We start from the raw sequence: 144,179 nt of genomic DNA on the forward strand, positions 1-144,179 counted from the left end.
TCGTGTTCCCGTCTGGGAGATATTTATTGTAAGCTGCTGAGTGATATCTTTAGGTCCGGTGTCAGGAGATATGAATGAAGTGCAGCACGGACTGTTACCCATAGAAACCAAGTAACCTATGGCTGGTGACTTCATAGAGTGCCATGGTAACAGCAGAGCCTAACAACAGGGGAGTTGCTGGCTTGTGTCCTATCTATTTCAAAGACATGATCATGGTTAAGTAAAGCTGTTCTCCCTCTGCCCACTCCCACCCTTCCTCTCTTCTGTTATGTGTTTGTCATCCAATTGGAGTGGCCGAGCGGGCACTAGCTTTATATTTGAGGGAGCCAGCGGGGGGTGATGATCCGCCCCCCTGCTGATTCAGACTGCCCTAAGTCTGGATATGCCAGGCCCAGAGCCTTGTGGGTAATCCCTCCACCCCTTCCTCCTACCCCTCTTCAGCACCCCCCACGGTGCTTCCTGAATCAGATTGCTGCTGACCCCCACCGAGTGATGTCTCACCCCAGAGAATGGGGAACGGGCCGCAGCGGGGGAGCGGGCAACCACTGATGCTATGCCCCTGGGCTGGGCATCAAACAAGGCCATGCATGTAAATACACGCCCCACCACTCGTTTCCAACGCCACTCACAGAAGCATGTGACTGACGTGCACATCATCTCACACGTGCAGCCCAAGTTGCATCACGTCCTTGTTTTTGATTTACACTTTGCATCAGTAGAGCAGAAGACAAATCCATCATGTCTCCCATTAAAGGTAGAATTTCTAATGATTCTACTTTAAAGTCTCAGTGTTTATTATTTAGTGACATCTAGTGCTTAAATTGTAGATTTCAACCATTTGAGTAGTACCACAAAAATGTTGAAATCCCTTGTTACAGTGGTGTAGTAGTCCCTGGAGAAGTGAGTATACTCTGAATTTTCGTCTTTGTTTTTAGCTTACCAGCCGACAGGCTGTAAGCTATTGTCGTCATGCGGGGTCTGGTGTTGTTGTCTGTCGTCCGTTACAAAAATTTCAATCATCTTCTTCTCCAAAACTACAATTCCGATTGACTTCAAACTTGGTGTACAACTTCTTTATGATGATGTCAACAAAAGTTTGTGAAATTATTTGGATCCGGATCTGATTCTGGATTTGGTGCGACTTTGAAAAATGAGATATATAAGAGATAGGAAGTGTATTGATGCAATAACTCAGTAAATATAAATGATATCAAGCTGAAATTTCTCCAGTCCAGCCCTGATGGGGAGATGACCAAAACATAATGGCCACATGCTGATCAGGATCTTCTTCTGGATCCAGGAACTTGCGGAAAATTTAACATGGGCTCTTATGGGGAAAAAAATTCAATCGTCGTCTTCTCCAAAACTACAGTTCTGATTGACTTCAAACTTGGTATACAGCTTCTTTATGATGATGTCAACACAAGTTATTGAAATTATTTCGATCTGGATCTGATTCTGGATTTGGTGCGACTTTGAAAAATTTCCCCATTATAACAGATAGGAAGTGGATTGATACAATAAATCAGTAAATACACATAACTGGGTGATAATAAATGGCGTCTGAATACATTTCCCAAAGCTTTTAATTTGGCCAGTAAGCTACAGGGCCATTGGTCCTATTTTTTGTTTTGTTTTGTTTTTTTTAAACTAGTCCAGAACAAACGTCCTGCTTTAGAAACAGTGACATGTAAGACTACTCTATGTAGTTTACCCAAAAATCTGTCAGTAGTATTTGTTCACAATTATAAAATGATCATGACTTGATCAGGAGCAGTTTGTAGGTTTTACTGGTCACACAAGCAGCTGCATGAATGTAAATGTATTCAACATGGGGCAAACATAGGATAGCGTTAGCCTTTCATAATGTTAGCCTTCTCACACAGTTTAGCTAATGGGAAATATATCTCTTCTTCTCTAAATATGCAGTCATATGTCCAGTAGTTTAAAACAGTGACTCATTCTGAAACCACCTTAAAACTTACCTCAGATTTATGTATTCCATGAAAGTAGGTTCTCGCGATACGTGTCACTCATTTGAAATATGTTTAGTCTGCCTTTCTTGTTCGCATTTCCAATAATTGTGCATCTTTCAACAAGACATGCAGTGACCTGTCAATCAACTGGGGTGGAACTGGCACCTGAGGTGTCCAGTCAGATTCCAGAGGTGGCCAGCGCTAGTTAGCAATATTTTTTTGTGATTGGCTCATTAGTCCTCATGCCTGAAGTTAACCAATCTAATCAATGAAGGCATCGAGTACGAGCTAATTAGAGGCAGAGTAGGCGGGTCATGGCTTCACCATCCCAAGAGAAAAAAATGAACAATTTGGCTCAGATACGACTGAACATTGTGCATCAGGGGGATTTAGAAGTGGGTATACGCAATACTGACTGAAAAATAAGCAGGTATACGCCGTATACCCCCGTATACCCTGGACTACACCATTTCCTTGTTACAGCCAGTGTCTGTGCACTTTTACTACAGGGGAAATTAACTGTGGTCCACACACCGTCTTCAGACTTTAACATTAACATCCTTTGTGAGAGTTGAAGTCCTGCTCCCTCTGGGTGTGTCCCAAAGAATCTTATTTGGGGAAAATAAATTGTATTACAGTCAAAGGCAAGTTATGTTCCTGTTACAGTTATTTCATCATTTAAGCATAAGATGTTTGCCAATTTAAAATCTAGTTTTATAATTCAAGAAAGTCACAGTTTGTGGTAAAACTAATGAAGTATCACACTGTTGAAATACATGAAGCCAAAGACTACACATCTGGAAGTTATTGGAACTGTGTCTGTCCACAATCTGTTCAAAGTCACTGATGATGGACTGGAGGTTCAACATGACCAAACTCTACTGATTTGAACCACTTTTAATACTTTTTAATCCCTTTGTTCACTTTGGTGCTGGAGACACTGGATGCAGATTGAGCTGTTTATCACAGAACTAGATGTTTCTTTACTATCACTACCATGAACTGCGATATTTTTGATTTGGAGAATTTAAAATTGACAAGCCTCATATATGTAAATGGTGACACAATTCAAATAGGATCAAACAATTATTTGTCTCTGGTCCCGTGGGAAAAACAGCAAGGGATGGGACTTTTCTGTGAAGGTCATCTACAGCCAAAAACTAAATATGTTAAATATGATATTTAAATGTCTTTAATATTTAGTATATAATCAAATAGATTTTTTAGACACCTGTGATGTAGTTGGTGCACTTGATAGGCAGTCTGAATAGAAGGGTTGGATGTGTGTCGTCTCAGGCTTTGATTGACAGTTGTGGGTGACAGTGTGCCCGCCCGCTGAGTCTGAGCTTCTGTTTACTGAATAAAATATTTTTTCCTGATTAATAGCTCAACTGTAGGTGTGGTTAATAACTTACATTAAAAGGGCTTAAAGGATGATGTTAACCCCTACTAAGCTAGAGTTTGGCATTAGCTCTCCCATGAGCCCTTGCAAATGGCTCTGACCCCCTCGTACTCCAGCAGATCTACCCCTTTTGTCCAAATATGGTCACATTTGGCTCTTAAATACCAACATGACCATAATCAAAATGCAGACTCCTGGTTTCAACATGGCCGTTCAGACACCAACGAGTGATGTCACAGGCCCTCTGTCCTTCTCTTACATACAGTCTATGATTTCTGGTTTTCTCCTGCTTCTATCGATGATCTGCAACTCCTACATGATGTGTGGTAAATTTGTTGTTTTTGTCAAGGTAGTTCAGTGCTTTGAAAAGGGCTTCATAGCTTTCCATCAGACAGGGCTGTTTTACAACAAAGTAAATCACAAGTGTGTATTTTGATTGGCTTGGGCATTTTGACCACATGTGGAGAATGCTGCCTCCTTTTGATGGAAGGAGTCTTTGACACTATCCTCATTTGGTCCAGAATTCCAGTCTTTCCAGATTTGTCCAAACCAAATTTGCAGGTGTAAAACATCTCCTAGACCATAGCACAGAGCAGACAGTCAGTGGATGCGTCAAACCAAAAGAGGTGGTCTCTGTCCGGTTTAAACTGGTTCTGTGAAAACACTGTATGGATGGTTTGGACTTTAAGGTAAATTACAGAAACGTAACCAATGCGGAAAAAAAAAAGAAGAAAAACAGATGGAACAAATCAAACATGAGCGGGATTAAAAACATACCAATGTCAGATAGACATCCAGCTTTAAACCATTTAATGCTAAGTATCTGGTTTAGTTTATGTAGATGAGGACATACAGTAGTGTAGAAAAGTCCTAGGCCACCTTTATCTTTGTTCTTTTTCAGGGTTGAAATGGGTGAATGTATTTACTTCTCATTCTCTTTTCTTGAGAGAAAAAAGACATTACAGGAAATATGTGCATGGCCTTAAAAGACACATAAGCACTGAACTAAATGGATTGCAAAGGTTAAAATGACTACTTAGTGTTGACCTCTGACCCCATGACATGAAGCAGCACAAACAGTTAGAAACAGCTGACATGTGATGAATGAAACCTGATGTAAAACATGAAAAAACGAATATAACAATCTCATATTGTCTGAACAAAGGGTTAAAGACATGTTAACTACACAGACAGGTCACAGTAAAAACTCCCACTCTGGTTTATAGAAGCTGTTTTGTCCCTCAAACTTTAGTTTTTCCTGCTGTACATACTTCACATATATCAGATTGGATCTTAATGCTGAGACTGAGAAATGCATATCAGAATTTCATGAGAATTTTATTAAACTTTCATTAAACTATTAAACTAAGAAACCTCATGTTGGCCTAAAAAAATACATGGTGAGTTGACAGACGGTCACATAAAAGACATGACAAACGGAAGCTGAAACTGAAGCACTGTGGTGCTGTTTATCTTTCAAATGTTCATTGTGGTCAGTTTCAGATGCTACAGCTCTTTCATGATTCATAGTTTGAGTTCTTGTTTGTCCAGTATTAATTGTCAGCCTTGTAAATACAAACTGAACTGACCGTATATAATACACATTATATAGACTAAATGTCGTCTAAAATTTACATTTTTCGCAACATAGTATAGTAAACTCACATGATCCAACACAAATTAGTTTTAGCAAAAAAAAAAAAAACAAAAAAAAGACTCTGTTTTGAATGTCTGGGGTTGTTAGAAATCTTTGAGGATAAAATGGGGTCATGAGCCAAAAAAGGTTGGGAACCACTGGTCTAGGACTTTGCACAGTACTGTACATACAGGGTTCCTGCGGAGTCTTAAAAGTCATTAATTTACAAATCTGCATTTAATACCTTAAATAGTCTTAAAAAGGTATTACATTTGATATGGTAGGTCTTAATTAACGTTGCCATAAACTTGTTGGCTGTATTGTGTGTATCTGGGAAACCTGCAAAGAAAGTAGTGTTAGTCGACTCAGTTCTACCTGTTCCAACCCGACAATTTATGCCACGTTTCCACTACATGGGACCGACTAGACTTGACTATTCCTGGAGACCGTTTCTACAACAGGATACTAACGACTTTAGAGTACCCGGTCGTCATAGCAATGTGGCGCGTTACTTCCGTGTCGTCTGCTCAGAGAGTTGCTGATAAACTCGCTCGTTGCGTGTTGTCTCGTCAAGCTCATGCTGAATTTTTGCGTCAGCCACCAAAGACTGAATCTCCTCAACCAACCATGGTGTAGTTTTGTCATCGTATGGATTTAACCTGCCGCTAGATTTACTGTCAACTTCCGCATCTGTTTTCTGTAAAATGGCGGGTCACAGAGACAACTCTCTGACCAATCAGTGGTCTGCAGTGTTTACACGTCACGTTTTAGTATCTGGTCCCCAGTCTTGGAACCTCAGCGGGGGTAATACCAAAAAACTAGTACCAGGTACCAGATTCAAAGTCCTTTTTTTTTTTTTTTTTTTTTTTATGGAAACGCAAAAAGGCCGAGTCAAGTCGAGCCGGTACCACATAGTGGAAACGTGGCTTTATATTGAAATTTGGAACCAATTATCGCTAACTTTGCAGGCCCCGGTGAGAAATGACTCACAGCGATGGAGAAAATAGATATGTTTTCCTAAATTCTAGGAGTCACAAGTTTTTGCCAGTATGGCTGTGAAATAGGTATTAAATTCTGATCTAAGTTGTCTTAAAAAGTCTTAAGTTGAACTTGTAGAAACGTGTAGGAACCCTGTACATACAGTTGGTATATTGTTATGTAAAGTCGCCTCGTCTGCTCACCAAACTCCAGCGTGAAATGAAATGTAACTAGACTGAATTTACACAATGTAGAAAAACAGACTTTCCAACATGAAAACACCTTTCATCTTACAGATCAGACCTGGAAAGGATTTATTTTGCTCAAAGACATTTTGAGAAAAGAGCAGTGGCTCAGACTTCAGAGTCACCACCCTGAAAGACCCACAATCCATAAGACAAAACCACATGGTCACCTGTTGTTAATTGGCATCAGTCAAATGGTAATAAAGTGGTTTATCTTAGACGAACATGAGTCAATATGCAGGGGAAAAAAAAAATCATAATATTTACACATTAACCCATAAAGACCCAAACATCCACCATCTACTGATCTAAACTGTTTAATACCTTGATCCACTAATTCTATCAATACATGTCAATAATTGGTGTAAAATACAGTTTGTCATCTTTTCATGGTCATCAGATATGACCCATTTGGACGTTCAGAGGCTCTGTAGTTACTGTGGAAACACCGTCATCTTCTACAACATTGATTCACCAGTAAAACCCATAGAGGTGGATCAGTGACAGTGGATGGACACACTCGTTTTTACCTTCAGTTATTAATGTCTTTGTTGAAAAAGTCCCTTTTTCTTCAGTTTTCTCTGTTTCTGATATAATAACCCTCAACTTTAATCTGAGCTTTTATGAACATCGACATCATCAATGAATTAAATATAGGGAAATACACGGTTTCCACTTAAAAAAAACAAAAAAACAACACAAAATACACAGGATAATATTATAATAAACTGTGATAAATTACTTAAGAAAGGTTAAAAAGAGAGAAAAATTAATTTGGGAACTGACATAAAAGTCACAGTGGGTCTTTATGGGTTAAACAAGGAAAATCATACTGTATAATTAAATGTACCTAAGACATTTATTTTTTTCTATTATCATGACTGCTGTATTTAATTTTTATTTTTACACACACACACACCTGTCTATCTATCTATCTGTCTATCTATACACATGTTCATAAGAATATATGTATGTATGTTATTTATATGTATATTTATATATCATTTGGTGCAAGTCTAAATGGTGTGAATGGGTGTGTTTATAAGTGTTTTATGTTTTGATTCATGCTCATTATGTATATTATTATTTACTTAGTTTACCTTTCATTATAAAACTTAAAGGTGTGGGAGACTTTTGTGACCAATTTTTCATTAAATCTGTAAAACCTCATAGCCTAAATATCATGAATCTGTAAGTCTTTCTGTCATTACTCACCTGAATCTCTTGGATCACGGTGAACAATTTTGAAGTGCCATCCACCGTAAACAAACCACATGTTTACAAACAGAGCCGGGAGGTAACTTGGGTATCTTCAGAATTTTGTCGTGACATGCATTGTAGGAAGCGAAGGTTGGCGCAGCCGTCTGGCGGCAGGATGAAAGAGCAGCAAACACAATGCAGAAACGGCTGAAACGCGGAAGCAGCTGGAGGAATATGCATATAGGGAAGTGGAGCTCCTGCCGTTTCCGCATCATGTTTGTGTCATCCATATATCATTTGGTTGTGCTGCCGCTGCCAGGCAGCTGCACGAACCTCTGTTTCCTACAATGCACGTCGCGACAAAATTCCGAAGATGCCCGAGTGACCTCCCGGCTCTGTTTGTAAACACGTGGTTTGTTTACGGTGGATGGCACTTCAAAATTGTTCACCATGATGCAAGAGATTCAGGTGAGTAATGACAGAAAGACTTACAGATTCATGATACTGAGGATATGACTGAGGTTTTACAGATTTGATGAAAAATTGGTCACAAAAGTCTCCCACAGCTTTAAATACCAATAAAAATATTGTGAAAAAATGTACATAAGGCAGGTAGGCCTCTTTCCTCTTATTTCTTATCCATTGTAGTAACATTCATTACATACATATGTTAGATCGCAGGGACAGTTTTTGATCAATATTTTTATTGATGCCTTTAGGTGCAGAAGTAGCCAGTGTATAAATCCAAAAAGTTCATGTTTTTTTATAAGCAGAGAGTTTATGTCTCCCCCTCTGCATGGATTGTTTATTACCTCACTGCCTACGTATCTATGGGAATGTTGTGTTCTGCCTTAGAGATGTGTACAACCACAGGACTACACTCTTTCCGATAATATGCATTTTTAATGGGTGTATGCCAGTCAACCAGGAGATTTAAGCAGTTTTAATCAGTCTGTCTCACTCTTTGCATTAAACCTTGTTTTCATAAAGCCAGGCTGCATCTATCTATATCTCATACACGCTGGTTAAGACCGGAACAATGCAGAGTTTCTTCCTCCACTATTCATTTTGATGCCTAATTTCCTCCAAAAATGAATGGATTTATGAATCAAGAAGCAGCCTCAGCGGAGCATTATTCCGTGCAGTTTTAGCCCTGACTTCAACCCATGCCAAATCGATTCCAGAGGTCATTTTCTTCCTTAATTTTCTCTTCCCCCTGCACCAGTGGTCTTGCACTGCAGCCTGCGTTTACTGAAGGCTGTCTGGAGTATGGCAGGGCCCCCGTGTTAGGACTTTGTGTGTTTATTTTCTCTGTTGGAGCAAAAAGAAGAAGGGGAAAAAAAAAAAGGAGATCTGTCTCCACTTAGCAAAGCCCCAGGTCCTTCACAGGGGCGGTGAAGAGAAGAGAAAAGAAGAGGAGAGGAGAGGCAGAGTTGGAAGTATTGATGCTGAATGCAAAGGGTGGTGGTTTTAGAAAGCGTACTCAAGGTTTATTATAAAAGAAAAGGAAACATGAAAGAAGAGAGAGGAATAAACAGGAGAATATAGAGCGAGGGGTAAAAGGAGAACTTCGGTGTGATGCAGAGATGTACCGTATATGAAGCTCAAGGAAAAAAGAAAATATGTGAGGTAGATGTAGTGAGCAAAATATAGAGGAAAAAGAGAGATGGAGCGAGAGAGGCCAGGCTGCTGGGAGCTCCCACAGACACGCACTTCTGTCTAAGCAGCTTTTCTCTCAGGGCAGGGTCACGGTGGGTCACGGCGGGATTACACTTTTGGCAAACAAGAGGGAGCTCCTCTCTCACAAAGCCGTGCACGACTCCCCCATGACTCTCGGCAGCTGTAATAAAGCCAAGGCAGCCTGAACCTACAAACAAAAAGCTAACACGCTATCGATCGACAGCGGCCAACTTTCGCGAGGTGGAGTCAAAAGGTCGACATTGTGCAGACAGCTCGGGCCGGGGTGAAGGGCTATTATTGGGATGAGGGAAAACTCCGCCGTTTGGTCTTATCACAGAAATTCCTCACTTAAGTTGACAATTTCACCAAACTGTCAGTGCAGGAGTGGAGTTATTGTTATTGGACAAATGAAGAAAAAGGGGGGTTAAAAAAAAGAAAGAAAAAAAAAAAAGCACAGACTCACAGGCGCAGGGTGATATTCCAATCACAAAAATCCAAATGAGGTTTTCTATCCTTTCAATCAATAGCCATCCCCTGCAGTGCCTGCATGTCTCTTCACTTCCTAATCAACACTTCCACTCGTAGGGAGGTCAGCTGAGCAGGCGCACAGTGCCCCGAGCGCTGCTTTGAACTTAATTAAGCAGCTTTAAACACAGCCGAAAAGATTCATTAATTTGCAGGAAAAGATGAGCAGCGAGATGAGAACACGGGCCCTCAACAGAAGAGATTGGGCTTTGGAATGGCTGTTGAACCCACACAGGTCAACATGGAGGGTGTGGTGATGGAGGCACCGTAAGGACCCCCAAAAGCCTTTACATCTGATAAAGGTTTTTAACTTTTTTTTTTTTTTAAGTTTTTTGACATCTCTAAATAATACCTGTGAGCTATGAGATAGTGAGTGCGATCAGAAGTGGCAAAAGAACCAGCAGACTGATATACTACAGGGTGGGGAAGCAAAATTTACAATGAACATTTAGTTGTTTTTTCTCAGCAGGCACTTCGTCAATTGTTTTGAAACCAAACATATATTGATGTCATAATCATACCTAACACTATTATCCATACCTTTTCAGAAACTTTTGCCCATATGAGTAATCAGGAAAGCAAACGTCAAAGAGTGTGTGATTTGCTGAATGCACTCGTCACACCAAAGGAGATTTCAAAAATAGTTGGAGTGTCCATAAAGACTGTTTATAATGGAAAGAAGAGAATGACTATGAGCAAAACTATTACGAGAAAGTCTGGAAGATACTATTAAAGAAGAATGGGAGAAGTTGTCACCCGAATATTTGAGGAACACTTGTGCAAGTTTCAGGAAGCGTGTGAAGGCAGTTATTGAGAAAGAAGGAGGACACATAGAATAAAAACATTTTCTATAATGTACATTTTCTTGTGGCAAATAAATTCTCATGACTTTCAATAAACTAATTGGTCATACACTGTCTTTCAATCCCTGCCTCAAAATATTGTAAATTTTGCTTCCCCACCCTGTATATGGACAGAAGTATTGGGACACGTTGAATTCAGGTGTTTCTTTTCTAACAGGGGTCTGGGCGACAAAACAATAACGACAAATGTCATAATATAGTTTTATGTTGTGATGAATTTCATTGCCTTGGTTAGTTTGGTTAAATTACACTGGGTTACAAAAAAATGTTTTTTGCAAGTTGTCTAGGTTTTTTCAACTGAATTAGGACCATTTTGCACCGCTAAATCCAAAAATGACATGTTTTTCTCAATCAGGTCAGGTTTTTTTGCTAATTTGATTTTGAAAAATTTGATCTTCTCACAAAATTGATTACATTTTTGTGACTTTATCAGTTGATTTTTTATATAGTTCTCAGCCAAAATAAGTTTTAAGAGAAAAAAAGATCATTTTCTAACAGAATTCCTGTTAGGTACAATGGTGTATTCACCACAGATGTAGCAGAATACGTCAGGCTTATTTTTGCAAGATCTTCTAGTCGAAGCCATTTCATTCACCTGTAATATTAAAAAAAATAATCATAAATTGGCAAAAGTAAAATCTTCAGAACTTGTTTATTGGAAGAAATATGAAAGAATTTTGTATCATATGATGTGAAAATGCCCATAAATGTAAGCAAAAATGTTAAAAAGCCAATATGTAGCATAGTTCAGAAAGTTGACCTGATTGAGCAAAATTAATGTGATTTTTGGATTCAGCACACCAAAATTATCCTAAATCAGCTCAAAAAACTTAAACAATAAATTTGTTGTTGACCAGTGTTATCTTTGGTTCCAATATGCCTCAGAAATTGTTTTTACTTAATTTCTCTCAAAATTGACTTTGTTTTTTTTACCTCCGCCAAATGTAACGGTGAAGGTTTTGTTTTCATCGGGGTTTGTCTGTTTGTTTGTCTGTTAGCAAGATGACTCAAAAAGTTATGGATGGATTTTCATGAAATTTTCAGGACATGTTGATACTGGCACGAGGAACAAATGATTAAAATTTGGTGGTGATCAGGGGGGGGAACTAATCTGCCTTGGTATGGAGTGCTTTTCTGGTTTGTTTTTGTTTTTTTTATCCATAACTAAAAATGTAAATGTTCTACCTCTAAACTTCTGAAATATTTTTTGTGCTCTGACTAATTAATTTTCTACCACAACTAATCATCTACTGTCTTCATATCTCCCATTAAATTTTAAGGAAATATTGATGTTTATATGTCATCATACGAAGTGTAGCCATGATGTGTCCCAGTGTTTTTGTCCATATAGTTTATAAACATTAACAACTTAAACAATTATTCTATAAGTCAGAGCCTTCAGGTGTGTTTTATTTTACTACATCTTTTTACGTTACTAGTCCGATTTCGTCTTTTACACCGTTTTTGTCTTGTCAGGTGATTTTCATCTTCTACATCGTTTTTTAATCACGTTATGTATTTGACAGTTTTTGTCTAGTTTTGTATCTGATGCTTTATTTGGTCTTACTGAACAGAGATTTGCATCTTTATATCCCCAAAATCGAGTTTCGGGGATATAATGGTTTCACTCCGCACGCCGCCACCAGATTTCCTTCCTGTGAACGCGATAACTAGGACAGATTTGGTTGGATTTTCTCTCCCTTGATAACCAACATAGGTGACCCCTAGTGGAAGAACCCGATCGGTTTCAGCTTCGCTATGAGTATTATAAGTCATCCAAATGGGGGCGCTTTAGTTGAAAATCAGTTTTTTGGACATAAATCAAGCAATAATAGGTCAATTTAGGTAAAAATTGGTTCATATTGATCATCTTACAAATGTCCATTTTCAGGCGAACATCCAGAGTTCATATGGTGTCATTTTCATTCACTAGGTGGAGTTTTGTGGGGAAAAAATTGGTTCTGTGACCATTATTCTGCCACCATCAAGTCCATGTAGCTCAAATTAAGTTCATGTCGATTGTCTAACAATTATTGTGGATAGATTTATATGTAGCAGAGGATTGGGGGGGGAGATATACCCTTGCTGTCGGCCCCTGACAGCGAAAGCCTCGTTTTTTTTGTAATTTATGAAAATTAAGCAGAATGAACAAAATTAGCACCAAATCACAGCGTTCAGGTGTGGTATTATGTCTTCTACAGTGTTGTTGTAAGGGTCATTTTCATCTTTTTTTTGTATTTTATATCATTTTCTTCTCATTTTGAGTTTTTATGTTATATTCGTCTTTTGTTTTTTTTTTAATTTTGATTTAGTCAAATTAAACAGATAAGCACTAAACTGAGACTACAGGTATGTTTTGTTCCATCTTTTATGACGCCTTTGTCTTGTCATGTCATTTTCTTCTCGATTTCATATAATTTTCTGCTCATTACACGTTTTTTTGTTTGGTCTTGTTTCATGTATCATCTTGTTTCATCTTTCCTGTTCTTCTCACGCCGTTTTGTTCGTCATGTGTGATTTGTACCGACGGAAACACCAGGGGATTGTCTTTGGAGTTATTGTCCACTAGGGTTACCTCAGTGCAGACGTGGGAAAAGGAGCAGAATAAAAATAATTGATGATTCCCCTCAAACGTGTTTAACCTCAGGTAATGACTGTGTTGTGAAAATGTAGGGAGTAAAAGTAAAAAGTTGTCAAAAAAGATAAATACTCAAGTCAAGCACAGCACCAACGTACGTGTACTCAGTTACTTCCCACCTCTGGCAAAGGTACAAACCGTGTTAGAATCTGTTAAAACTATTCAAAAGTGCAACAAATAAAAGCTAGAGGTTGGTGAAGATGGCGTGCATGCGCCTGAAGGCTGCAGCAGCGTGCCACCAGGGTGCTGTGAGGCAGGGCCTGTTAAAGGAGAGCTCCAGACCAAGGTGTTCTATAGCTCGGGGGCTAACGGTGATAAATGAGTCCCTTAATGTCGGCAAACACTTTATCTCTGCTTCATCTGTTTTCATTAGGCAGGGCCAACCTTTGGCTGGGCGAGAACGTGCTGTAACTTTCATTACTACAACACAGAAAGGAGAGGGAGAGAGACCTCCCATCGGTCTAATAAAAACAGCAGCTAGACACCATGACAGATCCTATTCCTTATTATTACGACGGCACGCCACCGTTATAAATTAAAGAATGCTGCCGCGTCCCTCAAAGCTGATCACGGCTTTTCTGAACGTAGGTTTTTGTCTGCAGGCTCAGAGGTATCCACTTACTTTTCTTATTGCTCTAAAACATCCTTTTAATCTCATCTCTGCTCTTACTTTTATGGCAACTTTATCTGATAAAGAACATTGAGTGAGGGTTGAATAAGTGATAAATTTGGGTTTTTCACTGCCTTCTTGATACCGCACGAGACAATAGTCCGGGTCAGTGGGATCATGCAGCGTCCTCGTGGATGTGATCATCTTCAGATTTTATTTATGAGTGATCTTTCCTGTATCAGAATCAGAAAAACCATCTTGTTTAGCTATTTCCAAAATCATCTTAACTCAAGGTCCACTTGTATGTGAATGAGCTGAGAGTCTCCATCAGGAAACAAAGTTAAAAGAATCCTGAGGATACTTCATTTACTGATGAAGACCATGAGAAGTATTTGCAAACTCTTGAAATCTAGAGAGTTAAGACTCAAAACCTCTGAAAAACTTCCACATTCAAACACTTTGATCTAATCCTTATAAGGGTTATGAATATTATTTAACGGTGAAATGGCACTAAATACAGTCTGATATTACCCGGGTTGTTCCTGTAGCTACAGTTGTTTGAATCAAATCATGGATGTCAAACGTTCGGCCCACCAAAGGGTCCAATCTGACCCATGGGATGAATTTTGTGAAACGCAAAAATTACATTGAAGATATTAACAATCAAGGATGTTAAAATCATTGTAGTTCATGGGCCAAATTCAGCCTAGTTCCATCTAAGGTGGATCAGATTAAAAAATACTATCATAATAACTGAAAAATAATGACAACTCCAAATTCCTCTTTGTTTGTGTTAAAAAAAAAAAAAGTAAAATTACATGAAAGTTTTTACATTTACAAACTATCCTTTCTCAAAAACCTGAACAAATATGAACATGAAATGTCTTAAGAAAAGTAAATGCAATTTTAACAATATTATACATGTTACAACATATTTTGTGCATTTGGAGATCCACTGTGATCAGTAAGTTTCAATGTATATGTGTAAATGAGAAGCTGAGACATAATACTGTTAAAATTGTACTTATTTTTCTTAATACATGTATGTTTTTTCATGGTTGTTTATGCTTTCTTTTAAAGGATTATTTGTAAATGCAAACATTCTCATAGTGTAATTTTACTTATTTCACAGAGAAGAGTTGGGAGTTTACATTTTTTATATGTTTATTATGTTATTTATTAAGTTATTTTACTGGTCCGGCCCATTTCAGATCATTTTGGGAGGATGTGGCCCCTGAAGTAAAATGAGTTTGACACCCCAGAGTCAGATGAATGTTGTTAGAATTGGTAGGAAATGTCTGACAGTGTTTTATCTGACAATATTCAGTAATAGTTTGAGAGGAAAGCAGTAAACGTCATATCTTTAGCTTTTTTTTTGCTAAATTAAGCAGCATAATATTCATTTATTGATTCATTTCCTCATCAATTCATCATTTTAGGTTCATTCCACTGCTTTCACACAGCTGGTGTGTGATATAGACAATATAAGTTTTAAAAAAAAAAAAAAAAAAAAAAAAGCAAGGACAGACAAATGACGTAATATCTGATGTAAGCTTTACTTTCAAATCCTGTTACATTTAGATCTGGCAAGTTGAACATAAAATAATGCCAAACAAAGAAAACAAATACAAAACCAAAAAAGTACAAATGATCTATTTACCAGTTATCGTCACAACCCTGTACAGCCTTAACAATGGAGTAATAAAAAAAAAGCTTTGTACAGCACATACCAATCTTTACCGAGTGCCAAAATATGAGATAGTTGAGCCTTTTCTAATCATAAAATACAGCCGAACTTAAAGCTAACTGATTGTAGACAGTGCAGTGTGATGCTAACTAAATGCAACCGAGGGAGTTTGTATTAAAACACAGTTAAGCGCTAAAAAAAATGGAGATAGGGCGATGTCATGCATACTCTGAAGTGCTGAAAAGGTAGTCGAGCTTTAACATAAAACAAAGGTGGATGCGCTGCTTACAATTGGAAAACAAACCTCAGATGATTATGAACACTGGTTTTCAGAAGGATAGAGCCCTGTTGCCTTCTTAAACATGACACCAAACTACAGGGGAGTAAAGAAGTGCAGCCATTCATGATTATGCTGTATTAAAAGGCAGACAGTTACAAAGGTGTCAAGAGTGGACACATTCTTCTTTTTTTATTCCATCTTTTTTTTTCCTTATAGACCCTGACAATTAGTTTGACTCATTCTCAGAAGTCTCAGGTGGTTTCCTTCCACCAAGTGGCACTAGAGTATAAAAGATAATGTAGATAGTACAGTGTGTGTGTGTGTGTGTGTGTGTGTGTGTGTGTGTGTGTGTTGGAGGGATGTTCCTTTCACTCCAGAGAACAGCATGCCAGACATTGACAAAGCTAAAAAAAAAAAAAAAGAAAAGAAAAGGAACAAACAAACAGCAGTGTGTAACCAAAGGACAATTCAGGCATCTCTCAGAAAACACAACAGGATGTGACGGATTCAATCCTAACATCACATCCACGGCTGCGACATTTTGGTCTTGACAATTCTGTTTCCAATCAACATTTCTTTTTTAAAGTAGAAAAGAAAATTACAATGATTCATAATAAGAAAAATGCATGATAAAACAGACAAATAAGAAGGAAAATTAACCAAAAAAAAAAAAAAAATCCAACCCCTTTACAAATGAGGGATTTTGGCTTGAAGACCACTTAGGAACACAAGCGCAATCAATAACGGGTAAAGCTTCTTCAAAACAAAAGATGCTTGTACGATGCCACCCTATCTCGCAAACATACTTCATTTTGAGCATTTACGGATAAATACATATTCTCATGATCAAAAAAGTGCAGCACTGTGCAAAATTGGCTATAACAATTTAGCCTGGGACCTTTAGTTCCCAGGGAGAGCTTGACCTCTACTGTCTAATTCATGCAATTTGTATTCATTTACTTTCTCTGATTTCACAGAGGCAGAGCCTTTGCACCGCGTGTGAAATGAGGGCTGCTGATTGAGTCATTTCCAACAAGCACTTCCACAGCTACTGTCTAATTCACATTATGGTAACTTGGTGGATTGAAGTTTGCACTTTTCAAAAAAAGGAACATAAGGGTTTAAGTGCTTTTGGCTTGAAGTGTAACTACATTAAGTGCAATTAAAACTCAAAGGTTGACAGGAGAGAGGGAGGGGAGGGGAGGGGAGGGGGCGCAAAAAAGCAGTACCATGTCTGCCGGCTTTATTAGAACTGAAGCCCGTGCCATTTAACACAATGCTGTACAAGTGAATGGCTTTGCTTCGTCATTGCACCTACAGGAGCTTTTTTTTTTCTCTCTATGAATGTTAGTAGAAAATGCTTTTGTTATGATGTAAAAGGCTCAGTAAAAAAGTAAAAATGAAAGACCAAAAAAAAAAAAAAAAAAAGAAAATAACAAAAGAAAACAACAGAAAATGACACAGAAGGCCACCAAACACTACCTTTCCCAACTTTACCAGCACAGAAGACGTCCCTGTTCACACTTCTGCATCACTTTGTCATGTACATAAACAAAAATACATTCATTCAAGTCATTTTGGAACAGTTTTTTCTTTTTTTTTTTTACACAAAAATTACAAAAAGCTCCAAAAAGCACCATTGAATCGGCCTGTGGTGACCCCGGCTGTAGGTATAGCTCGCTAACCCAGAGCTGGTCACCTCCACAAAACAGTTATCTCATATATCTCTTCTAAGTATAGGTGCGTGATACATAGTTCTGCATAAAATGCTGCGCTGATATTCAAGTGGTCTCAAGAATAACTGACAATGTGATTCACCTTGTCGTGCTTGTGGGTATTTGTGAGATTTTACAGCCTATTCACCTGCGAGTGCAAATAATTTCCCCCTATTTTCAGATCAGATTGAATCAGATTGTGTAATGTCAGATTCAGTGATTTTCACAGCTTATTTTCTGTTTGACAGCTATTTAAAAAAAAAAAAAAAAAAAAAAAAAAACATGAACATTTGCTCCTTGTAGGTACTTATTCTGAGACAGATGTGATATCAGGCAGCAGCTATGCATAATATGGTTTCACCATTATACAAAACCAACAGAAATCAAAAAAGATGGGAAGGGGAAGGGCTACAAAACTATGTACAAGATTGATAAATAAGTGCGTGGTTTGAGGCGTTGCTTTGGAAACGTGCCTTTTTCCAATGAAAAGCATTCCGTTTCTGTCCACGTTGCACTGCTAACACTTCAGAATATCTCGAATTTTTAGCTTCCTAATGACGTCAAAGCTAGTTTGAAACACAGAAACAGGCATGCTATTTTGATGCATAATAGCAAGAGACAAAAATGCACTAAAATATAGCACTTGCAAGTTTTGTTTCATCTTTTTTCAACTTTTATATTGTCAAACAACTAAAGAAAAATATCTATAAAACTGAGATACGTTAGTTTCCTCAGATAATGCAACTGGGTCCAGGTCATTCAGACATTTAAAAACAGAAAAAAAAGGTAATAGAGTAGTAGTAGTTGAAGTAGTAATAATTCAATTGATAGAACTGATAAGAAAAGCAGCTTTTCGATATAAATGCCTTTTTAGCATGTACAGCCTTTTTCTCTTATAAATGTTTTTTTTTCTTTTCTTCAATATGTTTGTCTGGTCCAGCTTATTCTGCTGGTCTGATTGGAAAAGACATTGCTCCCACTGCAGTGGTCAAGTGTCATTCACACCACTGTCACAGGAGGGGAGGGGGTGAGGGGGGTGAGGTCAAACAGTTTTGGCCCTCTCCATGAGTCCCAGGTAGGCCAGAAAGGAGTGTTTGTGGGAGGCGGGTGAGGAAGGAGAGCGGGAGGAGGGGGAGTCAGAGGAAGAGAAGAGGAGAGGAGACGTGGCGGGCCGCGATCTGGAGTGGAAGTAAGAGTGGAATGTGAAGCTGTGGGTGAACAGAGTGGTGAGGGGGATCAGGGGTGCCCGCTCGCAGTTCCTGTACTGCTCCAACATGAAGCGGGATGAGGAGGAAGGGGAGGGGGAGAAGAGCGAGGGGCAGCTCACACCGCCGCCGGGGTTTCTGGCGGCGGTGGCGTTGTTGCCGTTAGTGCTAACGTAGCAGCGGAGCAGGGAGGCGCTGGCGTCCGGCTGACGAGACTTCCCCAGCGTGAGCGAAAGGGCGACGGACTGGAGGGCCTGCGATGCCGTCAGACTCATGAGCGGGCTGTTGCTCCCGCTGCCTCCACTGCTCCCCCCTCCTCCCCCTGTGAACAGGAACTTCTGGCTTTTCCGTGATGACGCTCCCCCCTCTACTGGCAGCTCTTCCTCTCCTGCCTCCTCATCTTCCTCCTCTTCTCCTGCTCCTCCGCCTCCTCCTCCGCTCTGATGTTTCTTGAGGTGGCGGCTGAAGACGAACGGGTGTGTGGTGGTGAAAGGGCACTCTTGGCAGCCGAAAGTCTGGCGCGGCGCGTGCTTCAGCTTCTTGTGCAGATTGAGGTTGTCCTTGCGCTTACAGCTATAAGAGCAGCGGTCGCAGTGGAAGGGCCGCTCGCCCGTGTGCACGCGCACGTGCTCGATCAGCTTGTTGGCCGTCTTGGACAAGTAGCCACATTGCTCACACTTGTAGTGGTTGCCCAGGCGGTGCCCGCGCATGTGGGCGTCCAATGAGGCCTGGTCGGGCCACAGTCCCTGGCAGATGCGGCAGCGGTACTCCATCTTACAGTGCGTCTTAAGGTGGCACTCCATGGCCGCTGGACGATTGGTGGAGTAGATGCAGAAAGGGCACCTGGGTAGAGCGACAAAGAGGACAGGAGGGGCACACACAGAAAGCAGAAGGCAGTTGAAGAGGACGTGCAGATCCAGCAGCACATGCAGTAACACACCGTTGTATTTAATAACACAAAAAGGATGAAGAGGAGGAGGACAGGTAAAGGAAAAAATGTGTATCATGTACAGTTCTGTGTGCTCATGGTGGTATGTGTGGCAGCTTAATGGTGGGGGAATTGAGGTGAATAAGTATGTGTGTGTGTGTGTGGGAGGGGGTGACGGCTGGAGAAAAGATTGGAGCAGTAGGACATGAAGGGAAATGAAGGAATGGAGTGGCACTTACATTTAAATAGCACCTTTCATCTGCTCTGGGCCCCAAAGCGCTTCACAAACCCTGCAGAACAGAATCACCTCAGAAAAACCTCGAAATGGTCAAGGCCCTCTCTCCCTTTCTACACTCCTACATATAGAACACTTCACATACCTTAGGCTTAAAACACCTAGGGGTCAGTAAATTAGCTCATCTGTTTTTGCTCTCTACCTGTTGAGCTAAAATCCTCCCAAGGTTAAGAGTAAACATACATGTGGGGATTTGTTGGGGTTTTCACTGTTTATCATAAGGACTTGACCTGATGGGTTTTAGTTGTGATTTGTTGCCATATAATTGGAAACTGAATTGATCTGGTTTGCATGATACAGATTAGGATTAATGTCTGATGAAAATATTTGACCGTAAATTCCATGAGGAAGATTTGAACCTGTCAAGTTTTGTTGCTAAGACTGTAAACTCTCATATCAAATCAGAAATTAATTATAAACTTAAAATTGAGGTTGAACTCTTAAAAGGCTGATTTTGAAGATGGACTGAGTTGAAATCATTATCTTATAATAATAATATTATAAACTAATGATTCTTTCCTCAAAGAAAGGTTAACTGTTTTTTTTAATCTTCTGTTTTTTGGCCACATTATTGCATTAATTCATGCAGCAAGTTTTAATTAAAAAGGGAGGAGAAATTTGAGCTTGTCTGCAAAGCCATCTGGAGTGAGATAACTAGTTAACTTTTTAACTAACAAGAACAAAGTTAATCTTTTGTTGAAGAATACAAAGCAGTCACAAATTAGTGGTGTCCCCTGTCCTTTGTATAACTTGTATGATTTTTAATATTCTTAAATTTATTAATTGATTTTAATTGGAGTAAGAAAGCATCTCCACATTTAATTTTGCATCAGTAAATTTGGAATTTAGATTTTGGACTGCTTTTTATCCCAAAAGCACACACATTTATAATTTATTATTAACCCAGTCGAATAGTTGTAATTGTGCAACAGAACTTTGCTCAATTTTAAGTTGGATTTCCTTGTTTTAAACCTAGTTTTAGAACTAATCTCAGATCAGATTAAATTCATCTTTGTTGGTGAAACCCATTCTCTGTGACAGTGTACACCAGGCAGAACTGGAAACATATGTGCAGATATTAACAGTACAGCATAAGAGGTTAAAAGCAGATTTTCTGATGATTTTTAAGCTAAAAATATTGCTGCTTCCATCCTTTTTTCCTCCCTTGAATAAAAAAGAATCTAAAATATCCACCACCTGTTTCGTTTGCCTTTTGAATGCTAGCTTGAAGAACTCAATCTGGTTTCAAAAACATTTACACCAGACAGAAGATACATTAAAAACTGTTATAAATCCTTCACAGTTATTCACTCACACACTATGACTAGCAAGTCCTCCAGTTAGTGACTACAAAGATGCTGTGTGAAAATTTCGAGCTATGAAGGCGCTTCTTGTGTGTTTGTGCTCTATTTGTCAAATTCAATGAAATGCTATCATTTCCAGACATTTAGCAGTGTTAAGAACATCCAAACTCCACTGATGGCTACACAGAAATGATGCAGAACACAGAGCTTTGTTTATGACAAGATGAGGCGATAATTGTAATGGCTCTGCACATGCACAGACTGGAGTGATGAGAACAACTGAAAAACAAAAAAATGGCTTGTGTTACCTGAAGTGAAACTTCAAGAACTGTCCTGTATTTGTGTGATATCACAGCGATCAGTCTTATGTTTTACTGTTCAGCAAATACATACATGTGTAGAAGCGGTTTCATTTGCCATTCTAAACCAGTGTATATTTTCACTAAGAACCATACTGTGACTGGTCTGAGGTCAGATCTCATCAGTGTGTGCTGTGGTCAACAGATGGGCTTTGTGTTAACTTGACAGGCCTGAAATGGGACATAAACGTATCACAGTACAACAAAGGCTCCTGTGGGATCAGAGGATGGAGATGGAGAGGGAAGCATGTGAGGAGGCAAAAACAATAATAGAAAGATAAGGATTTTAGTGGCGTCATTATCGCGACCAAATGTGCACACGCTCATGTCTGTATGTGTCAAAAGCACCTCGAAGATTTAACCCGACGGAGATAACTTTACAGATTCCAGGGGTCAGTCTTTTGACAAAATCTATGAATACGTGAGTAAAAGGTATTAGTTTTTGTGATCGTACATTAAAATTAACATGTTTGAGTGTCCAGTAGTGAGCGGCCTTATTCATGACTGCTTGTTTTCTAGGTGTGTGTCAAGACTTTTTTTTTTTAATACAGTAGATGGTGTAATGACTGCAGCAGCATGTATCTCTCTGGAAAGCAGGTTTCATCAGATTCTTTTCTGTGGCATGTGCTGTGGGCAGTGGAACAACAGACCCTGAGGGGAAGCCCATTTCCATCTCCTGCTCACTCTCCCTTCTGCTCAGAGCAGCCACTGCACGCACGCACACGCACGCACGCACGCACGCACGCACGCACACACACACACACACACACGCGCACACGCACACGCACACGCACACGCACACGCACACGCACACGCACACACACACACACACACACACACACCCAACTATCTAATACATTAGTCTTGCCAAGAGAGTCGAGCAAAACCACGGCTTGGAGCATTTCATTTTCTGGCTGCAGATAATAAATATAAAGGACAAAAGAGATCATCAAATCAAAAAAATGCTCCTGTACTGTACCAGGATGCCACAGGTAGAATCTGCATGGCTGTTAGAATGACAAACAGCTCTGATGCTAATATGTCCTTTGGTATTAATATAATTTACATTAAATTCGTAGTTTTCCATTGTTCCAAATTGGTCTAATTTGCCGTTTCACACCTAGAAAACAAAGGTAAGTATGTAAAACCTACATGTTTACCTCAATCCTTTAGTTATGTATTGAATCCAAAATAATGTCTGAGATAAAATCAACACTTACTGCCAACATTAAATTTTTTTTTTTTGACGTTCTTAGATATGATCAACTTCTGAAAATGTGACTGAAACTGTTTTTACATTGTTGTTTGTAAAAAGGTTTACATATTTTTAATGTGAAGGTAAAAGAAAATCAGTGAGTAACTCAAATATCCTCTTTATGGGTTTTACTCCAGTGTAGGTCATACTAATGCATGTATAAATATATTTATGTATCTCAGATATTATTCTGGATTTCATAATATCATCAATGTCTGAGATCTGACTTAAATGTTCTTTACATTTGTCATTCTGTGTCGTCAGAATGCAGCTGAACCTACAACATATTCTGTGACGGACGCACCTTGTATCACTATCGATGTGTATGTTCTGTGTGCGGCGAATTGAAAAAAGGTGAGGTTGGGGAGGTTGGGGGTGGGGTGGGGTCGGGGGGGTGGAGTTAGGAACCTCTGTCTGTACTTGCTTTCCTTACTTGAGCCCTCCGGAGGGGACGGTGTGGCACTTCTTGTGCTCCAGCAGCTGCTCGGGCGTCTTGAGGAACTTGTGGCAGACGTCACACTCAAACATTCGCGTGATGAGGTGGATCTGGAGGTGGCGCTCATACATGCTACGCGTCTTGCACACAAAATTGCAGAAGACACACTCGAAACCTGGGGAAAGCGTAAAGAGAGTAGAGAGGGTGATTTAACCCATAAAGACCCAAACATCCACCGTTGACCTAAACCATCTACTGATCTAAACTGTTTAATACCTGTTGATCCACTAATCATAACAATAAATGTAAATAATTGGTGAACAATGCAGTTTGTCATCTTTTCATGGTATATCTGATGAGATATGACCCATTTGGAAGCTCCATAGTCAACGTGGATACAGCGTCATCTACTGCAATATTGATTCACCAGTAAAACCCACTGAGTTGGATCAATGACACTGGATGGAGACACTTATTTTTGTGTTTAGTTAACGATATCTTTGCTGAAAATGTCATTTTTCTCTGTTTTGATATAATAACCTTTGAATTTCCTCTGAGCTTTAATGAAGATCTACATGATCAGTGAATTAAATATAGGAAAATACATGATTTACACCGAAAAACTTTTAAATACAGAGGATAATATTTAAAAAAAAAAAAAGGTAACAAATCACTTAAGAAAGGTTAAATTATAGAGAAATATTTATTGGGGAACTGCCACAAAATAACCACTGGGTCTTTATGGGTTAAGTTTGATCTTAAGGGGCAGGTTGCTGTATAGTATGCTGTTTTATTTTGTAACTTATAATATTTAAGCACTGGTTGAGCACTTCTGGTTAGATGCAAACTGCATTTCGTTGCTTTGTACTTTTGACGTGCAATGACAAAGTTGAATCCTATCAAATCAAGTGCACTCTTTCTGCTCACTAGATGGTTGAACAGCTGAAAGTCTGAAACTATGCACCGGGCAACACTTTTTACAGATTGATCCGTTCTCCAGCCATAGGGACTTGTGATTGGATGTGGTGAGTGACACCCTATTGTTGCATGACACCAATCTTTGTTCTGTTTTCTGTGTAAATGAATAAATAACTGAAACCGACTGTAAGAAGCAGAGCGCATTTGTCTCTTCAACATAATTCAGTGTCAGCTCCAATATTTCAAAGGGTTCAAGTTTGTATCGCGATAACTCCCACGTTTCCTTGCCTTTTTCATTTTTGTCCTCAGTTCCCGATCCCGAGTGGCTTCCGGAGCTGGACTGGCTGCCGGCAGAGGAAGGCGGGGCGAGCAAGCTCTTGAGTTCTTCGTTGCTGTGGGTGAGGTCTCCGCCCTCTGAGCTGTTGAGCGAATCGCTGAGGGCCGAGAGGGACGACGAGGTGCTCTTGGTCTCACTGAGGGGACTCCTTGAGTTTAGAACTGGAAAAAAAGAAGGCAGAAGGCAGCGAGTAAGACATTTTCATCATAACGAGAAGCATTGTCTCTGGTACAAATGTTCTTCTTATTCAAGTTGACTTTTTAACAAATGCTCTTTAAGGCTTCATTACCTCAAACAGGCTTCAACCAAGCCCTAAATGTGCTGTTCTTCTGCCAGATCTTATTAAACAAATCTGAAGGATCACTGAGGCTGCTTACAATGGGAACATTTGTTTTTCTACATTTTGTGACCTACATCAAATCTGTCACTCATCACAGTACTGTCAATAATTAAATCAGGGTTCCTACAGGTTTCTACAAGTTAAATTTAAGACTTTTTAAGACCTTTTAAAACTACTTAGAACAGAATTTAATGCCCATTTCACAGCCTATTTCACAGTCATCATGGCAAAAATTTGTGACTCACGGAATTTAGGAAAATGTATTTATTTACTCCAACGCTGTGAGTAATTTCTCACCGGGGGCTAGCAAGTTAGCGATAATTGGTTCTTAATTTTTAATATAAAGTGTCGGGTTGGAACGGGTGGAGCTGAGTCGACCAAAACTACTGTCTTGCAGCTTTCCCAGGTACACACAATACAGCTAACAAGTTTATGTCAATGTAAATTAAGACCTATCATATCACATTTAGTACCTTTTAAAGACTTTCTTAAGATATTAAATGCAGATTTTTAAATTCAAGACTTTTAAGACTTTTTAAGATCCCGCGGGAACCCTGTTAGATGTTAAATTCATCATAATATCCCCTTTTTCTTTCTTCATAAGCACATTTTGAAAGTCTATGAATCTTCCACTATATTCTAAAAATATCTCTCTGATTATTTTGAGGTTATTTCACTGCAGCATGTTTTAATAGTTACATGCTAACATCAATACAGTACCAGTCAAAAGTTTGGACTCGCCTTCTCATTTAAATGGCATGAGATGGAAAGTGCTTAGCATCACTGGAAACTCCTTCAAGACTTTTGGAAAACATTTCAGGTGACTACCTCATGAAGCTCATCGAGAGAATGCCAAGAATGTGCAAAGCAGTAATAAAAGCAAAATGTGGCTATTCTGAAGAATCTAAAATATAAAACATGCTTTGAATTATGTTTTTTTAACTACATAATTCTATATGTGTTCATTCATAGTTTGGATGCCTTCAGTGAGAATCTACAATGTAAACAGACATGAAAATACAGAAAAACCAGGTGAGTCCAAACTTTTGACCAGTAGTGTATGTACACATTTTCTTGGATTACCTAAAAAAAATAAGATAAAATAAAAATCTACCAATCCCCTCGAGTCAGAAAGTTAATTTCACACATTCAACTTCAAAAGCTTCACCATCAAATCAATGTTTAAGAGTCTTCTCAGTCGTATTTAACACATTTGAAGAACCCATTGTGGGCCTTTAAGCACCTGTTTTTAGCAATCTCTAAAAACATCCTTATAAATTAGGCAGCCTCAAGAACTTTAGAGCCACGTTTCATTCACACGCCTTCTCTCTCACACACGCACACACACACACATGCACGCACACAGAATACAAGCCGACAGTCTCGCCTGCATACTTGTGTGCTCTGACTGAGGCCCTGCTGCCAGTCCAATCAAGATGCAGTGTGCTTTTATTGATCCCCCTTCTCTAAAGTCTGCAATTCACTGGGAAGAGAGAGGGAATTAGAAGGGGGAGGAGGCGAGAGGGAGGGGTGAGGAGCGCAGGTCATGGCCGAAGGAGCTAAGATGGCGGGAGCATCTCAGGGCACAGCTCAACAAAGGGCATTCACTCAGGAGGGAGAAAAGGCTGCACAGACCCTGAAATGGTTGACCTATCTTTTTTTATTACAGCCGCACACGCAAGGTTGAATCTAAGGAACAGAAGGATGCGAGCATATAATGCACAGGAAGAAACAATTTAAAAAAAAAATATCATTAATTGCCTTCAACCAAATCTTTGTATACAAAGGTCTTAGTAGCTTTCTAAAAACAGCATTGAACCAGTCTGAGGAACCTTTTTATCCTCTGACGAGATCAAAAAAGGCTAATGCCACAAAATGTCCGTAAAATAAAAATAAAAAAAATAAATAAATAAATAAAATAGATGCTGCTCTGAGCCAGCGGGCCTCGACCTTGAAACACACCTTAAATGAAAAATATTCTCCTCCCTCTCTTGCTTGAATGGCTTTGTCTCTGACTGCCCAGCAACATTGATGATATAAGAAAAGCAGTGATGATGCACAGTTTATCCTGCGGGGCACATATTAAGGAACAGGCAGATAATTCACCACATGCTCGCTTACTGGAGAGAGTGGCCAACCAAGCCTTTTGCCACAGAGTCTGGTCCAGTATTCAGCCTGAACACACATCTACTGGACTCACTTCACATACGCAGGCAGATAACAAAACTCTTCACAATACTTTAGCCTGTGAGTAAGACCGAAATGTATGCAAGAGACGACAAAAAATGGCTTGAAACTGAAGCCGATGTGGAATTCACTTCAACTGATAAACCATTGATGGACAGTTAATTAGAGCCAATACAAACTTGAACTCATATTTTACTAATTGACACATATTTTCCTCAGACAGAAGGTGTAGTTAAAGCAGTCACACCAACTACACCTTTAATGGATTTTGTTCCATGAACTTTGCAGTTACTTAATAGCTATGTCTGTCCTGTTAGCTGGTAATGTTGGCATTAATTCAATCCATTTAGTCTATTTGTATAATTGTTTTTGATAATGGTAATGTCAATTTCATATTAATTTATGTGTGAAGATTAGAGCTGCAACAATTTTTCTTGCTGGTAATGGATTTACCGTACTCGAAATGACAGAATGACAGAAGACAATGTGTATTGTACAGGATATGAAGCTACAGCAAACTGGTGATTTGCAATATTGATATTGAATAAATACGTGGATATTAAATAAATAAAAACTCTACCTGAACATTTAGCAAGCATCTAGCTGGTACTTGGTATTGTTTTACACATCAGTCCACAGTTAACAGTGCGGTAGATCAGCTGTACTTTTAGCTTGGTGCTTTTCTCCCCTCTCTTGTCCAAATACGATCACTTTTGAGATGATTAGAGCAAAAACGCAAAACTTGAAGCTTCAAAACAGCAGTCCGCAAATCAATGACTGACGTCTCAGCAGTCGCTTTTCCATTGACCCTCAAACTGTGCAAATATAACTTGTGCATAAAAATTCACCTAATGGAAAAACGACAATTTTGCCACAAGTCTCATTTTTCCATTAAAAGTTTTTGCGATGGCAAGAGGTGGTTTTTCAGGCGTAGCACAAATGGTATATCACGCAAAACTGCAATGGAAAGACCTTTTTTCACAACTGGAGTCAGGTGAATTAAAAAAACGTGATGTTGACAGACGTTACAACAAGTGAAGAAGAAGAAACATGTCGCGGTATGTGTGGACACACCAGGAAACCCAACCATTTTTTAATTTCGTACGAGATAGAGGGGTAAAAAATAAAAATAATGAATAGATCTGTAAATCAACACCATATTTATGTTCGTTGCCATGTTTATAGAATGACTTCTCGTATCATCTCGCGATAAGAAATAAAAAAATCATTGCATTTATGATTTAATGGAAAAACTGAGATAATGTACTTATGTTTTTTCAACATTTAGTAAATATCGGTAAAGTTTTGCGCAGATGTCCAATGGAAAAGCGACTAGTGACTACATCCACTTCTTTGACAGTTTATAAATACAGGGTAGCATGTTTAAGTGATAGATGAGTGTGACCCACTCTGCTCCACATTAAGGTGTTTGGTGGTGGTGGTGGTGTCCATCTTGTATGAGACTGAGATAAATGCCAAGCCAGGATGAGAGCCTTAAAAGATGGCCACAGTGGCATCGTAAACCCAGCTTGTCTCCAAAGGACCCAAGGCCTATTGATTTTTTCCCCTCAGGCACGATAAGGGCCAACCTTCTCAGATAAACAAGGCCACTGTGGCCTCTGAAAAACCCCTCAGCTGTCTGGGCCGGACAATCCCACCCACCCACACACACAGACAGACGTTCAGGAACAGTGGAAGAGCAAAACGTCAGCAATAAACTGGACAAAGCTGTTTTAGACAAAAACACTCATATCGACCACCGGGGGTTCAGAGCAGCAGCTTTAAAAGTCCAAAGAAGGTCGACTGGAGGGGGCCGTCTGAGTCCTGTTTGTGAAACCTAATTCTGCTGCTTTACTTTCCCCGTGTCCTCTGAACTGAAACCAAACTCATACTGGATTCATCAAGTTTAAATCACACTTATTTTACAACTACTGCTGATTCCTTTTCCCACATATATATATTAAAAAAAATAAAAAAGAAAAATAGAAAAAAAAGGGAATTTGGACATTTTTCATTAAATTTAGTAAGCACCCTGGATCTGAAATTAAACAGTAAATCACTGAGTTTAAGCTTTAATCTATGGATGTTTCACACAGATTACACAAACGCATCAGCCCAAATATAAAAATTGCTATTCCTAAAAGTGTTAAAGCTGAAAGATATGTCTTTAACCTCCGTCACTGTTAAATTTAAATCCTATCTGCTGGAGTGCGGAGCCAAAACAATAGGAAAATGTGTCACTGTCCAAATACTGCACTCTATTTCTATTCTGAGCTGTGAACAAGAGCCACAATGTGTAAGCTGCCACCCACTCTAACATGTGAGAGTAATTTTGAAAATAACTCCATAAATCATTTTTGTAGCTGATCCTGTACTTTGCTACAATAACAATACGTGTTTAGGACGGCTGCTGGAATAGCATCTATATGTGAACATCTATGGAAATCCCTTTAGAGTTCCATACTTCTCCAGGTTTTCAGGCTTTTCTGTATGTTTCTCAGATTGTACTTGAGTTGTAAGAGCTACATGTTTCTAAGTATCTAATTTAACAGTTTTAATATCCAACTGCTGACATGTACTTTTTTTTTTTGGCAGGTTCACTACTTGCGGTTGGACCGAGAACGTTGTGACTATGGGTGCAGGAGATGATGTGACGAGACGACGATGCTCGCTCTCGCCCGTACCCTCTCTTTTGGCTGCACTGGCTGCCTTCTCCAAATGCCATAAAAACAATCGTACTTGCTTGTATCTAGCTTGTGTCATTATTATTATTATTATTTTTTTTTTTCTTTTTTTGAAATTCTGAAATTAAAACGTGGGTATTAGTTCATAAAGACAAATGTGCTTATAAAGTATTTTTTTTCTGTACCATAAAAAAAGTGAGTCTAAAGTCAGATTGACGGTTGAAATTATTAAGTGGGGTTAATTTTTTCTTGTACCTGCGTGTCCAGTACTAATGTGGTTCTTCATGTCGTTTTCCTCCATGCAGACGTAGTCGCAGACGCTGCAGCAGAGCGAGAACATCCACTGCTCCTTGTCCACATGGAGCGACATGTGGCTCACAAACTGGGCGTTCAGCTCCGTCTGGAAACCACACACATGGCAGCTGGACAGAGAACAGACAGGAAGAGGAAGGAAAAAACAGCGAGAATCAGAGGAGACAGTCGGCTTCAGTGTTAAGACGGTGTCGCAGAAATTGCTAAGTGGTAGAGTGTGGCTACAGTTCCAATTCCGCATTGCAGACAAACTGAGAGCGGCCACTTTTTCTTTTTTTTTAATTTTTACCATAAACCTAATTTTTTCTACGATTTCTTGGTTGAATCTGGTTGAAAACTGACTCATAAAATAAAGCAGTGGGGAAGAAATGAAATTCAGAAATGTCAAAATTTAACTGGGTACTGGACAGCAGATGATGGATCAACAAGTGAAAGATAATCAGAGTTTTTTTTAATATCCCCGCCCCTTTACCCCTCCTGCTCACTGATACCCTGCCTCGTCAGGGATTAGTTTAGAATTTTAAAGTAAAGGTAACTTTAAACTACATTCAAATGAAATACTGTCCTTTTTGGGTAGTTCAGTCAAACCAAGACAAACGTTATTCTGCCTAAGTCTTAAATAATGTCTTTTAAATGAACTTTAAAATCACATTTTATTGCTGATGATTTTAATGTCTATTTTAATTTTAATGTTTTTATATTTTAACTTCCTCTCATCTTAACTGTATTTTTATGCCTCTTCTGTGATGCTTTTATGTTTTATGTAAAGCACTTTGAATTGTCCTGTACATGAAATGTGCTATACAAATAAACTTGCCTTGCCAAGTCATAACTTTCAATCTTTTAAAGGTTGGGGGCAGCTGTGGCGTCCAATAACTGAAGGGTTGGCAGTTCAAATCCCACTCTGTCCTAGTCATGACGTTGTGTCCTTGGGCAAGACACTTCACACTGGTGTATGAATTTTTGGTGGTGGTCGGAAATGCGGTTTGGCGCGGACTGGCAGCCACGCTTCCACCAGCCTGCCCCAGGGCAGCTGTGGCTACAGATGTAGTTTACCACCACCAGAGTGTGAGTGAGTAATGGATCAATAATGTAAAGAGCTTTAGGTGCCTTGAAAAGTGCTACAGAAATCCAGTCTATTATCATTATCATCATCATCATCATCATCATCATATTTATTATTATTATTTATTATTATCATTATCATCATCATTACCCATTAACTTTATCATTATTATTATTATACAAATGTTATCATTATTATCATCATCATTATTATTTTTAAAAATGCTCAACAATTTCTGTGAAGACAATGTATGTCAGATTTGAAAAGAATCTGTTGAATAGTCTTTGAGCATTCGGTTGGACAAAAATCTCCCTATGGCCCCATGGACAGACGGGGGTATAAATAAAAAATGCCCACCCGGTCCATCTTGTTCACTGATAATGTCTTGAAACATCCTAAAGTGAAGCTGACATTGTGTTGCGGTCACTCATCTCTACCTGTAATAATAGGCGCAGTTTTTGCGCTCCGTGGAGTCGGCTGTGACCGCACTGACGATCTGCTCTGCGTCTGTGTTGACCAGCTTCACAGAATGGATGGTCAGGTGCTGATTGAGGTTAGCCCTGCACTTGGCTGCATAAGGACACAGGTGACACTTGTATTTCCTCTCCTCTGCAAAACAAAAATGACACAGACACACACACACACACACGACCTCTGGTTACTGTAAACATTACCTCAGATGATATTTCATGAAGCCGGACTCAGCATCCAAGCCTTTAAAACAAGCTTAAACCTAATTACTTAAAGCCTAACCCTGCCTCACCTCCACCTGACCCCAGCTGTAAGAGGGGGGGAGGAAAAAAAAAAAAAAACACAAAAAAAAAAACGTGATGTCTGACAAAACCAACTTTTCTAAACATATCCTGACAATGCCTCCAGCAGATAATGTGAAACACAACTTCACTTTATAAATGAGCAGTGTTCCAACAATGTACCACATCATCTGATGACGGTCATCGACTCAATAAAACATTTCTGTGAAAAGTTGTCACAGAAGCTGCCATTGCCTTCAAGAGCATCATGAAATGCATCTTGGGATATTTACCAGCCAAGTCTAAACGAGTCACCAACCATCCTTAGTTTAAAGGAGTGATATTTAGCTTCTTTTTTTTTTTTTAAATGGAATTATGCATTTTAAAACATTTCCCTGTGGTCTACATAAACTGTAAATGCTCTGCTTGGGTCTGAATTCTTCATTAATTCAACTCCACAGGTCCATCTTCAACCCTATTTGTGAGTAATGACACCAGAAAGGTCATTTTGAGCGCTGGCCCTTTAAATGCAAATGAGCCACTTCACGCCCCGCCCCCTCCAGGTTGTTGGCTGTGCTGCTCTGTCCTGTTCAACCAACAACTGAACATTTTAGGTAATTAGCTTGAAGTTTGGACATATTTTCAGTATGGACTACAACCGCTGCTGCTGATAAACAATTGTCATACTTGGAGAAATATTCGCTGGAAGTCTTGACCTTATATGTGCAAACGTCATGATGTAACTAGTTATAGATATAACAAATTAAGCAGGAATTAAAACACGTTGTAGAAATCCACTCGATTTTTGCCAAAACGAATATAAAGATAACTTTGCAGCACCTGGAGGGTTCAAATTCAAACTTTTTGAACTATTAGGGTCCAAATACATAAATAAATGAACCAAAGACTAATAAAAGTGGGTTTAACAAAATATGACCCCTTTAAGGAATGAGACAAGAACACCATCCGGGTATTCCATCTGATCTTGGTTCGTGCAAACTTTCAAATAGAACAGTACTTGGGCCTCAACTGATTACGTTTGACGAGAACAGAAAAGCAGACATGAACGCATATTGAGAAACGCCTGATGTGTCCCAGCATGCATTTGTGTTCATCCTGCTATAAGACTATGGCCCCATGTGATGCAGACCTCAGTACATCCTTAATTTGTCTTGAAAGCATTCACACTTGTCATTAGAGCTGCCACTTGTTTGTGACGAACACGTTAATGTCAGGTCTGAACAGGACCTGATGGAAACGGTGGAGGAAACGCAGCCTATTTCCCTAATTTCCTGTCTTATAGCGGAGCAATGAACAAGCGAATTAAGAACCAGTCTATGCTCGACAAGTGCACATATTTCATTTTACACTGCCAAAAAAAAGTTGATATGAAGGCTACAATATATAGGCCAATAAAAACATTGTGTTTTATTGTAGCACTAATTACTTTTCACCGCAGTGATAATGATTAGACTGATAACATTTGATAGTTGCCTTGTCCCGCTGCCACAGCACTAAACACTAAAATAACAGAGCAATGTGTGCATTAATAAGAGGATCCATGCAGGAAACTAAAAGTTACTTTTCCCAGTAACTAAACACTTTTATTTACACTTAAAGTTAACTAGTAACTGCACCTAATTACTTATTTTCAGGACCCTGCGTAGCACTGTTGTGAGCCAATGAAATCTATTCAACTAGGCAACCTTTCCTTTTATCCTGAAAAAAAAAACTACATAACAACACATCTTCCCCCTCTAGTCCCCCCCACACACACGCATATGAACACACACACCATTTGCCCAAAGGACATGAAGCCAGGCAACCTTTATGTCGCCGGGGAAACCAAAAAGACCATCACACTGACATATGCCCCTGCTTCTGCTCTCTGTGGTGTGGCCAAGCTGTTCACAGCCAACACTCTCAGATGGTGTGTGTGTGTGTGTGTCGTGTGTGCACGCAAAATGTGAGACCATGTCCAATTGTGCGGGGGCATTTTGTACACGAGTCTCCATTTGTGTGCCCAGTAATTTAGTCTGCTATCCTGACTAGTCTGCATTAATTTCTAATCTAGTATTAATTTGCTTTAACCCTTTCACGCATGATGTCCATGTTTGCGGACACATAGTTTAAGCTCACTTTCCAAAGGGTTAGAAAGGCAATATTCTCCAAACCACATGGGGGCAGTCTATATAGACCTTAAGCAATACAATGAAAATGTATCATCTTAGTTTTAGAATTTTGACTGCTCTGTGGTCTCAGAGTTATCCTCCTAAGAAAAGAAACCTCCTAAGGGTTTTCTGTCTATGTTTGAGGACAAGAGTTTCACAGCTTTATAAGAAAAAAAAGAACCTGTCCATCGCAAAGGACATTCCATAAAGATTAAAAAAAAAAGCATGTGAAAAAAAACTATTGCACCATGATGTTTCCATTTCTAATGTAGGCAATTATTTAATTAAAAAAAACCTAAATGTGTATTTTCCTGGGTCTCAGGAGATTGAATATCTTCTTAATAAAACCATATTAAAAAAAAAAAAAAAAAAAAAAAATCAAAACGCATTTCAACTTTAGCCTGAGTAATAAAATCAATCTAAAAAAAATCCAAACCCTTTTTTTCATAATTTATCCATAAAAGCGGTTAAATAAAAATGTAAAACAGAATAATCCTGGATTCTTTTTATAACACAGAGTGGAGGAGGGACTGTGGATGTCAGCGATGGGGATTGAGAGGGAGCAACGAAAACAGAGAGTAATCACGACACTGGGGAGTGCACAGTTTCATCCTGAGGATCTCCCTTATCGGTGAGTGAGAGGACTGAACGTAACTGCATCAGAATCACTGTGTGTGTGTGTGTGTGTGTGTGTGCATGTGTGTGTGTGTGTGTGCGCGTGCTCTGTGAGGCATCCTTCTAGCTGGGTAATTAGATGGGTTGTTTTCCCAGTGAGACTAATCATGGTTGTAATCTCTTTAAAAGAAGGGTAATCTAGTCTAGTCAACCTTATTTACTTACAGTGGGCAGCGCAACCACAAACAACACAACATCGAGCAACTATGCATTGACAGAGATGCAAAAACGGACGTACACATCCTCAGCAGTGTGTACATGCAGCAGCAGTGTTGTGTGTGTGTTTACCTGTGTGTAGAGACAGATGTCTAGAAAGGGTCTGCTGCCTGCCGAACACTTTGCCACAAACAGGACACGGGTAGAGCTGTTCATTTAGCCTCCACTGGGCAATCCCGTTCCCCGGCTCTCCATCATCCTTCTCCGAGTCTGAAAAACACGCAAAACTTTACATAAAAAAACCACCTCCTGACACAATGGATGACTCTCGATTACTGGCGACCTAGAATTCCTCGTGGACTTTTTTTCTGTTGTAGTTTCATTACTGACATTTGTCCAAATTAGCTGAAGGTGTTTTGCTTTTACAGAATGAACAGAGATGAGGTCAGAGCGACGCTGACCTTTGGCCACTAAGACCTGAACTCCAAGCGCCTTAAACACTTTTGACCCTAATTTTGAGCTATTCTGACAAGACGCTTCTGGGCGATTTAGACCAATTAACCTATCAAGGTGCATGTCTTTACATGCTGGATTACCCAGAGAGAACATGCAAAATCCACAGACAATGCGCTGAGACAAGACAAGGTCATGGGTTCGATTCCAACTGTGAGATCATAGTTCTACTCACTGCACCGCCATGCTACCCAATAATAATAATAATAATAATAATAATAATAATATTTTTTATTTGAAATGCACTTTACATTTTTATCTAAAACTCTCAAAGTGCTACAGGCAGGGTACAATAAATACAATTAAAAATCTCCAGAATTCCACAATTTTGAAAAATCAGACTTAAAATTTTTTTAAAAATAAATTAAAAAATCATGATTTGACATTTAGCATCATTATCAAAATCAACTGACCAGTTCATTTTTGTGTCTTCCAGTCCTTTACCTTATAAGATTTAACACTACAATAAACAAATACATGATCTGATGACATGAAAAAAATTTCTATAAACTGAATTATTCATTCAGAAAATTGTTAGTTACATTACATGCAGCCCTACATGACAACATCAAGCGAACCCGTGTTTACAAAGTGACAGTGCAACAGATCACACACACAAACATGTACGCAGTGCTGTGGTTTGTGATATGTACAGTTACTTTAATCTTATGATAATTAAGTATTATTTTGTGCACGGCATAGGTAAGACAGCCTATGGCCCCCATCCCACTCCACAGACAGGAGAGACTGGCAGCGGGACATTTGAAAAACAAGAAAAAGGAAAACACACAAGGATGCTAGCATGAATGTGACTGAAGTGGTCTGTGGTACATTTCAAAAGAACTGGTTAAAAATAATCCTTTACAAAGGTTAACATGGTATACAGTTCTTTGAGGAGTCCATGAAATATAAGCAGAAGAATAACAGTACAAACTGAATGGTGAAGGATAATCTCTGACAATGAATGCATCCTCAATCAGCCTCTAAAAAACATTTCCTAAGAGATGATGACAGGAAATGTCTCATTCACTCCAGTTCCAGCGAAACAACAGAGCAGCTGATACACTGTGGGCTAATTTGCTAACCCACAAGACTGAAACCTGTCTACCATTTGACAGATGCTCCCTGTGTAGCCTGCGGGTGGGATACAGTGCAAAATGCATTCTTAATGTCAACAGAAAGCACCAGTCCTTTGCTCTAAAGCCTCCAGCACAGCACTGTAGTGTAGCTCTCTGTTCTGACAGTATGCTTCATCCAGCCCTTAATCAAAGACATAAAAACAGAGTGAGAGTATTTTCACAAGCTTTGATAGAATCTGAAGAATTGAGGTTAGTGCTCTGACTTAAACCTCACCCTGTGAATAGAACGCGGAGTAATTCATGAGAATACAAACACACAATAGTGTTCTTATTGTGCTACACAACTTCCACAGATGGAAGAAGCCATTTTAATTGTCTGTATTGTTCAAAGAACATGCTACACAGACCGACCTTGGCCAGAACTTTTTTTTTTTTTAAATACACGAGGTATGAACACATAAAAAGGATTCTTTAAGTTACTCTGAGTTTTTATTGTATATTTCAGAGGGAGAAACAGAGCAGCAGTTCTTCTATTCTTGTATAAAGTGTTGATTTTTTTTTTTTTTTTTGTATAAAGAACGAGGAAAAGAAAAAGGAAATGTACAAAATGCACTTACACAGTCACATTGTCTGCCTTAAGGATCCTACAGACAGGGAGATTTCAGCGTTTGTACATCTTTATCGTTAGATGCACTGTGCGACATGGATGTAATAAACTTGGGGACGATATACACAGACCTACCGAATCGCAGGCTATGTACAGAATGTAAATGTGAGCAGTGCACCTGATCCATCACTGCTAACTGTAAAGAATAAAGCTACTATAAATATAGAATAAAGCGAAATGATTACTGATGTTTAGTGGCAATCTTATTATGAGATATCACAACTTTGTGTATCAGCCAGGCCATAGTTTATAGACCAGAGATGTCAAACTCATTTTCTTTCCACATTGAACCCAATTTGATCTCAAGTGGGCTAGACCAGTAAAATAATAGCAGAATAACCTATAAATAATAACTCATAATAACTCAACCTGAAAAAACAGAAATTTCTTAAGAAAAATAAGTGCAAATTGTGCAATTTTAACAATATTATGCCTCAACTTATCATTTATACACGTGCATTACCGATCAGATCTATGAGGGCTGTTCAATAAGTTCATGGCCTCACCCAGAAATACTGGTTGTTATAATACAGGATGTTACATTCTTTCGTGATGGGATAGTGATGCTTGAACATCGATGGACCAAGTGCATTGTTGTAAATGGAGATTATGTTGAAAGATAAAATATAAATTATCAGTCTGTGTTGTTCTGTTCTGGGTGAGGCCATGAACTTATTGAACGGCCCTCGTACAAAGGCACAAAACGTGGAACATTATTGTATATTTTTGGTACCTTTTAAATTATGGATGGTGTTTTATATGTATGTTTTTAGTTTACTGATTTATGTATGGTTTTACTTTGTGTTTTCTGTACAATGTGAGTGTGGATGTATGGATGAACCTGTATTTTCTGCTGCTGCTGTCTTGGCCAGGAGACTATTGCAAAAGAGATTTTTAACATCAATGAGTCTTTTTTCCTGGTTAACTAAAAGTTAAACAATAATAATAATAATAATAATAATAATAATAATAATAAAAACATTTAATAAAAGGCAGAATGTTGTAAAAACTGGACATTTCAGGTTGCTCACATTTGTTCAGGTTATTTACATTTTATTGTTAAAGGACAGTTTGTTAATGCCAATATTTTTATAATTTATAATAATGTGGAGTTTCCATTATGTATAGATTATGCTATCATTTTACTCGAGATCACATTCGTTCAAATGTGGCCCCTGAACTAAAATGAGTCTGACACCCTTAACTGTTAATATTGTCAGTGTAATTTTTGCAGTTTGCAAATTCATTATTCATGCAAATTCATTCATTCATGTTTGACACCCCTCCTCTAGATGCAGCTTATGACAAGTTGTAAAAGCTGGACTTACAGGACACCATGAGGGAAAAGAAAGAGTGTATTCTGTCATTTGGGGGTGGGATTTGTGACAAATGTTAAAGCGCAGTGCTGAAAACAATGGCCTTAGACGGTGGTGTGAAAGCACCTTTTAATGATGCTGACTCACACACCCTGCAGGATTTTTTTCTTTCGCATGTTTACCCTGTACATGTAAACTGGTGTTTATGTTTGTCCTTTTGCTTTTGTTTATGCCACATATATTTTTGCATGTCAAAATAAAATGCAGAAGGCAGCATAATTCAACCAGCGAGACAACTTTCAGCGAGTTGTCTCGCTACAAGCAGGACTGTGGCATGAAAATGTAATCAATATGAAGGAATCTTAAAATGCAATACCACTAAATACCACTAGGCTCTGGTTCCAAAAAGGCCTGTTTCCCATAGGTTTACATTTAACTTCTCTCTACAAAATTCTAAGTCAATACAGTTTTTCCCCAGGGGTAAATATGGTCTCATCTGTTTTACTTTGGATATCCATTAGTAAGATTTTAAAGCAAATGTTGGAGCTTGTGTTCATTAATGTTTTTACTGACAGACATCTGAATTGCACTTGTGGTTCAAAAGTTACCGTCTAAAGCACAGGTGTCAAACATGCGGCCCGGGGGCCAAAACCGGCCCGCCAAAGGTTCCATTCTGGCCCACAGGATGAAAGTGCAAAAATGAACCTGAACAGTCCAGGTTGTCCAAATCATTTGGATTCAGGTTCCACATACAGACCAATGTGATCTACAGTAAAAATAACAACACAGTAACCTATAAATAATGACGACAAATTTTCTTTGTGAAAAATTATGTGGAAAAAATTTAAGTGGAAAAAAAATAACATTACACTGTGAAAATATTTGCATTTACAAAACTATTATTTCACAATAAAATCCAAATAAATACATAAATAAAAACAAAGACGAACAACCCGAAATGTGCAATTTGAACAATATTCTGCCCGTTACTAAATGTTTTGTGCATTTATGGATCCACTGTGATCTGGAGTTGTGTTAAAAATAAGAGATGGAATATTGTAGAAATTGTTCAAATTTTAGTTCCAAACTCCAAAATTTTAACAATATTCTGCCTGTTACCAAATGTTTATGTAACACTGTGTGTAAATGTACATGTAGAAATAATAAGTCGAGGCATAATATTGTTAAAATTGCACTAATTTTTCAAATGAAATTTCTGTTTTTTCAGGTTATTCACATCTTTTTTTGTAAAATGTAAATATTTTCATAATTCAGTTGGGGGGTTTTTTGTACTAAAACAAAAAGAAAAACTTGGATTTGTCATTATTTATAGGTTATTAAGTCATTATTTTAGTAGTCTGGCCCGCTTGACATCAAATTTGGCGAAATATGGCCCCTGAACCAAAATGAGTTTGACACCCCTGGTCTAAAGTGTACTCTTCAACCTTCTCAGTTGGCCAGCATTTATGGAAAATATGTTGGATCATTCAGTGGTTTGACACAAATAAAAGGTAATGGAGGCATATTTGTTTCATTACTTGAATTTATAGATACTGACAAATATACCTTGTTTAAAAGTTTGAAGTAGCCACAGAGGGAGAAAAAAAATCCTGAATGGGGGAAAAAAAGATTCTTCGAATATCGTAATAATTGTTATGATTGTGATAATTGTTGATTAATCGAATCGTAACACCCTGAATCGTAAACAAATCGAATCGTGAGGTGCCTCAGATGGCACACCCCTAATGTATAGACTCGACGGTTTAACTTTATTTCTCTGTTGATGTTCTCACTGTTTTCTGAATCAAATATCTTCTCAGCAGTGAATCTGTATAATTGATCGAGTGGTGCAGTAACATCCTCAAAAGCTACATTTTCCCTGAGCATTTCTGAAGCGTGATCGCGGCATAGCTTTCTGCTGACAGCTGAAATAAAACATGCACGACTGTGTGTCACTGCTGTACACAGATGTACAGTATGTAAAAGTGTAGCTGGCTGCCGGAGCTCTTTTCTGTACCAGTGACTTCATGTACCAGATAAAGCAAACAGACTGGACAGGCTCAGTGATGTAAAGACGGACTGAGCAGGAGTTCTTCTATGGAGCAAGGTTTGTGGCCTTGAAGTTTTCATAGCTCAAAGAGGAGAATCTGTGCTCAAAGTCAGAAACATGCTATTCAAGGGTACCTGTGGTGAGTTTTCATTACTACTAAGTCTAAGTACTAGGTCACTGCTCCGTCAGACAGGCATGGTCAGCGACTCCTTCCTACCCACGATGGCTCAGGGACATGAGGTCCTGTAGGAGTCTTAAGATCAGATACACTATTCGGAGATCAGAGAATAAATTTCACAAAATATGGTGCCCCTTCTTGGTATTTTATGAGAAACCCACAACAATAATCTCTGAGCAGGCCCCCCCCCCCCCCCCCCCCCCCCCCTTTTTTTTTTTTTTTAATTAATGAATTAATTTATTTTAATGTTTTTTTCCCTTTCTCTTTTTTCTATTGTCTTGTTTTTGTGTGTGTGTGTGTGTGTGTGTGTGTGTGTGTTTATTTATGCTTGTTAAACATGGTTGTTAATATTTTTTATAATTTTCATTCCGTCTTTTCATAAATTTTTTCAGTGGTTGTTTGTGTGTGCTCATGTTTGGGTAGGGTTATGTGTTGTGTCATGGGTGAATGTTCAGGAAATCAAAAATCACCCTCCTGTGTAGTGAATATTTTATTCATGTTCTGTTACTAATAAAAAGACCTTTGAAAGAAAAGGCATTCAGTGACATGTTGCCTCTGTCACAGGCTGTTCCAGCACCGGTAGTGATGAAGTAACGCAATATTGTCCGGTTACCTGGGATGAGATGAGCTGGTCACTGACCCCATGCAGCAGAGACCAGTCTAAGACTACATTCAGACAGCAGGCCTTAAAGCTATACCTACTGATGTGGCATTTCTCACAGCACTTAGTAAAAGTTTGAACATGAACAACCCGCCTCCCTCCAAAGCCCCGCCCACTTCCCTCTGCCCGAGCTCTGACGCTCCTCTTCTCTCCTCCTCTCACCTGATGCGCACAGGGGAAGCAGAGGCAGAGGTCCAGTCTGCTTCGGTGTGTCTGCGGACCCCTCCCTCAGTAATCAGATACATCATCCACCTGCCGCGGGCCCACGGCCCCTGTATCATCAGTAGACCCAGTATTTAAGGGTGTGGTCTGGTCAGTGCTGGGTCAGTGTCTTCACTGCACCACAAAGATGAAATGCCCAGCCGACGGGCACGTGCACTGTGAACGCGTGGCCTCCGCGAATTTTTCCGTGGACATTTGAGGTTTCATAGTCCATACATTTTTCATCCTACACTGTGTGACACCATGTACATGTACATGTTTGAATCCCGCCGTCATAAAAGCTGAACTTTATGCAGACCTGTTCAGTCCAGTACATCCGACTTCCGGACTTTTATCTCCATCCTTCATTCATCAGACTCCTGTTTGTTCCCCTTGGTTGTTGTTTCTGTTCATAAATCTGTTTTTTCCCTTCCACATGTGCATTTCAGTTCTATCCATACACATCCTTAGACAGTAGACTGTGGTCAGTGACAGGAGAAGCAGTGCAAGTGAAGCGTCAGATTCAGAGGGACACATATCGGATGCGGGGACGGCGATAATGGATCGGATGCTGAACGGCCGTAATGGATGATTGAAGGAGGCTCAGCCAGGTTCAGCCAATTATTTCATTCCGACCGAATAAAATGATCGGTCAGACTTTTATCAGAAATATATGAGAATTAAACATTTTTGAGTTTCAATACCTGGTGGATTTCTTTTACATTTTAGTTTGAGACATGCTTATTAGGAGCATTTTAAGATGACAAAAGAAAAGTGTAAAAATGCCACATCATACGGTATAGCTTTAATGCACAATTTGGATTTTTTGGTGAAATCCAATTTTTTTTGTGTGCTCGTTCATATTACACATTAAATGCGACTTCTATCAGTTTAGAGTATGAATTGAATGCGACCCTGATGTGACCCGCATGCGCAAAAGAGGTCCTGACGTAATACGTGACCACGCAGGCATGCACTGCATTTACGGAAGTAAATATGATTTTCCCATCGCTCCTCCGCCTGGGATGCAGAATTGTGACGTTTGTCGCATTTCAATGACGTAAAGGTCGGATAAATCATTGTAATTTCTTCCTTTTTTCCCACCCAGTTTACTCAGTTCTGGTTCTAGTTTTTGTTCCCATTATAATTATCACCATGGTTGTTAACGTTAGTATTGTTGATATTCTCCTTTGAGGGTCTTCGCCATCTTCTTCCTTTTTCTCTCCCCTTCACTCTTTCCTCCTCTTCTCCCCCTTTCTTTTCCTTCCCCCTGTTCCTTCATGTCAGGTCTGCCATCGAAATGTGGTTCAATGAAACTCAAAATAAAGACAGCAGAATATCAAGGGGAGCCTCATATACTTTATGAAGTTTCCCTTGGTAAAGCTAATTTGTTCAGCACAAAAAGGCAGCCAGACCACTATTCTGCTGTTATGATGCTGGACAGGACAAGTTTAGAAAAAAGAAAAAAAAAAAAAAAAGGTTGGATAAATGTGACCTGGCCGTTCAAATTTAAGTCACATTGTAAAATATCGGATACATATTGGATTTAGGACCACATATGAAAGTGGCCTAGATCGGATTTGTGCTGTTCAAACTGTCTTAAACAGATCAGATACAGGTCACATATGGGCAAAAAAATCGGTTTTGCATGACATTTGCCTGCATTCTGATGATGACACATTATTGGCCAGTGCTGGATCACGTCTCTAGGACAATGGTGGAGTGCAAAGCTTACGGCTGCACAAACAAGCGCAAACACACGCTTTCCACTCAATCTCACTTACAGATTGCTCCTTGTTTACTTGCACAACATCACCTAGAATCAACGCCGGTACGTCACTTCCGGCTGGCAATAGCTGCTCCCCATAGGTTCTGCCCCCACCCGTAATTCACATAATAAAAAGGTCCAGTGTGGTGCATTTATGGTGATTTTTTTTTTTTTTTTTTTTTTACTGAATTTGCGCCTGTCTTGCTTATAATACACAAAGCACAATTAATGCCATAAGCATAACCAGTACACACTTAACACACTTTAAACCCCAGGATTTGACTTTAACCGCTAAAAACTCAGTAGTACTTTCGTGGCAATTACAAAAATGAATTTTTCTCCCTATTTAACCTTTCTTAAGTGTTTTATCACCATCTATTATGATATTATTCTCTGTATTTTGTGTTTCTGAAGTAAAAATCAGGTGTTTTTCTATATTTAATTTATCATGTAGATGTTCATGAAATCTCAAAATAAAGTTGAGGGATATTATGTCAGAAATAAAGAAATAAAGAAAACTTAAGTAAATCTATCATTAACTAAATATAAAACATGTCTCCATCCACTCTCATTGATCCAACTCCTTGGGTTTTACTGGTGAATTAATGTTGTAGAAGATGACAGTGTTTCCATGTTCACTACGGAGCCTCTGAACGTCCAAATGGGTCATATCTGATGACCATGACAAGATGACAAACACCATATTACACCAATTATTTACATGGATTAATAGGATGAGTGGATCAACAGGGATTAAATAGATGCTTCTGGTTACCAGTGGCTGTTTGGGTCTTTATGGGTTGAAGAGAGTTCTACTCTGTTGAATCTACATCAATTCCATGACATTCCATGTAAAACCCTGTATCAGACAGAATCGATAGGAATTCCTTTGTCCTTTTCTTCATCTTTCCAGTGTCTGGCTTCTGTCCAGACATGGGACATTAGACGATAAAAACCCTACATAACAGCCTCCACCCTGTCGCTGGAGTCGGTGGCTGCTGAGGTTTTTCTTTTGTAGGTTTTTTCTTCTGTGCCGTAGCAGCGTAACAGGGGTGACTGAGGCCAGCCAGGTGACGTTAAGTGCATGCAAGTGGCCCCGTGTAAAGCAACGCTAGACTGTAAACTAAGTAAGTAATCAGCCAAGGCAGCGTGCTTGTTTTTCACATAAAGCTAAACTAGGAAGCAAAGATGTCACAACACGAAGCATGTCAACAAACAGATGTCCAGTAACCTAACCTTGTCGTAACGTCAGCCGACCTGCGAGTCACTGATCTCCTGACCTCGGCATTACCTGCTACCCGTCACTCCACATGACGCAGCCCTGGGATCTACTCATGACCTGCTACTCTCACCACTCCTCTTCGCGTTTACTGTCTGGCTAATTCTGAGAATCCCAGACCTTCTTACGGGGCTTGTGGCTAAAGCTTAACACATAAAAGCATTAACTTGTCCTGACTCGCAAGTGAGACCGGGGGATGCCCTGGTCACATGAGGTGACGAGAAGCCGGTCGGCTGGGCCATGATCCTGCGAACACACTGATGATTAAGCCAATTAGGACGTTGGTGTGGGCCTTCAAGTGGTTAATAGTTTAATTAGTTCTATTAGAGCAGGAGAGAAAGGGACACAAACACTAAATGAAGGATTGTGTTAAACCCCGGACAGGAGGGAAAAGACAGCAAACTCCTAAAGTCACACTGGAATCACACAAACTCCTACACACTCACTGTTTGTTTGCCACTTAGAGGAAACACTCACACTTTTTAACATAATCCCTCTTCACCGAGATCATGCTTCAGTCGCTGCCATGATGCCGAGCAGTTTTCTGTCACAGGAACACTGCTCACAAGTGTTGGAGTGTAACCAAGTACATTTACTCCAGTACAATTCTGAGGTACTTGTACTTTACTCAAATATTTCTATTTTATCCTACTCGGTCAGTTTTATTACACTTTTTAAATGTTCATTATTGTTTTCATTCTTAAAACTTCACTGTACTGAAAGGAAACCATGTGTTAAGTAATAAACACATCCTCCAGGCTCCTGATCCGGGCCACAGGTATGTCCTGCATTATGTCCCGCAGTCACCCCGGTGGCCACGCGAAATTAGCAGGGGGGAGGGGCGCATCTCCACTGAAATCTCACTCCATCATGTCAGGTAGTGATGCAAAGTCAGAAATGCTCATTTCTTCTAAAATGCCCCTCTTCAGATCCATTTATTTTATTGAATTTTTCTGCTGAGTTTCTTTAGTTCTACTCCATAAATGACATTGTCTGTACTGTATCCAATGGTACAATAAATCAATCATTAAGGAATACGACATGCATTTTTCATGAAGTATATAAACAATATTTAGCTTTTATTCTGATTGACCCTATCGAAAGAGAAATTCAGGTTCTCAGGAAAACCGCCGCTTATCAATTAATCGTTAATCGATCAATAAGGTCAACCAACTAAAAATTAATGGATTAATTGATAATTTGCATCCCTAGTTCAGAAGTTATTAAACATTTTACATCAGTAGATGATTTTGGTCGCCAGATGCCATTTGGGTCTTTATGGGTTAATAATGTTTCAGCTGTAACAGGTTATTTGCATATTTGCATGTGTAACTTTTTTTTTGGCCAGGCAGTGTATGATACACAAGCCAACTTATTGTATATCTGAAGTTGTGGCTAGAAATGTTTATTAACATAATGGGTATAAGAGTCATAAAAGACAGAAGGGAAAAGAAAAAGAGGCATTCATCAATATACACATAGGAGGGATTAGAAAAGGAGAAAGACTGTACAACAGTAAAAGTGAGAGCACGAGCCGAAGCTTAAACACACAAGGGAAAGGGGAGGTGGGCTGGGCGAATTAACTTTCAGGACACTCTTGACACCCAGAAGCCAATCAGATTTTCATTAACTGGCAGAGGGACAGGCAAAGCTGGCACAAGCTAATTAACCTCTGGATCTCTCACTGCCAAAGGAACATGAAGGGAAGTTGTGGGATGCCAGGGAAGAGGGGAGATGGGGAGGAGGGGAGGAGGAGAGAGGGAGAGAGGAGGGGGGGGGTGAGGGGAGGGCGGGGGGATGCCCTGGGCAGAGGCCTTCAGGTTGGGGAAATGCATGGAAGTGCAGAAAGGCCTGACGGAGCTCTAAATATGAAACGTGGAAAGAGCTTAAATCACAAAAGCACAGGGAGACCATGTAGGCTCGGAAGGCGGTTAATTGTGATGTGTCCTTGTGGCTGTATACTCAGGCATAAAGGTATCTTCATGCAGGGTTTGATGCTGACTCGATTGCAAGGCGAGAAGACTTCAGTGAGAGTGTGGGTGTGCGTCTGAAAATGACGCAAACACACAGTATATATGAGCCTGTATAATTCATGTGTCTGAATAATTACTTATTTCTGCAAGCTACAGGTGACACGTGCACTAGTGTTTGAAAAATACTGCCAGCATTACTGACCGAGGTTTAGCAGTTTGTTATCCAGCCCCCCCCACCCCCACCCCACCCCGAAGGGGAGGCAAGGGGTATTGTTTTTTGTTCGGTTTGTTTGTTAACACCCTAGCAGCAAAACTATTAGTTGAATTCATACCAAATTAGGTTTATAGATTGCCAGTGACCCAGAATAGATCTCATTACATTTTGGGAAAAGTAGGTCAAAGTTTATATTTTTTATGATTTTTTTTTTCTATCCTTTTTTTTTCCCATTTACTTATAATGAGCAGAATTTCACATGTCTGTAGCAGCAAAACTATTGGTTGAATTCATACCAAATCTGGTTTATAGATTGCCAGTGACCCAGAATAGATCTGGTTACATTATGGAAAAAGTAGGTCAACATTCTAATTTTTTTTACCAATTTTTAAAGTATTTTTTCTTCTTTCATTTACTTATAATGGGCCAAATTTCTATTGTCTATAAAAACATCAATTCTGTATCAATTTACTTCAAACTTGCCACATATATAGAGGCAACTGATATGCTGACATCACCACACTAATAGACATGATGACATCAGCTGGATCGATGCCAAAATAAGCTACAATATGAGCAAGGTGCGGGGTCTGTTGTGCCTGGCACCACTTGTTTAATTTTGATTCGGTTCAAGTAGAGACGAAAATGATCTCGACACACAAAGATACTCTGTCGTCTGATATAAAAGAAAGTTTTTCCTCGCTATAGTCACCAAGTGTTTACTCCTGGAGGATTCTGCAGGGTTCTGTAAATGGTCTTGAGAGTCTGGTTTGGACCAGCTCTATATGTAAAGTGCCAGGAGATAACTTTTGTTATGATTTGCCGCTATATAAATAAAATTTGATTGATTGATCTGATATATTGTGATACTCAACCATTCTCTACGGGGAAGTTTAGAGTCTTCTGTAATCTCCAGACAATACACATACACTCTTCATTAAAGCAAACGATATTTATACAACAAGGTGACACTTGGATTTAGTTGCTTTTAAGGCCTTTTCAAAACACAAAATGTGACAGATTTTTTGATAAATCATCAGCTCTACAGGTCATACATACTGTATGTGGTTCTGTGCAGATGTAGGTTTCATGCACGAATACATTTATTACAGTGAATTAGACAGGATCAGGTTGAGTGGGAGAAACATCAGAAATGGTTTAATTTATTTTTGACTTTTACATGAAACCAGTTAGAAGAAGGATTAAGTTAAGACTTTCTAATGACTTGAAGCTTAGTTGTAGTTTAGCTTTGGTCTGTTTTGTAATATGGGATACTTGTCAGGGGTCACATTCTAAAATGGGGGGTCAGACCTATGTTCCCCAGTGGCTATGTAGGGTAAAGGCCCACTCATGCTCGCTTTATGTACATAAATAGGTACATCCATTTCAAACATTGTCACACGTCACTACCGTCATACTTGGATGCTTCCATTGTGTTGGAATGAGCGTCTGTCAATCAATCCACCAGAGGGCGCTGCTCTTAACATACTGGCCGAATACCACGAAGAAGAGTAAAGTTTTTTGAGAAGAAGAAGAAGGTCAATAATAACAAACATGGTGACAACAGAGGAGACAATACTAATATGGATACTAATGTTGATATTGAGAAGGGTAGTTGTCATAAATGTGTCGGCAGTTTTTCACTAACTGATGCAGTCGCACTTTGAAAAGTTCCACCGTTTCTGGAAATTATCCTCTTAAAATCTCAGCACTGCCTCCACAGTTCCCGGTGGGGCTGCTCCGTATTCTCTGTTGGGATACGCATCCGCAAGCTCCCAGGGAATGGACAGAAATATGCATGTAATGAACGCAGAGGACTGACAGAACGCTCTGTCCGTATACGTATGCATGTTTAATGTAGTGCATGAATGGGCCCTTACGGTTAGGGTGAGCAATATACAGTCACAGAAAAAAATTATTAGACCGCCCCTTGTTTTCTTCAATTTCTTGTTCATTTTAATGCCTGAAACAACTAAAAGTACATTTGTTTGGACAAATACAATGATAATGACAAAAATAGCTCATAAGAGTTTAATTTCAGAGCTGATATCTATCCATTTTCCATGTTATCTTGATAATAACCAAAATCACTTCAGTTCTTACATCAATATCTATGGCATTGTACTGACAAAAACAGTGCTTTTAGGCATTCCATGTTTCTTTTCTGTCTGTTTTAGTCACATGGTACACACAGGAGTTAGTACTTGATTGCATAAACATTGTTTTTGATGACTTTTGATTGTCTAATTATTTTTTCCGTGACTGTAGGTACCAGAGAACATAGATATGCACCCCTAAAATGGTCAGTAAAAGTACTGTGCAATAAAATATTATCATCATGCCATTTGAAAAAAAAAAAAATTAAAATAAAACTCTTAACCACTAGATAACCGTAAAAAATATGCGTTTGTGCCATTAGTAAAAAAAAAAAAAAAAAAAAAAAAACCTAAACTGAATGCGATAAAATCTGAATTTAACATGTGAAATGATGTGATCACAGGTGTGTAAAAGGTACACATAAGACATAGTCATAAGTGCAAACTAGGAGTAGGCAGATGGGCAGACTGCATCTATCTGAGAAAAAAAAAAAAAAAAAAAAAAAAAAAAGTAGAACAATAAATGCTAGTGGTTGGATTCACTTGGATGTTTAGACTTCCAACCTAGTAGCATTGTGGTCGGCATGGTGGTCCAGTTGGTAGCACCTGAGTTCCATTCCAACATCAGGAAGCTTTCTGTTTGGAGTTTGCATGTTCTCCCCATGTTTGCGCGGGTAATCCAGCTTCCTCCCACCATCCAAAGGCATACACTAGTAGGTTAATTGGTTAATCTTAATTGTCCATAGGTGTGAATGTGTGATTGGTTGTTCATCTCTATATGTCCAGGTCATTATTGAAAATGACAATCATTTCTCAACTAACTTACCAGGTTTAATAAATTTTTTACTTTAGCAGTTTTTGTCAATGGTATTAACAAAAATATCTAGCCCGTATTGAATTTGAGATGTTAAACTGAACCAAAATCCTGGCACCAAAATCCATTTCTAACCCCATATAACCTGTCTGCAGCTCCACAGTACTCAGGTGACATTTGTCCACAGTGTGAGTGTTTTCCGTGTCTTACCGTGGAATTCTGCCCTGTTGGAGGAGCTGGCCTCTGCGGGGGAAGAGCTCTTGGAGCGCGAGTTAAAGGGTGATTGTCTGAAGCACTCGTCCAGAAACGGACTGAAACACAGACACACCAAACTTAATACAAACACATGCCAAATGTAGCTACTATATTAAACAAATACTATTAAACATTTGAACAGAAACAAATACTTTAACTATATAAGGAAAAGACAAAAATACTGCTATCTAACAATGGGAAGATTCTGTAGAAAACATTTAACAACAAATACAGAATATTTCTGACTCACCTGTTTATTCCCACCATGTTACTGTCTTTATGGTTGTTGGCTTTGCTGACTTTTTCTGTAAAAAGAAAATATTAATAATTAATAAAAACGATGCAAACTTTGTTGATACCTAAACCAAGTAAATCTGCATAACACAAACTAACTTCATCTGTTAATAAAAAAATGTGCGATTCAGTTTAGGACTAGATGATGTGGCAAAACAAACATGGTTGCAACCCCCTCCAGGTTGTTGACTGTGCTTTCTGTCCTATTCAGCCACTTGTGTTTGTTAATACAACCAACAACTGAACATTTCAGGTAATCGGCTCAAAGTTTGGACATATTTTCAGTTTTTACTACAACCACTGCTGCTGATAAAAAATTATGGCGTACTCGGAGAAATGTTCATTGGAAGTCTTGACCTTATATGTGCAAATGTCGTGATGTAACTAGTTATAGACGTAACAAATTAAGAAAGAATTAAAACGGGTTGCAGAAATCCACTGGATATTTGCCAAAATGAATATAAAGATAGCTTTGTAGCACCTGGAGGGTTCAAATTCAAACTTTTTGTAGTACTAGGGTCCAAATACACAAATAAATGTACCAAAGACTAATAAAAGTAGGTTTAGCAAAATATGACCCCTTGAAGGCATCCCCATTCTTGCGTCTGTGCATCAATCTCTGACACAGTTAGCAGTAAAACAGAAGCGGTGCATCTGTAAATGAAACCAAAACACAGTACACTCAGCAGAGGATTTTTTTTTTATTTTACTACTTTGGCACAAATATTTTCCCTCCAGTGTACAGAAAATCTCTGTAAGGTTTACTCATCAAACGGGAAAATCTAGACGCATTTGATGCTTCACAGGTGCCACATTTATTTCTTGTGTGAGATACAAGTTAGATCTGTCTGTATTGTATATCGTCATTAGTGACATACATTTACCTCCGCCAAGGACGTTATGTTTTCGCCGGCGCTGGTTTGTCTGTCTGTCTGTGTGCAAGATAACTCAAAAAGTTATAGACGGATTGGATGAAAATTTCAGGAAATGTTGATACTGGTACAAGGAACAAATGATTAAATTTTGGTGGTGATCGGGGGGTAGGCATGGGGGGGGGCCACTGATGTGCCTTGGCGGAGGTCTGCGCTAAACAAGTGCTTTTCTAGTTTATCATAATTCAGTTTTCTAATTCTTTTATCACCCAGCCTGAATTCAGCTTATAGTGTTTAACTCCTGATCAATCTGCCTCATAGATTTTTCCTAACAAATAAAACAGAAGAAAACGTGACTTTAAAGGCCTACTGCATGCCTTGTTTTTGAATCATGCAGACTGTACTAGTCTGACTGCTGTCTCACTTTAAGTTTAGCTCGGCTGATAAACACACAGGTTTGCCATGCCAGCAGGGGGGCACTGGCCATCTGGACTGGTGGGAGTCACTCTGGTGGGCCTGTCGCCCTGTGGGACAAGAGTTAACCCAGCAACTCTAATATTAAAAGATTTTGAGAAAATAATAATGTGCATTGATAGTCAGATCTGTATTAGACTGCCCAGATGGTACATGTGTATGCCCGTGCCCCTGTATGTAAATGGGGGAACAAAATGTTAGAAACACCTTTCAGTAGTAAAAAAAAAAAAAAAAGAAAACAACACTGCTTACTATGGCCTCTAAAAAGAACAAACAGCTCTGGGGCCATTTCAGTAAACACTGAAGTGTAGAAGACGCATAAATTTAGGATTAATACAAAGTATTTTGTCTTCTGAAACAGACATTTTGGTAAACATGAAAAGTGAGTTTCTCTGTTAAAAACAAGTAAGTATAGGAGAGAATTTGAAGAGGTTTCCATGTCTTCTGATAATTAGGAATTGAGGAAAATGATAATTTATTTGCAGCTGGTATACATTTGCAGTAAAAATTAAACATCTGTAGGAATGCATTTAGGCATACACCAAATTAAATGGAGAGCTTTAGAATATTATCTGAAAACTAAAAGTAAAGCCAGCTCCATGAAGGATACTTCAAAGAGTTGGTGGAAATTTTTAATAAATAAATCAGCAAAATATATCTCAGACATGAAGTATGAAAGAAATTAAAAATAGTACAACTTTTTCCATTAATCTGAAATAAGCCTCCATTACTTGTTACTGGATCTATGGTAAAAAAAAAATTAAAAGAAACTCCGATAAAAAAAATGCTCAATATTGGATCTGATAATGAGCCACGTTGAATGATCAGTTTAACCCTCATCAGTTATTACCTCAAAGTAAGGATGCAATGTTTTTAATCAGTATCTGTCTGTTAGAGGTGGAGTGACCACAGTTTTGGAGAAATCACACTATAAAAAAGGTCAAGGTCAGGTAAAATTCCCCAAATTCCCTTGGGATGAAATGAGAATAAAAAATATCATCCGAATCAAAACTTATCTGATTTCAAACTTACAATATACATGTCTGGAGTCAACATCTAACATCATCTTAACAATGAAAAGCTGAAGATCAAGATCGGTCGACCATTTTGTGAAAACCATTGCACTGCAAGATTTTCAAGTTTTCTTTACAATTTTGACTTAAGTGTCTTCAGACCAATTTCTTCCAAGACACAAATGAAATTGTGAGCAAATATGCACAGTTTTTCCATGTCTGGATAAAAACTGAGTGTTGGGAAAAAGGAAATGTGGGAAAAAAGGCAATGGAAGACAAACACATGTTAATTAGATGGAAACTACAGTGAGAAAATAATACTGTGCATTGTTGCTGTGCACTGAAGAGCTGCAAAAGCCTGTTAAAATAAGGCTTTGACAAATCCTGGAAGAGTCTGATGATGCACTGTATGATCTAAACTAAAGGTCTGATATGGGGGCAAAACCTATGGCGGTCAGTATTTCTTATTTTTGACAAATGCCTCTTACTGTCAGCTCCTCAGTAAACAATAAATGTTGTATGTTACTAGGGGTGTCAGAAAATATTGGTTCTGGAATATATTGCGATACTTCATTTCACAATACTGTATCGATATTAAAAAGTACTGTATCGATATTTTTAGGTATTTATTCAAATGCAGATATTGTGAAGGTTCGTTTTTGTTGTTGTTTTTCTTTTTTGTTTATATTTCAGTTATTATTCAACACTCTTTTATTAAATAATGTTAGTTCCTTTGTTGAGATTGCACAAAAATAATGTTATGATGTTAGTTATGAACTAATAGAATATGAACATTTGAACAGGATCTTAAACTGTAATGTCTGTAAAAAATAATTTAAGTTTTAACACAGGAATATTTGGTGATATAGCATGAGATCCTGTTCTGATCAAATAAAAATGTGTTTAGTATTTGTGCATATTTCTGGTGTAATTCAATTCTTTAAGAAAATAATTGTTTTTAAAAAAAGAAACAAACAAAAGATTGCCTTTTTAACAGTATCATGATATATTGGATCGTGATCCTAGTATTGTGATTTGTATCGTATCGCCAGATTCTTGCCAATACACACCCCTATATGTTACAGTATCATATAACACCTAATAGCGAGATGATGATAATGAGCCACATTTTAATATTCGTGTAACAGTACTGAATGGTGATGTCCACAAATTTACATTTTGCTTTTCAGATATTCTGAAAATTCGTTGACATTGGATGAAAACCCACCTTAAAGAGTTTGCTCCAACTTTACAGTCATCCCAAAGCTCTCAGCTGCCTCCCTGGCGTCTATAACCACACCGATTTTAAGGCCACACTTACATATTTAGCCAATACCCTGTCATATATTTACAAAAGTATTCAGTTTGTGGCGTTTGCACCTGTAGTGGAGTAAAGGGCCTGTGTGCCAAGGATACTGGCCGCTACTGCAGAGTGACTCACTTAAACTCCAACATCAAGCTCATCATGAAACGACCATTTCTGATTGTTCACGGAGTGTCTGAATCTTAAACTCAAATGATTTTAAGAGGTTTTTAAGTGGCAAATAAAAGGAAAAATGGTCAAATCAGCTAATACTGCTACTTGGCCGGCTAATGTGAGCACAGACCATGGTGTTTTCAATATTCAGCGGTAAAGAGGACTATACAAAACGCCTGTGAATGAAGCCATATGTGTGTGTATCAAGGCGATGCACTGAAATGAATTTCAAAGCGGCAACCATCTCAGTGTTCAGAGCGACCTTGCTACTGATGTGTCTCTGAGGTCCTACTGCTCTGGGTAATTCATATTGATTGCTCATTGTGTGACAGCAGCCCACTCTGTTCCAGTCCCCCCCTCCACATTCAAACCCAGTTCTAAAAGGGCGATGGGGCGGGGGGTGAGGGGCAGTTGCCAGGGCCAGCGATGCCCCGGCTCCCTGGGTGGGCATACTGTGCACCCCCGCTGCCCTCTCCCTACCCTCCTTATCCCTCTGCCACCCCCACCCCACCACCACCACCACCACCCTAAACACCCCACTCTGTCACACGGCTCGCCAAGGACAGAGGTCTCTTTCGTCGTTGCCATGGAGATGCCGCACGGGAGAAATGTAAAGGGAGGAGGGTGGGAGGGAGGGGAAGTGCAAGGGGAGAGCGTGTGCAGCCAAGTGTGCTTGAGCCGGCATGTCTGAAAACGAGTCAAGGGAGAGAGAGAGAGAGAGAAAGAAAGGGAGAGAAATGAGAGGAAAGCAGGGGAGGGGACGAGGGGGCATTTGTGCAGACACCACTCCCCACGGGGGCCTCGTGTGAGTGTGTAAAGGTGTGCATGCAAGACTGTGTGGGAAAGAAAGACTGTCAATGTGTGAATTTGTGAATATGTGCGAGAGCAAGAGGGAAAAAAAAAAGAGAGAGAGAGAGAGGAACATTTTTGCTCAAGCCTTAGTTCTCTATATGACATTTAACTGAAGCAATCAGAGGTGGGGTAGAGGCGGGGTCACAGCCCAGAACTGTAAGCCTGACCTCACACGGACACACATTCATTCACACACACGCACACACATCTGCACCTTTTTCCCCAGGGGTGGACTGATACACCTCAAAGCTCTGTCTTCATCTAACAGTACAAACAGCTGTCTCCTGCTTCAATGTCACTTTCATGGTCATACAGGTAAAAAGGAGGATGTCATCACATGCCAGATATCCTTGACTTTACTACAGAGCTACCAAAGTAGTGGAAATGGATTCATGTGGGTTTGATATGAATAGGTGCGGGCGATCTTCCAGGTGATCTGGTATACAGTTTTAATTTGTCACAAGGTATCTCCATACTGTAACACGGCTAAAATGGATTTAACGCTTTGGTCAATAACAAGGTCTATATTTTCCACCAGTAGATATGCTATGGAGCTTTGTGTACTGTGAAGGGACCCCCATTAACTGTGCAAACCCTTGTTACGAAGAGTTAAGCACAATTAATGACCCACAACTTAATATCTTTGCAATATTGTGTGCGCACTAACAATGCACTCATTAGTCTGAACCTGTCAGTTATAAAATACAGGTTCAGAGCAATAATTATTTTTGATGAGTTTAAAGTAACATGTTTTTCTGAATAGAAAGCAGTGTGAAAGTTACTGGTTTATGCATTTATTTTTAAGTTGAGTTTTTACTGCATTTGCACAGAGTTTACCCATTAAAGGACCAACCGGATGACATCCATGTACTGTTTTGTATTCTATGTACTCTTAGTAGAATAAGGCACAAATCTAAATACGTAGACCAGTGAGAGGATATGTTATATGGGTGCTTTTATGAAACAGAGTTTATTTTGGTACCTGGCACTTTGTCAGCTTTTTAGACCCAATAATAAAAGAGAAACTTAGACATATTTCCCCACAGGATGTGCCTAATGATGACCTCAGATAAATGCAAAAAAAAATTATACTCTTGCTCTGAGCCACCCCAAAATTAATGAATTTTTAATCAAATATTGGGGCCAAAAATAGGACCAAAATTGGGACATGAAAACCTACCTAGGTGTCAGTGCATTTGATCTGGAAAACACGGCTTGAAATGGTCTTATATACCACTATAAATAAAGACACTGTGTTAAATTTGATGATCCTAGTGGTTTTTCTAATCCAGACATGTGGGTTTTTCATGAATCTCAGTCTCACTCCAGGTTTTGTATGTAACCCATCATATTCACTTGCGTTACATGCGGAACCTGCCCATTTAAACACATATAAATCAGGAATTATTTTGCAACAGCGGTCATTTTTGTGAAACACTCTGCCTTGCATAATTAATTTGATTCCCAAAATGTGCCTGTGAGAGAATAAAGAGATACTGAAAAAAAATAGTAGCGCATAATTTTTGTGCCCTTTTGACCGTGTTACATGTGGATTTTTGTATTAAATATAATGTAAAATAATATAAAAATGTGTTTTATCTGAAAAATAGTCTTTTATCTCAGTCGGTATTTATTTTTAAAATAGACCCAAAGTGCTTCCAAACTCGCTTCATAACATTAGTCTACATCTGGTTTGAATTTTTAGCCCCTCTGTCCTGTTTTTAGGGACCAGTTTCATAGAAGCACCCAGATGTGAACCCACCAGGATCTTAAAAATACTACAATGCTAAGTTTTAGTCCATTTAGCATCCAATACATTTGGCTGAGTTGTAGGTGGGATGCAATAAACAACTGTACATGGTGAATATTTACTATAATTCTTGCTCTCTCCTATAAAAAAATGCCAGTGTATCGTGGGCTGTTTAGAGTATTGCTAGGCTTGCAAGTAATGGTGGGTATTGCCACTTATCCCCATGATTACTTTTGAGTTCTGATTCAATTCAATAAACATATTTTACACAGATATCAAAGCTATCCTCAGAAAAAATGATGGAAAATGTGCAAACTCTCTGATAAACCATACGGTATTGTAAAAAAAAAAAAATCATATTTGACCCCAAAACATTTACATTAATGTAGTTTTTAATAAGATTTTATTCAAATGCCAATACGTATTTGCTTCAGTGCAGATCTGACCGACAGGATTCATTTTACTGACAACTACAGATCTAGATTAATTTATCCACTCAATTAATAGTTAATAGTTGTCTTAATTTACTGACCCTGGTTCTGCACTGATGTCAATGCACTGTAAAGATTGACAATAGTGAAGACGTGATATTACAAAATATAAGGTTTTCTTAATTGTAAGTATAAAGTATGGTATAGAATTAGAATTATAAAGCACAAATTCAGAGTGAAAAGAAAAAGTCAGAAGGAAAACTATTTACACTCGTGTCAAATGTAAAAAAAAAAAAAAAAGCATTTATTTCTATTGCAGTCCAGAGCTCTATTGAAAGCACTTTTTTAAACACTGAAGTTCCTTTAGTTACAATAGACTGTGTTCTATTCACAACATATATAAAACTTTTTTGAAAAATGTTTTATCAACACCTTCATGGAAATTGGCTGACAGGCGACATTTTACCTATTTCAGAAAAATGTTTTGTTATTGCCATTCAGCAAAAATACATAAACGTATAATTTTTTTTCCCTGTATTGTCCAACCCAAATCTAAAAGGATGAGTTTTACTGTACATGCTGATGCTTCAGGAAACAAATGGATGTCGCTCATACCTGACAATTTGAACAGTAGTTCCGAGGCCATTTTGACCGATATGTCCTGCGAGAAGAGATCTTTTTGGGGGCGGGCCAACGTCTTCGGGAGGCTACTCATTGGCTCACTCTTCTCACTCGCCCCTAAAGTGCTGAAGTTCAGCAGGTGGGAGGCAGGTGGGGTGAGTTCTGCGGGGGGTGGGTCCACCTCCATGGGCTCTGCCTTTACTTTCACCTTCTGGTACTGGGCATCTTTGTTGTTCTCTGCATTAGATCAAAACCAAATAATAAACACTGGTTAGAGGTAGATTCAATTATTGAACTCAACATCGACCTTTAGTGTCTAATATTATTTTGAATAACTTGGCAAACACAGTACATTATATTTGACCAGAACACCCAGATGAATGTTCCATGTATTAGTCGCAGATACACGGATGTTTGGTCACATAAAAATTCTAATCAAATTCAGAGTACTCAAATCGACCAGTTAGATACGCATATGCTCAACCAAAACAAAGCCAGGACATGCATTAAAATGTTAATATGTTTTTAAAGTGCTCCGCAATGTGTTTGCATGAATACTATGTCAGATTTAAGTGAACTAACTCCTCTGTATTCGTCAAAAACTCTGACTGGATAATCATTTAAAAAAAACCTTTTAGGCAGTGGTACAGAATTTACTGTTCCCTCTGTCCAGGAGGTTATGTTTTTGTTATAGTTTGTTCATCAGTGTTTAAACAGGATTATGCAAAACTACCACATTGATTTTCATGAAACCTGTTAGAGGCTTGGGGCATGGACCAAGGACAAACCCTTTAAATGTTGGGGCATCCTAGAATTTTTCTCACTCCCTTTTATGTTGTGCTTACCCTGGTGTAGGTACTGTATGTCCTTCTAATTTCAACTATTTATCCAGTAAAGTCCATTTCATGGGTTTTCCAAATTGTACTTAGTATAGAACATATTTTCTGACAGGATTAATGTCACACTGGAGGTCACACGTTGTTTGCTGACATACATTTTTTTGTTTTACCATCCCATCTATGAAGACATAATGAAGTAAAATGCTTCCCATATATGTTGATTTCTTTTGGCTCGAGGGTTATGACAAACTTGACTGTACTTCTGGAAGGGAACTGGTTTTATAGAAGGTTTTATTTGCCAAGCCTGGGAGAGGAGGCAGAATATTTTGTTTAAGACTAAGCTGTAAAAGAAACTGTCATTTTGTAATGAAATGTGACCACTGTAACTATATTTTTTGGTGTCACATAAAACCCATGAGGGTGGTGCACTCTGTGTGCCCCACAAAATAAAAAAAATCAATCTATCACTCAGTTTTCACAGGGTTAAATCTATGGAAAGTACAGAGTGGGGGAACAATCTATCTTACATGATCAAAAAATGTGTAATAAATGTTCACAATAGACACATTATCTGTTAATCATATTTTCTTTATATCTTAAGAATTAACAAACTGTAGGAAAATGGACATACATTAGGATAATTAATATACTACGTCAGTCTATTATTCTTAACAAAACATTCTGAAAATGGGTCAAATGTGCGAGTAAACAAAAATTGCCATATACATGGTGAGAGATGTATGAATGGAATTAAAGCTAAAAATAGAGAAATCCAGATAACAGCCAAAACATGAGCGCTGCGTCTAAAGACGAGCTGAGCCGGTTAGCATCTAGCTGTGTGATTATTAGGGCAAGAGGGCACCGCGAGGTCACTTGGGGAGGGCTACGTCAGCTCATGCAGGTTCACTAAGGCAAACAACAGATGTGAAAAAAGGTTTTAATAGTGAACTTAGGAACAGTCTGAGCATGTTTACATTAACTGGAGGTTATAATCAGCAATGTCCAAAATGAGACAACCAGCCTTGACTCGGATCTTGCACAAGTTCAGAAGGTGAGGTTAAAAAAAAAAAAGCCAGGCTAAAAATAGTAAAATTTTATCTGTGAGGAATGTCCTGAGCTGATCTGCAAAATCAAACAGTGACTCTCTCCACTGCATGGAATATATCAAAAGACAGCAGGGAGCTGTTAAAATGTCAGAAATGGAAATACTTGACATGGTTATCAAAGTTAACAGAATATAAAACTAAACATTTCAGTTAAAAAAAATTCAAAATAAATATATTTTCAAAAAATTATTATTTTTTTCCCCAAAAACTAAACAACTAAAATCAGTCACAATGGACAGCACAACTCAGGATAAAACAAACAGGATTGGGGGAAAAATATTTTTTGCTGATCTTAAAATCTATCATTTTGTACTCTTACAGAATAGTACAAATATGATGAGAATAAACAACTTTGTACAATATAGTACCTTAAAAACACAGTGGTAAAGGGGATCATATTTGATGTTGTGCACTTTTTTGAATTCTATCTTTTTCATCATCAGTAAATGAAGGATTTCATCAAAATACCTACAAAGACTAAAATAGTAAACTTGTGTATTTAGAGACCTTTACCTTAAATAAAAAATCAGTGAGGTGATTTTTGACACAGTAAACAGACGCAGCAAAATTTTAAAATAAAAAACAAAAAACACAAAAAAGAAAGACAGAGGCTAAAAAACATATTTAATCAAGTATATAAACACAAGGGAAATGCAAGAATAATCAATAACTGGAATAGTCGATGTGGTAAGCATAGTTGACTGATTTTTATTGAGGTGGGAAGAGACTGTTTTACTTTACAGAGGAACTATGGCACCATTTTGCATATGATTACTGGAGTTTGAAAAAACATAAAAACTCGACTAAAAAGGGCTGGATTTGTCGACGTAATTAAAATGTCCATGCCTAATAAAAGGATATAAGAAAGAAGACAATAAAATGAAAAAAAAAAACCTAAAATAAAATAAAAACCCAATTCCCTAATAGCAAAAAAAGAAAACTGTAAAAACTAAACTGAAACTAAAAAAAAACAAAAAAAATGAAGGTACTACAGTAAACTATTACTTTCATTGTTGAATAATGTGTCAATTATTTTATTAGTATTTATTCCATACAAATTTTAGAAAATGGCAAAGTTTCCAAACACACAAAACATCCTCAAATGTTTTATGTGGTTTATACCCAAAGATATTTAGTTACTGTCATAGAAGAAGAAAAAAAACAGAAAATATAACAATCTAGAATTAGGGAATGTGGAATAATCAACTATCAAAACAGTTGGCAATCAAAGTTGTGACATTTGTTTAAAAAAAAAAAAAAAAAAAAAAAAAAATATATATATATATATATATATATATATATATATATATCACAATGATTAAGACTTGGCTAAGGCGGTTTCATCATTTACTAATTGACATCCTTACTCCACTGGATGATGAGGGAGAAAAAATATGGGAAAAAAAAAAAAAACCTGGTCAAAAACTGGGTCAGGAAACTCTTAATAAGTGCATTTCCAAAGTGACTGCTCTTGGACTGGAGTGATGGCAGGAGGCAACTCAGTGAGGTGACAAGCAGCAACAAGACAAAGCAGTGGGGCCGGTCCAGTGCTGCTGACACGGCGACTCAGCGCGATTATAGGATATATGAATTTGGCAGGGCACTGGGCGCTATGGGAGGGGCAGGGGGCAGCGGGTAGCGGGTGGAGGGGGTGCAAAAAAAGGAGGGAGGCAGAAAAGGAGCGGGAGATAGAAGACCCTGAGCTAACCCTGCCTCCCCCTGTCCCCTCACCCCCCCTCCTTCTATATTCTCTGCTGAGCCAGGCCAGTGCAGCACATCAAAACCGGACCTATAGTACACCGGATGCTCCTGTGAACACGCAAGAGTATCTGCTGTGTGGATGAAAAAGCTGCCCCCTCCCCTAGGTCCAGGTGTCTGGTTTATTGGTAGTAGCCAGCATGTGGGGGGACACTGACAACCATCAGCCACACTAATCCTTTAATCAGGTAGCTGGAGTTGTCCAAGAGTAACCTAGGAGAGGCTGACGGAGGGGCAGTGCAGAGGAGCAGAGAGGGGAGGGCGGGGTGATTGGGGGGGGGGGGGGGGGGGGGGGGGGGGTCAAACAGGGGACACTTTCATCATTGGATCAGCACCCTAACAACAAGGTCTGAGCAGACTGCAGCGCTGCACAAACACATGCTGTCGCAGAAAAGACGCCGACGACGTGACACAATCTGTACATGAGCTCTCAGTCTCAGGGATGTTCATATCCCAGAGAGCCGTTACAGAGCGCAGGTCACATGACACAGAAAGGAAAAATACTTGATCATAAACACAATGACCCCGTGTCGGGAGCATCAACAGCTAAAGTTTACCTGACACAAAATGAAAAAAAAAAAAAAAAGAAAAAAATGAAAATGAAAATACGGCCTTACTCCCACACTCATAATAGCTATGGCTTTTTGGCTGGGGTCGTGACCTAATGTTCTGAAGCCATAAAAGCAGCCTTCAGTCCGCCAGAATCCAGCGTGTGCGTGCGCTGTAAGTGTGAGTGTGTGTCTATGCACGTACATATGTGTCATCCCCTCCAGAGATGAAGCCTCCACTGTGATACACCAGCTGCCATTAGGCCACACAATCAGGTCTGTAAGAATGTCTTCGAGTGTGTACAGTATGAAAGCACTTCGACCCCTTTTCAGTAATAATAGCAATATTAATGCTTATAGTAATGCATCTGAACACAATCTAAAAATATTCCAATGGATTAAGGGGGTGAAATGAGGTTAAACAGTGGACTATTTACTGGTGAGAGCATTTCTTTCTTCTTGAACGCTGGTGTTTGGCGGTTTACAGAGCCATTTTTGTGCCATCATGTAGAGCCAGGGAAATGACTTTGAAGCTAATTACAAATTAGATGTTCCCAGTTTAAAAGATTTACTTGAAAATTAATCTAAACAAAAAGGTTTTTACAGGGTTTGTTATGTTCTTGTAGCTCAAGCACCTTTATCCTTTATTACAGTGACAGTACTAATACAGTTATCACGCTACAAAAATACTCTTTTGCAAGTCACAGTTGTGTATTCAACAGCTTGAGTATCAGCAAAACATACTCAGAGCAAGTAAAAGTAGTCATTGTGCAGTAAACGTGTCCCTGCCTGTTACAACTTTTACATTATGTTTTTGGATTCATTTTACTGCTCATTTATACACTCTTAAGTCGAGCTGCACAATATATCGTTTGAGCATCGTCATCGCAATGTACGTGTGCGCAATAGTCACATCGGAAATTCTGCAATGTAGGAGGCAAATGAACTCAGCGTGTTCTCATCTAAGTTCAACCTGGGTAGCTGACACACACTGTGCGCCGCGATCCACCAATCACAATCCTTCTTAATCGCTTCGCCGAAGCAGACCACGCCCCTGCACATGAAGTGAGTCACTGGTAACAACATTGAAAAATGAGCGACGAACAAGAGAAAAATCACTGAAAAAAAAGACTTGGTGCCAAAAAGAAAATCAATGTCAGTTTATCCGGAATTATTTCAGCTACAGGAAGGACACTACTGAAACACGTGTTCTGTGTCGACAGTGTCTTACACCTGTTCCCACAAGAAGAGGGGACACAACTAATTTGTTTGACCATTCATGTCGGCACCACACAGCTATCGTATCCTCCTGAGTATTTTTTTCATATCACAATATATATCGCAGGGTTAAAAAAAAAAAATCGCAATGTCAGTTTTTTCCAATATCATGCAGTCCTACTCTTAAGTAGTTCAATCTGCAGCAATACATATATATTTATCATATCGTTGCAGTCAGGCAGAAACCTCTTATGTCCAAAGCAGGTATTTTTGTAGGAAACTGGAAAAACAATGTATACACAAAATAAATGAATGGGGTCATGTCATTTTCAACAGTTTTCCTTGGTTAAATATTTCTAAAACATTGATAGTAATCCTTTATTATGTCTAGTGCACTGACAATGACTGAGGAGGGATTATTTTATGAACAGTCTGTTGTTTTAGTTTGTTTTGTTCTGTTTTTTTCTATGGTGCTAGCTGCGATTGATATACACCCATGCTTACTTCAGATTTCTGCAAGGACCACTCAGCACTGCACTTGTATTATATTGAGAAAACTTCAATAAAAAGATCTTGATAAAAAAAAAAAAAATTCTAAAACTGTTAGGCCAATGTGAAGACTGACCAACAGAATCGTTTTATAACCAAAAAAAAAAAAAAAGACCATCAGCACTGCACTTGTATTATATTGAAAAAACTTCAATAAAAGGATCTTGATAAAAAAATATATTTCTAAAACTGTGAGGCCAGTGTGAAGACCGACCAACATAATCATTTAATGACAAAAAAAAAAAAAAAAGAGAGACCAAAAAATGGACTCACGAGGTTTCTGCCCAACAGTGATGATATTCTATTAGATCATATTCATGGCTTCACTGTAAACTTTTCATAACCTTAAAAACCAGTTTTAACTTTGTCACAATGTATTGACAAAGCTAATCCAAGATGTTTTTAGGAGTTTATTTATACCAGCATTAATAAGAAGTAGCAGCAAAGGAACACGTAATCCTTCAGTTTGTCACTGAAATCATTGTTGAACTTGTCCTTTATTAAACTTGATTTTTGTTTATTGTATGTAAGTAGATACTGTGTTTGTTTATTTGTAATGTATGAGTGTCAGTTTGATCTGTCTTTATTGTTGTATCTATGTCTGTGCTATTTGGAAAAAAAGTTTTGTTAAATGAAGGATATCTATAAAGATTCAAGAATCAAGACATTTGGAGATACATGAAAGTAAAAGATGAGTAAAATGCAAAATATATCCCTTCAAGATGTCGTGGATTAGAAATCTAGTGTAAAGTACAGACTAGGGATGTAACGACTACTGGTATAATGATAAACCGCTGTAAAATTCCTGACGGTTAGTATTACCGTTTATATTCTAATTATCATGTTAACCATGTTTGATTACTGCACTTTGAAAGAGAAAGAGAGAGAGAGAGAGAGAGAGAGAGAGAGAGAGAGACCCTAAAACAACTCAAACTTGATATGGAAAATGGTCAAACAATGGCCATAAGGTGCAATCTTTAGTGCACATTTGTATGTTTGATGTTTACATGTTAATATTTGAATGTTTCTGCCAACAGAAAGTATATTGTGCCTATTTTTTTATTTGATTTTTTTTTTTCCAAAATACAACTTGGTTAAATTATTTCAGTGTGTGTATGAGTACTTTTTGAACATTTTGAGCACATTTCAACAATACCGTGATAACAATGATGACCATGATAATTTTGGTCACAACAACTGTGATATGAAATTTTCATATCGTTACATCCCTAGTACAGATGCACTTAAATATATACTGCAGTAAGAGCAGTTAGTTACATACCACCTTTAAGTTCAACTTCATCTTTAAAGTCTGTACACTTAGTCAGAAAGGCATTCAATATTTATACATCTCCTGCTGTTTAGTTGGCGGCCAGTTATGTTAAAGGTAACTCTGCAAAAAGAAGGTAAAGCTTCTGTTTAAAAATTACCCTTATGTAAGTAAAGGGCTGCAAAAAACAAACTCATTTTAGCTCTATTAGGTATGCAATGTAAAGCATCCTACACACTTTTACGATGTGTGTCAATGTTATTTTTAATGCACTATACATACCCTTGATGCCTTTGATAAAGCTGCACTCAAGTTTTGACTCGAAATGAAAGTGACTGGAGGTCTGTGTGATGTTCTGTTTTTAGTGATCAACTTTGACCTCAGGTGTCCACTTGAATCTATGTGGACGTGACAGGCTAAAAAAAAAAAAAAAAAAAAATGCACTCTGTATACATTCAGTAGTACAGACCGCAAATAGGTTTGCTACAAGCCCTAGACAGAACAGCTACATACCATTAGTGATTTAATGCATGCAAAGTCAATTTATTGCACTGCTTTGATGCATTGACAGCGCAGGTACAAACACTTGGACTGACGGGCGGTGAGGGAGACGTACTGAGAGAGATGCATAAGCTACGAAGACGAGGGAGGGTAAAAGACGGGGAAAAAATAGTCAAACAGTGCCAGAAAAAGAACACCCGAGGGTAAGGGAGGAAAGAAGAAAGCGGGATGAGAGAGAAGAGCTGGGGGAGGACAGAAGGATGAGGAGTGGCTAGAGCCTAAATGACAACCTCTCCACCTCTCCCCCCTCCTGTTATCCTAGTCTACCCTTCTCTCCGCTCTGTTATTCCACATCTCTTCCTCCCAGCCCCCATTCCTCTCTCTCTCTCCCTCTCTCTATCTCTCTATTCTCCTGCTCTCTAGCCGACCTGCTCAGACAGGGGTGAAGAGTTCAGGCGCTTCAAAGGCTGCAGTGTGGAGACTGCATGTCATGTGGGAGCCACAGCAGCCTTGCCTGCAGACTTCACAGACAGCTGCTGCTACAATTGATCCTCGACCAGCGAGCTCTCAGTAGTTCAGCCTCCCTACAGTTGCAGAACGCGGCTTTCGTCTGACTCTAGAACAGCATGCTTGATAAACAGCCTTTTAAAGAGCCAGATATGGCCCCGTACGTCGCCTCTTAACAAAAACATTTGGCACGAATGGCAGCTCTAGGTGAACTAGAGCTCGCTTTATCCTTTAAGGTCGAAACAAAAGAGGACAGATGACCGCATCTCAAAAATGGTCACTTGGACGTACAGAACTAGGAAGGAAAACAAAGTATTTCTGCATCACTATAGGCTGCAATGAAGACGGAAAAAGATATGGAGGCAGGGAGGGTGGGAATAAGAGAGGTCAGTGAGCGGCCACACTGAGGAGGCATGGTGAGGACACAGTCAGAGCAGGGAGAGCTTTACATAAAGTAAAAATAAACCAGTACTGTGAATTTAAATGCTGATTTGCTGACACAGTACACTGCCAGACATTAAATTGCATAAATGGTCAGTTGCTTTCATGTAGAGTAAAGAAAATTAGTTTGTACCCTCATTCACACCAACCTAACAGTTGGTTTTAACTGTTTTTTATTTTTTCCTACTTGAAGACAAAATTTAGCCTGTGCATATTAATAAATCGAATTCTCTTTTTTACACTAATAAAGGGATAACAATAGTTTTCTTACCACACCTGTTATACATTATTACGCCAATGTGTTCTTGAAATTTTTTGGGCTGGAAGAAACTAACAAATGTCATATCTTATCACTGTTTCTCCATAATTTTGCACTATTTTGAGTTGTGACTGGCATTCTAACAGTGTTATTCTGTTCTGTCCCATTTCAAGCGCATAGTGTTCACTGCTACCTGTCACTACCAGTAATTTCTTTGTGTATTCAGATTCAGATACGGAATAGGAATCTGTACCAGATTGATCTGTATCAGTTATCAGGTTTTTATATTAAAGTTATTTATGGGTCAAAACCATGGTATTCAAAATCTCTGAGGGGACATTTGAGAGACAATTTGAGAGATTAGTGTTGCTAAATAACCCACATTTTTACTTTTAAATTAATTTTTGCTTTAGTCGGACCATAAGGGATTATCCAAAACAAGGAGCTACTTTATATTGAAATAAATGTTGGAATAGCAATCAATTAAAGTGACGGGACAATACTGTTTTTTGACCCTCATGTCAATTATGCCAGGTAGAAATTGCTCTCCTTCATTACCATATGTGTGCAATTAAAGTATTTTGGCCTTGTGCTATACTAGTGGCATAAATGAATGGAAAACCCCAATTATTTCTATGACAATTGACAAGTAAAATAGCATTTTGTGGCAGCCCAGTTTTCACATACAAAGCAACTATTGCAAAGATGGTTTCATACATGATATACATTTCCAAGGTGCCGTGGTGCAAAAGAAGTATTACACAAGTCACGTTTACATTCACCCTCAAATTGCACGAATATAATACTACGCATACAAATTTGCCTAATGGAAAACGACAATTTTGATGAAAAGTTTTTGTGATTGCAAGAGGTGGTTTTTAGGGCGTAGTGAAATTACTATATCGAGCAAAAATGCAATGGAAAGACCTTTTTGCGCTACTAGTCACATGAACAAAAAAAAAAAAAAACGAATCTCAGTGGATGTTATGACAAGTGAAGAATAAGAGTTTTAAAACAAACATGGCACGATATGTGTGGACATGAGGAAACCGAATAATTTTTTAAAATTTAGTACGGGATAGAGGGGTCACAAGCATTCTAGATCCAAAACAGACAAATGTGAGCATTTTCCAGGACCTAGAGGGTGCTATTAGAGAAATATGAATCTGTAAATCAATGTGATATTTATGTTTGCCACCATGTTTATGGAATAACTTCTCATGACATCTCACAATAATAAACAAATCATCGCATTTGTGATATAATGGAAAAACTGACATTATGCACTATTGTTTTTTCAACATTTCATAAATATCAGTAATGTTTTGCGCATATGTCCTATGGAAAAGCCACTACTGACTCTAAACAAGTAAATGAGCTGCTGTTGTTAGTGTAAACTGCCACAGTCGGTTTCTGTCGTGTGTTTTCTGCCCACGGTCTCAATGATGACAATTTAGAGACTCCATCAGCAAGTCTCAAAGAAATGTGTGGTGGAAAACTGCAGAAATTATATTATAACATTGAACACTGTGACTAAACACATTTTACATTCACTGGACTCATGAAATATTAACATTTTAATGGGATTAATGGGTTATTATCAGTGGTATCCGTCATCCACCACTGCTTCAGTTTTAATGAAACCGGACCCCTTCAGTTACCTAAACCTCCACAACTACCTGAGGGACACAAGACAGAGTGTGTGTTCTGTTTGTTGCAAGCACAGCACCAAAGCGCTGAGCCATTACACACAGTGATCTGTTGTGCTTACCTGGAGGAAATCACGCACAAGCAACAGCAGGCTGCGGCTGAAAGCCCACACACACCTTTAAGCTTTGACTCACAGGTTGGATAGTTAGTATTCTGCCTTTTGTAAAATAAGGATGTGAAACGGTGTAGAAGAGATGATGTTATCACCATCTAAACAATGCAAAGCCCAGTTTGTGCTGTATTACTATTACCTGGGGATCTCTAATAATTTGCAGTAATTACAGAGGTTTTAATCTGGTATAAATCTGGTAATGTAAGAATCCCATCGCATGTTTGGGGGTTTTTTTTGCTTTCTCTGTGCCTTCATTTTACCATCCTGGCTGATAATTATCTAAGCTACATTGACCATCTTCAATGAACCTTTGGTGGCATTTTGGATGCAGATTTAATGGACTCATGTTGCGACACAGCATGGACACCCATTTGTAGAAAGAGTAAGCTCAAATCCAACTGAAGGGTGAAATCTCAAAAGATGATGAGATGGATGACATGCATGGCAGTAAGGAACATTCTTCTGTCTTTCAACAGACTCAACCATTATTATATGGTATATATAGAGAGAAGACAGCCTTGACACCACATCTGGGGGACAAGGACATGATGTGTGAATAGGTTTTAAGACTGAAATATCAGTTAAACCAGTTGACAGTGGTGTTACTTGCCCGTGTATGTGGTTTACGTAGTCCCACAGTCAAAAGCGATCATATCAAGCATGTTAATGGAAAGCCACATTTTTGGAGTTCAAAAAAATTAAAAAACAAACTGTTAATTATCCATTAATCAAATTAGGCCACTGCTGCTATAAATGCCAAATGCCACGGTAAATCAACAGCAGCTTCTCAGCGGCGTCTTGACATTTTCACATAACTGTTTCAGTTTGCTACAAAACCAAGACCAACACATAATTTGGAATTTGGAAAACACATGGTTTGCAAAGTAAAACCATGGACATTCACTCTTTACAAGTTCATGAAGATTACAGATTTTTGTTTTTAATCTTTAAATAGATCCTAATGTATTTGAACCCCTTAACGCCGCGGGGCATAAATTCAAAACATACCATTTCCATCACAGAAACAGCCAAGATAGTGTATATATTCTCCCAATAACAGTTCGGGCATATTCAACACTTTCCTAGGAATATTTTTCAAGCACTTGTTTCACGTCTGATCAGCCGGTGAAGAACCTACATACCGGCTAATGGAAGCAGAAGCTCCCACTTATGACACGTAAAAAGAGGTTATAAAAGTGGATCAATTTTTGCATTTAAGGTAAGTTGTCGCAAAATAAAAATACTCATTAGTTTATTGTGTGCTTCTACAGCATATACATTAAAGTACACAATGTGCGATAAATATTTTTTAAGTTATTTGAATGTTTCGGTTTGCAACATAATAGCAACATGTGGCTATAAAAAAAATAGTGCTATCTGATCAGTGCTATATTTAGATGGCCTTCACGCATGCATTTTCTTTAGGAAATGCCATTTAATCTCTATAATCATTATAAACATAAAATTCTAGGATATAAATGCAATTTCTACCCTTTATTTTTATGTAGACCAGAATGAACACAACGTTTTATGGAAAGAGGGTTGATGGACTTCACACAAGAGTTTCACCAGAGACTGAGAAGATGGGAGGAGGCAGCAATGTAGAATATAATTTACCTAAACCAGGGGAGGGAAATGGTAGTAATAATGCTATAATTTGGTGTAGAATCACAGCTTTTTTGTCAACACATGGCCCTATGTTTATGAATGTAACCATGAGTACATGTTGTGTATATGATGTAATTAAAAATGTCTGCACTATCCATAAGTGATTTTTTTTTCATCCAAAATAGAATATAACCAAATGTGTAAAGTTAAATGCTATATTTTTCAGTTCCAGATGGCTGTTTCTAAATGTTCTGTGTGTCTGTAGATGCACTGTGTTCTGTAAGTTATAATGTACATGTGTAAATGATAAACTGACATATACTATTGTTAAAATTGCACTTAGATTGTTCATAGATTTTCAGGTTACTCACATTTTTTGTGAAAGGATAGTTTGAAGTGTAAACATTTTTATTATGTAATTTCACTTTTTTGCACTAAAGCAAAGAGGAAAATTTGAGGTTGTCATTATTTATAGGTTATTGTGTTATTATTTTACTGGTCCAGCCTCCTTACGATAATTGGTCTGTCGGTGGAAACTGAACTAAAATGAGTTTGACACCCATGTTACAAATTGAAAGCTGGAGCTCTGTTTGTTTGGATGATAATAGAATAGTTGGTGTTAAAGTTGGGACACTGAAAATAATGTGGCATCAATAAAACTATGCCTGAGACCAGAAAATAAGTTTTTTTTTTTATGTCTGTTGCATTAAATATGCAACATACCCAAAACTCAACCTAATTAAATTAACAACCTCCACTTTATTTAGCATCTACTTGAAGGCAAAAAGACAAATAATACATTCTTTAATATACTTGCATGTAAATTCAGGTGTTAAGAGGCTAAAAAAAATGCAGATTACAATTTGTAGACAACTGCAGACTGATTTATGTAGAGGATACATATTGAACTATGTGATGTTTATGCTTGTTCCAAAATTCTTCAGTACCTGTCTTCAGCTCCTCTACAGTAGCAACAGTGTGCAAAAACAAGCCAGAAAAAAAGTCCACTAACATCATCAAATGGCCATCTCCAGCATAATACAGGCCCAATCCCAATATCCATACTCAGACTTCATTGATGGATTCTGCAAAGTTTGTAAGTTCTAAGGGTTGTCCCACTGTCAAAATGATCAACGGCATAAGAGCTCTCTCACAGGTATTTTTACCCCTTTATTCACACTTTTCATGGTTCCGCATTTCTGCAGACTTTCCCCATGGGAATTAGCCATAGTTCATTGTCAAACACAGGAATACCAACAACTATGGAAGGAGCAACCAGAAAAGGGATTGAAGATGCTACATAAAAGGCACAAGAATTCATATGGAATATTATCCATCCATTTATTTAAATTTTTGCTTATTGATGTTTTGATAAATAAATTGATAATTGACTTCTATGTCTAGTCCATTCAGTTGTTCAAGTCAGTACGATGGTCCAGAAGAGAGTAAAAAATATAAAATAAAGAGTCCCAAACCCTCAATAGTATAACATGTTGCAGTGTCCTCAAGGTAACGTACTTTCCCATTCCATTTTATACTTTATCAAGATCCTGCAGTCTCTCAATACGTACTGTTTAACATCAGTTACCCATCTAACAACCATCCTTTTAATAGAACCCTAACTCTTGCTTAAGCATTAGAGATAACAATCCCCAAGGCCAATATAGATTCAAAGGCAACATGTTCTAGTTTCTGTGCTTGCCATGTGGCTAGAACACCACCTGAACTACATCAGTACAAACACATCTCACGCCATGTTTGAAGATTCTCAGTTATGTCTGTGAGGTTTCAGTGATTAGACCTTTGAGTAGAGGCTGGGATTTGGCCGCAACACAAACTTTGTGAAAGCATACAAGTACACAAATGAGTGTGAGCAAGAGGAGGGTGAATACAGTTCACTTTAAGGCCACCGATGATATTAATAACCTGGGTTTTCTGGATGTTACACACAGAACCTTGGTTAATTTAAATGGTAGCGAGAAAATAAGTGTCTTCTGGGAATCTGCTGTAAGTAGGTTATTGTTTGGTAAAAAATCTTCACAAAATGTATAAGCTTAAGATTTGTTCTGCTTCTCAGTGTAAAAAATTGCTTAATACAACTTTTATTAAGTGGGTAATGAGTACAGTAGAGGGGAGAGGGCCTGTACGATGTCCTCAGCGATGGGCGGCCTGTTTCAAGGAATGAGGAATGAGTTAAGCAAGTACAAAGTGTGATTTCACACCTATAGTGAGGGTGGCTGGATGGTGAGTGGGTGGCACGGCTGTTACCCACACGATGCCAGTCTGCCAGGGCACCACCTAGGGGCCCTGTACCCCCCCCATCCCCATCCTCACCACCACCACCCTTTCTGTGACGCCATGTTCCCCTTGCCCTGCGACACCAGTGGCCATCTGCTAGTCCACGTTAGCCAGTGGCGCCAGGGACTATTTAGCCTGGCGTAATTAGCCCCTAGACACCAGCAGCCTGGTTTTAAACAGATGTGGGGGAGGTAGCGCTTAGCAAGGCGACTGTACAACCAATGTTTGATAAGGAAGAAGAGAAAAGAGGTGGTGGTGGTGGTGGGGGGGGGGGGTGAAGGCAAGAAGTGACCTAGTTAAAGGATGATGCAACTCATGTTACAGCACAATGTTCAGTAATGATGACAACCTCACTTGCTCTGACTGTCCGGTGCCATGGTTGAGGAAGGATGAGCAGCAGAAATTTAATTAGGCTACGTCCGTTTGCTGTACTGACAAGTAAGACCGAGGAAACAAGCGCGTTTTAACAGACAAACAGCCTCCCCTCATGTGATTTCCCTATTTAAGCATCCTTACTGGGTTATTGTGTTCTGTGGCTGACCTTTACCAGGGGACGGAGAAAGGTCTCAAAGCGGATGCCCTTGAACCTCATGACCGTAATTGCACGTGACTGTAAAGGCATTGACCTTTCCCTGGCTCCCTCCTCTTCCCCTCCTCGCCATCTCGTTCTCCTTCCCTTCCCCCCAGGGTCATTTCAGGGTCCAGACTCTTGTCAAGGCTGTCACTCTAGACAGCCCTCTCCATCTACCGCCCCCGCTGTTGCCATGGCGATGGACGGCACTGCGCTCCAGGGACTGTGTGAGGGGGCAGAGGGAGCCAGCGGACGGATGAACGCTGCAGCATCTTTCCCTAACCCAGGTCAACCTTGCAGAGGCTGGTGTAAGTGATGGGAGGGGATAAACGCTGGGCACGCTGCTTGAGGAGCAAATAAACTGGCTGGATAGCGTCAGTAGAAAAAGATGGGGGTGGGGGTGGGGGGGGAGAAAGGGGGATAACAGTAAGGTATAGTAGAGTGGTTGAATTGCATACTGCCTACATTAGTCTCCATTTTCTCTCAGACTTCCACTGTCTTATATGGGTCTTTGTTTGGATTTTAGTTGTATTTATGTAATTTTTTTTTTTCATCTTTAGAAAGGTGTACACACACACACACACACACACACACACACACACACAGTGAAACGTGACCTGGGGGCAGGCAGTGGAGCAGCGCACGTGTAGTACCACAGAGCTCCCAGCCAGCATGAGTCACTGTGAACACCAGTCGACCCAGAGAGAACAATGGCAACCGGTGTGTGAGGTGTCTGTCAAGCATGCACACACTGGCACAGGATAAAGAGCTGCAGATGGAGCAACGCCCCACTGCGCCACCATCAGATCGCTATTTTGCTTTGTGATTTTTAACACTTACGAATGCATATATGTATGTACAAGTCGGTCACACTGTAAATTCACTGCCTCTACAACATCAGTATACTGACTATTCCAATGTCGAGAGGTGTCAAATAACAGAGACACCATCTCATCTTTTCTCATTTTGCAATTAATGTTGAAAATATATCAATTTTAGCTCCAGATACACATCTCTGCTGATACGGACTAATACATACTTCAACAAATTCCATTCTTGATTGCCTGAGAGATGCACTCCAACCAGCCCACAGCAGATAAACACCTGTCCGTAGCACTCTTCAACATCTAGACCTGGCTTTTTCAACAGTGATTTATGGGGAACAAAAAAAAACATTGAATTTGGCTTGATATAACAGTCACATAAAGGATACAGTAATTGAAAACTATTTGCATAACAGCAGCAGCAACAGTTGCAAAAAAGATATAAAAAGTCAAGTGAATAAAATGAAGGATGAAGTCTTTGCCTGGGGACTTGTTACTAACCTTTTTGCTGAGCTCAGACCAGAAGCTGCAAAGGCTAAACCAAGATATTATGTCTGTCAAAACTCTATTGTTTAGCTGTGCGCCATGGAACAACAGGTAAGTCAGGGTTGGGTGTTAAAGTACAACGTAGCGAGTAGATCGTTTGACATTTGATGGTATCGTTTTGAAGCGGGACATCAGAAAAACAATGCAAAACAAAGCGGCACTGATCCTCAACATACTGCTCTGTGTTCATAAAAAGTGAAATAAAATATATATGTACAGAGGGAGCTCTGCAGAAAGAAAATGAAGGATGAATGACAATGAACGAAGACATGCAATTGGAACATGATAATAAATCTAGCGGCCTTAGTGAAAATACACGTCTTGTTTTCTCACTGGTACCCTTTGCTTACCGTAGAGAACAACAATTTACAGCAAACTGGCAATCAGAGGCATAACCTTTGACCTACAGCTACCCCCATGAGTAGCAATTGGCTGATATGAAACACGAACAGCAGACCAACAAAACAGTACCAGTAACAAAATGCGTGGTCTAAAACTAGAACTACTTTGGAGAGAGTGAATCATCCTTTACCTCAAAAAACACTCCTAATTAAACACTATAATAATAAGATAATCATCATCTAAAGAGCCATTCCATATTAGCCTGAATAGAGTGTTTAACCTTGAAATATTCTTTACAGGTGTGTTAAACAAGAAAGATTAATGGTGTGTTGACATGATTTACAAAAAAGCATACTTTGCATTTCTTTTGAATTACTTTCTAATTGCTATAATTATAATAATAATAATAATAATGATGATAATAATAATAAATAAAAATAACAATAATAACAACAACAACAACAACAACAACAATAATAAAAATAATATTAATAATAATAACAATAATAATAATAATAATATAGGTGCAAAATTGTGCGTAAATGCTGTGTTTTACTCAAATAACACCGATAAAATGCCTGATAAAATAAACATAATATGGAAAAATGGGATTGAAATGTGCATTGCATGTCGATTTAAAAGTTTGCGCTCATGCTCCTGGAACTTTCAGTAGGGACTGCCAGTGTTACTAGAAGAGCACTGTTATCTGGAATCCCGAATACAATTAAATGGAGTACTAAAGAATTGAGGGGTGAGTGTTGCACAGATCTATATACACCCTACCTGAAAGCTTAATCAGTAGCTCCGAGGCCACCTTGACGCTGATATCCTGGCTCAGCAGGGTGTTCTTAGCCATGGGGCTTCCTTCCCTCGGTTTTAGTGGCCCTGGGCGCTCTGTGACCGTGGCTGCCCCTGCTGATCCGTCCTGACAGAATGTGGCAGGGAAGCCCGGCTGGACCTGGGACTGCGAAGCCGGTCTAGGGCTCAGTGCTTCCTCAACTTTGGGCTCTTCCTTCAGGTGAAATGGAGACTTCATTGTCTCTCTCTGGTTGGCCGCTGCAACAAAGAGACAAAGTGATTAAAAAAAAAAAAAAAAAAGAGGATAAATTAAGAAGGACAAGTGGTTGCATCATTTTATATAACCTTAACCCCTAAAGACCCAGTACTACTCTTGTGTCAGCTCCCAAATTAATTTTTCTCCCCATTTAATCTTTCTGAAGTTAATATTATCCTCTGTATTTTGTATTTTTTTTGTGTAAATCATGTATTTTTATAAATTTAAATCACAGATCGTGTAGATGTTCATGAAAACTCAGAGTAAATTCAAAGGTTAAAGGAGAAAACTAAGAAATAGTGACTTTTCTCAACAAAATATACCATTTAACAAGTGTCTCCATCCACTGTCATTGATCCAACTCCATGGGTTTTACTGGTGAATCAATGTTGTAGAGGATGACGGTGTTTCCACGTTCACTACGGAGCCTCTGAACGTCCAAATGGGTCATATCTCATGACCATGAAAAGATGACGAACTGCATTTTACACTAATTATTTACATGTATTGATAGGATTAGAGGACCTACAGGTATTAAACAGTAGATGCTTTTGGTCGCCAGTGGATATTTGGTTCTTTAAGGGTTAAAATGAGTGGACAGGACCAGAGAAGCAAAACAATAAAACGCGAGCATAATAAATTAAAATTCAAATTAAAACTGAACATATTTCATTTTAACAGCAACAGATACCACGGCTAGGTAGCTAGAGGCCAACACAAAGGGCGTCACCTCATGCCTGTCCAACTCTGGGCCCTAAGGGCTTTAGCAACAAACTAACAGATTCATTTCTTTCCACCTCCCCATCTGAATAATTACTGCATACTTCATTCTCAGCTACTTTCTACTTTTAGCCTGAATCCTCTAACTTTCTTTACCTCTGACATCGTCTGAATCCACTTCAGACATTAGGACATGAAATAATTCCTGTACTTCTGTGAAGCGTGATAGCAATCAGCTAAAGCCTTATCTGCAATCTCTGCAGTATATCGCCTAGGTTAGGGAGTGAACTGTCACATGGATCCCTCTGCTCTAAAGTCATCTTCAAGAGAAACTGGGCCACATCTAATACGCCTTAGATGAATAATTAATAATTAGACATGGAGCAACTTCCGATAGCCGCCAAGAAAAGAACAGCAGGGCAAGCGCCTCTCTTTGTGTCCCTCAGTGTGTTTCTTGCACTAAAATGAAGGTCTACATAGTCTTCAGCTCAGTGCTGTTGAATCTAAAAATACAATAAAACACTGAACTTAAGCTGTAGAAGTATGTTGCAAATTCAATCTTTTTGTCAGTTTGTCGTAGTTTCAGTGAATACATCAGAAGAAGGTTTATTTTTTCATCCCTATTTCCTGCAGGTGGATCATACACTTTTTAGAAACAAATATACCATATAGGCAAAGTACATAGAACTCAGCTTAACCTGCCGGTGACTGTAGTATCAAGAATATGTCTGTATCACATGTATTCTACTGCATTGACAGGTTTTTTTTTTTATTTTAATAAAATCTAATAATGAAAAATACATATATTTCTAACAAGGCGTGTGACCTTTGAACCTAATTTGGTTGACCAGATGATTAAAACCACCTTAACTCATTATAAAGAAACTTGTAAAAACTTTGCGTGAAACCTTGTTTAAGTCTCTGCACCGCTATCTTGTTCTGTTTAAAAATAAATTAGCCAATTTGGATGCGACAGCAGCTGTGACTGTTGCGATGTGATATGTGATTTGGACTTTTTCAAGTTAATACGCAGTGCCTCGTTGCTATGGTGAAGTTCACAAGGTGGACCACCACATAAGTTGAACAATAACAACTAAATGTGGCTGGGGTTGCTTTTTTATTTTTATAATTTCCTTTGTTAATTGCAAAAATATCTGCCCTTTAAAATTGTTTTTCCGACAGTATAATAGAGTTGTGATAGGATGTGTACTTGATACCATTTTAAAATGAATTCATGAGCTCATGCTCCAAACAGGGAGGATGTTGAGCAGTGTATGAGACACCGACAACAGTCAACTGGTGTTTATAGTAATATAATACTAATAATTAATAGGACTGCTGAGGACTGAAAATTTTATTTACATTTTGCCCTAATTAAGTGCATAAAACATAATGTAAACTTTAAACACAGATTCTCTTCTATAAACTATAGATTTCCGATGAAACCCTCAAGGTCATGAAGCTGTCAGTTTAAAAGGCAGATTTTTTATGTCCACTAATTGAAGTAAGAACAAACCCAGGTCCTCATTTTTGTTCAGGGGCCACATTCAGCTCAATATGATCTCAAGTGGGCCGGACCAGTAAAATAATAACATAATAACCAATAAATAATGACAACTCTGTATTTTAGAATGAAAAAAGTACAATTACATTCTAAAAATGTTTACATTTACAAACTATTCTTTAAAAAATATGAACAACATGAACAACCGGAAATTTCTCTAAGTACAATTTTAACAGTATTATGTCATTTAAACATAATTTATCAGAGGTGGATCTACAAATGTACAAAACATTTAGTAACAGGCAGAATATGGTTAAAATTGCACTTATTTCTCTTAAACATGTCAGGTTGTTTGTATTTGTGAAAACGACACTTTGTAAATGTAAACATTTTCATATCATTTTCCTCTTTTACACTAAAACAAAGACCAAAATTTGGAGTTGTCATTGTTTATAGGTTATTATGATAGTATTTGACTGGTCCGAATCACTTGAGATCAAATTGGGCTGAATGTGGAACCTGAACTAAAATGATTTTGACACCCTTTATGGATTTCACAAATTCATCCCATGGGCTGAATTGGACCTTTTGGCAGGCCGGTTTTAGCCCACGGGCCGTATGTTTGACACCCCTGACCAAGGCCATCAGCAGGAGGCAGGAACATACATACACAAATGAAAATTACACCGACACATGAGTTCCACCTTCCCATAGCTTCAAGAACCATATGGATTTCTGAAAGGTCCACAATAGACCAGCAAATACGAAAAAAGTACAAGCTGATTGTTCAGAATCTGAGAAGAATCTGTAGGAACAGTTCCGGTTTGTTTTCCTCTATTCAGTCAGTCACTGATTAGACATTATGATGAATCCAAGTTGATGATATGTTGATTTATTTCAGATAAGAACAGAAAGCTTTGCAATGTTTTAATCTTTTACAATATTATGGAAAATGCTATTTGTGTAGACACTACCACACAACTCGATCATTAAAATAGCGTAGCAAGAGATCTTTTTGACATAGAAAAGAACAATGGCAAATAAAAAAGGTTATAGATGAAGTAACAGATACTGAAACCCCCTTAATATTTGAAATTTTGTACTTGGGAAACATTGATTCTGTAAATCTCTTGAGAAGGGATGACTACAAATTGACTAGAATAATGCTGCTGGCCAGTAAAAAGGCAATCACCAGGAGATGGGGAACGAGTCTGGTGCCCAACACACAGGAATGGGAGGATGTTATGCTCAATATTTATATAATGGAGAAAGTTACTGCATATGTTAGGTTGGAAGTCGATAAGTTCAGAGATATATGGGAAGGATGGCTACATTATGTAAGACAACATAGATCAGATTTTGTATAGGGGAAGTAATTTTACTGTTGGTTATGTAGGCTACTTTTCAGTAGTCATTAGTACCTTCCAACATTTTATATGCACCTTGGTGAGAGACTAGTTGAAGGAAATTGATTTTGTTTTTACACCCTGGTTCAATGCTACAAAGTTTGTGATTTTTGTTGTTTTTATTTTTATTTATTTTATCTTATTTTATTTATTTTTTTATTTCTATATATTATTTTACATGCTTGTTGGCAGGTTACATGAGTATGTGGAGGTATATCTATATATGGAAACATCTGTATTGAAAAAGGTAATTTTCCACATGTAAAGGAATTTCTTTTTTTGTAAAAGTGAAATAAAATACAAATTAAAAAAAAAAAAAAAAAAAAAAAGAAAAGAGCAATGGCACAACTATTTGTGACTGAATTACAGGTAAACAAGTAATGCTGCTACTTGTGACAATCCTACTGCTCAACACTAGTCATAGGTCAGAGGGTAAACTAACACAGCTACATTCACATTTTGTTAAATATGTTAAATTATTGTGAAAATGCACGTTAATTTGGACAACAATGGTAATTTCACTAGTATTAAAAGTCACCAGAAGTTTGCAAATCTGCATGTATATCAATGCAAGCCATGAAGCACCTGCAGTTAATGATAGAATTTGGACACCTTTGCACATGCTCACTCTGTCACACCACACACATACGCGCACACACACAGGTCGGGTGTAGATATAAGAGAGGCTATCACTCTTGGGCAGACTGCTGTCCAGTCTCCTCTGGCCCCAGCAGAGATCTGCTCCGCTCCTCACCCTACCGTCTCACCTAACATCTCTAACCGCCACAGGCCCGCCGCCCCCTGCCCGCATCATCAATCTGTGCCGGCTCCAGCCCCTCTGATTAATGATGATCTATGCCGGGGGGGATAGAGGGCTCAGGGACAGGGGATACGGGGCAGAAAAGGGGACAGGTGTTGGTGTTTTGACCACCCATGTAGTACCACGATGCCACAGTGCCACACTATGGCGGAGCGGGGGCTGTAGTTCAAAAAGGGGGAGAAGGAAGAGGTTGAACAGTGAGGAAGGAAGGGGAGGAGGGGGGTGATGACCTTCAAGTTCAGGGGCAGTGGCGCAGGGTCGCACGCGGCACCAGCTGGAAATGTCACACAGTCAGATGTCAGCGGGCAGGCTAAGTATAACCTGGTCAGCACCTGGAAGGACGTCCTCTAATTAGAGGCGTGTTGGGCCATGTCGGATCAGACAGGGACAGCGCACTTGGTCACTGCCTTACAAACACACATTAAAATACACTATCATAATTACCTGCACAGACACATACTTATCTATGTCTTCTGAGGAACCTTCATGTTGTCATATACAACATGTGTCATACTGCGTCAAAAGCTGTGCCACACATAAAACCACTAAACCATCCCGACTCAAACGACAAACTTAGATCCTTAAACTCCTCTCCTATGAGAACAAAAACAACCCCAGGACGTGCACTCACACACAAAGTCACACCACTCTAGTGACCTTTTGGACCGTCGCTATAAATAGAGTGTATTTCCACTCAGAATCTATGTTACAGAGCCCAATGAATTATTTAGTAGCCTAATCCAATGGGCATGTTTTTTATTCCTCCGAGCTGATGGCTCAATAACAAAAAGCTGGAGCACAGTACAAACAGGAACAGTTCGGCCTACAATGCCAAGCTTACACTTTAGCCTTTTGTCTGTCAGAATTTCACAATAACAATACCATCATGAGCATCCAGGCTCTGGCACATCATCTTGTGAAGCGAGCACAGATCTGAGGAGGAGGAGATGGGCATCTCTGGGTGACTGGGCTTCTCTTCTGTGAGCTTCCTGCCTGTGTTGAGTACGTACCCAGGCCAATGTCAGCTCTGTGTGCATGATACTGTAAGGCCGCTTCGAGCTCTGGGTTGACGATGCTATCAGTTTTGTCTCCATGTTATCACACCCTTCTGACACCTGCCACCAATGCTACTTCCATCGGCGTTCTTTTCCCTGTTTCTCTCCCCCCTCGCCACGCTTCTCTCTCGCCCCTCATCCGTCTCGCTGCCAGGCGCTTGTCCACTCCGACTCACCTCTCGCTCCGTGGCCAGGGCTGCCGTCAAATAACTTCATTAGCTTTCCACCTCTGTCACACCAGCCTGCTCCCCCTCTGACAATTGGCTGCTGTTTTCTCCCAAAGAAAAAAAAAAAGCACAGGGCTACGTGGGGCAGGTTGAGAACCCAACAATAGCTGACAGTGTGCTAGACACCGGACAGTGATACTGATGGCTGCAGTGGGGATGTATGGACCAGAGGTCACACACAAAAGGCCTGCCTTTGTCTGCTCGAACAGAGCTGGAAGGCAACGGACATGCAGATTAAATCTAGAAAAGAAGTCAACACTAGACAACTCAAAATTCTACATCTTCATATCAGAAGGGTTGGAGCAACACACATAACCCCTAACCACGGCAAATGTCTACAGAATGCACAGAGATTAATATTACAGCCTGGAGATGAGTTAGCATGCTGAACATTATGAACTTCCCACTTCCATCGTCTCAAAATCGATGGGTTTATGGTTAGGTGGTTTAAATAAGATCTGCGGATAACAAACAGAAGTGACTTTCATGTTTTACTCTACAATGTAAAACATAATACATTTTGAAGATTTTCATGCAATAAAAGGCATTTGCTCACAAGTGACTGTGTGGGACATTAAAAGGTAAACATAAACACTCATCTGTTGTCTGGTCTGCCGTTATGATCACAGACATGTTGAGCACTTGCAAACTATTGCACTCACTTGCTAGATCAGGTTGTGCTACAAGTAAATGTTTCAGGGTTCAAGGTTCTTTATTGTCATCCCACATTTCTACATGAAACTAAATTTGTCTTCAGGACCAGCAGTGTGCACTAGTCAGTACATCCTATAATAACCCAGACTAAACAACTTTAATATAAATACAGAAAAGCAACATGTACGAAATCAGCCATTTAAGTTATGCAACCATTGTTTGGTTTGTTTATAGTCCATTATTGTTATTTTTATTTATTTATTTATTTATTTATTGGGGGGGGTACATTTAGAATCTAAAATCATGAATCTCATTTGAGAATATTTCATTGCTGAACAAAATGGGAAAGCCATCCAATTTTTTGTTTGCCGCTGAGCTTGTTTTCTGCAATAATTCAAAAGCCAAAGAACAATTCCCAGTGTCTTTCTCTCAAAGGAACTAAAGCAATGCTAACTTCCAGATGAACACAAAAATATTTTTGTCATCCCTGTAACACCCCATACCTACATTTCAATCAGGATATTATGTCCATGAAGCACTGCATTAGAAAAGGCTCATGGAAATAGTAACATTTTTAAAATATATAAATTTCACAAAATGTGTCATGCTCAATTGACATTCTTTTTTTTCTATAAAGTGCTTTTCGACAATTTAAAGAAAAATCCTTAGGCAACTAGATTTGTTTCTTCGTCAGTTTTTTTTTTTTTTTAAACAATTAAAAGGGTTTGTCAGCTCACTAGTCCCATTACATGAAGACATGATATCGCATCCCTATAGCTGTGTTAATGGTGTCTAAGTTAAAAGAAAACAAAGTGGTTATGAATGTGTTCCATAAAAATCTTTAAAACAGATCCATGTTTTCCATGTACAGTGTTAAAATTCTGCCTGTGGCTCATTTCACACTAGCAAAGCATCACATGCAGGATATTCTCCCAGGAAAAAGATAAATAAGACAACTGCAGAAGCATCATGACAGATGCAACACCTCCCACAACCCCCTGCATGCCAATTATTCACACCCAGCCAGGGTCAAGCTCGTTGTGCCTGTGTCACCGCAGCAGGGGGGAGGGGGGACTGGCGTTTGGAGGGTGTGCTGTGCCCACTGTCATTATTAACTCAGGGTCCACTGGGCACAGGGTAGGACCTGTGCATTTCAAAGTGCCTCGGTGGCTTTCATCTCTGAATCAAAATGTGGATCACACTGGATAGCTAACGGTTGTGTCAGCGTGCAAGGATAAAAATCAAAGGGGATCAGTATGACACTCAATGGGAAGCAGTGCAGCCCAAAAAATGATATGCTTATTATGTCAGAGGTCAGGAAGAGTTCACCGGCTTTTTATGCCTGGGGAACTCGATGCAACTCCCTCTTTGCCACTTTCTCCCTCTCTCTAACTTGCTGTCACTTTATCTGCCCCCCACCACCTCGTCTCTCTCCTCTCCCCTCCCCCTCTCAGAGGCCTTGTGGGATTGAGGCACTGAGACAGCAGTGTAAAAGCAGACGGGATGAGCTGCTCGTGTACACACTCAATCTGGGTTGGCAGGGAGGTCAAAAGAAATAGAGTCTAGAGGTCCCAGGAGGAACTTCCTCACCTCTCCCTCCTTGGCTGCTCTGTGGCATTGGTAAGTCTGACAAAGAACTGAGCTCAGTTCTTCTCAGCTTTACAACCCTGTTTCTCTAACAGCACGCACCCCCGTCACCATCACCCCCCTAAACAAAGTGATCAAAGAGCCGGTATTCATTAAAACCAATCATCGTGCATTCAAGTTTAACATGTTCTCATCCTGTCGTTTCATTTCCTTCCTCATTCTCCTTGAATGATGCCCTGACTAAAATGTCCGCCACTTGACACTGGACTGACATTGCGAGGAGCCATCTTGGCTCCTCTGGGAGTTGCCTGGGCTTGATTGTGCAGTCTGGGAGTGAAGTGTAACTGGCACCCAGGGGGCATTCGTGTGGAGCTGGGTTGTGCAAGATCGAGGGGGAGTTAACTAAGCTGGCCCAGTCCCCGTGCATCCTGGCGGGGTCACAGGATGGCGCTGAGGGTGCTAATCATTTCAAATTATGAATTCCTTTTTAATTATGAATTATGCATAAATTTTTAATTAATCTAATGTTCCCAGGGTTTTTTCCTCCCATCCTTGCTCAAGATCTCAATCTAATTACACAGCATTAAGTGGAAGAGTGGCAGCCGTAGCCTCGACCTCAATGCTGAACCTCGGTCAACCTTTTTCCATCAATCTTGCCATCATCACGAAGCTCATCTTTTGATGTTTTTGCAACATGGTGAAATGCATCTAAACACGGTCTGGTCCAAGTATACCTTAGAGCAGCATGTTTGTCGAGTTTGTTAAAATAATGCTGTATCATTATCTTATAGAGCTAATGTCAAACTTTACCTACGGTAGGAAAAAAATGACACTAATCTTTAAACTGCACCGTGGGTGGACCTATAGGTCATGAGGTGAAGACAGCTGGTGATCAAACTACAGTGTGAGTTTCATTTTGAAAAGGGTGAAAAAGGGCTTCATTTTATATATTTTTTTATACCAAAGTAATGAAAACAAGCCTTAATGTATGGTTTTAGTTAACCATTACCATTCACTTTGAATACCTACGCACATGAAAGGAGATATGTAATGCACACTTACAGTACATTGGGAGATGGGGAAGGATGCCTAGAGGTTACAGATCTTCAACTTCGCTGACAACTGACAAAATGTGGGTGAAAGAAATTAATCCCTTAATGTCTTTTGCCAAACTGCCCTTGAGCAAATCATTTACTCCGAGCTTCTAAGTGAAGCTAATCAGTGGTTAAGAGCATACAACTGAGAGTGTACTACAGCATGGCAAGCGTGGTTTTTTCAAAGTTTTCTTCTTTCTTCAAAAATTGACAAAGAAGTAAGAAAAGAAAATCAAGCACAAGCTGGCCAGATACTACTTGAAAATTGAAAATGTAAAATCATTTAGCATAGGGATAAACCCTTGTGGGCAAATAGAGTTCCAAAACACAACATTTGTCCAACCAGCTACATTCACGGGCTTTTTTAGGTCACGACTTTTAGTATTGCATTGTGGTACTTCAGCTGATTTTTATGCACATATTCTATATAGCGGGTACAAGTGAAAGCACAATATTGTACTTTGTGAAAGAAATGCACTTCAATATATCAAGGCTTGCTCATTTCACAAGTTAAGTTAGCGCCACTGAACCTTTACTTTAAAAACCAGTAAAGCTCAATATATGAACACTCTCAGTCTACCCTTTTTTTGTTCAATGCTTCATGTCATCTTTATGTAAATCATGGCTCTTCCCTTTCCATATTCCATCAACTCATAAACACCCTCAGTATAAACAAGTTGCTGAATTCTTACAACATCAAACAAGACACAATGTCAGGACACAAAAAAGGTGTATGATAAAGAAGCCCAGTGAATCCACCATTTGTGCATGGTTCCTACTTGACTACTAAGATATATCAACTTATGAATATGGCTTTTCAATGCTATACATCATAACCTTTGGGTGACTGTATTCCCATTTTGCTGGACAAGTTTTTGGTGAAAATTACAGGAATGTTTTCAGGCTAGAAACTAATCAAAGAACAGATAAATACACATTAAGGGTCTTGACAAGACATGATGCCATGTCTTATAACCTTTATGTAACCTTTATTAATAAAATGTGAATGTAGTCAAGCTGGACAACACTAATAAAGTTTGATGACAGCTGTGTAGGATAAAAAAATCGCAATGTGAAAGCAAAATGCAAGGATCCCACAAACACATGTTGGTCCATAGGCTCATCAGGAATACACATCCAACAGAACCACAACTTTCATGATGTGATGAACAGTATGGAGGACTGTTTCCTGTAAATAATATACAACAGCTGATTAGAAAACAGCTGTTATGAAGATTGTCTGTTTATACTGAACGTTATGGAGAGACATAGCTCCTGGTGCAAAAATTTAAACATCCCATATCTACTTTATCAATTAGACAGAGTCATGTCTTTCTCAAATCAGTGTCCTATGGGCGAGCTGAAGTCTTCGGATGCTGTCCTGACAAGCTAAAAGCATGTGGTACTTGAGAGAAAACTGTGGAAAGGCTAAAAGTCCATGGGCAACTTTTCTATCATACTCATGGGAAAGGACACAGCAGCCAACCATGGTCTGCACAAAACTGTACAAAGGCATGCCTGAGATCCTCAATACAACAATCTAAGATAACTAAAACAACTGTTTAAACACAGTGCATGTGTCCCGACCTGCCCAAGACCCCAGCATCATGCACTGCCACAGATTCTGTAAACTACGTCTTTTCAATCTACCATTTAATGAATAACAGTGAAGAGATCTTGAACAGTCCATAACATATAAATGTATTTGTCACTGTCAAAATCTAAAGCCATCTATTCACTACAGCTCTGACTTTGACTAACGTTGCATTTTAAGCTCCCATTTCTTAAAAAGCCATTAAAGGCAGCTCACAGAGAAATACTGCAGCCTTGACCTGTGATGATAAACATAAAACCGTTTAAACTTCTTACGAATGTTATTTCTGGTGACAGTGAGAAATCAAAACAAAACTTAGGGCAAAGAGGAGACAACATCTAGCTGTAGATCAGCACGAATGTCTTCAGATTCAAGTTTAGGTACAGTTGCACTGCTTTTTATAAAAGTGACTGAAATTACAAAGTCAAGTTGGGATAAAAATACTGTAACAATACAATTGCGGACTTCTGAGGTCACACCAATAGTGTCTGTTTGCAAACATGTCTTTCTCAAAATCATAACGCTTCAGAGAGGTAGGCACAGCCGTCTTGTAAGCTGAAGCTGAAAAACAGAATTCTCCTTATAACACTTATTTTCCATTGTCGGCTATAGCATTTTCATGAACAACAGCATGAATAAGACTGTTGACAGATTAAAAAAACAACAACAAAAAAAACATTCAATCAGATGATTTGTGTGATTAGTTGCTTTTTTTCTTCTCAGCAATGGAGCCTGTAATAACTGATATTTAAACAGGAAAATTATACAATGAATTTATCACTACTAAGTATGCTCTCACATACTAATACTTAATAGCATCTTTCCTCAGCATCTCTCCCGTAAACTACAGACTTCTAATAAAACCATCAAGGCCATCAAAACTGACTGAGTTTGAAAGGCAAATCTCTTAAATGAATTAAAGAGAAATAAAACAAAAACCCCGGCCTATATAATTGCCCTTTGAATTTCGAAGCCACCAAGGACGTTAACTTTAGATATCAGCTCAGAAGGCAATCATTTCTTGTATGCACTAACATAAATAAAATGTTCAAGTTTCACAAGATCTACAATAGTCCAGCAAATACAAAAAAAAAAAAAAAAAAAAAAAAAAAACTAGAAAAGTGCAGACCTCCGCCAAGGCAGATCAGTGCCCCCCCATTTCCTGAAATTTTCATCCAAATCCGTCCATAACTTTTTGAGTTATCTTGCACATGGACAGACAGACAGACAGACAAACCAATGCCGGCAAAAACATAACCTCCTTGGCGGAGGTAACAAAGGGTGTTTTCACACTGGGTATCTGGATCCGTGCTGTACCTGGATGCACTCACACCTTTCCCACAGATACTGCGTTCACAAACACATACTGTGGCCCCTGCCCAAGTACGAGTGGATGTTACAGGGGCGAAACAATAGGTGGCGGCGTGGAAGGAATTCTGTCACTATCCAAGAAACATGGAAGTCAGAAGAAGACAAACCTTACATCATCAACCGAGCAACTGTTCTGTTCATTTGTCTACAATGGCGGCAAGACAGGCAGTACTTGTCAATCTGTTAGCCCGTTTGAGGCAAAGTGAAGAAGAGCAACCTTTGTTGTCCCTGATATATCACAGAGTGGTCTGGCCAGTAAGGTGAGCCCGTGCCACAAGGATCCGAGGCTTTTTCAGGAGACAACAGGAGCGCCAACTATGGTCTCGTGGTGATTAGGTCACTTCCGGTCTCAGATACGGATTGGTTTCACATGGCAGCATACCATACTGGAATCCACGCAGTCCGTACCGAGGACTACCTTCCCAGCTGGACTCAGGTACAGTACTCGTGCACAGAATGTTTGCATTCACATTGATATAATTAAGTGGACTTTGGGGTCCAGCGTACTTGGAAATGGACTCCGATACCCAGTGTGAAAATGGCCAAAGATTCAGAGGTGAGAGACTGCAGCAGAAAGATCTACTGTGAGATGGATCTCAGGGGAGTGGACCTGACACTGCACTACTACTACTACTACTACTAGATGAAGAAAATACCAATACAGAAAAGATATTTAAGTTCAGAAAACAGCACCATTAATACCACAATATGGAGAAATGTATATGAAAAAAAACTTTCCATTGGCGTTACACTCCTGATTTAAAAGACTGGCAGACTCTTGGATGACTTTAACAAAACACACACTTACCTGAGAGCTTCATAAGCAGGTCAGTGGCCGTCTTGGTCGTGATGTCAGGGCTGAAAAGGGAGGCTGTGGTTGGACCACTTGGACTTGACCGGACCCCGACTCCTCCCCCGACTCCAGGAAGGTCCAGGGAGTTGGCACTGCTGCTAGGACGCTCCCTGCAGATGCTAAAGGGGGACAGCACAGAAAGGTCTCTCTCCTGTGGCTCCTCCTTAATGTGGACATGATTGGAGGAAGCCTCGACTGGAGGGGACGTCTGCTGAGTGTCTGAGTGCAGCGGGGACACCTCGGCCCCTCGCAGGTCTGCGGAGCCGCTGTCACCTATCAGGGAGCCCTCACCCTCCGTGTCAGTGGTGAGCTCTTCTTTCACCTTGACGTCCGTGCGAGGGAAGTGCTGATGGCAGCGCATGTGAAGCTTTAGGCTGAAGTGACGGGAGGAGGTGAAAGGGCAAAGTTCACATTGAAATGTCTCACCTCGGTCCTGGTGCTGATGTACCTGGAAGAGAAGAACACATTTGGATATCAAACCACTACTTTTCTTTTGTAGAGTGGACACAAAGACAACAGTATTGGGCTGCAGGAGCTCCATTTGAGTTCAAATGTAACTTTATTTGAGCACATTTCAAATTCAGGGCTCAGTTTACATACTACTCATATTTTAAAGGTTCCACCAATTGAAATTATTCCAAAATTGACGTTACTCCGACTAAAAGCATTGAAACCGCTTTACCATTAAATTAATTATAAATAGTTTAATGTGAAAACTTGCATATAGGTAGTACATCACACAACAGGATTTTTGCTTAATTTTGGTAATAAATGAGATGTCCATAAACATGCAGTAAACCTGAAAAAACCTGTATCTCTTTCATCACGGGTACTGATTAGAGGCTGATATATATATATATATATATATATATATGTACACACACACACATAGATACATACATACATACATACATATATATACACACACACAGTTCTGTGCATAAGTTTTAGGCGGCTGTTAGATTTGTTGTTTCTGCAGCGTTGAAATGAACATGCATATTTATTTCTCAGTCTCTTTTCTTCAGATACAACAAGAAAATACAGGAAATATGTGCACAGCCTTAAAAGACACACAAAAAACTTAAGTAAATGGGTCCTAAAGGGTAAAGTCAGTATTTAGTGTGACCCCTGACCCCATGACAAGAAGCAGAAAAAAACGTTAGAAACATCTGACATGTGTTGAATGAAACCTGGAATAAAAAATTATCAAGTGAATGCCAAAATTTCATCTTGTCTGAACAAAAGGATTAAAGACATGTTAAGTGTAAAAGGAAGGTCACACTAAATACGACCACTTTGGTTTATAGAAGCTGTGTTTTTACTGAAACTTTGGTTTTTTCTGCTGTACATACTTTAGTTTGTTCAGTATGTACATACTAAACATATGTTTAGTATGTACATACTAAAGTATGTAATCCTTTTGTTCAGACAAAATGAAATTTTTGGCATTCACTGTCTGATTTTTTTATTCTAGATTTCATTCAACACATGCCAGATGCTTCTTTTTCTGCAATCAAATTTTTATTTTCATTTTCATTTCCATTTAACAAATTAAGTCCAACAGAGGTATTTCAGGGGAAACAATATTACTGGAACGGATTCTCAGAACAAGAATACCAACAGTAGGCCCAAGACATAAGAACGTGTCATGGAATACCATAGAACACAGTGATAGTATGATAATAAGTTTATTACAAAGAAAATATTAATTACACACAAAAAATTGGAGACAACACACGCAGCACATGCCAGGTGTTTCTAACGGCTTTCGCTGCTTCTTGTCATGGGGTCAGGGGTCACACTAAATACTGACTTTAACCTTTAGAACCCATTTAGTTCAATTTTTTGTGTGTCTTTTAAGGCTGTGCACATATTTCCTTTATTTTCTTGTATCTAAAGAAAAGAGACTGAGAAATAAATATGCATGTTCATTTTAATGATGCAAAAACAAATTAAAGGCAGCCTAAAACTTTGAACAGTACTATCTGTCTGTCTATCTATCCATCATCTACCTATCTACCTAGCTATCTATGCGTACATACACACATACTCACCTTCATGTGGGACTTGAGATTGTCTTTGCGTGCGCAGCGGAAAGGACACAGGGGACATTGGTGGCTTTTCAAGCCTGTGTGGATGACCATGTGTCTCTTCCAGTAGCTCTTACGCTTGATGACCAGCCCACACACAGGACACTGAAATGGTTTGCCACCATCCTCTGGAGAGCCTAAGAGGGGACCACAGGTCACTGTTACCATGTAGAAAGAACATTCAAGGAGTTTCACAAGCTAGTCATCAGTTTTATAGTGCATGGCACAATTCGCTATTTTGCTGAAATGCACCTTTTCCACTGTAAAGAAGGAAAATCAACCCCTTAAGGTCTATGCTACTGTAAGTCAGACAGTGCTCAGATCTGTGAGAGACAACTTGTGCACATCTAATAGTGAGGACCATCAAGGGAATTGCCAGCTGGAAGCAATGGAACAATGGAAGTAAAAACTCGAGCATGTTTTAGTATCTCGATTATTGTTGTTGGCTTCATATCCGGCATCCATTACTGTTTAATTGGTCTTATTAGAAAGAGGCATGATTGCATTACAAATTCTACAAGGGCCTGTCAGGATGGCTTCATAAGTATTCCAGTGCTGTTCCTTGAAAAACATCTGGTAATCAGTGTTTGGTGAAATTACTGTGCTCAGCCATTCATTGACCTGAGGTGTAAAACCTCGAGACTGCCTATTTGCAACAATAAACCACCATCTGCGGCCCAACCTCTCCAAGCACAGCAGAGATCACAATGCAAAAACGACTTCTGCTTACTCCAAGTTGAGGCGAGTGAAGCAGAAATAAAACAGGAGTGTGGAAATGTCTGAGTGTAGTGCCTTTATCCTGATACTTAACATGTCTGCTTCCTGTGCAGTCCGTGTATTAGAAAAAAATGAATGAGCTTTCCATATATATATATATATATATATATATATATATATAGATATAGATATAGATAGATATAGATATATATGCAGAACACACCAGTGCAAGCACAGTTTTATAGTGGAACCGACAAGGGACGACAATAAAACAAGACATGACAGTCAATAATCAAGGTCACATTTTTCAGTCTGGCGACCAAACAACTACCTGCATTTTTACAGCGCTGCTCGACCTTGACGGCTTGCGGGTTAGAGCAGACCCCCTTTTTAGCATGCAGATCACAGAATATTACATCGACTGCCTCATCTGTCTGAAGTCAATTTGATCCAGCCATTTTAGATTTGGCGAGGTTGCGACACAATCCCTCAAAAGTGCCCATCCATCTTGCTGAAAAACATTCTGTTCTCCCTAAAGGCTACTTAGTTAGAGCCTGCACTTTCAAGCTTCCCTGTGCAAGAGTGAAATCTGTGTGTGCACTTGTGTTTGGGTTATATGTCTGTGTCTGCTTACACACTTACAGAATATACTGCACGGCCATTTGTGAGCAAACTGAGAGAGAGAGAGAGAGCGAAAAAGAGAGGGATCAAGAGAGAGAGAGAAAGAGAAGTGTGTGCGCATCTGTATCCAGTCAGTGGAAAGTATGATGTGTTTGGCCTTAAGTCTGGTGTGCTGATCAGTGCAGAGGGCTCTGGTTAGCGGGGGTTGAAGCCAGGAGGAAGCTGCCGAGATGGATATGGACTCCAGGGCTCCCCACTGTGCCGAGCGCACACTGACGGCCCCCTTTTGGCAGCACGCACATCCGAGCACAAACGAGCTGGTCTGGGAAGGCAGTGAGGTCTCAGTCGGAACCCCCCGTTGAGCCCACAGACCATTTCCCAGACTAGAAGGCCAGCCAGGGCTGTTTTCTCTCGGCTGTGCTCTCTGCTCGACTGACAGTTAAGCTGAAGCTACACTGCTCCCCTACTTCAGCGCCAGTGAGGTGAGAACAAAACCATTACAAAACTAGAGAAAACATGTCAGGGAAGTTCAGAATTGTGCTTTTTCTGAATTTTGGCGACAAGTAAACCTGCTATTCTACCACTAGTATCAGAGACATTTATCCATCTGGAATCATTGCAGTCTTACTTTGTAGGTCATCGGAACCAGTTAAAATTTTCTTTGATGGAAAAAGTGGCTTACATTATTTGATAAATACTGAAAAGGAAGAATATTATCAGATGTGGAAATACTTTTGTTGGAGGTCAGGTAAATGTATTATTTCTCAAAATGGTGAAAGAGGATTTTAAAAAAAACATGTACAAATGAAGTTCAGATGAGATGATCTTGACCCCTCAGATTCTGTATCTCTATTCTCAACATAAGGTCAATGGATTGCATTGTACCTTCTTCAAGCTCAGGTATTATTCTGTTTAACACAAGGCAGCATCTGACACATCTTTCAGCTGACCATACACATATTCAAAACTTAAGTTTTTTATACTATGGGTTCTTCTATTTATTTCAATATTTAAACACAAATGGTAAATGGCTAATGGTATAGACATGCTCAGGCCAACTAGTCGGCTCCAATTAATGTAAGGGAGCATACTTGGTTACCACAGAACCTCTATCTATCTATCTATCTATCTATCTATCTATCTATCTATCTATCCATCTATCCATCTATCCATCTATCCATCTATCCATCTATTTGGGGCTCATACTGCAATCACAATGTCTCAAATAATCTTAATATGTTTTACTTCACGATTAATACAGATTACTTCCTAAAACATATTCAAAATTGAGATTGACATTAATGCAAGGCTATAAAATAAGATAAAAGTAAGGCTACATAATCCAATCAATTTTTAAGACCTGCCAAAATGTATTAAAGAGAATGGCCTAAATTTTAGATTGTAGGATTTAAAGACTAAGGTTTTTAGATTAGTACCAACAGAAACCTTGCATTCATTAAATGAAATGTGCTGACACTCATTCAACTATATGGGATGCATTAAAAGAAACAAATGACCAAGAAACCAAATATAATCTACTCATATCCAAATTTACTTCTTCAGTGTTAAAATGTCATTTTTACAGTTAATCTGAATTACCTGCTTGGCTGTTGGGCTTGCCTCTGCCCTTTGGAGTGGAGGGCAACAGCAACTCAAGACCCTGGGTTGGTGTGGAAGGTGTTGGTGCCTTCTGGTTCTTGTCCAGCAGGGGCTTCACATCCTCTTGGAGGACCCCGGCAGGCGTTAGAGGGGAACCCTCTTTCTTCTCTGCCATTAAGTTTCCTGCTGCCCTGGCAGCCACCTCTTTGAGCAAGGCAGCAGAGGAGGTCATTGACACGAGTGAAAGAAAAGAACTTGCTGAGGCTTGGTGGTCAGTGGCAGCACTGGCCGTCGATGAGGCTTGGCTCCGCTCGCTTACTTTCTTGGAAAGTGCAGCAAGAGTGGAGCTAGCCGACTGCGGGCTGAACGGAGAGTTGAAGGTATCGAAGCGCACCACGTCGTCTCCTCGACCACCTCCTCCTAGAGTGGGCACCGCGGATGAGGTGGACGAGGAAGAGGTCGTTGAAGAGGAGGCCACAGCATTCTTGTCTTGAAGTACGGCGTTTGCAGCGGCTTTTAGTTTCTGAATCGCAGAGTCCGGGGACAAGCTGGAGCCACAAGGTGTAGAGCAGCTGGCCGGTGGCCATTTGTCTGCAACTCCTGCCCATACAAAGCCACTGCCGTTGCTAGAGGTGACAGAGTTAAAGGGGTCAAGGGGCTCTTGCTTGATGTTAGTAACTGAGGGTGCCAAGGAGGCTGGTGAGGCCGAGCCGCTGTTGTTGTTATTTGCCAGTTTTCGAGCAAGAGCACTTAACTGTTGAGCATGATGGGAGGATGGGGAAAGGGTCAATGGTGGGGCTAGACCTATTGGAGGAGACTCTCCCCCAGCACCTCCCCGAGACGCCCCCCGACTTAGGAGCTCCCCACTGTCAAGCTTCAGCGACCCAGCCTCTAGGAGGCGTCGCAGGTTGCTGCTGAGGGGTTTTCCTAGAGCACGAGACGCCGCCTCCCCATACAGTGACGACACCACAGAAGAGAGCGTATCCTGGGCTGAAAACGCACCTTCATCCAGTCCGAGAAGGTCCAAACTGGTACGATGGACGGGTGTGGGGCAACCCAGTGAGCTCTCACCTCCACAGGTATCACGGTCTCCGGACCCGGTGCTGACTCCAGGCTGTTCATCTGGAGAAGAGACCCGGGGCAACAGGAGCTCATCCTGAGTATCTCCGTAGGACGACGACTCAGAGCGTGTGTCAGAAGCATTCCCAAACCAGCCTTCCTCCTCCACAGGACCACCGTCAGGCCCTCCTTCCTCATTACTGTCCAAATCTAGAAAAGAGAGGACATTCAGTTTACATGAGAATAGACACAAAACCTATCAGACACTATGACAAAGATATCAACATGTTGCTCTGGAGAACAGTTACATTAAGCAAAATGTTCCAGTTTGAGAACATCACACAGTAAGAGTTAAGTAGAGGACATATTCATCCTCTGGCTGAGTGCAGACAGCTTTTATCATTAAAAAATACTATTACTATTCACTAGTAGTTTCCACTCTTTCTTGTTTAATGTTTCTGAGCAATCTGTACCATGTGAAAGCCTAAGTGGGATTTCAGAACATTCACAGAACAATAACACATCTAAAACCAATAGCCAAACATAGCTAAAAAGGTGCAAAAATACACTTCAGTGCTCACCGCATCCGGGAGACCACATAAATAACCTCAGAAACAAAATCAACCTTTTTCTTATATAACGGTAGCCTTCCACATGGTGTATCCAAGATGTTCGAGTAATTTAAAATTTTCTGTCCTTTTTTAACCATATTTTTCCCACCCTTGGTCTGGAAGAGTCTAGTAAAGGGGTTACCATGACAACGGGTCCTTCTGGGAGGCTAGACAGCAAAGATTAGGGTAATGGAGGTTACAGAACTAGATTAATATTCATGAGCCTGCAGATACCACCGGGGAGCCAATAAGGATAGGGTTAAGGTCACCAAGGGTCATTAATATACACTTCATGTATCAATATTCATAAGCAAAACATTACAGCTTGCCAGACAAGGGCGAACAAAGAAAAGTGAATATTCCTGATACATATTAACAAACCTCCATAAGAATATGTCAAAAGCACCAAGCCTGGGCAAAACAAAATGTCAAAACTGGATTTTTTTCCCCCTGTCTTTGGGTTACTGTACACAACCTTACAAAATATCAGATAAAACAGAACTGGCTGAGATTTGAGAAAAGTGGATATGCATGAATACAGCTGCAAAAATATGAGCCGATGAAGTATTTTTCTAACTTTCCTCCACACCGACATACTGTACATACTGTATATCCATACACACCAAAGCTGTCTTCACCCTTCGTGACCCTGACAGAGGCCTGGTGGGTCTGCTCTCTGTTTACAGGCAAAGGCAGAACGGTTGCTAGGCAACCCAGCCCAGCAACCTGTTGGGATCATTAGAGTTGGCTGACATCTGGCCAGCGTGGCTCACCGCTGTCCACGAAGGTGACCACAATCACAACCCAGTATGACTGCTACACTCCTACAGCAATGGATATCAAATAGGGTTCCACACACTTCCAACATCTGCCTGTTTCACACACACTAAGATGTTACACATTAAAGTTACACACGAGCACTCAGAGAACATGCCAAATGCCAAAAACAAAAGCCAGCAGGTTATGCAACATTATTTCTTTAATGGCATTACCAAAACTGCCAAGAATCCAAGCTTGAGGAGTTCACATGAACAAATGTTTAAAGACATGATCCTGATTGGCATGTCTCTCCTCATTTCTGCTGGTGGAAGAAAACTATAAAACACAAGCGGTAACCTAGGGCCTACATTATATTCAGAAAAAAAACTTAGATGACTCTGTATACATTTCAATATGAAAAAAGCCAGGAATTTTCAACAGACGACTTATTTGAAAGAACATAAAGAAAAAGAAAGAGAGACTTTTGCATGTGAACTTATTTCCTTGAACTTCACTGTGCTCTACGGTTGGTTTCAACACACCACATGCTAAAGTATAAGAGTGCTGTGACTCATCATCCAAAGTGATTTTGGAGGGAACTTAAAGAGTTAGATTAGTTTTAAGAACTGGTTAGCTCACCATGAAGGTATTGTCAACACTGTACCTGTCCTCATCAACTTACTACTTTCTTCTTTTTCAGTGTTTTTCTCCTGTTCGTTACACATTTTCAGATGTGGACAAAATGAAAACAAAGTGCAAGACCAAGGATTGTCAGATTACCTGATCAAGAATGGTTGTGATTTGTGGCTCAGTACGTCAGTGTCATACAGAATTCTGACCCCATGGTAATCTGACCCCCGGGTCACTGGAAATCTGACCACCAGGTCACTTTTCTATGAATTGTGAAAATTGTGGTCAATTTTCTAGCATGGAAAACTGCCTCATCCCATAGAATTTCGACTCCTTAAATGAATTTGTACTGTTTAGAGTTTAGGTTAGTTTATTTCAGACACAGACATAATACAAAACATATGGAACAAAAATAAAAATAATAATAATAATAAACAATACACAAATAAAAAAAATCAAACGACAGAAAAATAATAATAATAACGACAAACAATACACAATACACTGTGTGTTAATAAAAATGTTTTAATACATTTCTATATTATAATAAGATTAAATATATGTGTAAATTTTAAAGTTTCACCAGAAACTACTAAATTAATAAATTCATATATCCATTGAAGTAAATAATCTGTGTTCATTTTTAGAGTTGCTGGACATCATAGACATGAAATCTACCCTAAATTATGAAAAAATAGGTTTTATGTATTTATGTAGTTGTAAGATATAATGTCTTGTGACCTAGGTCACTTTTCCATGCTATAAAATTTTGACCCTTTGCCTATTTCTATGTTTTATTATGTAGTTGTAAGATATAATGTAGGTCACTTTTCCAACAATACCTTACAATACTCTTTTAATATGATAGTTATAATCATCTCATCATATTGTAAATGCTGTAAATGCATAATTATGTTGCACTGAAGATTGTACCAGTGTATATATTTGTAATATCAAGTGCTTGTACATTTGTGCAATGCATGACTGTTAACACATTTTTGTGCTTTTCATGACATGTTTTGTGTTTATATATACTGTAAATAAACTTTTTTTTTTTTTTTTTTTTTACAAATTTGGTGATTTATTGGGGATGGGTCATTTTTCCACAAGGGGTGTCAGAATTCTATAATAGAAAACTGACCCCACAGGTCACTTTTCTATCTGAACTTTAAAAAAAAAAAAAAAAAAAAATTCCATGTATCCACAAATTGGACTATGCTCATCAGCAGATCGCTCCTGTAGATTAATAAATGTAAAAAGGAACTGTGAGTTTTCCTTTTATAATGAGCAGCAGGAGGTTTCAGCATGACACGTTTGAGTTTATTGGCCTTACTTGACATTGTATACCTTACAATGTGACTATTGCATGTGTGTATATTGCGATGACTATGGTGATACTGTGCAGCCCTATTGTGAACCCATAATTTTAATACTCCTTCAAGCCATTTTGCCACCTGAGTAGGGTTAACAGAAGTGAAAAAAGAGAGAGAGAGGGAGAAAGAGCCAGTGAGTCATGCAGGGCAGGGCTTGACCCATTTCCATGTGACATGCGAAAAGCAGCAAGAGCCACTAATGGCTGTAATGTGGTTAGAGGAAAATCGCTAGATTGCTGACCCAAGGTCTCAGGTTTGAGGCTGAACTCTCTTGCATCCCAAGTTCATTCTTAAACCTCAGGGTTAGGTGCAACTGAATGCAACGCTACACCAGCGGGCTTCAAGCAGAATGCTACAGTGCACTGATGCACTCCACTACCAATGGCTTTGTGTGACACAGGCGAGCTACCCCGTGGGCGGAATGACATTTCCCAAGGTCATGGTCTAGGCCCAAACTCTAAGGGGGCTTCGTCTGAGCTTTGTACTCATGACTGATGCTCGATGCCCACTACCAAACGCAGTGGGACAAACAGATTAACTACAAATAAACAGCAAAGAGTGTGGTTTAAATCCAAGTCATTCCTACACTGCATTTTTCCTGACACACATTCAACTCCTTTGCCTTCGGTACAGTCAGCGGCTCTGCGACAGTAACTGCAACACCCCCCACCCCCCTTCCCCTCCGAGTGATGGAGGCATGGAAATACGGGCTGAGGCGACGAGCGTCTGCTACTGAAGGGGAACCATTTAGCGGTGTAATGGCGGGGATGACTTGCATGTTGAGACAAACAGCTGCAGGGTGCTCAGCAGTCTGGATCTGTTATCACTCACACGCAAGTGATTCAGTGGCGCAGCGTTTTCTCTCTGGGCCACGGAGATGTATAGCGCCACCACATTACTGAGAAAGAGAGTCAAAACAAGTCAAAGTGCAAGCCGAGGCTACATAAAGAGGAGGCCAAAAGGCTACACGACCAGCTGGAGTAAACCGCCTTGAGCTTGACCAGAGATGTACAGAGCACCGGAGCTAAATATATTTTGATGTAGCTCATCTGAAACTTTGGAGACATGTTGTGTTAACCTGTCACAAAAATAGGAGACTGAGAATCTACAGCCTGTAACACAGTTGGAGATAGCAGGTAGTGGATTTGTTCGTTGTTTTACCACACAGTGCTGTCAACAATCTCCATTCGTGAACTTGGCAGGATTACTTTGGCCTTGGCTTTTCTAGGGCAGAGAGAGTTATGTGCATGTGTGTGTGCATGCAGTTTTGGATGTAGATGTAACAGTGTTAGACAATTAAAACAAAAAGTGTATTTATAAATTACACATTATAAATTGAATTATATTCTGTTACAGTTAAGAAAAAACAGAATTAAATTACAATGTTACAGCTGATATTGCCGTTAGGTCTGTGTAATGGCACGAATCTGGCAATCTAATGCATGTCATAATCCAGGTGTTACAAGTCAGTATGCGAGTCGGTTATATATTGCAACATTTCCAATCTAATTTTTAGGAAAAGTGTCATAGCATAAAGACTACATCACCTCTCCCACCTTTCACCAGTCAACATCATAGCAATATTTTTTGTATAATCTGTGAAAAGTAATTATACTTGCCTTTATCGGTTAAAAAAGTTCTTGCAAGATTCTTTAGGTAAACAAAATAAGACAAAAAACAAAGATGTGTGATATTCAAGTAGTTTGAATTACACCCACATCAGCATTATTAACTCTTGGAAAATGTAAAGTGTTAAAGTGTTTTTTTATTACTATGCAAAGATTCTTCCATTTCCATTTAAAATCTGTGTGTAGCCTCGGAATTTTCTGTAAATAAAAAAGCATTGAAAAACTCATTGAAGGTCCAGAGTCAAAAAACTGTGAACAGTACCCAGCCCAATAGACAGTTCTATCATCACTCAGCATTGCGTTGACCTAAATGTAGGTCAGTGGAATGGTTTGAGGGTATGGTTCCATTTTTTGTTTGTTGAGGGGGTTGTGCTTTAAAATATAATCATTAAAATCGAGTCATACCAATCTTATTTGAAATGATTACAAAATTATATTGAACTTTTCATAAAAATTTTATTGTGCTCAGTGTTGATTACTGTTTCAAGGTCTAAGTCAGAATTAATGTGTTCCAGAAACAGCTTTTCTGTCCAGTTTAAAACATTTCTTAGAAAATAAATCATACAAAACAACTTCAATTCCTGCAATGTATTACATTTCAACAGTCATTTCCTTAATAACACAAAGCATGCACATACTTCAAGTTCAGTCCAGGAGTAAAGCAAGATTTTGTTGTCACACTGAATGGTCACAAGTAAAGAGAGTTCAAGTAAAAGATGAGCAACGGACTGGAGTAAAGGTAGGTCAGGAGGTCACCGACCACATGACTTGTGTTAGGCTGCTGACTAACATATTCCCTCTCTCTCTCTCGTTCTCTGTCACACACTCTCACACACACAAAGCTATTTTGTAACTTAGCCAGGCATGAAAATTGGCCTTGCTGACCCCAGGCCTGAACAGGGGTAGGGGGAGTGAGGGGGGCTGGGGAGGAGACGTGAAGGCAATGGAAGGAAGGGACAGATAGAGGGATGGTTAAGGGAGGGGTTGATTTGGCTGGACAGGAAAGAAGAAGAGGCCATTAGCCGATTAAGGCTGGACAGGGGTGCATCAATACTGTGCCGATGTCAAAAGGAGAGTCATGCTCATGAGCTAATATAGCAATGAGAAAGAGAGACAGAGACAGGACAGAGAGAGACGGCGCAGGTCAGGGAATCACTAAAAACACACAGACTGCTGACCACAAAGCCATAAAAAGTGAGATAACATAAAAGACTACAACACCACAGCATACCAGGACTAAAGCCATCACATTCTGAGAAAAAAAATGATTAGTCTTAGATGTCTATTGCTGTGTGTGAGGAGGGGGGGGGGGGTGTGATAGTGGTGTGTGTCTTTGGGTTGGGTTAAGGAGGTAGGGCATGGGGTGAGGACACAGGAAGAAGAAGGGATTGAGTATGGATGTAGTGAGGAAGGAGCTGCGGCGGTAATTAAGTGTCCGGCTGAGTCCTGGTGGGGGTTGCCACAGCCGCGGGCTATGCTAATGAGCACGCCCGGCGGTCAGGGCTGCCTTATTAGCGCTCGCTGGACAATATGGTGGGAGCGTCGCTCTACTGGTGGGCTCACGTCTCTGCAAATGACTAACAGTCCTCTCGAGGAGGAAGGTAATTCCATTAATTGGGACACACCGGATCAGGATTGCTTCCCTTCCCTTTTCCATAATCTCTCACTTGCTTGATCTCATTCACGCCCACAAGCTCCTTTTCTGCCCCCCCTTTATCCCACTCCCTCTACCTGACTGAGAATGCAAATATTAAAAATAAACAAATAAATAAATAAAACACAGATGCTCTAAAATAAATCCAGCTGGATGTGTGGGAGCTAGCAGACACTCACCCCCCCCCTCGAATAAATTTATGCGCTATCAATCTGTTAAATGCTGTTGTTCTTCTGCAGGAGCAACAAGATAACTGCTCCCAAGTTTGTACATGATGTAATTTTCATTACAAAGTTGATGAAACATGACAGCCAACAAGGGAACAAGCTAGACGGGTGCGATCACTGAGGAAAAAAAAGTCATACAGCACAGTAGGTAACTTTTCTTTTACTCTGTAAAGGTACAATGAAAAATTTAACCTATTAAATACTTGGAGAGATGGCACACTGATATCTATAAATATCAGAGGCTCAACCAATAGTGTGTTTTTTAAGGGTGGGATAATAATAAAAGGTGGTTTGGAACAGGAAAAAGGTGATGAAATTAAGTCTCTCTAATTAGAAGCTGGCTAACCACTACACTAAAAACACCGTAACAACGTAATAAACACCAAAAGAAATAAATAGACCTGGATCACTGAACATCATGACTTTAATGCTTTCTGGATGATTTTACCATAACCACTATGACTTACTACTTTTATTACTACTTTCTACTGTTACTGCTTTACTGTGTATTGAGCTACTGTTCAATGTAAATAAAGTTCCTTTTCTTTTCAAACTCAACTCAAAGTAATGAACTGAATATCAGCTTAACCATACAAACTAGGTGTAGCCTAATTATTTTTTTTTTTAGCCATTTTTCCCATAAAGTCAGTAATTCCACTTAAAAAGTACTTGTAGAAAGGTGCTTTTATACTACTTAAGAAAACAGCATTAGTATTAAACCTTAATTTAAAATTTGGCTAAATATTTAAACATCATTGTAGCAATTTATTAGTTTGAAGCAATGCTTTAATCCAACGAAAAGTAAAACCTCCCTGTGTTGATCAATGTTTGTGTTAAACATTTCAACATTGCGAAATCTTATCCAGGAACACACACTTTTTGACTGTCCTTTTCCAACCCCAACTTCCTCTGCAACCCTGTAGTCTGTGACAAAGACATAAAGAGCCCATCTTTTAGTCGGAATCTGAGGTGAGGCGATACTCTCACTGAGGATCAGGGTTCAGGCAGCAGTGCTATATATAATGGTGGTTGAGTCGTATTGAAATGTAGTGCAAATTACCATCTGTGTATTTTCGGCCTTGGCCTCCGTGGTTTGTGGGCACTTTGGGCGGCATGCCAGAGGTGAAACAGGAAGGAGAAGTGTTCTTGGAAGAGAATGAGACGACTGAGAGCCCCAGACCTCTGAAATTCCTCATTGCAGATGAAGTGCACTTTACCCCCTGGTTTATTTTTCCCTTCCATTTTTAGCATCTCATGTAAAAAGAGAATAAAAAGAGAAAAAAAAATCCTGCTCATAACCTCAGATGTGTCATCAAAGCTATGGACCTAAACTGCTGGAGGCAGAGAAGCGGTATGTCTGTTGCATCTTTGCAACAGAAACTAGCACATTACAAGATTGTGACTACACAGGACAACTAAAATCAGATTAGTCAAATTATTTTCCTACACTAATATGACTTAAATTGGAAATGGAATTTAGCATACCACTCACATCCTGCGCACAAGCCATATATGCTAACAATTTTCATCATATAGGCTATTAATCTATTGTACATGTTTTGTATTATGATAGTTTTTTTGTTTGTTTGTTTTTAAAGAAAATCATCACATTAAATGCAAAATACAACGAAATCTTTCAAAAACAGCTTTCTATTGGCTGATTAATTGTTACAGCTTTACAGTTTATTAAGTCAACAATTGTTTCATACAGAAAGATGAGTCACAGCATGAAAGTTAAATGAGGAAGTCTGTTTCATGTGTAGCTGCGCTGGCCAACTATGTACTTTTTGTGTACCATTTTGTGACAGAACTTCCAATGTACATGCAACAACATCCATGATATTGTGCTGATATGCTGTGAGAACCATCTTGTTTGTTTACTAATAAACCAAACCTATAGGTACGGCAATTTCAAAACTTTCTCACTTAGAAGCAGTCTCACTAAACAATAAGGTCTGTCATTCTGGCAATAATAAGCAGCCCAAGCTTGAAAGCAAACTGCATTACCAAGCTAATGACACTAATTGGTGAGTGAAACCAGGCCAAAGTGTGCTGTCACTGTCCCAAAACCCTCCTCAGATTGTTTGAAACATGCATTACCCTCAAGGCTGTCAACCACAGTAGACAAAGGGCTGTTGCTTTCTGATCATTGCATCAAACTATCACAGAGTTTCAAGCTTTTCCCTATGTAACAATATCAGGACACCAAATAGATATGCGTCCACAACTGGTTTTGTATCTGGACTCCATAGCTCATCTTTTCACAAAACATTTCACACAAACTAAAAATGCAGAGTGATAAACACCAGTCAGAATGGTGCATTTATGTGCGAGGACATAAATTGGGAAACCTACATACGTATTGACGAATTCTGTAGTGTGCGAACATGAAGCTGTTTCAAAGCGAATACTCATTTCACCGTTTTATCTTGGCCAAAGAAATCACACTATGCCTTCTGTGAGCTTGGTTAACAAAAACACCATCGGCATCACCGAATATTCATGATTAAAGAAAAATCTTGTGAGGTCGGTACTCAAGTCTTACGATCATTTTGATTTAGATATAACCTACGTCTTGTTCTTCATAAATGAATTAACTCTATGAATTTACCTGTCACGGGAAAAGCAAGACTGTGATATATTAATGGGACTGGCTACAAGTAAGGACAGCGTAGAGGAGAATGGATCACTGCCACAGCAAAGAGGCGAGCACTTAACAGGCTTTTAATGTGAGGAATACCAAGTCCAGCCGTCTGGGCCTTGGCATTGGTTCGGTCAGTCAACAGGCTTGGGGTTAATTTTCATCTCCAAACTCTGAGCCTGTAATGTATACTTCATTATGAATAACTAGTGTCCATTCATTTCAATTATCGTAGCTTCAAATGCACTGGTAAATAATTTAAACAACCATTAGAAAAGTAGATCTTCTGCCCTAAAAGGTACACATATTTTATCTTCGAAAGCAACCAATATGGAGCAATCTGCTACATAATACATTTGTGGCGCAGGTACATTATGCTACATGGAGGTCTAGAAATAATGACAGTTCTAAAAGTCAGATTAGTATTTAAGTATCACGTGTGCTAGATGTCAAAGGTCAAGTACACTATGCAGTACCTGCAAAAGGTTAGGTTTGCCTTTATGGAAGTCAATTATATGCTGTTGATAAATGCTGGTAAGAGTATATGAGTCAGTGGAAGAGTATATTAAACTACTGAGTATTTCTGTGGGGTATTATACTGCATGGAGCATATAGTTCATTTAATCCCAGCAGTCACATCTGACCAGCCTTCCCTCTCAGTCAACTTGTCATTTAGGTTATCCAAGGTTATCTCATCCTCTTTTTCTTCTGTTTAATGTGCAGTATGTTCTAATATACACACTTTAGTTGCACATTTTCACACAGGTGTACATATTTGTTTTATGTTTTAGTACTAACACAGAACTGCTTTAATTCAAATGAATATAGCCTATTCTAAATGGGAAAGCATTTTCATTGCAATCATGAGTCACATTATAACACTCCATTTATTTTAGATAAAAGAAAGATGCCAAGTCTGCCTGTAACCAGCTACAGTGAGAAGAGTATCCAGTCCAAACAAAAACCTTTTGAAGAAAATCCTTTTTTTTTTTTTAAAGTGTTTGTTTAATTAAAGGATCTCATTGTGGTGGCCTATACACTCAAATAACAACTGAGAAATGTAGCATTGTACAAAAAAAGAAATGAAAAGATTAAATATATTAAAGTCGTGCTAAAAGTGTCCATGAATGCAAGAAAATGTTCCTGTGACAGTCACAATACTGATTATATTTCTAGTAAATAACCATGCACGTTAGGGTATGAAACCATCTTTTAAATTAACTGGTGTCTAAATATTACACATCACTGACCAGAGTTGATTCTGTGAGAAAGAGCTGTTCATATTCATAAAGACTTTAGCTGTTCTATCTGATAGGAATAGGCGTATGTGGGTGGCATCCATCTTTGTGAAACAAAATACAACAGAACACATGCAGCATGCTCTAAAAGATCACATATGGCAGGGAAAAAAAAACTTTGTATACACATGTGGGGAAAAAGGCCTAACATATTTGTGTGAACAGAAGTGTGCATTATTCTTCTATTATTCCTTCTGGTGTGTCTTAACACCTACTTGATAACGTTACATTTCAACTGACATAACCGGATCACTTGGCCTTATTGCAGTACTTAATTTACAGGGTATTACATATTAGACTGGACTGATGGTGTGTATGTGTATGTGTGTGTGTGTGCGTGTGTGGCTTTTGTTACAAAAAACCCAGACGACAGCACAATGATAATCAGTTCATTCCCATTGTAGAAACATGTCAGTAACATTCTTTACTTTTCACTTTTCCCATCTTCTCAAACAGAGTAATTAGCATCTACCCCCCACGGTTCCACTGACATAACTCCCTCACGCTTTTGCTTTATGTCAGGCAAAACTGTCATGAATACAGCTCCAATTACAATTTCAGAGTGGTGGGGGTTGAATGAAAACTAGTAATTATGAACTACTTGACATACTAGTCAGATCTCATGCATTTTCTTTCCCCCATCCGGTTGGCAAAAAGTAACCTCATTCAACCAAAGATGTGGATGTCGCACTAACATTCTCAGGAAGACATTCTTTGGAACAAGTGCTAAAAAGAACAGGCCATCACCCTGCTGCGTAGTTTTCTGGCATACCGAAGCTCCTCACAGAGGTGATTGTGTGTCTGTGGAAGAGAAGTGAGAGAGCGAGTAGGAGGGTGGAAGGTGGGAGTGTGTACAGCGTCCATGTATTGTTTGTAAATCGCCCTACTGGCAAAAGGGACACTCTTGCTCTATAGCAAGACAGTCCGGCGAGGGATACAAAGCAGGGTCTGGTGGGAGGTGGGGGGTAGAGTGAGAGAGGTTGATTCTATATGTGCATGTATGCATGTGAGGGGACAGTGGGCAAGAGCGATGGAGGCAAAGTCTATTAGAGACACTCAGAAAAGGACGGTGGGGGAGAATGAGCAGAGGAGCGGTGAGAGCGGGAGGGAATCTTCAGAATTGAGTGAGAGGGGGGAAGATGCCTTTTTTAATGGCAGTATTGGTTTGATGGCTGTTTGGCAGAGGTGCCCAAGGCAGTGCCTGCTTGGATTTTAGCCTGTCACTTAGGACAGGGACACTAATCAGGATTGGTCCCGGTCCCTACCCCAGGAAAAAAAGGGGGGAGCACTTTCAGGCCATTATTAAAAAAAAGAGAGCGAGGGAGAAAAAGAGGGAGTAAGAGAGGGAGAAGAATTGCTGTGGCACAGCAGGAAATGCTAACCGCTAACCTCATTTACATGCAGGTCCAGGGAGAATGGGGGGGAGCTTATTCCGTTTCCAATCTCCATGTTAAATGCTGGCCAGGGCAGCTGATGGGAATGAGAGGCATTGTTCGCCCCATGCTGCTCCTTCCCTCTCCGTTACACCAATACCTGCCTTGGTTTCTTCAAGGTATAAAAAAAAAGACATTGCCTCAGTAATTTTCAATCTCGACCTGAAATCTATATGAACCTGACATGCTATGTATGCAGCTGTTTACTTTGTGCCTGATTGTGTACTGCAACCAAGCCTCATAGGTCTATCTGTTCTGTCATAACCAGGTTGTGACCTGAGGCTGCCGCATTCAAAGCCATCATTCACCCACTGAGTCTGTTCTGTGGCATAATGATTGCTATGACAACCATCACTTAAAGCCACGGGTAGGTGGAGGAGAGATGTCAGCTTCTCGTCTACTCTTCTGATGATCTCATTTCTGGCTGGCAGGTACAACAAGGTCAAACCACTGAAACTGGAAAAGTGGCTGCTTGCTACATGCAAATGAAAGGAACCGAGTTTCCAAACAATTACACTGCCCCTGTCCAAATCGACATGGGGCTCTGAATAACAACACAAGGTAAGGGGATAAAAAAAAAAAAAGGAAGAAAAAAAAATCAGGGGTGTCAGAGAGCGAGGGATGGTTGTCTTTGGCCAGCAATGAGCACAAAGTCTGGCTGTGCGTGCCAAATGAGGTTTTTAAACGTTTTTTTCTGGGAGGATTTGTGCTAATCTAGAAAACCTTCTGGAGGAAGTGCAAATACATCTGCCGCTGACCACTCCCCTGTAGAGTATGAGGGATTAATGACATGGCAATCTGAACTAACATGGCCCCCATTCAAAACACTCTTGGGGAGTGGGAACATACGGGCAATCATGAGCCGAGCCATCTTTTAAACAGCTCAATACTGACATCCATTCATTATGCCGCTCAGTGTCATTTGTCTAACTTCATTTGTTTCCACTTATGGTTATAGTTCATACACATACCATAAGGTACATAACTGCTCCCACAGAATGAAAAATTCAGTGATGAGCTAATCTCATTAGTATCACAAGGGCAAAAGGAAATGACCAAATGCCCTTAGTAAACAATGAGAGGATGAGACCTAAGAAGATACAGAACCCCTTTTAAACAGACATTTGACAATATTAATGTCATGAAGACCCCTTATTATCCCAGCATTTTGTATTTACACTGAACCAAACTAAGCTGATATAATGACACCCCAGTGTGTGATTTTAGATGGTGTATCACAGGAATGATACAACAACAGCAGCAGTATCTAGTGTGGTGTAGAGATTGTTATAATGTTAGACGTACTACCATACTGGTGTTGTTTTCAATACTGTAGTGATTGGGTCCTCCACTCAGAAGGTAGGAATGCCCGAGATCTCACTGTCTCTACAATTTAAGAATATTTTCAACAATAATTATCTTGTTCCTGCAGGTTAGTGAAGGCTGCTAAATAATTCCTCAGTGGTAATGCACACAATGTATTGTTGGTACATCATGCTAAAGTCACACAACAGCACAAACTAACCAACTGAGGCAGTGCTGGACCAGAAACACCCATGCTCTGTGAGGTAAAATTACTGTTGCTGTCAAGGGAGTCCGGTGGCTTTAGGGTGTCAGTTCCAAATCAGAAAGCACTGTCTGACGGCAAGGTAAGCAGTAAAATATTCTAAATATAGCATACACTTTAACTGACGTGGATTTTTTTAGGTGAGCGTCTCTTTAAGTTGCGAAAATATAATTTCCTCTCCACAGTCGTACATTCCTTAGCTTCCATCCTGTCCTGCTTCTCCAAACTGTGGGTATGTAGACTGCCATCTACTGTAGATAATACGCAGAGTACATAACCCTCTCCCTTTTCACCTTTTACACAGAGCACCAAGGCAAAATGAACGCACATTTCCACCTAAACAAGCTGTGTGAAAGTGGCTAGAGCCTACACTGAGCAAAGAGGGAGGCTTCCTCTTCAACCCTGAATTAAACTGCTCACCTGCATTTTCACCATCATAAATAACTCTTACACTGCATTGACAATGGCTTTCTCAGAGATGACATCACATCAGTGATTTTAACTTCTCTGGATTTTTGTCCCCCAGCCAAAGACTTCTACTCAGCATTTAGAGGTGATATATTGTTTCCCGAGAGAGCTGTCACTGCCTTATGGTCGTACTATCCTGTGTCTGCAACAGCCCCCTCCTGCTCTGTACTTTTAATCTCCCTATAAAGCTGATCCTACGTCCCAAAAAGCTGCAAACACACACAGCTGTTAGCCCAGCTAGTTAAAGACATTAGCCTGTGCCTTTGCCTTTGACTGCCTAAATGTGCAATGTGGAAACACTTCCACACCAGGAGAGGAGGAGAGGAGAGGGGTTAGGAGCCTGGCTAGTGCACTAAAGGCTAACTGGAGCCAGGCTGTGTGTGAGAGAGAATGACTGTGTGCATGTGTGTGAGAGGCCTCCTGCCCTCCTCTACCCACACAGGAAGTGAGGTCATCTCATAGCACTGCGCCGTGCAGAGTGCATTCAACGAGGGCGACAAAGATCAACGTGTTGGCTAGAAGCCATTTTAAGCCTTCTACTAAAATGTACATTTACTTCATATAGCTTTATAAGCAGTAATTATGTCCAATTGTCCATGGTTTGAATGGTTGTGAATGGCAATATAGAATCTGGAGCTTTAAAAAAAAAAAAAAATGTCACCTTAAGCCAAAGTTTAAGTTAAGTTAAATCAGTCAAACATGTTACCAAATCTTGAAAATTTCTTACAGCCCACAGTCTTTCTTCTGAGACAAACTGAGGGACTTCTTTATTTATCTACAAAGCAATCTCAGTGTCTTTCTAGGAGTGAAACGTAAGACAGGGTCCAACAATAAATCACATCCCTGTTTAGAGCAGGCGTCTGGCACGACTGGCCAGCTTCAGCTCCCCATACTACCACCTCCTCTTCCACTACCATCATCACCGCCGCCGCCTCCTCCTCCTCCTCCTCCTCCTCTTCTCTCATGCTCTCCATCCCTCATGCCTGTTAAAGGCTTGTCCTGCAGGGCCTGGATGCACTTGTGTGGTACAACAACAGAGAAACCGCCCAAAGCTCTTAACAGCTCTTCCTCTCCACTTCCTCCCTCCCTCCATCTCCTCACTGCTACCACCACCATCAGCTCCTCTCTCTCTCCACTCTGCTCTGTCTTTCCCAGCTGCACCGGCGAGCTGTTCCGTATGAACTGCTGCCAGCTCAAAGCCTGCTACTCCTGTGAGATTGCTATTACTCAGTGCAAGCAGGACTCTGCGTAGCCAAAGGGCTGCTCTCCGAGCTGTAGATCTCCATGTTGTGACTTGTCAACATGGGAAAAATCGTTACCAAGGCTGAGGCACTTCCATTCCACACAGAGGGGGTTCTGATTGAGACCAGGCAGACAGGCAGGTACTGTACTGGAGGTACAAGGACAACTGCTGGTGCCTGATTTTGTGCTGCAGAGAAAACGCTTTAAAACTATTACACAATGGATATCTAAAGGAATTTTTTACTTTACACTTTTTATTCACTTTCAAACAGATGCTGAGCAAGTTTGCATTCTGAGGTGAAACAATTTAAAAGTTGACAATTTCCGTCAAGTAAGAGATGCATCTTGCAAAGACGGAAAGCACGCATTAAAATTTGCTAAACGCTAATGTGTGGTTTTGTACAAACCATCACGTAGTGAGCTGCAGTCTTCGCATTTGTTGGAAAAAGGGGAGCACTTTAGTACAATGACTCTCCCTGCTAACAAACACAGCAGAATTACGACTGTAGAAGGTGTGAATCCAGATTATGATTCCAAAATGATGAATTGCCCAACCCTTTTTCACAATCTAAAAGCACATTTATCTAATTTCATTCAAATAATTTAAAAATATGGATCTTTCTGGATGCCTTGTTCTAATTATACAATGTGCTTAAATGTATAACTAAAAAATACCTAAGCTTGAATCAGCATATTTTCCCCTTTCATAAAAGTTACTCTGTCCATTTTTGTTTTGTTTTACACAAACTTCCTTTGATATTAAATTAGAAAGAAGTTTTCAAACTTCTGCTGAGAGCTACACAACTAAACAAGCTCCTTACATGCACAAACCAACACTTTATCAGCTCTACTGCTGTTTGTGTTGCTAAATTATTAACCATTCTGCTCTCCTTCTAAGCACTCCTCATTTTTACCAAATGTGTAGTTTAAAAGACAGAAATGGTAGGAATAATGAAATGGTTTACTGTGTGAGTCACACGTAAGCTTTTGTCCGGTAACATCACACAAAATAAGTCAACAGCATGCAAAAAAAATTTTACTTTAAGGTCAAATGGCTAAAGAAAAGGCTCAGATTACTACTGAGTTGATACTGATACTACTGAGTAACTGCAATTTTTTCGATCATTGAAGTCACTTTAGCACATGATCATAAGTCTCCACCCTAAGTCATGGTTTTGTATATACATTGATAAAGGTGATCAGGTCTGTAAGTACACTGAGACATCGGTCGATCAAGTTGAGAAAATAACCATCCACAGGTCATGTCTGTGCAGTTGGTTCATGAAGATTATGTAGCTGTTTCTTAAGATAAATGTTAATTTTAACACCCTAAAAACTCAGTTGTAATGTAACGGTTCTGAAGGGTCCACAGTGTCATGGATACATCTGAGGCGTTATCTATGTTACACCCACCATCCCACCTACTGCCACCTCTATATCACCTTTAAAACTTTACAAAAGAAACTAAATTATTTTTTCATTGTACAGTTAACACTATGACAGATGTAATTCACAAATTTTAAAATCAAGGCACAGTGCATATTTAGGAAATATGAATGCATTTTTTTTACCATCTTCTGAGTCTGTGTTGTGATTATAGTCGCATGACCGCGTTCTTCAGAATAGTTTTAATTTATTTCTCAACCTAGGTAATTCATTTTTACTCAGTTTGTTTAAGTACAGTTAACCTGTGAAGTCAACATAAAAAGTATTCTTTTGCAATCTGAACACTGTAAATTGTAACCAAGTAAAAAATTTGGAGAATCATTACATCCCTAAAAGTGCACACGGGTATCTTCCGTCTCACTGTCTCAATACAAACATAAAGCTTGATGCTGCAACTTATGAGCAGAGAGTCACTTGGGTTTTGATATTTGTAGGGGCTATGACATCTCTAAAAGGAAGGTTCTATTGTCCAAAGTCGCAAATAAGATTACCATTAGTCTTTAAGTATTGACCTTAGCCCAGAGGCTTTGTTACTTCTTAGGCCTATTAAACCATACCCAGGTACGTGTGTATTCACACTAGTGACAGTATTTAGAATAACAAAGTAAAAGACAAAATCCCAGCTTCAATTTACTAAATGTAAACGTTCACTGACAGCGTATTTCCTATGCTCTCTGTGACAGTATATGGTGAGCAAGGCCCCCACCACCTTTACCCTACCCTCTAATTCATTTCTAAGTTAAAGCCTATGTATCATTATTCGCTTGAGCTCCACTCAGCCGACACCGCCAGAGCACCCAAGCCCCATCAACTTAAAGGGGGCTGTGACGGCAGAGGTGGTGGTAGTGAGGTGGGCGATTCTTGGCACAAATTCCCCCACAAATTTTATGCCAAGAGCGAAATGGAAACCTCCTCTCATTTTCCTTTCCTCTTAATCCAATGTTTTCAAGCCCCAGCCCCACCAAGGTCATTATAATCATAGCAATGGAAGGGAGCCAGTGACCCGCCATTACAGTAAGGTAGAGAGCCACCCAGTCAGTCAGCTATTGGCTGACGAGGAGGAATATGTGTCGAAATGTTCAAAATGCCATTTTATTTCATTGCTCTGTTTCAAATGTAGATTACTGTGGGAGGGGTGAATAGACTACAAGTGCTCCTATACATTTAAGGTCAAACCCCTTATGATATGGACACGTACTCACTATATATTTCTAGATTAGTCATCCACTTACATTTACAGCGAGGATGAGTGATGAAAAATGTATGGAATGACTTGATCTAACAAAAAGTGTACATTTTGGCCATGCAGGATAAGATTAAATGAGACAGTGAATGATATTTGTGAACTCAGTAATTTACAGGCAAAAATTAAAGCCCTTGTGATCTTTTTAACATGCCCTACCTTTTAAGTGTAAGTAATAAGGCAACAAAATTGCACAAACAATAACACACTGCAAGGTCATAAAGAATGGCAGTTTTCATTGTGGCACCAAAGGTCATGTTTACTTGTCAGAGTGAAGGCGCCATACTGTACTGTGACCTCCATAGCAGGCTTATGTACCCACAGACACACACACTAACTCTCATACACACATGCCCACAGGTTCCCTTTCACACATGCATGCTGTACACACACTTAAAGAATAGTCTTCTTACACAAGCTGTGCCACAAACAATAGGACAGTGCACGCCAGAGCTACAAAAGCCATATATCTGGGTCTGTGCTAAGATAAAGCACCTCTAGCATTAAAGCCAGTGTATTAGCTTGGCCTTTTTCACCACAGATGAAGAGATTTGAAGCTCGATATTGTGCTTGTTGGCTGGCACACCACCAGGGTGTTGTTGGCTGAATAATGAAAACACACAGACTGACAGCGAATGGCATGAGGTGACACTTCCATTCTAGAGTGGGAAGATCCAAAACAAAGCGCAAAAAGCTTCTGACAAATTCATACTTTTCAGTGACAGTTTGTTGACTGAGGAGGGGAAACAACTCTAAATCAGAAAAGGCTTTCATTTAAACCCAAGAACAGACACACACACACAGGCACAGCAGTGCTCCAGTCCAGCGCCTACACAGGAATACATGATTTCAGATACGTGGGTGATGAGTATTTTTGCTACAGACCAATTATGAAGGTGTTTAATTGAAATGTTGACACAGGCTAACTTTGGTCTTCATCGTCAAAAGACAGAAAATATTGGACTAATCCTGACGGTACAATGACGACAACGTGCCAAATACAGGGTGTTTCCAAAACCAGTAAGCTTTGGGAAAAACAATCATTCATTCTAATTGCTGGATCTTATATTTCTGTCGAGCACTTCTCTAATATCTGAAATAAAAAGCATCCGCTGTTTTTTAACATTTAAACCATAAGTCTGCTCTTTAACATTTAATAAAAGGAGGGCTTGCATTTTTGTAGTAATAGCTGATATTTTTATCTCATTAAAAGCAGTGTATGACTTTCATCATAAATTTTTCTTCAAATGTGTAAAACCCCAGTGATAGCCTAATTATCACTGATCCACTAGTCTTTTCATGCTTATGCACCTGAATCACTTCCCTCACGGTGAACAACTTTGAAGATAACTCCATCATAAGCAGTCCGTTTGTTTACATACCAAACCAAAATATCACTCTGGCCTTTTCAGAAACTTTGTCATGAACTGCATTGTGGGAATGGGAATTCCACGCAGCTGCAGAAGCAACAAACATGGAGAAAACAAGCAACTGCTACAGGGTCAAAAGAAATGGAAGGAATCACTCTAAGTCAGATGTCATGTAATAATACGGGATATGTGTAATTGTGAAAAACAATACTTACACATCAGTTTCATGGCATTTCGGAATATGTCATTGTGTAGGCTTATCGTACATGCCTTGCAAGCGTACAGGGTATGGCCAGGCCCTCACCGCTCACTCGCTCCTTACAGTACCTGTATGATAAGCCTGACACAATGACATATTCCAAAAATGCCATGAAAGCACAGAAAGACTAATGGATTAGTGACAATTCAGCTATCACTCAGGTTTTACAAATCTGAAGAAAAATTTGTGATGAAAGTCATACGCTACTTTAAAAGGTACAGATGTTTAGAAACGCTATAATTCTCATTTGTCCAGGTAAGCAAGTAGGTACTAAAATGTTTTTATGGCTGCTACACAAAAACAAATGTAAATCTATTTCAGCTTTTGCTAAAATTTGAGACTAGTGACTCAACGCACGAGAACATCCAAAAGCTATTTATATGCATGTGTCCCTCTTAACAGGGTGACATGTCATAATATCCTACACATTGACTCACATCCACTGGCCAAAGCAAGTTTATCTGAAAGAAAAATGTATTAATTTCAGTATCAGAGGGCTTCACAGTATTCATAAGGTTATAATAATACTGGAAACAAATATAATCAGAGAAAAGAGACTAAGAAACGCATACTGATGTCAAACACTACTCTCCATATTTCTCGGTTAGCAATAATATAATGGACTTCATGAAAAACTCATTTTACCACACAATGAGGCAAACAAGGTCAGTGGACAAGTGCCTTAAAAGAAGGCTTGATGTGCAGTGTTAGGGGAAAAAAAGGCTGCAATGGCTTTACTGTACATCACGCTGCTGTGTGCAGACCAACCATGTGGCTTGCATACTCCTTATGTAGCATATCAGCAAGGCTCACTGTCCAAATATCTCTGTGTCACTCAGTCACACACAAAGATACACTCATAGTCGCTCATTGCACCCACTGTCACCCTTACCTTCACCTTTACGCCTCTGAGCCGAATGCTGCAATTTTCCCAACTTCAACCTGAGCAGCAGATCGGTAAAATTAACAATATAACAGAAAGACCTGTATACCGCATGTGAGGACAGGGGAATTACACATTTGACTTAATCTGTTAGAAATGTTAATCTGAGACAGATGCAGGAGCTCATTCACAAACCCTCTGACACCATAATAAAAATACATGTCAGTAAAGTGAGTAAAAGAGACGACCTAAAGTGTCTTCTGATCAACAGTGCCTGGCTGTGCTGAGCAGCTGGCATGGTCTGACATTTAAGAAATGAAGAAGACAGTGTCAGAAGATAAATGCATCAAGCCGTCATAGATTTAATGATGAATCACTCAATTATTCACAACATTTGCATACCAATATGACTAATTGAGCTGTTTGCTTACGCATGTATCGAGCAGAAATGATCAAGAGCAAAAAAAAAAAAAAAAAAAAATGTCACTCTCAGATAATTCCTTTAATAATCACTGTCATTGCCCACTAGCATCTGAGCGATCCTCTAGTGGCCGGAGTGCGTTACTGCAGCTTTTCATTATCTGGACTGATAAAGGCACAATACGAACATCCAAGATACGGAGGGTCAAATGTAGAAAAGTAAACTAACCTCCGACCAAAATCAACTACACGGTAGTTATACTCAGTGGATGATGCGGCACAGTGTTATTTTAAGCAACGTAGTAGAACAGGACTATCGTTTCCCATTTCCAACCGCGTTATTGATCGTAGTCTGTCTGCAATGAATGGCTGCAAAGGAAAGGGGGGAAAAACCCTGAACTTCAGGTGACCGACCATGGCTCTGACATAGCCTACATGCAGACTGGGAGGGGTAGAAAAAATACACTGGCTCGAGGGGGGGAAAAAAATCTCTCCACACTTTTAAAAGTCGACGACAAACAAGCGCGAACAAATGCGGTTCCGCGATTTGGAGCAGCAAAAACTGAGGCGAAAGTTAGACGTTTATAGCCGAGGAAATGAAGTTTACCGAGCGTTGCTAGATAGCGCTATTGCTAACTAGGAACACTAGGGTATGGGTAGCCAGACTCTGGCTTGTCTGATCCGACTGACCCTTCATTTTATTGCGGCCAGACTCCCAGATCCTCCCCTTTCTACCCGAAAAGCGACCAAGCAGAGACGAACACATAACCGAAAACGCTCGGCCGTTATTCCTCACACACAACCGACACATATGCCAACTGACCGCAACCTTTAGCGGAACCGGACCTTTATCGATTCTACTCTTAATAAAACCACGTATCATTTATCCACTCACTGCCTAGCTAACGTTACCCATCGCCAACAACATGGCTGCCTCGCTCGGACCTAAAAAGGGAGAAATAACCTACGCCGAGTCTTTTGTCTGTTTCACCTCTTTAACCCTAAACTACTGCGCAAAACACACGGAGAGCGGTTAAAATTGCACAAATCGAGTGAACGACTTACGTGAAGGCAGGCGCTTGGGTTGCTCCTGCTTCCTCCTTGGCATTTTCCCCCGTTTTTAATCACATTCTCGTCCTTGTTTAGGGATAAGAAGAAAAAAAGGTTTTTCCCATTGAGACTGGAGGCGCCAGTGATGGCAGGGACTTGGTCGTGCACCTGGCTTTGCTCGGTTTAAAGTGTATTGTTGGGGAATGGGAACACAGGCGGAGGAGGTGCCGCTGTTGTTGTTGCCGTGTCTTGACTATGGCTGCTCTCGGTGCAAGTGTGTCTCCGAGCCCCTAACTAACACTAATGCAGGGATCAAAGGGCAGCAACAGCAGAGCAGACACACGCACGCACGCGCACACACACACACACACACACACACATACGTACGTACGCTCACACACGCGTTCACACGCTCTCACACACTCGCGCACATACTCATACACACTCTTGCGCGTACGCACACATTCGAGGAGCTCGCCCCCGAGAGCGGCGGACGGACAAGGTGCCCCCAAGCTTTCAGGGTGTATGGCTGAAAAGAAAATGTATTAGGAAAAAAAAATGGAGAGGTGTAATTCAGCACAGAGACCATATTGATGGAGTCAAATTACATTTACCGACATCAATTTATTTTTCCTTCAAATATAATATCACAGTGACGTTTGTAATTTATGCGAGTGATGCAAAGACGAATGTACATTTCAGTTTTTATGATAGTGAAAATTAGATAGGGTATGTTACATATGATTTTACCGTTCTTCAGAGAAGAAAACCAAAGCGCAGTTCATCACTCCAACTTCATCATTATGATAAAAAAAAAAAAAAAAAATCTATAAACTGTTATAATCATTAAAATTATGCCGAAAAATAAAATATGTATCAGTGTTTATTTGAAGATGTGATTTTAATCGATGTCTAGTCTATATTGCTGCATACTACAGAATACTTACTTACATGATCTTGATATGGAGTGTATTGATTTTACAAGCTTTTGGCTTATTAATGTATATATGCTACTTATTAATGTCATATAGGCTTTATTCTTATAACACCAACAGGGCTACCAGCTCTTCATGCAACTTTACAAAAGCTGCATTAAGAAAACTAACAATAAGGTGAAAATCTATATTAACAACTTGTAATTTAATTAACATTATCACCACAACTAACCTGTTTCAGTTTTATTTTTATCACCCCTCCTCCTTCCACCTTTTCACACACATGCTTCATACATGTCTAATTTAAAAACTGCCTTCTGGATTATACTGAGAATTTCTCTCTTATAAGAACAACAAAAAGGTGTCATGTGACTGTAAGTATAAAATCAGGTGGGGGCAATAACAGGTGTCATTGTCAGAAAAATGTCCAGTAATTATCCATCCTGTCTGCTCATGAAAGTTGAGAGACCAAAACTGGCCAGAGCTGAATCCTCCTCCCTCTCAGCTGGGTGTTGGGGCTTTTTCACAGCGCAGGCTGTCCCCCACTCCCTGCTGTTGGACTCCTCCAGGCTGCGTTCTGTTGGCCTGCCGCGTTCTTTCACACCTCGGCCGTGTGTGAGGAGAGCTGTGTCTTCATCCCTCCATCCTTCCATCCTCCAGTCCTCCTCCTGCCATGCCTTCCACCCACCCCCAGCGGAGGCGCAGGAGGCTCGTTACCGTGGCAATTAGTGAAAAGCCCAAATTAGCCCTCTTGGCTGTCCACAGGTGACAAAGACACTTTGCATTTCTGCTAATTAGGAAACAGAACAACATGATTAAATGGGGCCTATCAGGAGGAGAGTGGACAAACATGTTCCACAAATAGAAGAGTTCCATATTATTGCGTGTCCTGCATGAAATGATTAACACACTCCATTAGGTTTTTATTTGTGGAGAGGATAATGGTGGATGTGAATAATACAATGGTTTATATTCCTGTTTTAATAGTGTGTTTCTGTGCATACAGACAGGTGTGCCTCCTTCCTGCACTTGTTAAGGAACAGTGTATGGACAGGTGCCTCGACCACAGAGTGGATAAATCTCCGAAATGTCTGGGTTTTCTTTTGCATATTGTTTACACGATTCTGAACAGCAGAAAATATGCATATGGCAAGACCTCTTGATGTTGTCTTGAACTACCTCAGGGAAGAAATTTCAGCACTCATATATATAAACTTATTTCATCCTCAGGATACACTATAGTTCTGTTTGGAAAACATTCTTTGGCACCAGTGTTATGAATTAGAGTTTGTCCTCTATAAGTGCATATATATACGTATTCATATATGTTTGTGAAGTTATGCCAGTGAACTATTAAGTTGAGGTATTATAAAGTATGCAAAAGACGACTGTAGGAGAGCACAACTGGTTTTCTGGCTCAGTTAAATGTAGTCGCTAAAATATGGATTTTCTTTTATGATTCCATTAAATAAATATAATGCCACTGCTCTAATTTCACCATGTTAAATAAATGCCTTTTTTGCCACAGTTTATGAACTGAAAGAGGTGTGTTACTGTTTAAAAAAACAATCATGGTGTAAGTTTAATTATTTTGTAAGCCTTTGCATGTTGGTTGCCTTGTGTGCTAAATCTTTTGTGTCCACCCTCCACTCATTACAACACATTAATAGTAATTAATGATAGCAAACTCAGTGTACTAGGCCAATTTATTCTGCATCATTTTTTCTTCACAACTTCTGCTACCATGACATTATTTCCAGTAAAAAATTATGCTTGCTCTTCCGACTCTATACTATGTTTGTCTTGGTGGTGTTTTTGTTCCCCGTTGAGTTTGGTCACCATGGCGAGGTCACAGCCTGTTCTCTGACCCCGACAATGCCAGGCAGCTGAGGTAATGCTGGCAACAGAACAGTCTGCTGATAGTAGCCATGGCAACGCTGACATGACCTCACTCAGGGTTGAACCTAAAGGTCATTCCCTCATCGCTCTGGGGATGAGTGCTCCAGCTATATTACCGGCGACAGCTCTCAAATTTCCCAGCCGTAACACACACACATACTGGAAACTAATGCAAAAAGACTGTCACTGACTGAATAGCTCTCAAACAACAATGCTGTGTTTGTGACCGCTGCTCTAACTAAGTAAAGATGTAGAATATCTGTGAGGTCAATTAGGATTGTTTTGTTTCACTTCTCAATAACTGCTGCAGCTTCCCTGCTTTGAAAACAGCTCATATTGTCAGCCGGCATTATTACTACTTATTAAAATGGTTCCCTATAGTGGCACAACAGTTAGAGGGGGCTAAATGAGTTTCAGGTGCTTCAGTGGAGGATGTAGCAGACTGGAGAGAAATGAGCTAACTTGCTTATGTGCCTTGGGGGCAAACTGAACATCCTCCAGATTTTTTCCCTCTCAGTCTTCTCTCGCTCCCTCCTCCTTCTTCTTCTTCGTCTATTCTCTCAGGCCCTGTCCGGTGCGGGCTATAGGCTGATTGGGCTAACGTTAGGCTCGGCCAGTCAGATGTTGCCCTGGGGTAAACAGAAACATCTGTCCCCTGCCCAGCCGTGACTGTCGCTGAGTGATAAATCCTGGGGTGGCTTGTGCCAGCGCTGTCCAGCATGCCACCTGTCCCCCCACCACCACCACACACACACACCTCCCACCCTCCCCAGCTCCCTCCTCCTACACAATATACCCAACCCAGCCCTACACATACACACACGCTTCACCCTATTTGCACTCATCCGCCTTCATCCTGACAGTGTGACAGAAGCAGGTGGTTCACTCCCTTTTTGCCCTCTGGCCTTCTATGCTCTCGTCCTCAGTTGGCACATTTATGCAGGGAGCGAGAAGGGTTGTCGCCTCTAGCAAATACCAATGGAGAGATCCCTGTACTGGGTGATTCAGCGGTGGTCCAGGACAACTCAAAAGCCTATAGTCGTTTACTTTAATCAGGCATGAAATCTGCACATCAGATACACTAAAGTTCATATAGTAGTCAGTGGAAAAAAAGACATCAAAGATCTAGAGGGATGTGACCTAAATGACAATTCAAACACTTATTTTTCTCTACAGATATCTATTTCACCTTCAGCTATCAGACGAATATATGTACACATACATACTCTACGTTACTTTACTTCTTGTCCCGTCTAACTCGACTGGTATGACTTCCTCTCTCTGCACCACAACTTATAGTGTGACAGAGGCAGGTGGCCAACTTCCTGCCCTTTGACCTTCAACAGTTTCTTGCAGTCAGGAGACAGAGCAGCAGACACACACAATGTATACGCACACACACAAACACACACACACAGAGGAGGAGCCTAGGTTGCCCCGGGTGAACTGGGGCAGAGGTCTTGTAAAAGGCCCTGGAGAAAAGCGACAGTCCTTCGACTCAGGGACGGGAGTTATTTTAGCTTTTAGAGTGCCAAACCTGATGTTCATCCAGGATCGTATTTATAAGCAGAAGATGCATTCAAATCGTTTATGTAAAGTACTAATATTATTGCATTCAACACATAAATAAAATTATATAAATGGAATGAGCACAATGCACTTTAAGTATGAAAAGCATTAACGGTGTAATTAAATGGTCCCTGGCTGTTCCTTTTTTTTTTTTTTTTTTTTTTTTTTTACATGCTTAATGTTAATTTCATTTCAATTACTAATTTAATCTATAACAGTGCATTAGATTCTGTAAAGTCATCATATGTTTTTAGCATCACTGACTATAGTTCTCTAAAAAAAAAAAATCCACTTGTCATGAGCTCAGAAAGCCAGGCCTGTTTCACCTTTGCAACAATGCATTTATCTTGTACAAAGAGGAAAATTTAATCTCAGGTCATAAATAAAAACACTTCATTCTTCAATTTATCATCAATCAGTAAATAAAAATTAACACATTTGATTATATATAGCTTGAAAAAATTGCAAATTAAGCTGTCAGATGTCAAATGTAGTGGAGGAAAAAAGTATTCTCTGAGATGGAATGGAGTAGAAGTGAAAGAGTTTTATAAAATGGAAATACTCCAGTCGAATTTGTTCTTAAGTACATAAAACCTGAGAAAAATATAGAAATATTAGATATCTAATAAATATCACAGCCCATGCAAATGAAAACCCAAAAGCAGCACACTCTTTTAGCAGCTCATTCAGTTTCAAGTACATTTTTAGCAGCAAGTCACAAAGCACCAGGACAACGACAACGTCCATCACCTGCCTCTGAATCCCTTTTTTATTTCAATATCTGCATGAGGAAAAATAATTTTAGTTTTACGAACAGCTATTCATTTGTCCACCACTGTGCCCTTGGCTGCTTGACTATCCTTTTCCTTTACAATATGTCTGAATTTATTTAGAAAAAGGCCAGTGATGAATTCATTTTACTGTTAAAATAATACCAACTCTCAAAGAGCACTCTGGCTCTCGAATGTGTGTACTTTTGAGCTGTACTTTCGGCTTCTACATGTCTGTGTGTATGATTTGCATGTTTGTTTTATGCCTCTGTGTGTGTAAGAGGACCCCTACTGATTAATGTCACTTCATATTGTAATGGAGCGTGCTGAACATGTTCTGATATCTGTAATGTGTTACTAGTCTCAGCTTGATTTTATTGCCATGGTCTAATAGGATATTGCCACTATCACAATTTGGATTAACTTCCATATCACTGCTGTTAAATCAACTGAGGTTTTGTATGTGTGGACGCGCACAATATGATAGAAGAAAAAGTGGGGATGTCTATCGGGGTTGGCTGCTCTGGTCGATTAATTTCACATTCGGCACCTCCTTCATGATGTGTCTCCTCTGTTTTGTCGCCACAATAGTATTCATTATGAACTGTTACAGCTGTTGTTTTTTGTCTGACTGATGCCGTGTTGCGAGGGATAACATTTTTGACCCTGTGTAAAATAAGGAAATGCTGCATGAATTTGCTAAGGGGAGTGTTGTGCCAGCAAGTGCTTTTGTTTTTCGACTGGTCCACACATAAATTAAGTGTACACACAGATAAATACTCGCACTCAGGTATGATAAATCCTACTAAGGAGGTCTGGCATGCTTTTGTATGAACATTTTTTGCCAGCAGGGAGCAGGGAACTGTATGCAGAGGAGGCTGCCCTTGCTCTGTGAGTCCTTTGTCTCCCTACATCCCCAAGCTCCACCTCTCTTTCAGCCAACGCTCCAATGGGAGAGCCTTCAGGTGTTGACCTTATCGGGTGGAGGTCAAAGCCAGGTCAGGGATCTGTTGCTAGGCTACCATCAGATAAGTGGCTAGGGTAGGCAGCAGTGGGTAGCTCTGTCATTCAGGGCTTGTCATGTAATCTTGTTCATTTGCAGACAATTGTGCGGACGTCAGAAAGGCTATCTGGCCCATACTGTTGTAATGAAACACATTAAAATATTAAAACCAGCCATGCTGAGCATTGGCAGCTCGACTTGGCACATGCCTTTTTTTTACAGTCATGCCAACTGTCATGCGGTAACATGAACCTCTTAAATACGCTTGTGTAGTTTGGCTGTGTTGAAATTTCAGAGTTGTAGAGGACAGGGTGGAATTGATCTGGGTTTTTATTTTGTTCTGTACCGTTTGATGGTGTCTGCTTTAAATATTTTTTAAGTCTTTAGTTAAACACGTTACAGTTTTACACTTATTTATTTCAGATTTTTCAGTGACAATCATCTCTTTTTCTTGCAATTTCACCAGACAATTTGCAGTGTGCATTTTGTAAATTATATCAAAAGCTGATAGTAGATTATTTGGACAGTCCTCTGACATTGAGTTTACACCGTATTTGAAATATTTCAGCATCTTATGTTCAATATGTAACATATTCATCAAAACAAAAGATAAAATGTGTCACATAATTTGGAATAATAAGGCCAATTTAAGTTCCATAATTCATGCATGAAAGGGTGAAAACGTAATTGATGTTCAGCAGATTATCTTCAGTTTATGTGAATAACATGCAGGATGTCTACATATAAAATTACATAATTGATTTGTTGACTTGCAACTACCATAATAAGCTGGTGAAATGTGCCAAATACTCTGTAAACTCTGTAGGTGGACTATCCAAATATAGTGTTACTGCAAAACTAAATTCCATTATGAAGCTGATTTATAAAAGACTTTATAATTGACCTTTTCGCATGAAAATGAGATTAATTGATACAAATTAAAGATGTATTTAACTGGAGGAAATTATGTGTAAAATCAGTGATAAATAGCAGATGTCTTGACATAACAGCTCTGTTCTGTCAATCTATATATATATTTCCTGCAAATACTGCACAGAAATAAATGGCTGGATTCATTCATGACTCATTTAGGGATACAGGTGGGAAGGCATCTTGTTGTTTGCTAACCTACAACCTTTAAATACAATACAAAGAGTGCTACAGCAGTCTGTTTGAAGAGGGAGAGGCAGGGAGGGAGAGGGAGGGAGGGAGGGAAAGGGAGAGAGAAAGACAGAAAAAAAATGAGAGAGAGATAGTTGTTGCATCTTCACACAAACATAGTCTGTTCTCCCACTCTGCCATTCCACCACCTGGACCAATCTATGTGGGAGACTGCACCACACAGTGATAAACGACACCAAACAGGACAATTTCTGTTCACACTGCGGGTCATATGGAGGAAGACGGGTTGACACAGCATCTGTGTCATATCACAGGTTCCTCTTTGGTGACACCTGTATTTTGTCAATGTCACCCACTTAGCCGTTTAGGTTAACAGCCGGGTCTAGGAGGAAGCGGCCTTCTGAGGCCGTGCGAGGAGCAAGACCTCAGACAGTTAGACATAAAGAGACCTAGATAAGGCACGTGGCAATTTATCCATGCCAGTCCTTGTACTGTAGCTCCAACATGGGATCTAGTCTGTTAGATTGGCGCATTGTGAAAAGAGGTTCTCAGTGTCTGGGCGCTTGCCAGCTGACATTCCACGGAGACAAATTGAGAGAGAGGCTCCGGCAGATTTATCGGGCCATTGGCTCGCCTCAGGAATTCTCTTGTAACATGGCACTCCTGTGAAAGGGATAAAGAAATTAGTGTAAAACAGACCCCACACCCCCTTTGCCACAGCACCCGTTTATTATCCGCTAGTACTAGTTTGTACCAACCCCAATACGCATTCATACCTCTCCTTTTTATACGAATGTGGATAGATACAAGATGGATGGGTCTGTGCTTTGGTCCTTTTATTTCTATGAATATTCAAGAGGGTGGGCAAGAGAACGTTGCTGTATTCTGGCTGTTGAGTCACAGGTCCTCAGTGGCAGGAAGCACTGCTGGTCAAATGACAGAGAGAGAGAAAGAGAGACATGGAGGAGAGAGAGATATGCGTGTGTGGGATTTGAAAGGAACTGCTCCTGGCTGTCTTGGATATTTATTCCTTTCTAAAGCAATGAGGTGTTTGGAGAAAGAGGCCAGCTATGTTCTTAATGCTACACTCAGAACACAGAGCATTCTTCTGCACTTGACTCAACTGTCCATGATTTGCAAATGTGAGAACATGTCTTCACTTCTGACCTGATCAATAGAGAAATTCAGCTTACTTTTTCCAAATACGTATCACTTGTTAAATATTTATATGCAAAAATATTAGATATACCACAAAATAATTACAATTGATTTCTAATCACTTGTGTAAGCATCCCAGTTAAATATTCTGGTTTTGCATACAATAGAACCCTAATGCCATCCCCTATATCATCTGTCAACATCTAGAGGTTATCTGCCAAGTTGATGAACAGAGAGATTGGCTATGAAACACAAGGTGTGACAGTATGGCAATATGTTATAGTATGCAGGCAGAGCTCATCAGGAAAGAGAGGACGAGCGGCTTTGTTCCAAATGTCACGATGCATATTTATGGGCGCGCTGGAGTGGCTCCCTGTATAAGCACCATTCACCATCTATCAAGCAAAACCACTACAGTGTCTCTTTGACAACTTGGTAGCATAGTGCTGGGTGACAAAGTGATCAGACTGGGTGATTCGCTCATGGATGGAGGTGCATTTGTTGTGATTTTTTTATTTTTCAAGCTAGGCTATATAATGTTGTGAGGTTAACGAGGTAACATAATTAGAGTAAGACTACATGTGAATGTACACTCACTCCCTTATAACTGGGTGATTATTAGCATTCATGTTAGTCACAAATTGGCTCTTTATTAATCATTAAGCACTTATTAATGCCTTAGTTTGCATGACCGTATTCTAAAAAGTAGATCTTTATTCACATTTTTTCCTCTGTAACATTCTGATTATTACATACTGATACTAAGGAAGTTGTTGGACATGAACTCCCATCTTAATATTTCTTACTACTTGTATATTTGTTTTGTGCAAGACCTCTCCTTAGAATTATTGTATTTTGAGTTACAAAAAATACAGATGAGTGAACACTAACACTCATACTTTTGTTTTTTGGTTACAAAAGAATAGACCATAATTATTATAGTGCAGTATTTAATGTGAAAATATATACATATGTGAGCAGAAATTGCATATATCCACAAAAACACAGGTTGATTTTCACTCACTCCTGTGTCAGCCTCCATGGTTCATCCCAAAGTACTGTTAAAAATAAATTCAGCTAAAGTAAACATGCAACCTCCAAGTACAACACAGACACCAACTCAAATAAACAGAAGCACATGAGTATGTGTGAATATTTCATATTGTGATGTTTTGGGAGAATGACTTTTGTAAGATAACTGCAAAAATATATGGCCCATACAGAGCAAAACATATTGAAATTATGATGCCTGCACTTTTCCAACAACATCTTACATATAGAACTATTAATAAGCAGTAATATAGAGGTTATTGAGAGAAAACTGTTGGTTAATGGCCTAATAATTGTGTACTCTGGAATGACCTGCCCCTGTCCCTCTGTGTGGTCGACTCCGTGGACTCAACTCAAGATGTTTTTATTTAGGAAAGCTTTTGGTTGATGGATTTATCCTTTTTATTTATTTTATGAAATGATTCTTATGTTTTTTTAATGCACCCATTTTATGTACAGCACTTTGTGATTTTTATCTGTGAAAAGCACTTTATAGGCAAGCGCTTTATAAATAAACTTTACTTGCTTACTCATATAGTCATGCAGAACACTTATACACAATTAGTTAATAGTGAATGTTTGTATTGTCATAAAAGGTGCAACAACTTTAGAGTAATTATCTTAAAGGTGCAATATGTAAAATTTGCACATGCTCATCTCAACAAGAATGTGTTATAATGGATGTACATTGGAGTCTGGATTGTTCTGTGAGCCAGTCATTTGTTATTGTTCATTAAGTGCATTTCTAAGTCAACAGTAGCAAGTGTTGCATATGGTTTATGATGTAGAGGAGCAGAAGAGAGGCTTTGAGGCACTCCGGAGTGTGAATTAGGATTTGTGCAGGAAAAATGTTGACAACCATGACAGTTGGAAAGGTGCAATTCTCCAAGGTATGTTACAGTCTGTTCATACATTGGAAATAAAAAAAAGTTGCTTCATATATGTTACACATGGCACTTTTAATGAAAGGATATATCTATTCATTGGCTTTTCTTTTTCCAAAATCTGACAAAAAGTAACACTAGATGTGCTTAAAACTACATTTCCTCCTCTCCTCTGATTGAGATATTAAAGTGTACTGCAAGAGATAAAGTGACATGGGAGGGTGTCCAACAGAAAGACAGACAGACATAGATACAAGCAGAGCCCTCAGCATAAGCTCCACTGAGCTCTCTTTCCACTGAGGAGGATCTCAGGAGAGTTGTGTGCTGGCTGGCTGCGTCTGGGCTGTTCAGCACAGGACGGCCAGTCTGACTATCTGTCTGCGGTGCCACTCCTTGGGGAGCGAACATGGCTCCAGGGCTGTAGCTGATTTGAGATGGTCCCAGGACTAACCCCTGGGGGACATAAGCCAGGCAGAATTGGTTGTCTGAACCTCTCTTTTCAGGCTTTTGCAGCCACTGGAGCTTGGTTGCTGTTGGAGAGATGGAACAAGAGGAGGGCTTTCATCTTGACTGTGAGCAGCTCAGTGGATTTCCTCCAAATTACAGGGAGTGATTACATCCCACCTTGTCTGCCACCCCCTTCTCTCAGCATTGCCCCCCCAGGCCCCCCAGGCCAGCCAAACGCTGTCAACAGTCAGTGCTCACAGCTGAGTCATTAAGTGGAACTTGAGTGATGTGTCATTGGAACAGAAATAATAAGGAGCAAAACCCAAAGTACAGGGACACTCATTGCACCATGTGGTTAATTTACCACAGCGTGTGTGTGTGTGTGTGTGTGTGTGTGTGTGTGTGTATATATATATATATATATATATATGTACACACAATTTTGACAGAAGAATTATTGATTATGTTGATTATTTGTATTGTACATCTTCATGTTTTCTTCCCATCAAGACCAATTTCAACTGAAATGGGTGGGACAATAATATATAGAAAGTCTCTGAGGCCATCTATCAGTACATATCACATCCAATTAAAAAGACGACAATTACATAAAGGGAGAATGCACGACTGTTTGTTGGTGACATGACTTCATTAAACACTTTTCAAAGTACAAAGTATGATCATTATTTTCAGTATCTTATTTCCACAAATGAATGAACACAGGGCAGACATGAAAACACTCACCATTTTTGATCAAATCAGACACTTACCACAACTCTTGATGGTTGAAAGGGTAGTGGATGTGAGCATCAAACCATGGAGCTGAGCTTTCCAGGCCCCTTTTTGATGGAACAGAGGTTTCCCATCACTTCAAAGCTATTAAATCCTTACAGTTAGGGATTACATAGAAATAAGAACATGGACACTGTCAGCCAATCTGTTTTTATATTTGAAAACTCCCCCAAGCTTTTCCATTATCTTCTCCATATCAAGCTTGGCCTGAAGAGAAAACCTGGATTTATAGAGGTCAGTGCAGTCTAGACTTTCTCCTCATCCTACGTTGCTGACCCTCACCTCCACCTCCTCCACCCCTCATCCTGCATATTGCTTTAGGATACAAGAAGGATGGGCTTGCCTCTCCTATTCCCACTCACCTTAAGCCTGTCCGTCTGCGTTGGTATGGTCCCCCATTTCCCACCTACAATAGCATCTACCGTCCCTATAATCTTTCTATTTCACTGGCCCACCCCTTGGGGTCAGGGGGGCTAGAGATGGAGACAAGATTTGTCTGTCAATTGACAGCCCTGCTGTTGTGCTTTCTGGCTGACCACTCTTATAGTGGATGGTCAGTGTTTCTCTTGAGACCAGTGGTTTTAGCTTTTTTTTTTTTTGTTTTTTTTGTTTTGTTTTGTTTTTAGACAAAGTTTAAGAAAAGTGGTGCCACTTTTCTTTTCAGGCTAACTTTTGAGTCTCAGGTGGATGCTGTATGTAAAAAAGCTCATCAAAGGATATATTTTTACCATAAGCTTTGCAGTTTCGAAGTGGATAACACTTTTATGAAAATGTTTTATTCTTGTTTTATTGAGTCTGTGTTGACCTTTTCTTTTATCAGCTGGTATGGGCTGCTTACCCTTAAAAACAGGAACAGGTTGCAGGGCATCACTAAAGTGTGCAGCAGAATTGCTGGCACCTCACTCAATGACCTGACTGTGTTGTATCATAGGTGGGCTCTGAAGAAGGCTCAGTCAGTCCTTGATGATCCCAGTTATCCCCTTTATGATGAGTTCAGGTTGCTTCCATCAGGTCGCAGATACAGTGTTCCTAAATGTAGGACCAATAGGATGAGGAATTCTTTGGTTCCGGCAGCCATTGTTCTGCTGAATAATTCTTTGTAATGTTGGTGCTATTGTCTTTAATGGACTATTTATTGTATTTATTATTGGTTTGTTGTCCGTGTGATACTGCTGGCTGTAGAACAAATTGCCCCTCGGGGATAATAAAGTTTACCTTGACCTTGACCTTGACCATGGGTACTGGATATCTACCATGCTCATATACATGGTTATACTTATGACATTAATTGTGCTTTGTGTATTACTGTATTACCAGGTGCAAAATTCAGTAAAAAATTGTCATAAATGCACCACACTGGACCTTTTTATTATGTGAGTTATGGGCAGGAGCAGAACCTTTGGGGAGCACTTATTGCCGCCAGAAATGACATACCCTCATTGATTCCAGGTGATCGAGTGTGAGTAAATGAGCAGCAGTCAGTGAGCGAGAATGAGTGGAAAGCACATGTTTGCGCTTATTGTTTGTGCAGCCGTAAGATCAGCACTCTGCCATTGTCCTAGAGACGCAACCCAGCACTGGCCAATAATATGTTGTCTTATGCCACGTTTCCACTCCATGGTACCGGCTTGACTCAACTCGACTTGACTCTGCCTTTTAGCGTTTCCATTATGAAAAAGGACCTGGAATCTGGTACCCGGTTCAAGTTTTTTGGTATCACCTCCACCGAGGTTCCAAGACTGGGGAACAAATGCTAAAACGTGACGTGTAAACACTGCTGACCAGAGAATTGTCTCTGTGACCCGCCATTTTACAAAAAACAGATGCAGAAGTTGACAGTAAATATAGCGATAGGTTATTCCACAAGTTGACAGCCTGCAAAACTACACCATTCAGTCAGGAGATTCAGTCTTCGGTGGCCAATGTAAAAATTCAGCGTGAGCTTGATGGGGCAACACGCAATGAGTGAGTTTATCAGCAACTCTCTGAGCAGACGACACGTAAGTAACGTGCCGCATTGCTATGATGTCCAGGTACTCTAAAGTCGGTCGTATCCTGTAATGGAAATGGTCTCCAGGAATAGTATCTGGTACCCGAGTCGAGTCAAGCTGAGTCGAGTCGAGCCGGTTCCATGTAGTGGAAACGTGGCATTAGACTGGTGTCTGCTGCACGGGGTCAGTGACCAGTCCATCACGGCCCAGGTAATCAGAGAAATCAATGTTACTGCATCACTACCGGAGCTGGAACGGCCTGTGAAGGAGGCAACATGTTGTTGACCATGACTGACTGACGGAGCAGTGACTTAGTACTCACGCGTATTTGACAACAGCGTAAGTTACCAGACGGAACCATTAGTATTGTACGTGATCTTGCAATGAAAATTCACTACAGGTATCCTTTAAGCTAATAGTAATACTGCTGTGAAAAAGCTACTCTCTGCTGCTAAAAATCCAATTTTCAAATATTCAAGGAGTGATATTTTGCTTTTAAAAAAAAAAAAAAAAAAAAAAAATGGAATTATGCATTTAAAAACATTTCCCTGTGGTCTACATAAACTGTAAATGCTATGCTTGGGTCTGAATTCTTCATTAATTCAACTCCACAGGTCCATCTTCAACCCTATTTCTGAATAATGAACCCAGAAAGGTAATTTTGAGCGCTGGCCCTTTAAATACAATTGAGCCACTTCACATCCCACCCCCTCCAGGTTGCTGGCTGTGCTGCTCTGTCCTGTTCAACCAACAACTGAACATTTTAGGTAATTGGCTCGAAGTTTGGACATATTTTCAGTATGGACAACAATCACTGCTGCTGACAAACAATTATGTCGTACTCTAAGAAATGTTCGTCGGACGTCTTGACCTTATATGTGTAAATGTCGGGACATAACTAGTTATAGATGTAACAAATTGAGCAGAAATTAAAACGAGTTGTAGAAATCCACCCGATTTTTGCCCAAATGAATATAAAGATAGTTTTGCAGCACTTGGAGGGTTCAAATTCAAACTTTATGAACTATTAGGGTCCACATACAAAAATAAATGTACCAAAGACTAATAAAAGTGGGTTTAGCAAAATATGACCCCTTTAAAATAACATGTTTAACATTTAAAAATACATCTGATAATAAAAGCGAATCTTCCATAAGTTATCCCTACTATTTCCCCTACTATCCCTTCTATACTGTTTCTAACCTAATGGTAGGTATTGTTGCACAATGTTGTTGCTTGACACTACCAGAAGAGAAGCATGAAGAACTTGAGAATTTTAGTTAAATAAGTCTGTTTATGGTTATCACAGAGATAGGAAATCAAGACAGTCATTAGCTTAAAAATGTAATTGGCTAATGTCACTAAACCTCCCCATCCAAGAACAGAACATTTCCAACACAAGCCTCATATAAGCATATCAGGTCTTGCAGAGCATGACCTGCAGTCAGCATCCTGAATGCTGTTCAGTCTGTGTCTGAACTCTATTTCTAGGCTAATAGTAGTTAACATCGTACATTGTACAGAAGCAGAGCAGACATGCTGAAGAACTCAGGAGCAAATATCAAGACTTTTGCAGCAAAAGTGATTTGAGCTGATCTCATTAGTCTAGAATTTTTCAAAATGATCTTTTTCAGAGACAAAATGTGCGAAATGTTACATACTTTGACATGATGAAGTAGAAAACAAATGACAAAAGTATTGTTTGGCTAATGTTTCAAGATATGCGTGTACATTCAGACAATACATGTGTAGATCTTACTCTACATGAAATCTGATAAGTGAATATATTGTTAGTGTGTTTTTGAAGTACACCTAGTTGCTTAGAGACAAACATTCCCTTTGAGTCAAACCCATTCTCTCTTTAATTCATAGAATTTCACATTTACATCCAGTACTGGGTAAAAACTATAACCAGCTTGTACTTTTGCATTAATTTCTCATTATTAGTGACCAAAATTTGGTGAAGTTTCTCTACTTTTAGAAGCATTTGCATTTTACTGTATTGGGTGAAGGCAGAGTACACCCTGAGCAAATTGCCATTTCAGTGCAGAGATCATTCACACTCAGCATTCACATCCATTCATTTAGAGTTTCCCATTAACCTACTAAAAGGCATGATTTTGTACTGCAGAAGGAAGTCGGAGTTCACAGAAAGTACCGCCACAGACTCATGGAGAACAAGCAAACACAACACTGAAAGTCAAGGTGGTGGTAGAAATCTGACATTTTGAGCCTTTAACAGTGACAAAACACAGGAGACTGTCATTCATAAAATATTTGATTCTGTATTGTAAAATTTAAAACAATGAATTATAAGATTGTTTAACAAGGTATTCAGAACTATTAATAATACGCTGACAAAAACTAGTCGACTTATATTTTTTTGACAGCATAACAGAGGATTTGTCAAACATTTAAAAATATTGTAACCCCTATGGCTGTCGTTCCCAACCTTTTTTGGCTTGTGACCACATTTTAACATCACAAATTTCTGGCGACCCCAGACATTCAAAACGGAAACTTTTTTTTCTAAAATTAATTTGTTTTTGATCATGTAATACTTTGCTATATTATGTTGCAAATAAACGTTAATTTTAGATTACATTTAGGCTATATAATGTATATTATTATGGACGGAGGCAGAAAAGCCAGGTGTAGATTACTGCACAAAGTGAGAATTTTATTTTCCTTAATTGGGATATGTACAGTCAGTCCAGCTTGGATTTACAAGACTGACAATTAATACTGAACAAACAAGAACTCAAACTATGAATTATGAAAGAGCTGCAGCATCTGAAACCGACCACAATGAACATTTGAAAGATAAACAGTACCACAGTGCTTCAGTTTCAGCTTCACAGTTTCTCATATCTTTCATATATTGGGATTGTCTCTCTCAACTCACCATATATTTTTATTAATAAGTTTTTTTTTTTTTTTTTTTTAATCAATTAGTAGAAATTTCAGGCGACCCCCAATTGAATTCCAGGTGACCCCAAGGTTGAAAAACACTACCCTATGGACTGCTATAGGTAACCTACTACAACTGAACAAAACATAGCAAAATTTGACTGCCTACAATGGAGTGAATTGCAAGGTTGTGTTAAAATGTATATAAAATATGTATTGTGACATGTAGATTCAACAGACAGATCACATCTAAAACCAGCAATTCAAACTGGGCCTGTGCTTATCTACATTCTATGCTCTACAACTGCTATTACAACGAATATATTTAAAAAAGCCCTGGTGTTTGAAAGATATACACCTACACACTTTAGTATAAAATAATGCAAATTCTGCACAATGTGTGGCCATCGTTGACATGTAATCGGTAGTAAAATGGGATGGGATGTTGACAACTGTTTTAGACCACAGTGTCAATGCTCGCAATTAACCCCCATTTCAGCAGAATTACTATGTATCGTTTGCAAAATTTCCACAGTCTGCAAGCAAAACATACTTATCTTAGGGCCTTTGGACACCATTATATGTCTGTGAGAGTTCAGTTCAAGCATTTTTTCAGATTTCGGAGCTGCATAGTTAGACATTTACGTCAAAAAGCAGTGAGGAAGCAGCCTCAGTCAGTCGTAATGTCAAATTTAATTTTAACCACAAACTTTACGACCGGGAAAAAATATCACATTATTACATTATTGCCTTCATCGTGTTAAGTTACTACTTTGGTGCAGTCAGGGATAGAGCTGCATAATGAGTGTGCCACATTTCAAATAGCAAAAAGCCACTCGCTATTGCGTGTGAGGCCATGTATCATGATAACAAAGGAGACGTAAATGGGAGTGCACAGAGGTCATTCTTTCAAGGCCACGGAGATAAACTGTTGTTTTCTTCTTTCCAAAATTTCCTTCAAAGCAAGCAACTACGAGAGGGAACAGGGGACAAGGGGAAAAAAATCTTCATTGAATATTCATTAACTGGTGCCTAGGTGTATACATGGCTCTTAACCACTCTTGTTTATGACTTAAGGACTTGTAGTACTGACCTTAGTTTAACACAGCAGCAGATACCAAATTAACCTCTAGCCTCCACAGGGCTAGCCATGCCCTGCTAACAAGCAACCTGTCTAGACACACAAGAAGTACTTTATGATTCCACCTCTTACAATCCCCCCTCTCTTTCCCTCTCTCCCTCTCTCTAAAGCTCTCTGTCTCCGTTAACATGTACTGGCACATCCTACCTCTCTCTATCCTCTTCTATCTTCCTCCACACCATTTCATCCCTATTTCCCCCGAACAACATTTTTCATGTACCTCTGCAGCTGTGTGCTGGTTGGGTCATGCACCCGGCATTCAGAGTTTCATCAGATACTACGCTTTCTCTTATCCTTCACAACATGGTCTGCTTATAACAACAAAAAAAAAAAAAAAAAAAAGAAAGAAAAGTTCTAACCTAAAAGATGCTTAATTTGAATTATCCTTCAAATACAAATGAATTAATTAAGAAGCTCAGAAAAAAAACTAATTATCATTCGGTAAATTGTATTATCTGCAAAGTAACTTATACTTATAACTTCATCATTCATCTTCTGAACCGCTTTGTCCTTACTAGGGTCGCAGGGGGTGCTGGAGCCTATCCCAGCTACCTGTGGGTGAAGGTGGGGTACACCCTGGATGAGTCGCCAGTTCGTCGCAGGGCCGACATATAGAGACAAACAACCAATCACTCTCACATTCACACCTATGTTGACCAATTAACCTCTCACTGCATGTCTTTGGATGGTGGGAGGAAGCCGGAGTACCTGGAAAGAACCCATGCAGACACGGGGAGAACATGCAAACTCCACACAGAAAGGTCCCTGGATGGAATCTAATCCAGGACCTTCTTGCTGTGAAGCGACAGTGCTATCCACTGCACCACCAAGTCGCCCTAAAGTAACTTATTATTCATCTAAAATAATGTGCATAGAATTACCTCAATATCTGATTTGCCTTAAATCACTTTAAACTTATGAGCAACTTATCTAGTTTTGATGAATAGAACATAAATAATTTACTTTGTGTATTTTCTTATATGTTAAAAAGGGGAATTACTGTTTTGTCTGGTGTGTTATGGTTGACAGGTTAATTTCAGTTCCAAAAACAGCACTATTTCTTTGGTCAATCCTACAAAAAGGCTTATGAAAAAGCATGATCTCTGAGAAAGTTGTTTGTGTGAGAGAACTGGATCCTATTTATTGCGTTTTTTTGGTTATTCATTATGGTTGATGTGTATACACGCTTTTGTACATACGTTTTTTACTTATTTAAACTCTGTTTTTTTATGCTTGTTTACTGTGTTGTACAGAGAGCAGAGTTTAAAAAAAAGGTAAAAATTCCTTGTATTTTTTTTAAGATACTTGGCGGAAAAAGGCGATTCTGATTCTGGTTTGGCAACATTGACAATGTACTTCTCTTCATGACAAACCCATAATTAGTACCAGATCAAATTTGACCCTTAAAGGGGTGATATTTTGGGGTTTCTTAAAATGGAATTATGCATTTCAAAACATTTCCCTGTGGTCTACATAAACTGTAAATGCTCTGCTTGGGTCTGAATTCTTCATTAATTCATCTCCACAGGTCCATCTTCAACAATATTTCTGAGTAATGACACCAGAAAGGTCATTTTGAGCACTGGCCCTTTAAATGCAAACGAGCCACTTCCTGCCCCCCCCCAGGTTGTTGGCTGCGCTGCTCTGTCCCATTCAACTAACAACTGAACATTTTAGGTAATTGGCTCGAAGTTAAGACATATTTTCAGTTTTTACTACAACCACTGCTGCTGAAAAACAGTTAAGTCGTACTCGGACAAAAGTTTGTTGGGAGTCTTGACCTTATATGTGCAAATGTCATGATGTAACTAGTTACAGAAATAACAAATTAAGCAGGAATTGAAACAAGTTGTAGAAATCCACTCAATTTTTGCTAAAATGAACATAAAGATAACTTTGCAGCACTTGGAGGGTTCAAATTCAAACTTTTTGAACTATTTGGGTCCAAATACACAAATAAATGTACCAAAGACTAATAAAAGTGGGTTTAGCAAAATATGACTCTTTTAATATCACAGATGTAACTTTAATGTTACACTGTTCACACTGGGTCAAATTATAATCTGAGGATATTGGAAGGGGGAATCCACTACTACCAAGGCACTATAAAAGATAGAATCATTCTAAGTGTTTTGGTAATAAAATGAAAATAAAGGCAGAAACTTCCTTTCCAGGTAGTCGGACAAAAAGCACCATCACTATTGTAAAGATTCACTTCGTCTCAAATTGAACAAAATTATTATGAATTACTCAGGGCAACATAAACCCATTAAAGGCAGATGGCAGCAGAATGTGATATTGGAATAGGTCGGCTTCAGGGTCCTAGCCACAATATTGTATGTATCAGTGAGAAATTCCATCTGTGTATGTATATTGGTAAACTCAACTGGTACCTCTGAAGCGCCAGAACTATGACATATTAGGGTATTTATGTATAGTATGTACAATAAGGTGAGCCCTATCAGTGTATGCAAAGTGTACTGCCCGAGATGTTCAGATGCTGCTTTTTAAGATTGAAAAAGAATGAGACAACAGCTTAAAAAGTTGTCTATAAAATTTGACTCTACACAGACTTCGCTCTCCTTCCTCATTGGCAGTTCAGGCTATAACCCAGCACATCTGGTGACCAGCTACAAGTCCACTGTCCAGCAACCGCCAACTCCCATCAAGATTGTTTGCATTGATTTAAGGGCACAAAAACACAAGGACAAAAATTCTTTCTCAGAGTCTGATTCCATGCAAACATTTTCAAATTTAATTATCACATTATGATAGGGGATTTCATCATTCTGATTAAAAGCACAATTACTGAACTCTATCACAGCATGAGGATATACAGCTGAAATACAGCTCTCTCAACTCGTGGGTTATGGACTCAATCAGAAAGGGATGTGAAGAGTGCAGTGAAGAAAAGGAAATATCATAAATCGGGTAAAGGGCTAACTGTTGACGGGGTAATAGCAACATTTCATAGAAAAGTAACAGGTAAGGTTTACGTTGTTGTTTGTAACATATTGAAGTACAGCTGTGTTGTAAGATCCAGACTGTGTTCTGGGTTTGTCATCGGTCAAACTGAGCCAGAGTTGACACTTTTGTCAGGCTTACCTCTTATAAGTAACAATTTTAAAAGTTACATTAATTATATGATTGAAGAAAATGGCATTTGTGTTAAAACAGTATCATGCAAGTTTTATTTTATTGAACAAGCAATCAAACAAAAATAGAATAGTGGAATTGTGCACATGGAAAAGATACTGTCATTGATAATTTAATTACTGTTAACCATTCATACAGTTTATACTGACAGTTCAGCAACCTACAATAAAGCTAAAAGCCTCTGTTGTACAGCTGTAAAAATATGGTGTATTATTACAGTTTGGTAAAAACTACCTCGTAATTGCAACTAAAGATATGTAACCACCACACTTATCACTGGTGCACCTAATGATACCATAAACTGTATTATCTTGCTTGTTAAAGTTTTGTTGTGAGATGGAGGTGACATGAAAACTGATAAAGGTGGTGTCTCCAATTGTCTACTCAGGAAAAACCCCACTGTTTAATATGGATTTATGTACAGTGTATTGATGATACAATTATAACAGTTAAACATAAAGTCTAAACTCAAGACAGGACAAAACCATCAAAACTGAAATATCATTTGGAATCAAAACAGCTTCCACCACAGCTACCATTCTTACAGGCATTACTTACGTATGCAATTAAAGGTAAAAAGTTGTGATGCTAATTTTGTTAATTTTTTTTTAATAAAAAAAAAAAAAAAAAAGCATAAAAATCAGCAGCACATAGTTCATTAGAGTAATGTGCTTTGAATGCGTGGATGAAAATATATACAGGCAATTTTGGTGAATGAAAAAAGCTCATTTTAACTTGTCTTTACTAGCATTATTAAAGAAAAATAATTGTGGTTGTTTTGAGTTTTATAAAAGTTAGTTGCAGTTTAATGTCAGAGAAAGAATATGGGTCTCAAAGTGACATGAGTTGAGAACCACGAGCCCAAATTACATCATTAATAAAAAATAAATAATACAAACTAAATATACTCTTAATAGGCAGAGTACTGGCTATTGAATTGCCATTTTTATTACCCACTATGGGTTTCTACATCAATATCCAAAATTATACTAGGATGTTATACTAAGTTAAGTCCATTCCTAATCTGTATTGTGAAAGCCAAGTGGCCTTTGTGTGCGTGCATGTATGTGTGTCTGGGGATTCACATAAAATCCAGAAAGAGCTGACTAATGCAGTTTAGCATACTTATGTATTTTTAGTAAAGGAAGAGACTAGGGAAAACAGCAAGTTGATAGGACCAATATTTTGGGAGATATTAATAATTTTGGAATAGAATAGCCTTACAATCACATTGCTATACCCAGAACGCTTTGGCGGTGACTGCTGGACAAATGTGGTATAGCATGCATGAATAGACAACAGCATAAAAAACTACCACATCTAGAACCTATGGGTCAATGAGGTAGTTTTAATTTTATTGCTGTATAATTCATTCATTATGTAAACAGACTGTCCATCATGCTTGCTTTTTGCAAATAATGCAAATTATATGTTTTCAAGAAGTATTATAAATCGTCACTTATCATATAGACATATTCTGTTATGCTATATTGGCATTGTAGAAGTTTGAATGTAAGATATGCACCGTTTACCCACACACGCAGTAAATGTAATACTTTTGTCCCCAATCGGTTGCCGTACCGCACCGTCCTGTGATTGGTCAATCCAACGTCCATGCTAAATACAATCGTTTAGGAAACGTCCGGAAGGTAAGTGAAGGCAATCTAAAATAAAGGTAATGCCTGTGATATAGTTAACTTTTGTATCTTCACAACATTCTACTTCTAATCTACTGAACAAATACAACGCGCTAAAAACAATAATTATAATCTGTCCAGTTACGTGCAGGTATATGTACTGAAGAGCCGGTAGCTAGCAGTGTAGCTACATGCATTAGCTAACAGCTAACGCGACCTGTTTCAGACAAATTACAGCATTTGGGTTGACTCCAAACATTTACAGTGTAATGCACAGTACGCATTGTAAAACATGTGTGAACGAATAATTACAATGAGACATAGAATAGTTATTACAGGAGTGTTTTGTGATTAGCTTTGTCGAGGCTAATGTAGCATGTTGACAAACCTCCGACCCACCGGTGCTTGTCTGCGTCCGTTTCAGATCAGCATGAGTCTCAGAAAGCAGACACCCAGTGACTTTTTGAAGCAGATAATTGGGAGACCTGTGGTGGTCAAACTGAACTCCGGTGTCGACTACAGAGGTAACGTTTCATTACATCTAACATGTCGCAGCGTGCCCAGTTGCTCTCGTAAATCATATACTGTACATGTTTATGTTGTATGTGCTTGTCTGCAGGAGTCCTGGCCTGTCTGGATGGGTACATGAACATTGCCATAGAACAGACTGAGGAGTATGTCAACGGACAGCTCAAAAATAAATACGGAGATGCTTTTCTAAGAGGAAACAATGGTAAAATTTACATATTTTTTTCTTTTTATTGGGGTTTTTCAAACACATGTTCGTTTCAAACAAGGCAAAATGAGATACGTATGTGTATACTGTAAGTTCCTGAAGGTGTAAAGTGAAAGATGAGTATGTAAATAAACAGGCACATAAGATTAAGAACAGATAAAACCAAACAAGACTAGAAAAGCACTCGGAGAGGCAGACTTCTGCCAAGGCAGATCAGTCCCCCCCATCACAACCAAAATTTTATCATTTGTTCCTTGGACCGGTATCAACTTTTCTTGAAAATTTAATCAAAACCCTTCCACAACTTTTTGAGTTATCTTCCTAACAGACAAACAAATAAACAAACTAGGACCCCCCCCCCCCCATCACCACCAAAATTGAATCATTTGTTCGTTATGCCAGTATCAGCATTTCCTGAAAATTTCATCCAAATCCATCCATAACTTTTTGAGTTATCTTGCTAACAGACAGACAGACTGACAAACCCCCATGAAAACTTAACTTCCGCTGTTCCTTGGCGGATGTAACAAACAGACAAACCCCCAATGAAAACATAACCTTGGCGGAGGAAACAAAGCAACAACAACAGAAGGAGAAAAATCCCTACAAACAGAGGATGTCATATCCTTTTGGTTTGTTTTTACATATTTATGATGGGTTATTTTTAATATAATAGTCGATGAATGGCTGCCATGTTGAGTAAAATATGCCGAAATTGCCCTTTGGGGAGTATCGTAACTTTTCTAGCTGCAAGTACTTCATAACATCATTGTGTAAAGCTAGATGAGCTAGAGGATTTTTATGTTTCCAGTGGAGCAAAATTAACCTTGTTGCCAACAGTGTCACAAAATATATCAAGTTCTTACGGTTCCTTGAGAGAACAAGCTCCTGTGCGACAGGTCCAACTCCAAATATGGTAAAGATTGGGTCTGATGTTGGAGGTTTCTTAATTATCTTAGATAATATTTGGAATATCTTAGTCCAGTAATGTAGTGATGCTCGGACAGGACCAAAACATGTTTCAAAGAAGCTGGGATCTGACCACAACAGTCACAGGATGGGCTCACACAGCAGGGGACATTTTGGAGAGTTTCAGTTTTGAAAGATGAAGCTGTTATCGTATATAAAATGTTCAGTTGATGTCAACAGTTGTCACAGTAAATTACAAATGACTATTTATTCCATGTTTAAAGGCTGATTTTTAGTCCCGAGGCAAAGAATAAGAAAACAGATGGATGTTTACAGCTCTAAACACCTCTTTATGGTCAGAGCATAACAAACACCTACTAGGCAGCAGAACAATTCAGAAATCTAGAGGTAGACATTTAAAACAGTAGAATATTTTTTCATCATCTGAATATGCAGAAATAAAATAAAATGAGAAAATTTGGACCCATTTGGTGTTCTGTGTTACAGTATAAACAAACCCACGAAATATATAATCATAGCTCATGATGTCCAAGGAAAATGTTCAGTCTAAAAACTTTACAATATAATTATATTTCATGTTATTATGTTGTAGTCTAACCTTACTTCATATAGAAATTAATACAAAGGGAAAAATGTATTAACTAGTCAAGCAATTTCTACTATTATTAAATATGTAGACAGACAGATGGACAGACTTTATTGATCCCAAACTGGGAAATTGTAGTGCAGCAGCATGACAGACAGCAAAAATAGAATTTAAGATTGGCACAGAATATGCAAGCACACTATACATAATAAATTAGAAGTTTAAAAAATAGAAATGGTAGAAAAGCAGTGCAACAATAAACTGTAATGTGCAGAGTAAAATTGAATTGTTAAGTAAATGGCATTGTTCAGTATGCTGGTTATAGACACCAACTAGAATGTGTTTTCATTTATACATCACTGTAATTTATTAACTCAGAGTAAAGTCATTACACTAGCAGAGAAAAACAGCTCGATTGGTGATTATATAAATAAAAAAAAACAAATTTGAATGAAAGACAAATACTTGTGTTTTTCACCAAAATCTAGAAATCATAGCTTTTTCATGTTGATTGGTTCTATTTACAAAAGGCATCATAAGCTATTAGAAATGTTCACTTTTTTGTTTTGATGATTTGTGGGATTGTACTCATTAGTGACCTATCATTTAGCCTTTATCAGTTATTATGTCAGTATTTTATGTCTGTCAAAACACCTAGAATGTAATGAATCTTTCTTTCAATGTAGGTCTTTGTCCTGCTCTTCCAGTGTGTGATAGTTTACTCACACCAGTTATGTATTGTATCTACTGTATGATTCTCTCTTCACTGTGAGTCATCCTGGCTGGTTGAGTGCTGAGTGTGATAGAAGGGGCAAACAGCCTTAGATAGGGCTATTTTTGTCAAAAAAAAATGAGCAGCTTGCTAAAAGTAGATGCGACTAAAAATATGGTTTCAAAATTACAGCATTTTACCTAATTACAGTCAGTACACACAGCTTCCTTACAGCTTTTATCATAATTTTTTCATAACTGATCCACATTTTTAGGATTTATTTATTTATTTTAATGAGTGCTCTGTCTATGTCCAGTTCTACATTGTGCATTCTGCATATTGTATGGTAAAAATACAACGTTTAATATTTTTTTTTCCCCCTTCTCTCTGTCTGCAGTTCTCTACATCAGCACCCAGAAGAGGAAGGTGTAGAGAAAATCATTTTGTTTTCATTTGTATTTTTCCAGTTATTGATGTGTTTGTAGAAAGCTGTCTCAAAGCATGTTTTTTTTTGGTTCTGTAAAGCCTGAATACTGAAAATGTTTGATTTTTGTAAAAGTGGAATTGGTTAATAAAGTCTACATTTGGACTGATGGGATTTTCTGATCTTAATGTACATAGGGAGCGAAAGAAACCTCTTATATTTTTCAGTATTGGCTAGAAAATGTGAACTGGAAACTCTGAGTGAGGTGATAAATAGCCATTTGTTCTCAGTGATAGTGTTGAAGTATAATTAAAGAATCGATGTTTCTTAAAGTATCTTTGAGCTATTTTTTTTTTTTTTTTTTTTCAAAATGTGTATCTACACTGCCAGCAGGATTTTAACTGGAATAAAGATGGACACTTTTTGGCTAAACCATTCATCCAACGTTTATCCCTAGAGCAAGTAAAGAATCAGAATCTACCACTGTTTTACCACAAGGCTTCAGAAAAGATTAGAGCATAATATTGTAATTTGTCAGTACTAATAGGCTAATTCTGTAATTGATCTTGATAGGACTGCTGTGCAGAAAACCCATTACTGGATCACCCACACATCTGCATTTACTTCATAGTAGAAATAATTTGACAATTGGCTGCTAGAACAACTCTAAATAAAAGTTAAAAATCAGTATTGAAAGCTTTGGTCTTTATCTCTACACCACTTAATAGTGTGCTTTATTCCAGTAATTCACCATGCATGTGGACTTAAGTCTGATGAAGTAAATCAGAATGTACTGATGAAAGAGTAACTTGTTGATTGTTTTAATACAGCCTCACAGACAGATTTAATTCATACAGATACATATGTAAGTGAATTCTTCACTGTCTGGCTGTTCAAATCCTTTACTGAAGAACACAAAAAGACTGACTGCAACACTAATCTATAGATGGTGCCACCTGCAGGCTATGTCAGGCAGCATTAACATGTAAACAGATCTATCAGATCAACTCCCACTGCCCTCTGCAGCAGTCTTAGGGATTTTTGTGCCTGTAAATGCCTCACACAGCCAGGCTTTTGTCGCCATGGCTGTACATACCTGATCTTTATTGATCTGTCAGGTGTGGCCCGGTTCTTCAGTCTCCACTGCTGTGGCCTTGTGAAAACCGAACCACAAGCATATGTAAGAAATTGGAAGTTTATTCCATTTCATTTTGGCCTGTGGTAATTTAGCAAATGAGTTCAAAAGTGGCCCCACCTCATTACGCTAAGATAAGGACGCTATAAATATATGATTCATTAGGCTCTTAATGAGAATGCTGTAGAGTGGAAGCAGTGAGGGGAATTCTTTTCCTTCGGAGGGTGGATTTTTGAGAGCCTTGTTTTCCAACCTGTACATGCGCACTCTGGCCCCTGGAAGGAGACAAAAGGCT

The 144,179-nt window shown here is 39.3% G+C and overlaps 2 protein-coding genes across 3 annotated transcripts; one reads left to right on the forward strand and one right to left on the reverse strand.

Annotated features, from left to right (window-relative positions):
• Positions 1-15,290: 15,290 nt before the first annotated feature.
• On the reverse strand, positions 15,291-117,223 carry znf827 (zinc finger protein 827). Its single transcript, XM_030140781.1, has 14 exons — positions 116,913-117,223; positions 93,637-94,905; positions 90,664-90,836; positions 88,565-89,057; positions 75,454-75,726; positions 57,658-57,900; positions 50,130-50,184; positions 49,835-49,935; positions 34,948-35,085; positions 31,499-31,670; positions 29,939-30,105; positions 24,424-24,633; positions 23,215-23,392; positions 15,291-19,483 (listed from the first exon to the last, which is right to left on the reverse strand). The coding sequence occupies exons 1-14, from the start codon at positions 116,953-116,955 to the stop codon at positions 18,478-18,480; spliced, it is 4,521 nt and encodes a 1,506-aa protein (XP_029996641.1). The 5' UTR covers positions 116,956-117,223; the 3' UTR covers positions 15,291-18,477.
• Positions 117,224-139,301: 22,078 nt separating this feature from the next.
• Positions 139,302-142,918, forward strand: lsm6 (LSM6 homolog, U6 small nuclear RNA and mRNA degradation associated). Of its 2 annotated transcripts, none has more exons than XM_030148472.1 (4): positions 139,302-139,373; positions 139,786-139,885; positions 139,981-140,094; positions 142,723-142,918. In XM_030148472.1, the coding sequence occupies exons 2-4, from the start codon at positions 139,792-139,794 to the stop codon at positions 142,755-142,757; spliced, it is 243 nt and encodes an 80-aa protein (XP_030004332.1). In that variant the 5' UTR covers positions 139,302-139,373; positions 139,786-139,791; the 3' UTR covers positions 142,758-142,918. The 2 variants fall into 2 exon arrangements, with proteins under 2 accessions (XP_030004332.1, XP_030004341.1); XM_030148481.1 differs by having other exon boundaries at positions 139,326-139,373; positions 139,781-139,885.
• The last annotated feature ends 1,261 nt before the right edge of the window (positions 142,919-144,179 follow it).

Source organism: Sphaeramia orbicularis, chromosome 1 (assembly GCF_902148855.1).
Source record: "Sphaeramia orbicularis chromosome 1, fSphaOr1.1, whole genome shotgun sequence".
Lineage (NCBI taxonomy): Eukaryota > Metazoa > Chordata > Actinopteri > Kurtiformes > Apogonidae > Sphaeramia > Sphaeramia orbicularis.

What these genes read in the sequence shown, in the direction of transcription:
- znf827 (XM_030140781.1), bottom strand. Translation starts at nt 116,955, where the DNA reads ATGCCAAGGAGGAAGCAGGAGCAACCCAAGCGCCTGCCTTCAC. An exon ending in AACTGCGCCTATTATTACAG is followed by an intron (nt 30,106 to 31,498) that starts GTAGAGATGAGT and finishes TTCTCTGTCCAG; the next exon opens with CTGCCATGTGTGTGGTTTCC. An exon ending in GTCCCCTCCGGAGGGCTCAA is followed by an intron (nt 19,484 to 23,214) that starts GTAAGGAAAGCA and finishes CGCTCTACCCAG; the next exon opens with GTGCCCTTTCTGCATCTACT.
- lsm6 (XM_030148472.1), top strand. Translation starts at nt 139,792, where the DNA reads ATGAGTCTCAGAAAGCAGACACCCAGTGACTTTTTGAAGCAGATAATT. An exon ending in CTCCGGTGTCGACTACAGAG is followed by an intron (nt 139,886 to 139,980) that starts GTAACGTTTCAT and finishes GCTTGTCTGCAG; the next exon opens with GAGTCCTGGCCTGTCTGGAT. An exon ending in TTTTCTAAGAGGAAACAATG is followed by an intron (nt 140,095 to 142,722) that starts GTAAAATTTACA and finishes CTCTGTCTGCAG; the next exon opens with TTCTCTACATCAGCACCCAG.